The 113362-nt window shown below is 57.4% G+C and overlaps 3 protein-coding genes across 5 annotated transcripts; 2 read left to right on the top strand and 1 right to left on the bottom strand.

The window, feature by feature from the left end:
* The first annotated feature begins 25925 nt into the window (after window positions 1–25925).
* Window positions 25926–49626, top strand: GRAP (GRB2 related adaptor protein). The gene is made up of 5 exons (XM_069483237.1): window positions 25926–26055; window positions 31392–31489; window positions 37090–37212; window positions 46263–46431; window positions 48374–49626. The coding sequence occupies exons 1-5, from the start codon at window positions 25978–25980 to the stop codon at window positions 48557–48559; spliced, it is 654 nt and encodes a 217-aa protein (XP_069339338.1). The 5' UTR covers window positions 25926–25977; the 3' UTR covers window positions 48560–49626.
* A 272-nt stretch (window positions 49627–49898) lies between these two features.
* SLC5A10 (solute carrier family 5 member 10) lies at window positions 49899–106894 on the bottom strand. 3 transcript variants are annotated; one of them, XM_069483233.1, is made up of 15 exons: window positions 106784–106894; window positions 102124–102195; window positions 101648–101752; window positions 101235–101294; window positions 100324–100428; window positions 97733–97838; window positions 97384–97464; window positions 95837–96042; window positions 91759–91894; window positions 57780–57887; window positions 55029–55179; window positions 50777–50945; window positions 50409–50624; window positions 50122–50179; window positions 49899–50005 (listed from the first exon to the last, which is right to left on the bottom strand). In XM_069483233.1, exons 1-15 carry the CDS (start codon window positions 106892–106894, stop codon window positions 49899–49901), a joined length of 1791 nt encoding a protein of 596 aa, XP_069339334.1. The 3 variants fall into 3 exon arrangements, with proteins under 3 accessions (XP_069339334.1, XP_069339337.1, XP_069339336.1); XM_069483236.1 differs by lacking the exon at window positions 57780–57887; XM_069483235.1 differs by lacking the exon at window positions 97384–97464.
* On the top strand, window positions 66628–95901 carry FAM83G (family with sequence similarity 83 member G). Its single transcript, XM_069483232.1, has 5 exons — window positions 66628–67258; window positions 81337–81504; window positions 89153–89277; window positions 89988–91209; window positions 95301–95901. The coding sequence occupies exons 1-5, from the start codon at window positions 66737–66739 to the stop codon at window positions 95688–95690; spliced, it is 2427 nt and encodes an 808-aa protein (XP_069339333.1). The 5' UTR covers window positions 66628–66736; the 3' UTR covers window positions 95691–95901.
* Window positions 106895–113362: the final 6468 nt, after the last annotated feature.

The following is a 113362-nucleotide window of genomic DNA, read 5'->3' as shown; positions in this document are numbered from 1 at the left end:
TGGTTCAGGAATGGGCACATGACGCAAGCCAAGCCGATGAGACTCTAGCCCAGAACTTCTACAGAAACCATTGAGAAAAAGAACCTCTCTTCCCATGATGCTGCTGAGCTAGCAGGATGTAAGGCTGAAGCAGCTCCACTCTGGAGAGCCGGCCTAAGAATGAAGCCAACACAGACGGACGGTGCAGAGATGAGAGAAAAGGTAGGTTCCTGCTGACACTGACACCTCCAACCAGCCATGCCTGAAGCTTTCACCGTGTACTTTTCAGCACAAAAGCCAGTACGTCAGTTGGAACTATTTCAATAGAAAACAAACTCAAACTGGTTTAAATGATAATTGGAATCAATCAGTTAATTTAACTCAAATCTCCAGAGCTAGAGCTAGGGCTTTAGGAGCAGTAGGATGAAGGTTCTGGCTCCATTTCTTTGACATATGCCTCCCAGGGCTGGAGTGCAGTGGCATCATCATAGCTCACTGCAGCCTCAAATTCCTGGGCTCACGTGACTCAAATAGTGAGGACTTACAGGCACACACCACCATGCCGGGCTAATTTTTCTATTTTTTGTATAGATAGGGTCTCACTCTTGCTCAGGCTGGTCTCGCGTTCAGCCTCAATGTCTTGATTGGCTGTAAACTGGCTATGGCAGATCCATGCCTCACATCTGTAGCCCCATCACCCACAAACAGACCATTGTCTCTTTCTTTTAACTCAGCAAACTAATACCCTAGGCTTGCTCTGATTGGAAGAATTTGGATTGTGGGAGGGTGATGTGGAGAATTATGGTAATTGGCTTAGTCAAATCAGGGCTCACTCCTGGAGTTGAGAGAAGAGTTATGGGACGGGAACAAATGCTGGCAGGTGACCAGCAGTGCCCACCACACTAATGAATTCCCTTTTTTCCTTCAGCCAGTTGACTTGCATTTTCATTAGTTAGTATGCAGATTCCTTACAATAACCCCATTTTCAAATAGTTACCGTTTAATTTCTTGACAGTTCCAGGATTTCACACTTTCAGTCTTTGTTAAATCAATCAATAAACACAATTCTGCTTGGGATTTCCATAATGCCTTTTCTCCAAAGCTCTTATCACACCTCATAAATAAGGACGGGGCAGTGGACACAGGCAGCTTTGAAGAGCACCTCCTCACTATCATTCCCAGGGTTGGGCATATCCTTGGCTGGCCAATGAGAATGCCGCATCTCCCTGGCCATAGTGATTGGTTCAAGGATGGGCATGTGACTCAAGCCCAGCCAATAAGAGCTTTCTCCAGGATTTTTGCTAAAACCATCAGGAAAGAGGCCCTCTCTGCTTCTGAGATTATGGACACCAAGAGCCATGGAAGCCTGGAGCTGCCAGGAGCCCTCTTTGTCACCCATAAAGACAATTTTAACACCTGCTGTTCAGAGTGGCCCAGGAACTAGGGAACCAGAGCTGGGTGAGTCAGGGTGGTGTTACTGTAGCTTTCTTTCTCTTTTTTTTTTTTTTTTTTTTTGAGACAGAGTCTCACTCTGTTGCCCGGGCTAGAGTGCTGTGGCGTCAGCCTAGCTCACAGCAACCTCAAGCTCCTGGGCTCAAGTGATCCTCCTGCCTCAGCCTCTCAAGTAGCAGGGACTACAGGCATGCGCCACCATGCCCAGCTAATTTTTTCTATATATTTTTAGTTGTCCAGCTAATTGCTTTCTATTTTTTTAGTGGAGACGGGGGTCTCACTCTTGCTCAGGCTGGTCTTGAATTCCTGAGCTCAAACAATCCGCCCGCCTCGGCCTCCCAGAGTGCTAGGATTAACGGGCGTGAGCCACCCCCTACCCACCCCCCTGCCCCAGCCTGGAGAAAGCAGGTTTTCTAAAACCAAATCCTGCCCTTGCCCAAAAACTTTCAGTGGCTGTTCCCCCACAACCATGCGACAGTCTCAGGGTCTCCCCCCTCCCCCGGCATTAAAGGCCAGCGTGGTCTGACTCTGCCAACATCTCTAGTGACGCCATCTGTCAGCCCCTCCTTGCTCCTGTGCCAGGTCTGCACTTTCTGTTTGCCTTCGCCAAGAATGCCCTTTCCCCAACCCCCTTGTTCTGCTGGAGAATGTGTCCTCATCTGTCAGAGCCAGGCTGGAGGGGGACATCCTCTGAGAAGCTGCTTGACCTCCCAGGCAGTGGCCACTCTCCCTGGGGAATCCTTTGGTCATAGCGTTGACCACCCTGGGTTAGAATCATCTGTTGCTGTTCCTGCCTCTCCCGCAAGGCGAGGGGCTCCGCAGGCTGCAGAACGCCTGTGAATCATGCCCACATTCCCAGAGCCCAGCGCAAGGCAGGGCTCAGTCACACTTGAAGACTGACTGAGTGAATGTATGTCTTCGTTTGTCACCCTCGGAAGCGCACTCTGGAACAAAAATCCCAGTGCAAGTTTTTTGTTTGGCTGTGATCCCAAGAATCACACCTTTAGGGGAGCAAGGAAATGAGACAGGAAGGGGAAGGAGCCAATAAAGGGTGTGAATGTGCACATGTCACTATGGGTGACTGGCGCTCAGTGCTGCTGGGGAACCTTGGGCAATGATGCAGAACAGTTCATCACCAACTCCCACCAGGTCAGTCGTTGATCAAGGGCTGCTGGGGGACAGGGTAGCTCTCTAGCACTTTCAGGGGCCAGCAGGCTCCAGCTGCTAGATAAAGCCCCCAGTCAGAGTCCCCAGTGCTTAGATGCTCAACTTAGCTGGAAAGCTTCGGGTGGGCGTGCAAGGGAACGGTGAGTGCCCAGGGGATGTGTGCATCTGTTACAGTGAATGGATGAATGGAGTATCATGGGAAGAGCTGAGCAGACAAGCACTGAGCAGACACAGTCCTGCTGCTGTGTGGCCCTGGACCAGTCACTGCCCCTCTCTGAACCTGGTTTCCTTTTCCATAAAGCAGGAATGCCAGACCCAGCCTCCTAGGAGACAAAGGGTGGGAGGCCTCCAGGGAGTGAGAAGGATTCCACCATGGGCCAGCCCAGCCCAAGTTCCAGGAAGCAGAGCATGTCCCAGTGACGGTGCTCTGTGGGTGAAAAAGCCACAGGAGGCAGGCCTGGTGCCGAGGCTGGAACCACAGGGCCCCTGGAGAAACCACATCACGGCCACCACAGCCTCCACCATCCCAGGGAGATTTCCACTGCTGCCTCTCCCCAGGACAGTATCTCCCACTAACAGCTGACTGTCCCCTCCACCAGCACCTGCCCGGGTGGGCCCTGCAGCTTGCAGGGCAGGCTGGCAGCTGTCCCTGTGTGCAGCACGGGGTCTGCTTTAAAAAACCACAGAAACCCCTGTGGTTAGGAGCTCATGTTCCTGTATCACAAGTTCAAATCCTGGCTGCACCATCTGTGACCAGGGGCACATCACTTCACCCCGACCTCCGTGGCTTCACTGATCAAATGGAGCCAACATTCCCTTGTCCCCTCTGGTGTCCTCGCTCCAGCTGCAGCACCTTCCTGTACCCTCCTGACTTCAGGCCACTGCACTTTCTGTTCCTCCATCTGAAACTCCTGTCGGCCCTTCCCTCTGCTCCAGTAACCCCTCGTGCTTCGGCCCTCTCCTCAGGGAAGGGAAGCCCTTACTGACCACCTCCCCTAGACTGTCATGGGGACACGAAAGGGGTCCTCTTCCCCCGTCGCTCTGAGCCTGGTTTGTGAGATGGTATTTATTCTTTTGCCTCCTCCCCTGTCTCCCCCAATGCAAAAGCCATGAGGACACAAACTTACTTGCCTCCTGCCCAAAACCTCAAGCCTCGCACAGGGTCTGGCACACAGTAAGCACTCAATAAATGCTTGTTGAATAATTGAATTATTGTCTGAAACTCCTTGCTCTCTGGGTCCAGACTTAAATATCACCTCCTCCAGGCAGCCCTCTCTGATTGCTTCCCCGATGATTCTTCTGGGTTCCCAGACTCTCCTCCAACCCTTTCTCTTTTCCCCTTCCCCTTCCCCTTCCCCACAGCTGGCTTGCCTACAGGGTACAACTTCCGGTTACCCGGACCCCTGCCCCTCAATCCACCTTCCCCCAGGCTTGCCGGTCGCCTGCCTGCCTGCCAGCAGCGAAGGAAAAAAGAGCTGGAAGGAAACAAAGGAGGGAAGAGGTGGCACAGAAGCATCTAGAAGGCTGGGGCGGCGGCGGGAGATTCCCAGAGGCCGGAAGGAGGCGGCGGGCCGGGCCTGGTGTCTACGGAGCCCGCGGGAACGCCGCGGCGCTGGGCGCGGGCGGGTGGGATCCGCCCGGGGATGGCACGCGGCGCCCGGTCCGCGCGCCCCTGCACGCGCTGCGTCCCGACCCCGCCAGGGCTCTGCGGTCGCCTCTGTGAACCCTCTTGACCCGTCAAGGAGGTGCCGTTCAGTCCCCACCTTACAGAGGACGGGACCGAGGCTCAGGGAGGGCCACCGCGACACCGGGCTCCCGGCGCCTCCAGCGGGTTCCGGCGGCTCCGGCTCCGGGAAGGCTGCTTCCCCCAGACCCGGCCCACAGAGCTCTCCCGGCCCCGGCTGGGCCCCCGACTGGGTCCCCGACTGGGTCCCCGGGCAGGGCGGGGGCCGTGGGGCTGGCGCGGGAGGGCAGGCGGCGGACTGCGGGAGAGCGCGTCCCCTGCCGCCCTCCCCTGCCGCAGCCCTCTCGGACCGGGACACAGCGAGGGAGGCTCCGCGCGACTTGGCGCGTGGGACACTGAGACCGCAAGAGGGGCGGGGACTTTTATTCACTCGCTCCTCCATTGCCTGGGGAGTCAGTGTCCGGATTCCATCTGCCTGAGTTCGAATCCCGCGCGCGCTACCTGCTGGCCGTCACTTTTCTTCTCTGAGCTGCGGTTCCCTCCGTGTGATGCGGTGAGGCAGAGCTTGCCTGCGAGGCTGCGGTGAGAATGAAGGAGTTGGTCGGTATAAATCACCTGCCTGGCACATTAGTACGCGCTCAATGATCTGGCCACTGTGACAGATACGCGTCAAACGATGAGTCCCCCCCCCTTGACACTGACCCCCCACTGACGCCGGCCCAGCCTCTCCTTTTCTCTCCTCTCCTGAATTTTATCAAATATCCATCTTCTGTAAAGTGACATCTATGTTTGTCTGAAAAAAACAAACAAAAAACCAGATCACAATGGCTTAGACAAGTAGGGGTTTCTACTTCCCCGTCACCCTGAGGCTGGAGATGAGCCAGGGGGGCCATTGTTTCACCAGCCCACTGATGCCAGGCCTGGTGTCTCTGCAATTCTCTTGGCTTTTTCCTCTTTTTGCAATATGGCTGATGCTACTCCTGGCATTGCACCTGCATCCACATTTAAGACAGAAAGGACGAGGAATAGTTAAGCTTAGGGTTCACTGAAAGCATTTGTCCCTGTTATCATGAAGAAAAATAATTTCCCAGAGCCCACCCCAATGAGCTCTGACACATCTTAGATCTCATTGTCCAAAACTGTGTCACGTGGCCACTCCCAGCTGCGCGGCAGGCTGAGAAAGTGAGCGATTTGTCTTTTCCAGCCTCCACAGTGGAAGGCAGCAGGAGAGAGCGGACGTGGAGTAGGTCAGTCAGCCAATAATAGCGTCCGCCACATCTTCCCCTCCACTTCCCTCCGGCCCGCCACTCCCTGGGCCCTGCCCACCATTCACCCCGACCTCCTCCCTCACCCAGTGGCCACCGATTTCCGTTTCTCTTGGGACCCCAGAAGCTGAACACTCCGGGGCTGCACCTGCTGCTGCTGAGTGGGGCCGCCCTGTAGCCGGGACGTGGCTATGTTGGCTTAGTCCTTACTGCTGCCTGCGGTCCCACAGTCAACCGTTGCACTCATTTATTAGTACAGTTGCCACCTCGCTGGTGTTGGAATTTGAACCCCTAGCTTAATGTTATTGTTTCCCCTCCCCCTCTCATTTCAGGGAGTTTTTATATTATTAATTTGGTGTTTTTTTGTTTTTTGAGGCAGAGTCTCACTCTGTTCCCCAGTGCTATGGCATCAGTTTAGCTCACAGCAGCCTCAAACTCCTGGGCTCGAGCGATTCTCTTGCCTCAGCCTCCCGAGTAGCTGGGACTACAGGCGCTCACCACAATGCCCGGGTAATGTTTTCTATTTTTAGTAGAGATGGGGTCTTGCTCTTGTTCAGACTAGTCTTGAACTCCTGAGCTCAAGTGATCCTCCCTCCTTGGCCTCCCAGAGTGCTGGGACTACAGGCGTGAGCCACCGCGCCCAGCCTCATTTCAGGGAGTTAACACACAAAAATATCCCTTTTAGGTATTTCATGCAGCAAAAATTTCCCTTCAACCATTGACCCCAGGTACCCAGTTCCCCTCCCTAGGCATAAATAATATAATGAGATATTTCATGCACATGTAGGCAAATCTACCTATAACATATATTTTTTCTATTTCCCCTCCTTTTTAAATTCAAATGAGAGCATATACTACATATTGTTCTGCACTTGGCTTTTGTTCCTTTCCGTTTACAATATCTAACATTGTATCTTGGAGATCACTTCCTATCCATATATAGAGACCTTCTTCAGTCCTTTTTCTGACTACAGAACACTTTCCTCTATGTGGAGTGTCACTTAACCATTCCCTATTGATGGGCATTCGGGTTGTTGCCAATCTTTTGTCAACACACAAAGGACTCTAATGAATAACCTTGTCCAAATGTGGTTTTGCATATATAAGTCAAGATCAGTGGGATAAATTCAGGATATTATTCCCAACTCCTCCCTCTCCCTCACTCCTCATGGCTAATTTGACACTAAATCAAATTAGACTCCTATCTAGTCTCCATACCCAAATTCTGGGGTTTTTTTTGTGTGTGTGTTTGTTTGTTTTGTAGGGACAACAGGGTCTTACTCTGTTGCCCAGTCTGGAGTGCAGTGGCACGATCATAGCTCACTGCAGCCTGAAACTCCTGGGCTCAAGTGATCCTCCTGCTTCAGCCTCCCAAGTAGCTAGGATTAAAGGCTTGAGCTACCGTGACCAGCCATACCCAGATTCTAAAACACAAATCTGATCGTGTCTCTCCCCTGGCTCAAAATCACCCTTAATAACTGGCTCATTTCCCTGCATGCTCTGCCTTTTAACATCTCACTTCTGCAACACTGAAACATTTGCAGACTCTCCTCTCTCTTCTCCCTGGCTGCTTTTAGGATCTCCTCTTTGACTTTGGTGTTCTATAGTTTCACAAAAATATGTGTCGGTGTGAATTTCTTCCTCCTTACTTTGCTTAGGATTCACTGGATCTCTATAATCTATGGATTTGGTAGTTCTTATCAGTTCTGGGGGAAAAAAGTCAGATTTTATTTCTTCAAACATTACCTTTGCCTCGTTCTCTTCTCTGATTGTTACCTGTGTTAGATCTTCCTGCTCTATCCTCCTTGGCTCTTAACCTTTGTTATCCTTTTTTTTCTTTTCAATTAGCTTTGTCACGTTGAATTCCTCTTTTGTTTTCTTTCTATTTTCCATTTATTTGTCTTTCTGGGTTGCATTCTGGATAATTTCTTCAAATCCATCCTCATGATCACTAATTCTCTATTCAGCTTTGTCTAAATTGCCTCCACAACTATCCATTGAGTTTTGAATTTCTAGGAGCCCTATTCGGTTCTCATTCATATTTGCTTAGTTGTTCTCATCCCTCCGCCCACCTGTGCTTCTCACAAACAGGGCCATATCTGTATCCTTTCTCGGGGCCCAGCACATAGTAGGTTTTCAATAGGCTCTTATAAAATAAAAACAATTTCCTTCACTCTCTCCGTGTTTTACACACTTAGCTGATTCATCAATCCTTTGTCTCACTTGTTTCATTTACTTGCCTTTAAATTCATTAATTTACTTTTTCATCTGTTAATGTGTTTCCTCATCCATTCACTCATTCACTCAATAAGCCTTTTCTGAGCACAGCACAGTTGATCCCAGTAGGTGTGGAATGAATTAATGAGTGACTAAGGCAAGATGCTGTGTGAAAGGCTCAAAGCCAGGGAGGCTTCAGGTTGGAGGTGACGTTGGGGCAGGACCTGGAAGGAGGAAAGATGGGGAGAGAATTGTACCAGGAACACACAGCACTGGGAAGAGAGCCCCAGGGGCAGTTCAACAGCCTATAGGCCTGAGCCCGTGGGATCTGGCCACTCCCAGCATGTGTGTAGCTTATCTTCTTTCTCTGATTGCCTTGGCTATCAGGAAACTCAAGCTCAGCTTGGTGCACAACAGTAGCAACTGCTATTTGCCTGGGATTTTGTAGTTATCTCTGTTTTGTGACTCAAAATCTTTGACCCTTACACTACCTATGTCTCCTATAGAAAACCTGAAACAGATGGAATAAAATTAATAATAATTGTAATTATAAAGATCTGACTCACAGTAAGTGATGGATTCAGGACACAAATTCAGGTCTCAGAGTCGTTGTAGAGTGATGTAAGGCTTCTATCAACCAGCTATCACGGCAGTAACGCCATGGAACTAACAAACCATCCCAAAACTGACCAGCTTAAAACAACAATCATTTACTTCTCACCGAGGCATCTGCAGCTGGCCAAGGGTCAGCTGGTCTTGGCTGGGCAGCTCTGCCTTGGGCCAGGTCTCTGGCTCGGGCTCTGGCTGCTCCATGCATCTCATATAGGGCTAGGCTGAAGGGCCGGGGTGATCTTCTCACAGCAGAAGCACAAGAAGGCAGCCCCGCCCTGTAGGCACATCACAAGGCTTTGGTCTTATCATATCTGCTGCCACTCACTTGACCAAAGCAAGTCACATAGCTGAGTCCAGAGTCAAGAGGCCAGGCGTGTGCTGTGCCCACCTGAGACTGCGGCCAAGGTGAGGGACCAGTATCCAACGCTAGTGCCATTTGCGTCATCCAGCCTGATCCCCCACCCCCATTTCTTAGATGGCTACACTGGGCCAAGGGAGAAGTGGCCCGGGGTGGGTCAGAGCTGGGACCAGGCAGGGAACCCTGATGTCCCACCCCCTTTGCCACAGCCCCGGCCATCTCTCCCAAGCCTGGCTGGTTGCTGTGGGTGGAACCAGTTCTGAAGCCTGGACTTTGGAATCACAAAGACCTGTGTTCTCTCCAGGGTCCCCCCTGGCCAGCAGTGGGTCCTCGAGCAGCCCCCTCCCCTTCTCTAAGCCTCAGTTTCCTCCTTCATAGAGTGGGACTAATAGTAATACCAAGCCCATAAGACCAACACGAGGGTTCGATAGCATTGGTTTATGGTGTCACCCAGTCTTGGAAACCAGCTCTACTGGCACATAGTAAGTGCTCAATCAGAAGTGGCACTGATATTCTTATTATTGCTGTATCATCTCATTTGAGCCTCACACTGCGAAGGAAGCAGGGGAGGGGATTATCACCTTCGTTTGACAGATGAGGAGACAGAGGTTCAGAGAGGGAACACAGGTGCCTTCATGGCCTCAGACTGTGAAACCAAACCCTGCAGAGGCGGTGGGCTCACTGCCCCTGCCCCTGAAAGGGAGGCGATGGTATCCTGGGAACTCATCCCGGCCAGATAGGCTGAATGGAGGACAAACCCCTACAGGGACTTGCAGCCTTGCAGGTGCCAAAGAAGGACTTGCCAATGGTGGGCTTCCAGGTGCTGTGACACGATGACAAGAGGACTTACGCTGAGGCAGAGAGATGCCCCAAATTCCTTGGCCTCCAAGTGGATGCTAGGCTGACCTCACCCTAGCCGGTGGCATCACTGGAAGTGGATGACCCCATCTGAGCCTTGGAGATGTGTGACCACGGGGGGCAGCACGGGGGGTGGGGAGGGCTCAGTTGCTACCACATGATGCCCCTTCTGGGAGGGGAGTTTCCAGGCCTGGGAGAGACGGGGTTACCCAAGCAGAGCCCCCGGAACCACGGCAGTCAAGCGCTTTACCTGTATCATCTTATCTAATCCTCACAACAGTCTGCTAAAGGACTGCTGTTCTTATCCCCAGTCCACAGAAGGGGAAACTGAGGCACAGAGCAGCTAGGTCACCTGCCTCAAACCACACAGCACAGAGTGGTACAGCTGGCATTTTAACGCACGCCCGCCACTCCAGTGCTGGCACCCAGGCAGCTGGCACCATCCCCAAACCCAGGCTGAGCCCATACCCAGCTGAGCTCCCAGGATTGGCAGTCCCCAGGCTGAAGGGAGCCCCCTCACTGGGTGCTCCAGGTCATTCTATCTGGGGTTGACATCTGGAGCCACACAGGTCTCTGTGCTCAGAGCAGGCCCAAGGTCTTGGGTCTCTTTACCCCTGGTGTGGGACTGGGTTACTAAGGTAACCTCAGGAACCCAGAGGCTCAGGAGCCAGGCGGCTCTTTCCCAGCTGCGTGGCTCTGGGCAAGTCACCTCCCCTCCCTGAGTCTCGGTTTCCCCATCTGTGAAAGGGGATCAGCAAATGCTCTCACTCATGGGGTTGTGGGGGAGTGAATAGTTTAATAAATATACGAATCATTTGGGAAAGTTCCCACAATATAGAAACACAAGAAGAGGAAGAGGAGAAGGAAGAGAGGGGGGAGGGGATGAAGCCCCCATTACCATTATTGAAAATATTGTCCTTGGAAGCTCTTGCAGCAGGAAGCAGGAGGGACAATTTGCTGGGAAGGGAGACCCAGAATCTAGTGCTTCCCACTGACCTGGGACCCAGCACGTTGCAGCGCAAGGGGCCTAAGAGCAGCCCCTGAAACCCTGCTCTGCAGGCAATAACACTGAGGTCCGCAAGAGGCCATCCCCAGGCCCAGGTCACTGAGGGGAGCAGTCCAGCCTGCCTGGCCCCCCCGGCCCCCTGCCCATTTCCCCTTCACTCCAGTCCCCACCCACCTCCACCTGGCCCGGTCTCCTTCTCTCGGATTGAGGTCACCTCATCTCTCTGGCACTGCAGTGACCAGAGGCCTCTCGGAAGTGCAGGCAGCCTCCCACTGGCTGACCTCTGACCTTCAGGGACTCCAGGTTCAGACTCCAGTCAATAACAGTGCCAGTGATCCTGCCACCATTGCCCCGCCGTGGGGTGTGGGGAGAGGGCTCTGCGTGGGCCCCAGGGAAGCTCCCCGGGAGTGAGCAAACCCACGGTTCAGGGCCCTCTGCTCGGATGGGCTCAGAGCAGGGTGGAGGCACACGGAGGGGGTGAGCGCGGGCAGGCTCCCCTGTGGGAGGCACCAACATCCCACACAGTGTCCCTGTGTGAGGTGGGAAGTGTCTTGACCTACCTCTGCTTCTCCAGGGAGCCTTTCCAGCTCTGTGCAAGGACTGAAGCCCTGGGCCACAAGCGAGGAGACTCTGGCCGGCCTCCACCCCTTCTGGGCCTCGTGTGCCCCTCCACAAAGCAGGACAGGCAGCAGCAGCGCTGGGGAGAGGCTGAATGCTGATGCACCCGGGGTGCGCTGTGCTGCACAGGCCCAGTGGCTGGACAGGGCTGTGGGAGCCCACACCGCCCCTCACGCTCTGTCTTAGTCTGTCTGTGCTGCTGTAACAGGATACAAAGAAAAGAGGTCTATTTAGCTCACAGTTCTGCAGGCTGGGGAGTTCAAGAGCATGGCTGGGGCAACTGCTGGGCCCCTCGTGTGGGCTTTCGCTCTACTGAGCTGGACACTGGGGACATTGCAGGACAAGGACGAGCAAAGTCACTGCCTCAGGAAACTGGCATAGACGGCCAGGAAATAAACAATGAGAGACTATAATGTCAGTTGTGTGGCACGGGGAAGTGCTACAAAGAAATGAACCAGGGAGGGGACAGAGTATGCTGGAGGATGCTAGAAGAGGCCTCACGGGGAAGTGAGGACATTGGTGGGGATGACAATGACATGAATGTACAACACCCTTCCTCACAAGGGTGTCTCCCCTGGGCCACTTTCTCCCGGCCCTCAGGCAGCTCCTGCCCCTTCCTGCTGGTTCCTCTTCCTCCTCCTCCTCTTCCTCCTCCTCTCTGACCTATTAATGTCAGGGTGTCCCCAAGTGCATCCCGGGGGCTCTTTTCTATCTGCACCACCCCTGGGGGTGGCTTCAGCCAATCATTAAGCTCTAAACACCTTGACAACTCCTAAAATATCATCCTCAGACTTGCCCTCACCCCTCAACTCCAGGCTTATGCATCCATCTTCCCCACATCTAAAAACAAGGTCCTTGTCTTCCCCCCAAACCCATTTCCACCGTATTTATCTCTGTAAAATCCCATCCCGCCAATTGCTCAGGGCAAGAAATCTCCCTTTCTCTCCTGCCCTGTACCGGGGCCGCTAGCAAGTCCTGTTGGCTACCTCTGGAAGGTTACCGGACTCGGACCCCATTGCCCCAACTCCTCTGGGCCCCTATCCCATTCACCTGGACCGGTGCAGCTGCCTCCTCACCAGGCCCCTTCCCCCGCGCTGGTCCCCAACTCCGTTCCCCACACGACACAGAAGGTGGGGGATCCTTTGCAACACTGACCCAGGTCTGCCCCGCCTGTGCTCAGAATCAGAGTCAGAGTCAAGGCCTCACCATGGTCTACAAGGCCGTGCCTTCAGAGGTAAATCTAGCTTTTGTGGGGCCTGAAGCTTCTCTGCTGTAAGAGGGCCTTTTTAGGAAAAAGAATACAGCCTTACAGAAACCAAACGAGGGGGTCTGGGATGAGGGTGAAGTCCGAATGGAAGATGGAGTGGAAGACAGAGGTCTTCGCCAATTGCCACTAAAATAGCTTGCTCATCCTGTACATCACTTTGGAAAATGACTTGGCAGTGTCTATAAAGTAGAGCACGTGACAACCCTCAGAGCCAGCAGTTCCACTCGCCAAGCCCCAACAGAAAAGTGTAGGTTTGTGCACCAAGAGACACACACTGGAAGGTTCACGGCACTGTTCATAACAGCCCCGTGCTAGGGACAGCCTGGACATAGGAGAATGGAGAATGAGGAGTCTCTACATAGCAGACTGCTCTACAGCAACAAGGACACAAGCACACTCTAGTTCCACTCACATGAAGTCTAGAACCAGTCTCAATGAGTGTGTGTTGTGCAAAGTGAAGCCAAGTGGTCCCCCCCGGGGGGTACTGATGAGGAGGAAGGATGAGGGCCATCTGGGAGATGGTCCTTTTGTTACTTGCTCTGGTGCTGGTCCCCTGGGCCTGTTTGCTGCGGGGACATTCTCTGAGCCATGAGCCGATGATGTGTGCCCTCTTCTGCAGGCACATTGTGCTTCAGAAGAGACATGCCTCAGCAATCCTGAGCTGGGTGCAGGGGGGCTTCCTGGAGTAGGCAGAGCAGACTGACCTGAGACTTGGAAAGCAGAAATGATGGCTGGGCCTGGTGGCTCATGCCTGTAACTCCAGCACTTTGGGAGGCTGGGGCGGGAGGATCACTTGAGGCTAGGCTTTTGAGGCTGCAGTGAACTATGAGGACCCCACTGCACTCTAGCCTGGCAATTTCTCCAAAAAAGAAAAAAAAAAAAAAAAAAGCAGGAAGGATGAAGAGGGAGGGTGTTCCAGGCAGAAGGAACAGTGATGGAGAAGAGAGTGCAAGCAGCAAGGATGACCTGGCCAGGGGCCAGGTCAGGGAAGGCCTGGAGGACCAGGCTAACGGCTTGGAATTCATTCTGGGGCTTAGAGAGTCATTTCAGCCCAGTGTGAATATGTGGTCCCTGAGCCCACTTCCTGGGTGTGAATCCTACTTCTGTTGCTTGACAGTTGAGATGTTGAGTAAGTCGCTTGACCTCTCCGTGCCTCAGCTTCCCCATGTGTCAAAGGGACTTAATGATACTTCAGAGGGTTGTTGGTGAGAACTGAATTAATACATCTGGAGCATGTATCCAGCAAGTGCTCCATAAATGTTAGCTGTGGGTTATTCCATTCAGGTTCACTATGTGAGTGAATAATTAGAGTGATTATTATCGTTATAGTTAACCTTTTTTTTTTTTTTTTTTAAACAAGAGTCTCACTCTGTTGCCCAGGCTACAGTGCCGTGGGGTCAGCCTAGCTCACAGCAACCTCAGACTCCTGGGCTCAAACAATCCTCCTGCCTCAGCCTCCTGAGTAGCTGGGACTACAGGCATGTGCTTGCCATGCCCGGCTAATTTTATATATATATAGTTTTAGTTGTCCATATAATTTCTTTCTATTTTTAGTAGAGACAGGGATCTCACTCTTGCTCAGCTGAGCTGGTCTCGAACTCCTGACCTCGAGCGATCCTCCCGCCTAGGCCTCCCAGAGTGCTAGGATTACAGGCATGAGCCACCGCCCCAGCCTCTTTGACTTGTAATTGGTTAAAGACATAAAGCTTTGTCTAAAGGCTTGGAATGTTTCAATATAGGAGCTGTTTATCAGAGATAAGCCACCAGACGTATATTTGTTGTGTAAATTGAGGACCCGTGGGTTTGTCTTGCATACCCTTAGGCCTGTTAATGGGTTATAAAAGGATGTCCCCCAGAAGGGCGGGAGGGCATTATGAGGCTTGTCTGACTTCCCTCCTCGTGGTGGGCCCTTTAGTTTTAGGATGTTCCCTTGGCCACGAGGGGGCACTTTAGTCAGCCGGTGGGGGGAGAGCCTTAAGGTTTTAGTTCACAGAAGCGCGCTCGCGAAACCGTCCTGATCCTTCGCTGCTCTCCCTTTTGGACAGAGAACCGGTCCCGCCGCCTTTGTGGAACATGCCCAACAGCATTGAATAACATTGTTTTGTTTTTGTCGTGTTTATTTTCACTGTTACTGTCTATGAAAGCGACACGGATTTTCTACTGAAATGTAGCGATAGAAAAGATCCCCCTTTACGTTTACTGACATTTTAGAAGTCGTTTTTTTTTTCTTTTTCAGAAAAGTCACCTGTAAGTTTTATTAAGTAGTTATCGGCCAGGGAGGGTGTGCTGAGCATCCGACAGCGCACACATCGAGAAGGGAGCGCCATGTACCCCGACCTCGGAGCCGCCGTCGTCCAGGGTCCGCGGCGGACCCCTAGCCCTGCCTCGGCCCGGCGCGCGCGGGAACGCGCAGTGGGCGGGCTCAGGCGCGCTCGCGTTCTGCGCCTGCGCGGCCGGCCGCCGCCCAGGGCAGAACCTCCGGCCGCCGCCCCTCGGCGGAGCCGCGCCGCGCCTCCCTTCCGCGGCAGGAAGGAGACCTGTAGTTCCGGCAGGTGCCGCGAGAGGGCAGAGGCGGCCGGACTAGGGGCTGCCGGCTGGGGCTGCCCGGGGTCGCCGACAACGACGCCGCGCAGCCCGGGAAGAGCCGCACGTCCCGGCGCCGCGTCTGCAGGTTTGAACCCTGCTCCTCCATTTCCTCGGCCGAGACTCTTAATCCCGCCCCCAGTGAAGTGGGTTACTGTGAGGATTAAACAATGGGAATATAAGGGACCTGGTTTAAGTTATTTTTCCCAAATTTAGGCTGGACAATTGTAGACCTCCCACAAGAGCTGAGGCCATTTAATGAGCTAGAGAATTTAAGGAATATTTTTTATTTACTTAGTGCCTGGTACGGAAAGGGATAGCAGTGAGCAAGGGCATAATGTGACTAGGAAATGCAAAAAAAAAAAAAACAAAAAAAGAATAAAATGCACGTTAAAAACCCAGAGTAGGTTTACTTGCCCATAAACTCAGAAATGAAGGAAATGAGAAATATCACATTACTTCTTTAAATTTTTTAAATTTTAAAGGACTTGTTTTTATAAAAATAATATATGTTCAACAGAAAAAAAATCCAAGCAACTTAGAAAGTACATGGGAAAAAAACAATAAATCACCCACTGTATGTTATGTGTGGGCTTTTATATTTCATGAATATCATTAAAGAGTGCCCTCCACACAGCCTCAATCTTTCTCTACTGGATGAACAGATGCATGGACAGATTTTTAAGACTGGGATCATAATCCATGCTATTTTTTTTCTGTGTACAGCCAATGACTGTGTGTGTATGTGTGTGTTTTAAAAAATAATTAATAGACTTCTGGGGGAGCAGTTTTAGGTTTACAGAAAAATTGAGCAGAAAGTATAGAAGATTCCCATATATCCTTTCTCTCTGTCACACCTACACCCACACCTGTTTCCCTATTATGAACATTTTGCATTATAGTGTGATACATTTGTTACAACTAATGAACCAATATTCATATGTAAGTATTAAATAAAGTCCATAGTTTACATTAGGGTTCACTTTTGGTATTGTACATTGGACAAATCATCATGACATGTATCCACAATTGTAGTGTTGTACAGAGTATTTCTGCTGCCCTAACCACCCACCCCCCGCCCCCCTCCCCTCCCCTGCCCCCACCCTGTGCTCTGCCTATTCATCCCTCCCTCCTCCTAATCCCTGGCAACCACGGATCTTTTTAATGTCTTAGTAAAGGCATAATATAGTTATGCCTTTCCCAGAATGTCTCATAATTAGAATCATATAGTATGTAACCTTTTCAGATTCGCTTCTTATACTTAACAGTATGTATTTAAAGTTCCTCCAGGTCCTTTCATGGCTTGATAGCTCATTTCTTTTTAGCACTGAATAATATTCCATTGTCAGGATGGACCTCAGTTTATCCATTCAGCTACTGAAGAACATCTTGATTGTTTCCAAGTTTGGCAACTATGGATAAAGCTGCTATAAACATCCATGTGCAGATTTTTGTGTGGACGTACATTTTTAACTCATTTGGGTAGATACCAAGAGGGACGATTGCTGGATCATATGGTAAGAGTATGTTTAGTTGTGTAAGAAATTTCCTGTCTTTGCTTGAGCTTCCATAACAAAATACCTCAGACTGGTTGGCTTAAACAACAGAAACTTATTTCTCACGGCTCTGGAGGCTGGAATTCTGAGTCCAAGTCAAGGTACTGGAAAGGCAGGTTTCATTCTGAGGCTCTACTCTTGCTGTCTCTTCTTATAAAGATTCTATTGGATCAGGAGCCCAGTCTTATGACCTCATTTAACCTTAATTACCTCCATAAGGGCCATTTCTCCAAATATAGTCATATCAGGGGTTAGGGCGTCAACATATGAATTATGAGGGGACACAAATATTCAGTCCTTAACAGTGTCAAACTGTCTTCCAAAGTGGCTGTACCGTTTTGCATTTCCATTAGCAATGAATGAGAGTGCCTGTTGTTTTTCATCCTTCTCAGGGGTTGATGTTGTGTTTTGGATTTTAGCCATTCTGATGGGTGTGTCGTGGTATCTCATTGTTGTTTAATTCCCTGTTGATACACAATGTTGAGCATCTTTTCATATGCTTATTTGCCATCTTGTATCTTCTTTGGTGAGAGGACCAGATCTTTTGTTCATTTTTAAATCAGACTGTTTTCTTATTGTTTGTTTGAAAATGTGTTTGTATATATTAGATAACAGTTTCTTTTCTAATTTTTAAAAATTTTTAAATTTTATTTTTTATTCTACAGACACATAATATTTGTATATATTTATGTGGTGCATGTGATATTTTGTTACACGCATAGAATGTGTAATGATCAAGTCAGGGTATTTAGGATGTCCATCAACATGAGCATTTATCATTTCTCTGTGTTGAGAATATTTTGAGTCCTTACTTCTAGCTATTTTTTTTTTCTTTTTTCTTTTTATATATTTTTTTGAGACAAGGGTCTCACTATGTTGCCCAGGCTGGACTTGGACTCCTGGGCTCAAGTGATCCTCCCATCTCAGCCTCCTGAATAGCTGGGACTACAGGCACCCGCCACCAAGCCTGGCTAGAGAACAGTTCTTTATCAGATGTGTCTTTTACAAATATTTTTTCCCAGCTTGTGGTTTGTCTTCTCATTCTCTTGCTATTGTCTTTCATAAAGCAGAAATTTTTAATGAAGTCCAGCTTATCAATTATTTCTTGCATGGATCATGCATATGGTCTAGAGAATGTTCCGTGTGCACTTGAGAAGAATGTATAATCTGCTGTTGTTGGGTGGAGTGTTCCATAAATAACTGCTAGATCTAGTTGGTTTATGGTGTTGCTCAAGTCTGTTTCCTAGCTGGTCTTTGGTCTAAATATTTGATCCATTCTGAAAGTGGGTTATTGAAGTCTCCAGCTATCTTTGTTGAATGGTCTATTTCTCCCTTTATTTCAGTCAATTTTGCTTCATGTATTTTGGTGCTCTGCTATCAGGCGCATATTTATTTATAATTGTTACATACTCGTGGTGTATTGACCCTTTTATAAAGTGTCCCTCTTTATCTCTAGTAGCTTTTTTTGTTTTAAAGTCTATTTTGTCTGATATCACTAAGGCCACTTCAGCTTTCTTGTGGTTGCTGTTTGCACGATATATATATATATATTATTTTTAAACTTTCAACCTATTTGTAGCTTTGAATCTAAAATGTGTCCCATGGGCAGGGTATAGTTTCATTATGTTTTTAAATCCAGTCAATCTCTCCCTATTGAATGTCTTACTTAATCCATTCACATTTAATGTTATTATTGATATAATTGGATTTATGTCTACCATTTTACTTATTGTTTATATATATCTTATGTGTTTTTCTGTTCCTCTATTCTTCCTTTATGACTTTCTTTTGCATTAAGTGAATGTTTTCTAATGTAGCATTTTAATTCCTTTAAGGATTTTTTCAGTACTTTTGTTTTATTTTGTTTTTAGTTTTTTAGTAGTTGCTCTAGTTGCTTTTACATTTGAGCTTATCTGAGTCAGCTTCTGATTTATATTAGCTTAATTCTAGTGATATATATTAATAGAAATAACACTCCTATATAGCTCTGTTCCTTCCCCCCCTTTTTGTGGTATTATTGTGTACATTGTTATATGGCATCTACTAATGTTATAAACCCAACAATGCATTGTTATAGTTATTACTTTACCATCTGTAGTTTTTTCCTTACTCCTATACAGATTTGCTCCTATCTAACTCCTTTGTCCTGTTATTGGCAAATATATTATACATATATTACATGTTTATGTGTTAAAGGCCCAACAATACATTATATACATATTCCTTTATACAATTGTTGTATCAATCAATTAAGAGAAAAAAAGAGAAATATATACTTCTGTATTTTATAATTACATAATTATCTTTATCAGTGCTCTTTGTTTTTTCATGTAAATTCAATGTGTCATCTGAGGTCATTTGCTCTTAGCCTGAAGAACTTCCTTTAATATTTTTTTTTTTTTTGTAGAATAGATCTGCAAGATTTTCTCATTTTTTTGTTTATCTGGGAAAGTCTTTATTTCACCTTTATTTCTGAGGGATAGCTTTGCTAGATATAGGGTTCTTGGTTAACAGGTTTCTTTTTCTTTGAGCACTTAGAATATGTCATCCCATTGACTTCTGTCCTCCATGGTTTCTGCGGAGAGGTCAGATGTTGGTCTTATTCAGGTTCCCTTTGAAGTAAGGAGTCATTTTTCTCTTGCTACCTTCACGGTTTTCCTCTTGTCTTTGCCTTTCAGCATTTTTGCTATAATGTGTCTGTTTGTGTCTCACTGTGTTTATCTTACTTGAAGTTTGTTGAGCTTCCTGGATGTATAAGTTATTGTTCTACAATAAATTTGGGAAGTTCTCTGCCATTATTTCTTTGAGTACTTTTTCTGCTCCTTTCCTCGCTCCTCTCTGTCTGGTAATCCTATTAAGTGTGTGGTGATATGCTTCGTGGTGTCCCACGTTTCGCTGAGGCTCTCTTCATTTTTGTTCATTTTTTCCTCTCTATTCTTCAACTTGCCTAATTCCTATCGATCTATCTTCAAGTTTGCTATTCTTTCTTCTACCTGTTCAAATCTGCTTTCAAGCCCTTCTAGTGAATTTTTTATCTCAGTTGTTGTACTTTTCAACTCCAGAATTTCCATTTGGTCTTTTTCATAATTTTTATCTTTTTAGAAAAAATTTTAGAGATATTCTCTATTTGATGCAACATTATCATCATACATTCCTTGCCTATTTAATCATGGTTTCCTTTAGTTCTGTGAACATGTGTGTAATGGCTACTTTAAAATCTTTTTCTGATACATCTGACATGTGCTCTCTCTCCCAGGCAGTTTCCGTTGCCTGCTCCCCCCACCCCCCCCCCCCGCCCCCCGTGTATACGTCATGTTTTCCTGTTTTTTTGTAAATCTCATAATTTTTTTTTTTTTGGAAACTGGACATTTTAAAAAATATATTATACCAATTCTGGCTATGAGTCCCCCCCATTCCGGGGCTTGTTATTGTTATTTTCTTGTTTGTTTGTTTATTTGGTGACAGGCTGGATTGTTTTAGTGAAGTCTATTTCCTCCCCACAGTGTTCAGCCTATGATGTTGCTCCGTAAGGAGGTGCTGCTTGGGGTCTGACCACCGTCACCCTGCAATGACGTGGTTTTGCTAGGGCTCTCTTCTTCTCTTTCCCTGACCACATCCAGCTGTTAAGCTGCATTGATTGCCAACTCATTGCTCTATCATTTTCAATATTGCCCTGTTCTGTAAACTAATCCAATAAATTCTGGCTCCTTGGAAGGAATAGTGTGTGAGATCCATATTTGGTAATCATTTTGACCTCAGGAAGGCCACTTCTACCTGTATTATTCCACATTCTTTCTTGGCCTACAGCTTAGCCTGTGTCTTGAACCTCCTCCCAATTGCCTCTTTCCATACCTGCTCCTCCTCTCAAGAGCACCTTTGGCTTGAATTTCTTCGCTTTCCATTGCAAATGAGGTCGGTTCCTTTTTTTTTTTTTTTTTTTTTTTTTTTGGAGACGGGATCTCACTCTATCACCCAGGCTAGAGTATAGTGGCATCATCACAGCTTACTGCAACCTCAAACTCCTGGGCTCAAATGATCCTCCTGCCTCAGCTTCCCAAATAGCTAGGACTATAGGTGTGCACTACCAAGTCCAGCTAAGTTTAAAAAATTCTTTTTGTAGAGACAGAGTCTCGCTATGTTTCCCAGGCTGTTCTCAAGCTGCTGACCTCAATCCATCTTCCTGCCTCGGCCTCCCAGAGTGCTAGGATTATAGACGTAAGCCACCGCACCCAGCCAGGTCAGTTCCTTTGGGAAGAGATCAGATCTGTTTTATGGCCTGTATCTTCCTTAGGCAAAATCTCTCTCTGAGCGGGGGCTCTGGAGCTGGGAGTGGAGACAATATCAAGCTTCTCTCTGATGGTACCCTGCTGTAGCAGCTGAGCACTTGGGAGTGGGGACAGTGGCCTGAGGTCATCCTAGCTTGCCTCTCCTGGTGTGGAAGCAGAGATGATCAGGGCCCCAGTATTTGCAGCACTCTGCTCCCAAGGCAGAGCCTCTGTTCCATGAGCGGAGCTGGGTGGAAGAAGAGAGGCCCCAACTCTTGGCTACACTCACCCAGGACTTAGCCTCAGCAAAAAGTACCTGGGGGTAGGACAGGAAAATGGACATCCTGCTCCTCCTGGAAGGAAAGTCTGCTCGTGGGAGCTGGGGGGAGAGGAGGCCTGTTTCCTTGGTCTGGGGAGAGAGCTGGGGCCCATGTGCTTGGCTACAGAGTCCAGAGTGGAATCTTGGCCTCTCTGAGCTGGGAGGAGGGGAAGGGAAGGAATGGTCTTGGTTCAAACGACACAGACTTGCCTTTCTTACCAAACTTTCATAGATGTTCTGGAATTGCTGTGTGCTCATTTTCTCTCATCCTTAGAGCCATTTCCAAAGGCTTTAATACTGGCTTGCATGTTCACTAGTTCCCGCCAGTTCATGGGGGAGCAGGTCCGCAGAGTCCCTGGCATGCGGAAGTCAGGCTCTGAAGGCAGAGGTTTGAGTTTGTTTTTTATTTTTTTATTTTTTCGCTGTTACATGCACAAACTCTCACATAGAGCCTGGCACGAAATTTAGGCTCAAGAAATATTTCTTGAATGAATGAGTAGCAGAAAACAACTTGATTCTTTCTCTCCACCCTCCTTTAAAATTTCCCTGACAAATGTTTTCTTCCCTGCCCCTGGATAGAAACTCAGGGAGGTCGCTCAGATGTTTCAGCCAATCTCTGCAGATAAAAAGTCCCCATCTGGCCTCTTCAGAGTGTTCAAGGGTCTAGTCCAGTCTAATACTTACAGAACTCCAAATGTCATTGACATTGCAGCCCCCGCTCTGGGCTAGAGTGGAAGGTCATGGTCAATTTCTTCTCTCTTCCTCGTCTTCCTTGTTCCCTAGCCTCAAGCTGCTACTTCTGACTTGGAGCCCTGGGCCCAACCCTGAGGGGGAGGCATGTGCTTGTTTCCTGTGGCTGCTGCAACAGATGACCACAAACTCTGTGGCTTAGACATGCGGGTTATTCTTTCTGTCCTGGAGGCCTGAGCCAAGGCTGGCTCCTTCTGGAGCCTCCGGGGAAGAACCTGTTCCTTCTCCTCTTCCCCTCCGGACCCGCATTCCTCCAGCTTTGAAGCTGGCGGTGGAGCCTGTGGCTTTTGTCATTACAGCTTCTCCTCTTTGTCCAATCCCCCTCTGCGTTTCTCTTATGAGGACCTGAGAGTCCAGGATAATCTCCCATCTTCAGATCCTTAACTTACTCGCACCTGCAGAGTAAGTTTGCCAACCGGGAATGAGGACAGGTCCCGGGGGTCAGGACCTGGGTCCTTTGGGCCCGTTATTCAGCCGACCACAAGGGCTTGGGTTTTAAGCACCGAAGCAGTGGCTGGGTCTGGCATGGCCAGTGGCCAGCACTGAGTTTCCCTCCTGTGGGCAGCTTTCGAGGGGCCTCCTGCAGGAACCCCGGCTGCAGCTCCCAGTGCTTTCCCAGCCACTGGCTCCTGACATCCCCTCGTTCTAAGCCCCAGCACCTACCTCAGTTGGGGTGCTGCACCCCTCAAGGGTCCTCTTGAGACTGCCCTTTATAAAATTAATAAAGGGCCGCAAGGTGGAAACTGTGGCAGGGGAAATATATATACACCCAGCCATCGTTCCCTGGCTTGCTGTCCTATCATCGCTCACGACTCAGGGGTCACATAGCTGATGGCCATAAAAATTCTCAGCTTTCTTGGTTGCTCCCACAGATAACATCACGCTTGTGAAACCTAAGGCTAGTTTCTGAGAAATCTTCCAGCCCTGAATTCCGGTGGAACGGCTGACCCACCTAGACCAGCGGCCCATACCAAGGAACTGACTCAGCTGATCTTGAGACCCCACCCAAGAATGGACTCAACAAAGACAGTTTCTACACCCCTGCGGTTCCATCCCAAACCCAGCCAATCAGCAGACCCAGCCGCCTAGCCCTTTGCCTGCCAAACTATCTTTAAGAGCCTTAAAAATTCTTGGGGGGATGGATTTGAGAACTTCCTCTCATCTCCTTGCATGGCGCCTGTGATGTCAAACTCTTTCTCTGCTGTCAGCCCTGCTGTCTCAGTGTATTGGCTTCCTCTTGCAGCGGACGATGAACCTAGGACGGCTGTAACTCTCTCTCTAGTCCTGTTTGTGGGGTCCTATTTGGCCTCTGGAAATTGGGACATATCTACCCTCCAACGGGGATTTGCTGCCCACTCCTCACTCTCTGGGCTAAGTGTGCAGTGGGCAGCCCGGGCTTCCGCTCCAGCCGGTGCCGTCTGGTACAGCAACCTCAGGCCCGAGGCCACGCGGCACAGGAGTTACGGGCACAGATCTGGCCTCAGGCCTGCCTGGGTTTGAACCCCAGCGCTGCCTCTTACCAGCTGTCGGCCTTTGGGAGGGTTCCCTACCTCTCTGTACAGGACGTGGCCCAGAATAAACACCTCTAAAGAACACAAACCAGCCGTCTGGCCCACAAGCCCCAGGGGACACATGCTCAGCTTCACAAGGGGAAGCCTCCCCACCTTTGGTTTCGAGGCACCTCAGATATGGGGTGGGGGTGGATCTCAACCCCCTGTTGCATCATTCTGAGGCCCTGAAACCTCAGCTGAAACTGAGCCGGAAAGAGGCGTCTTATAACATCCTGTCCCCCTTGGCGTCTGGGGAGGCGGAAAGTGGGGGCGCTCTGAGCACAGCGGGCGCGTGGGAAGGGGCCTCCAGAGTGGGTGGGGACACCTGTTGTCTTCTTTCCTCTCAACTTTCTAAAAAAGTAAACCTCTTATTTTGAGATAACTGTGGATTCTCGTACATCTGCTCAACTTTCTATGTAGAAAAAAATTCAAACCTTCCGAAAAGCCGTAAGAACAGTACAGTGCCACCCGCTGACCCTTCACCTGTGTTCAACAGTTCACATTCAATTGAGTCCATGGTTTTTAATCTATTTTCCGTATCTCCATAGACATGGAAATAAATAGAGATGAGGAGATGCTCTGTCTACTAGAAAATATATTTCTAAAAATTCACTTACACACACACAGAGACACACACACAGACATGACATTTTCCCCGCTAACCCTGGCTGCCGAGAGGGCCTGGGAGCAGTGGTACCGCAGCAGTAAAAGCTCCCCTAACACCTGAGCACTCTTCGTTGCCAAATCCCTCCCTTCACTAAAATCCCTTCGTCCATCTCCTTGCAGAGAGGGTAGTTTCCGGGTGTGAAAAGTGATCATCTGAACTGGGTCATTCTCGTCATATGCAACTACAACGGAGCTGAGAAGCCAGGGGGAAGAAAGGCATTGCTCCAAGAACGTAATTCCCTCCCTAGCCTGGCTGCTGAAAGTCCCGTTGTAACCCAAGACCAGTTTGACTGATGGCTTGTGAGACAGCTTGCTGCAATTCTAGGACTAGTTTTGCCCCCCACCATCACTCGCCAGCCAGAGCGCCCCGGCTCCCCACACCTCCCTAGTGCCCATGAACTTCCTCAAAGAGCAGTGTGTACGTTTCTCCTTTTTAATAAAATTTCTAACCTTCTGTTCGTTCTTCCTCCAGGCATACCAAAGACCACCCGGTCTGCACAGATGGCCCGAATTGCAATTCTTTCTTCCCAAAGGAAACATTACATGTAGAGATTCATCTCTACAGTTTTATTCTGACTTTGACTCAGGGCTGGGGCAGAGATGTTCAGGATGAGCCTTGAGCCTATTGTTACTCAGACAGTCGGGACGTGTTCAGGGAATGATGGGGGCCGGTCAAAAGGACAAGGAGCCAGCTTGAAGGAGGTCCCAGTGGCCAAATCAGGGACAATTTGAGCATCAAAATAAGTAACGATAGTAATGTATTATAATCCATTGACTAAAACATGAAATCATGAGTCCATATTGATTTAAATGAAGGAAAAGAAACTTCTTTGCCGAAAAAAAAATCAGACTTCATACCGATCCGTCCAGTTCTCCTCCAACACCATAGGGCTCTTCCTCCCTTTCCTTTCATGTTTGTGTCTCCTTTTTTTCCTGGAAGAAACCTGGTTCCAAACAACTTGGCTATTTTTATCCATTTATGCTTTATCCTACAATACTCATCAAATAGTTCCAGAATTGCTACACTGATACCACTGCCCATAACAAACCCACTACAGAAAGGTCGAGATTTATTTGCAATGCTTTTTGACCTTAGGATACACATCCCACCAAAGGTACCCAGTGTTGAAACCAGAAGTACATTTTGATCTGGGCTTTGATGGATGACTAGGAATATTCAGGAGCAGAAGGAGGAAAGAGCAGGGGGCAGGGGGACAGCGTGTGCCAAGGGGTGGGGGTGAAACCCTGCTGTGGCTGCAGTGCAGGGGAATGACAAAGGTGAGTGTGGGAACAGCATGTGGGGCTGGGTGGGGGAGTATCTTGGAAGGGCCCTGAATGCCAGGCAAGGAGCTTGGGATTGCTGTAGCAGGCTCTGGGGACTCACAAGAGGCACTGGGGTTTGGGAAATGTGGAGGACGGGCTGGCAGATTGCTGAGGGTGGCCACCACCTCGGGTGACGAGACACAGAGCCAGCAGGATGGCTTTCAGGCACTTCTCCAGACACCTCAGTTTTATCATCTGTAACGTGGGCAGAGGAAGTCCCACTCCCAGGGCTGCAGGGAGGCTCCCCAAGGGCTGTACCTGGCCTCTGGGGTCTGAGGTAGGGACGGAGCTGGCGCGCACGCCCTCCCTGCTCTGTGACATGTCTCTGCTTCCTGTTTCTCCCCCACTGGGGCAGTCTCAGTCTCAGCTTCAAAAGAACAAACACGCACTCAAAGCAAAGGAAGACGGGTCCTCGACTGCAGAGGAAGCAGGAAGCTGCCGGCCTGCTCGGAGCCCGGCTGCGGGAGCCTGGGGTCAGCAGGATGGAGTCGGTGGCCCTGTACAGCTTCCAGGCCACAGAGAGCGATGAGCTAGCCTTCAACAAGGGGGACACACTCAAGGTAAGGGAGCCGGAGCCGGGCTGAGCTGGCCCTGCATGGGGTGGGGGTGGATTTAAGAACTGGGCCCAGGACAGCCCCAAATAGCTTCTGGTCCCTGGAGGACAGGCCCGGCGCCTCCAGTTAGTGGTGGCGCGTGACTCTGGACAAGCCACCGCCTCCCTCTGAGCCTTAGTTTCCCCATCTAGGAAATAGGGAGGTAATTAATGCTCCCTCCTTAGGGACTGTTGTGAGGATTCAAGGAGACATTACCACAGCATCAACACCCAGTTTTCCAGGAGAAAATGTGAAAAGACAATTGTTGAGACAGTGAGAGAATGCAAGTGATGGAGAGAGAACGATAGACAGTGTGGGGCGGGGAAGGGGGGAGGAGAGAGAGAGGAGGTCTTAGGAAAGAAAGAAGTATGCACGATAACCTGGTGGGGCTAAAGTAGCTATGATGTAAGCGTCAAGGATGAGCTTCCCAGTATTGTGGAGAAAAGGGAAAATAGAATCATACCAGAATTCATTTCTCCTTGTCTGGGCCACTTTTGATGGACATTGCAGTCTTCCAAGATGGTCCAGGAAGGTAGGCTGTGGAATCTCTCTCTGGAGACATCCTTGCTTTAAAATTTGCATGTGACCAGGCACAGTGGCTCATGCCTGTAATCCTAGCACTCTGGGAGACCGAGGCAGGAGGACTGTTTGAGGCCAGGAGTTCAAGATCAGCCTGATCAAAACTGAAACCTCGTCTCTACAAAAAATAGAAAAATTAGCCAGGTGTGGTGACCCGTGCCTGTAGTCCCAGCTACTCAGGAGGCTGAGGCAGAAGGATTGCTTCAACCCAGGAGTCTGAGGTTGTGATGAGCTATTATGATGGCTTTGCACTCTAGCCTGGATCACACACACACACACACACACACACACACAAAGTTTGCATGTGAAAGCAGAGCCCAGGGGCCAGGTTCAGGATTCAGGGGGTGGCGATGCCATGACTTGGGCACTGGAGCAGCCGCTTACTTACCTAAGGAAGTCACTGCCCCTCCCTGGGCCTCAGTTTCCCCGCTGGAGCCATGAGTATTAGACTGGGTATTCCTCCACTCTAAGCCCCAGGCCCTGCTCTTGCCCCAAGCTTCAAGCACAAGAAGGGACAGGACTTCCTTCTGCCACCACCCTCCTGTGGCCTGGTCCCAAACTCAGCAGTGCATACCAATGTCCCATTTGAGCTGCTGAGGGGGGAGATTAGCACCCCTGTTTCACAGGTGACTAAACTGAGGCACAGGCAGGTGATATGACCTGGTTGGTATGAGGTCAGTTTTGAACCTACACCCCTTTGACTGCGGAGCCTGTGTTTGGTCCCTCCAGGGACTGGACAGGCTGGGCTGGGGCCAGGCGGGGGCTGGAGAGTGCGGCGAGAGTTTGTTTGAGCCACACAGACAAAGGGGTGGTGGTACAAAGGATTAGTTAGCCCCTGAAAATGCTACTTTTGTAGGGCTTTTAGTGACATAAAAACATGTATGACGCAACATTAAGTGGCAAAAGCGGAGTGCAAATGTCTGCACTAACTTTGCCGCAAAACTGACCTCCACAGCCCGATTTGTGCACAGAACACAGATTAGAAAGAAAAGTCTTGCTAAGCCTGCAGCTGTTGCTCCCGGGAGGTGGCTCTGAGCGATTTGCATTTTCTTTACTCTTTCCGTCCTGGGTGCTCTGCTAATAATAGGCAGGGGTCCTTGCAGTGCCAGGTGTGACACCTTCCCTCTCAGGGATGTGCAAGTACAAGCTCACATCCGCTTATATTTAAGATTTTGATGGATATTGTTTACATTAGCTTTTTAGATAGACTTTATTTCTCAGAACAGTTTGAGGTTTCCAGACACTGGAAGATAACACGGGGGATTCCCACGTCTGGGCACCCAGCTTCCCCTGCGGTTACCGTCTACGGGACGGGCACATTTGTTAGTTAGTGAGAGATACCGATACGTTATTAGTAACTAACGCCCATACTCGGATTTTTGCATTCATTTTGATTTTAATCTGTTGCATTAAAATATTATTTAATCTTGGTACCTTTTTTTGGCGTCTCCTTCAGTGTTACGCCAAGGTGCCTCTCCCGCCTCACTGTAGTCCAGACGGCTTTCTGTAACTGGCAAAAATGTCATGTGACGTGGAGCTGCCGTCCCCTGTCCTCTCCCTGCAGGGCGGCCCCTCCCAGCAGGGCGCGGGGCTGAGCTCGGGGGCTCCCGTCTCAGTGCAGTGCCCCCCGTGGGCCAGGCCCGCTGCAGAGGAGCCGCAGCGAAGCACGTTTTTCAAATCTGAATTTTGGTCTTGGATGAAAGCTCAGAGGCTCGTGGTCTCACTCGGGACACATGGCTCCAAACGTCCCTTCCCTGGGACAAAGCTTCCCTCCCTGACAGCCAAGCATTTCTGGGTGTGTGGAACCCCACTGCTGCCAGCTGCAGAGGAGATGGAGGTGGCAGCTTCACCCTTGTTTTCCGCGGACGGCCTGGACCCCACTCCCAGACTCAGGATGCCCACGGCCTCCTGGATGTGTCCACGAGGAAGGCCGACGGGGCAGACCCCACACAGCCAGCCCTGGGCTCCCTGGCCTGGCCCCTGCAGCCTGTCACTGCATCCCATCCATAACTCTGGCAAAAGCTACCCGGACTTTGACCCGTCTCCGCACCTCCCGGGACCCCCTCCTCCAGTCTGGGTGTCCGTGTCTCTCCCGGGCTGGTGCCTCCTGCTGCCCACTGCCCCCCAGCCTGGTCCCCACACAGTGGCCCTGACTCAGAGCCTGGCCACGTGAAGATGGTACTAGTTTGTGTGATTTAACCTTCAGTAGTAAGTAGGCAAAACTATGCCCTCCACCTCCTTTTTATTCTTTCTTTTCTTTTTTTTTTTTTTGGAGACAGGACCTGCTCTGGTGCCCAGGCGCAGTCAAGCGATCCTCCCACCTCAGCCTCCCGAGTAGCTGGGACTGCAGGTGTGCGCTACCATGCCTGGCTAACTTTTTCATTTTTTTGTAGAGATGAGGTCTCACTATATTGCCCAGGCTGGTCTTGAACTCCTGGCCTCGGCCTCCCACAGTACTAGGATTACAGGCATGAGCCACTGTACCCGCCTGGCTCTTTCTGTTTCAGGGACAGAGCTTGTTTCCATCTTGTGCTGGCTGTGCCCTCTGCCTTGGACGCTGTTCCCCACATCGTCTCACCATAGGTTCCTTCTTGTAATTCGGGTCTCAGCCCTCATGCCACCTCCTCAGACAGGCCTTTCTTGACCACTCCATCTGCCCCCTGTTGACAGTCTCTGTGCCCCAGCCAGGCCGTCGGCATCTGTGTCATCCTGACGCATGTTGTCAGAGCACTCGCCACTGCATTAAGCTGTCTTGTTGACCTGTTTCTTTCCTCGTTTATGGTCTGTCTCTGCCCACTGGAATGCCAGCTCCTTGTTCCACGCTGTATCGCCAGGCCTAGCTCGGTGCCCGCACACAGCAGGTGCTTAGTAAGCAGCTGCCAAGTGATGCATCGGACAGGGGACAGTGAGGGGCGGCAGCCTGGCTGGAAGGCGCTGCAGGGGCACAGGCTCGCCGGGGCAGGCCAGGTGTGTCTCACCTCAAGCGGTGGTATTTCCCCAGAGAGGAGCTGGTCTCTCCCCTCCGTGGGCATTGCTGTGTCTCAGAGGGACTGGGGCTTTTGAACAAGGTTAACAGTAAGAATGGAGCCATGTGACCAGTGAGCGCGTTCCTGGGTCCTCTGAGTGGAGATGGAAAGGAAACAAGACAAAACAGGGACCAGATACGATTGATGTTCCCGCGTCCACACGGGACCTCGTAGCCCACAAGGCACTGCCGCATTCTGTGTAGGCCACAAGTGCGCCCATCTAACAGATGAGGACACTGGTGCCAAGGCCACAGAGAGCGTCAGAGCAGAGTGGCCGAGAACCCCAGGCCCCAAGGCATCTTCCTTGAAGCCCGGCCATGGCACGCAGCCTACGGGCCTGAATCTTCTCATTAGGTTGGGGGAGTTGTTTTGTTTTGTTCTGTGTTGAGTGAAAGTTTTCCTGAGTCGGCCACCTGCTTCCGTCTGTCCCTGGGACTGCTGACCTTGCCCGGGCTGCGGGGGCAGGAAGGAAGGGCTCAGCCTGGCCTGGTGGACAGACAGGGGCTGGCCCGAGGAAGCAAACCCCAGCTGCTCTTGGCCAAATCCCACAGCCCTTGTGTTGGCCTGCCCCAAGCCCCTGGTCTTCTCTACCCAACTCTTTCTCTCAGCAAACATCCCCACGGGGATTGAGCTGACATTAGAGTCTGTTCCAGGACTGACAGGAGAGATATCCCTTAGGCTTGAGTCCAGAGACAAAGTAGGAGGTGGATTGGGGGTGAACACTGGTGGGCTGGGGCCCCCCCTAGACCAGCTGAGCCAAAGACACCAGGCTCAGAGTCCTGGCTGAGCATATGGGCTCTGCCTCTGCCCTGCTGTGTGGCCTTGGCTGAGTCACTTCCCCTCTCTGGGCCTCAGTTTCGTCATCTGTAAAATAACGTTTGGTGATGTCCACTGTGGAGGGTTGCATGAGAATCGAGTTGACGCCGGGCAAGTGTGCCCGGGGAATGGAGGACAGAGCCTCGTGCGTGCCAGCCCCAGGCCCGGCCCACTCCCCGCCTTGGTCGCTTCACTGACCACCCACAGCCTCTCCCCACCTGCTCTGGCTATTTCAGTTCCTCTTGGCCCACCTGGGGGGTGACGGGGGCCTTAGGGGTGTGGAAGAGGAGCCCAGGGGACCACAGAGCAGGCAGGGCCTGAGAGCCAGCCTGTCCCAGCCCAAAGGGCTCCCTGTCTTACCTGTTCCCCAGTGCCTGAGATCCCCCCACTGAATCGTCACCCCTGAGCTTGGACTGCAGGGTTGTTTAAATGCAAGAGACCACAGTCACCGGGCTCAGGCTGGGCTCCCTCACCTTCCTGGGGACGTCCAACCTTCACCCCAAGGCTCAGCACGTGGCGTGCTCAGAGGGCACAGAACTGAGGTCCCCAGCTCCTCGAGGCCCCCTAGTCTGCTGGGGGTCTGAGTGGCAGAGCCTGAGGGTCCAGCTCCAGCCACCCCAAACCCTCCATTTAGGATGGGCTGTCCTGGGGCCAGAGAACAGGCAGGACTGTGGGCTCAGGCAGCTGGTTCTAACTCAGCCCCTGTGCCCGTGGCAGGACCCTGTCCCAGGGCCCCGTCCCAGGGCCCCCAGCCCTCCTCTGCGAATGGGTGCAGGGGCTGGTGTGGGTGAAGTCCACCTGGGGCCTGGCTGTAGCGGGATCTCAGCAGGTGACAGCTGTCCCTTCTCAATGACTGAGTGGCTTTGTGTCCCCTGCCCACAGATCCTGAACATGGAAGATGACCAGAACTGGTACAAGGCCGAGCTCCGGGGTGCCGAGGGGTTTATCCCCAAGAACTACATCCGTGTCAAGCCCCACCCGTGAGTGGCTGCCATCCCCCTCCCAGGCCCCGTGGCTGTATGTCCCCACCCGGCCTGGCCCAGGCTGAGCTGAACTGCCCTGCCCGTGGAGGCCTGGGGCACAGCATCGCTCCTGCGCCTGGGGCTCCCTCACTGCTGGGCCCGTCCATCTGTCTGGGGCCTCCGTCTACACGGAAGCCACCACCCTGAGCAGAGACGGGGGACTGAGACATGAGGACTTGCCCAAAGTGATGGCAGAGTCAGGGCAAGCCCAGGCCTTAACACTGAGAACCTGGCTGCCAGAGGATGTCCGGCAGGGCCCTAGGAGAGGACAGAGCCTGCGCTCTCAGCTGGCTGGGCCACGGGTTGCTCTGTGGCCGCAGGCAAGTCCCTGCTCTGTCTGCGCCTCAGTTTCCCAAGGAAACTGTAACCTAGTGAGGGCCGAGCGCTAATCTGTCCAGACTGTCCAATCTGGGTAGGGTTCTAAAGCTCGCTCTGAGAGGCTGCCTCCGCCCTGAGTCGGGGCTGGGGAGTGGGGGTGGCGACAGAGGGCTGGAGGGCCCTGCATTTGGGGTGTGGGAGCAAACTGGGTGTTGGCAGAGCGGAGTCTGGGACCAGGGTGGAGTGAGAGTTCTGTCTGGGTCCGGGTATCCTGGGGACCTGCTGGCCCCGGAAGTCCCCGGTTGGGCTCTCAGCAGTTGGCATCCAACAGTGCTGCCCGGAGAATGGCTGGGGCGGAGTCCAGCCCCAGACAGGAATAGGTCACCAAGAAATCCACAGGAAACCAACTGGGATGCTTCCAATGACAGCTGAGGCAGTCCCAAGATACAGCCACTTAGTCACCAAACACAGCTCCAGGGGTCCTAGCCCGGGGGATGCTGGACACACAGAGGGGTCAGAGCAGCGTGTTCTGTCGGGGAGAGAGGAGATAAAGAAAATACTACACGGGGAAACAGTAGGCATTCAGGTGATTAACCAGGGAAAGCTTCTCAGAAGAAGTGGCAGTGAGTGAGGTTTTGAAGGATGTATAAGAGTTGGCTAAGCAGAAAAGAGAAAGGCATTCCTGGGAAAGAGTCAGGATGAGCAAAGAGAAAGCAATGAGAGAGAACCAGTGGCATGTGGGACTGGAAGGATGGCCTCAAATGCCAGGGCCAGGGTAGTGGGGAGCCATGGGGGTGTTAGGGTAGGGGAAGGACTCAGATATGGAGACTGGTGGCAGGCTGGCGGGGCAGACTGGGACTGTGATGTGTGTGGCTGTGGGGTGGAAGGGAAAGCAGGTACAGGGCTAGGGGGGCCTTTATCTGTCTTTGAGTTATTTCCAAAGCTGCCACCACCTCTGGCTTCCCGTGCTGGCCATGGCCCGCCCCACTCAGGTCCCCAGCCTCTCTGCCTGGGCTCAGCCCGCTGTGCCCTCCTGTGTGCCTCCAGGCAGGTTTCCGCCCCTCTGACCTTCAGGGAGAGGAAGGGGTGCGGGAGAAGGGAGGGAGATGGAGGGTCCAGCCCAGGGCCACAAGCCTGGCCCGGCCCCCAGGCATCTGTAAGCCGGCAGGACGGGGTGGACGCAGTCCCCGAGGGCTGGCCAGTCAGGGCAGGGCCCTCAGGTGGAGGAAGTGGTGTGGTGACTGCCGGAAGGCTGGAAGGCCCAGAGCTGCCAGCAGCCCTGAGCAGGGGCTTCCATTCACTCCAGTGGGGAGCAAAGAGGCAGCGCTGGGCCAGGCCTACGGGGCAACCCCAGTGGCTGGGACGAGACTCTAGCAGCCAGCTGGGAGCCATGGAGTGTTTCAGCCTCCGATGCCCCTGGGGTCAGCTCCGGCCACTCGTACCTGGGACAGAGCAGGGACGGGGTCAGACGCCTGACCAGCCTGCCCGAGGCAGGGTCCCGGTGTGTTCCTGGTTAACCTCAGCACCTGCGCTGGTCCCAAAATAGCTGCGGGGAAACTCCAGCTCCACACCTGACTCAGCGCACAAAGCCCCGGGGTGCGTGGGTGGGGAGGGGCCGGGGCTCCAGAAGACCTCGTGCCTACGCCAGCCCACTCCTTTCCTGAGCACCCGCTCTCACCCCGCCTGCCCAGGAGCCCCAGGGCAGGGGCGCGACACAGCCCCAGTACTTCCAGAGTCATCCTCATCAGGCAGTGGCCACAGAGGACCAGACTTTGATGTATGGCCTGGGAGGGACAGGGAGGGCTTCCTAGAGGAAGGGCACAGTCCACTGGGCCTGCAAGTTAGAGTAGGAGTCTGCCAGGGAGGGCAGAGGACAAGCCGAGCAGAGGGACGTGTGGGAGGAGCAGCAAACACCTGCACGCAGCCGCTCGTGCATCCTGCCAAGGGCCCTGTGAGGTGAGGGTTCACGTCACCATCTTTCAGATAAGGCAACAGAGGCACAGAGAAGTTGAGTGACTCGTTCAGGTCACACAGCTGGCAAGCGGTGGAGCGAGACTGCAGCTGAGTGATGCAAGCCCTGGGCTGGCCTGGAGGGGGCAGGAAAGCCCGTAAGGACAGGGATGGGGCCGGGGGAGAGTCCAGGCCTTGGACTTGCTCTGCAATTTCGGGGACGTCGGGGTGGCAAGGGGAGGGGCTTCTCTGCCCCTTTCTGGGCCTCAGTTTCCACATCAGTAAAATGGGGACGATGTAATGTGAGGTGGCCACAAATGGAGTGACGCTGGTGCTGGGGCAAGAGCTGGCCCTGGGGGCATTAGGAAGTGCTTTCTTCTCACCCCCAGGCTTTAGGCCACCCTCGGTGGGGACAGGGCTGGCGGGGGATGCTCGGGCCTCCTTGGAGTGTGCAGTTGTGACACCCTGTGAGGGCAACAGCCACCCACACACGGATGCCTCTGTGGGGTTTCTGTGGCTTTTTTGGAGATACCTGGCCCTTTGGGAAACTCCCACCCAGGGCCCCACTGGGCGTTTCTCCGGCAGGAGCAAGCTGGGGGCTTCCTGGTGGAAGAGCTCACAGCAGCTCCCCTCCCCGGCACCCCCAACCCCAGGCCCCACGCTCCCATCCCGCCCCGGCCTGCAGCGTCAGCCTCTGGCCTCGAGACTGCCCAGGCAGGCTGGGCCGCAGTCCCCAGGTCTCCAAACTCCGTGAGACCCAGGCTGAGCTCCCCAGATGGTCGCCAGAGTCCCCACACTCAGCAGCCACCGTCCCTGCCTCCCCTCACCATGGTGTGGGCTGAGGGTTCCCCACCAGCCCGGGTGGCAGCAGTCTAGAATCTCGTGTGCGGCGCGTGGGCTTGCCCAGAGCAGTCCATGAGACACGGATGTGAGGACGAGGAATTTACCTAGGAGTAAGCCGTAGACAGGGAAGGGAAGGAGCCAGTGGGGTGTGTCGACGACGTCCTTGCTGCTGGGGGCAACTGCAGCTCAAGCTGGCTGGGGAACAGGGGAGACAGCGCAGAACACGCACCTAGGAGTCATGCCCCCTGCGGGCGGGGCGCTGGCTGTCTGCCCGCCTGCTCCCGTCAGTCATCACTTGAGAATGTCCCAGGGGCCTCGCCCGCCCTGCGCACAGGCCAGGGAAGTCAGGCGCCAGACAGAAGCCCGGGGGCCGAATCCCTGAGTTTGTGCTGAGCCGTGGAGGTGAGAGCAAGGGTACAGGCAGGACAGCAGCGTCTGCTCTCGGGTCCAAAGTGGGCCAATGTCCTGGGACAACAGGAAAAGTCCCGCCTGACATCCGCCACCTGTGCCAGCTCAGTCTGACTCAGGAAGCATTTGCTGAAGGAGGGAAAGGAAACATTTCAGGGAAACCGAGGCTCTGTGCCCTGCCCTTGGCCTATCATGGTCCCACCACGAGACCTCTGGCGGCTCTTGGCCTCAGTTTCCCCATCTGAACAGTAAAGGGGTCAGAGCCCAAGCTGGGCTAACACACTAGGGCTGGGGAGCCAGTCAGAGACCACGTAGCCCCCCCGATGGTGGGTGTCTTGTCTGTTCGTGTTCGGGCAGCTCTAACAGAACACCCTAGGCTGGGGGGGGTGTGAGCTCACAGCTTTGAAGCTGGGACGTCCAAGATCGAGGCACTGGAAGATTCTGCACCTGGTGAGAGCCCCTTTCCTGGTTCACAGCTGTGAGCCTCTCAGCTGTGTCCTCACGGGGCCTCTTTTATAAGGGCACTAATCCCATCATGGGGGCTCCTCGTCCTCCCAAAGGCCTCGCCTCTGAACACTATCACATCGGGGATTAGGTTTCAAATTATGAATTTTGTCGGGGACACAGTCAGTCTATGGTGGTGGCTAAGGCCCACAGAGGCCAGGGGCTGCCTGGAGCCACACAGCAAGAGCAGGACTGGAGGGAAGTTGGATCCACCTTTCACCCCCGGACCCTGGGGGTCTTGCAAAAGTCGAAGCATTTATCAGGAACCTTCTGTATACCCAGTTCTGCTTGGTCAGAGGGAAAAGTAACTTGTAGCTGTGAAAAAGTCCAGGTGGCCTGAGTCTGTGCATCTGGGGAAAGAGTACAAGGAGAAATGTTTTCTCACTAGAATGAAGCCGTTAGTATTTTTGTCATCTGTTTGTATCAATATATTATTTTTTTACTTTTTTTTTTTTTAAGTGACGGAATCTTGATATGTTGCCCAGGCTGGTCTTGAACTCCTGGGCTCAAGTGATCCTCCCGCCACAGTGCTGGGATTGCAGGTGTGAGCCACCATATACAGCTATGTATTTCTTTTTTTTTTTTTTTTTTTTTGAGACAAAGTCTCACTCTGTTGCCCGGGCTAGAGTGCCGTGGCATCAGCCTAGCTCACAGCAACCTCAAACTCCTGGGCTCAAGCAATCCTCCTGCCTCAGCCTCCCGAGTAGCTGGGACTACAGGCCTGTGCCACCATGCCTGGCTAATTTTATATATATATAGTTTTAGTTGTCCATATAATTTTTTCTATTTTGCTCAGGCTGGTCTCAAACTCCTGAGCTCAAACAATCCACCCGCCTCGGCCTCCCAGCGTGCTAGGATTACAGCGCTGAGCCACTGCCCCCGGCCCAGCTATGTATTTCTTTTACTTTTAAAAACCTACCATCCCCAGTGCTTTGGGATGCCAAGGCAGGAGGATCACTTGAGGTCAGGAGTTCAAAACTGTGCAACATAGAAAGACCCTGTCTTTACAAAAAATTTAAAAAAACTAGCCAGGCATGGTGGTATGAACCTGTAGTCCCAGCTGCTCGGGAGGCTGAGGCAGGAGGATCGCTTGAGCCCAGGAGTTGGAGGATGCAGTGAGCTATGATCATGTCACTACTCCCTAGCCTGGGCAACAGAGTGAAACCTTGTCTCAAAAAAAAAAAAAAAAAAAAAAATCTACCATCTACAACAGAAAAGCTAGACTGAGCTTGGCTGGGTTTCTACTCACTGGAGTGTGACTTGGGTGCTTGCTGGCGTGGTGGGACAGGCTGGGCTCTGGTGCCCAAACGCTGGGATTATGTTCCAGCTCCTGCCTGCCTCAGCTGTGTGACCTTGGGCACATCACTTTGCCTCTCCGTGCCTCGGTTTCCCCATCTGTAAAATGGGTGCAATCATGTCTCCCATGTCTCAGGACTGCTGTGAGGATCAGCCGTGCGAGCACCTCTCCCCCGGCTGAGGGCTTGGTGACTGAGAGCCCAGCTCCCCCAGCTCTCACCCGCCCCCTCTCTCCACAGGTGGTACTCGGGCAGGATTTCCCGGCAGCTGGCGGAAGAGATTCTGATGAAGCGGAACCATCTGGGAGCCTTCCTGATCCGGGAGAGCGAGAGCTCCCCGGGGGAGTTCTCCATCTCCGTGAAGTGAGCCTGGCCACTGGGGCTGTGCAGAGGAGGGCGGTGGGTTGGCGGCATCTGCGCTGAGCCTGGGGGCCGGCTGGCTCACAGAGCGGGGGCGGGGCAGCCGAGCAGAGGCCTGGAGGCAGGCAGTGGTCTGGGCTCCCCAGGGTGCGGCCCAGAGCAGTGGGGGTGTGGGGGGGGGAGCAGGCCCAGGCTGGCTGTGAAAGGCCGCGAGTGCCAGGCTCAAGGGTCCAGACTTTATTCTATGAGCAGTATGGAGCCATCACAGGCTCATCTGGGAGGACGATGTCATCGCTTGATGTGGTGAGAGACTGGGGGGCAGAGAGTGCCGAGGTGCCCAGGGCAGGTGTCTGGGAGGTGCCTCAGACGGGCTCCCATACTATGGTGATGAGGTTGAGAGGGCAGACCCTGAAGCCAGGCTGCCTGGGTTCGAACTCTGCTTTTACCACTTCCTGGCTGTGTGAGCTTGGGCAAGTCACTTAACCTCTCTGTGCCTGTTTCCTCACCTGTAGAATAAGTTATTGCAAGGAACAAGTGAGTTGATACATTTAAAGCAATTAGAACAGCACCTGGCATTGAGGCAGAGTGGCTGTGTTGGGGACACCTGGCTTTGGGGTAGGGTGGCTCCTCAGCCATGGTACCGCAGCCTCTGGCCAGCACAGACCCCAACCCCAAAGGCCATAACTGGGGGGACTGAGGAGTGGGGGTGGGGGCCAGGGTCAGCCCCTGGCGGGTCTCTGTCCTTCCTGCTCCCAGTGCCCAGAAGATCAGGATCGAGATGCATGAATTCAAGGACTGTTCCCCGAGTAGCCGGGCTACTTTAGGGCTGGGAAGCAACGTTGAAAAAAAACAGAGTTGCTGCCCTAAGGATTGAAGTCTCAGAGAAGGAGACAGTGAACAAGAAAACATAAATATAGAATGAACCAAGGTGGTCAGGGAAGGCCTCTCTGAGGAGGTGGCACCTGAGCAAAGATCTGAACTAGGATGTGGAGGCTGCCCAGGTCCTGGGAACAAAGACCTGGGAGGAGAGGCTCAAAGGCCCTGAAGTAGGAATGTGGTTGGGGCACGTAGGAACCCAGAGGCGGCGGCGTGGCTGGAGCAGAGTGGGCAAGGGGCGGGGGTGGGGGTGGGGGTGGGTCACGTGCAGTGACCACACAAGGCCTGAAAAGGAGGTTGGGCTTTTTCTCGCAGAGCAATAGGGAGCCATGGAGGGTCTTGAGCAGGGGAGAGGAATGATCGGATTCCATTTTTTAGCAAATCCCTCTGGCTGCTGTGAGGAGGGAGGATCATTGGGGTGAGAGTGGCAGCAGGGAGGAGCCAGGCAGCAGGGGGAGGATGAAGGAAGGGGTGGCCCCCAGAGAAGGGCAGCGTGGCCTCTGGGAGGCGGTGGCCATGGCTGTTTCATGGCTTGTGTGGGGTCCATTTCCTAGAACTGGGCTGGTTCCGAGCTGATGGCTCCATGACTTTGTAAAGGATGAGCGAAGACAGGACCACTTGGACGGTTAACGCCGGACTGGGTGGGGAGACTCAGTGTGACGCTGGGTCCTGGCGCTGGGGGGTCCCAAGACGCAGAGGATGAAAGACTTGGAGAGGGACTGTCCACATCATCCTTGTGCAGCTCCAGACAGGCGGGGCCGTGGTGGCCCACGTGCAGGCTCCTACTGCTGAGAAACGTCCCAACTTGATGCCTTGCAGGCTCTGCCAGGGCCCTGTCCCTTTTGTGTTGTCAGCCGGTCCGTCTCTGAAATGAGCTCATCCCGCCTGGGATCAGCACCTCCCCTGCCGGCCCTGCCAGGTGGCATCTCGCCCTCTGGGCCTGGAGCTACCACCAGGGGCAGGACCACTATGGATAGAAAGGCTGCTCTGGGGGTCAGATCTAACAACCCAGCACTCACCCTGAGCCCCCCAAGCTGTGTCACCCGTCAGCTTTGTTCGCTTCCCTTTCCCCTGGGAGCAGGCTGGTTGTTCCGAGGGGCAGGAAGGGTTCTTGCCCTCTCTGAGCCTCTACTGCCCCATCTTAAAAACGGGGGCACCTCGGCATTTGTGGGGGGGAGAGGAGGGATGCTGTGAGTCCCTGAGCCTGACCGCCCACCTCCCCACCCCCCATGATGGGCACCTAGAGCCCCACTGGGTCACCCCTACCCCCAGCCCGGCGCCCTTCCCAGCAGGCTCCCGCAGCCCCTGGGAGCTGCTGCCTCCACAGAGGCAGGAAGCGAGGTTTTCCGAGTGCAGCGGGGTCGTCCGGGGGCCTGGTCGTCTCTTGGGAGCGGCGCCCGCCAGGCGGGCTGGTCTGGCCCAAGGTCACCCAGCAAAGCAGGGTCACAGGGGACTCAAGCCACTTTTGGAGCCAGAGTGGCGGGGGAGGTGTTGGACCCAAATATGTCAGCCCCGCAATTTTGTCAACACAGGGCGGGACAGGGACAGCAGTGAAACCCGAGGAGTGTGGTGGGGAAACAGACAGCCTGGCCCGGGGGTCTGTCTCTAGGATGAGCAAATGAATACGTGAAATTCTGTGGCGGTAGGCTCCTTCCACGTGATGAAGGCCCCCGGCAGGCGGTGTCTGAGCCGGGCCCTGGAGCACGCGCAGGTGTTTGGTGCCCAAGGGGAGGAGGGGCCGGGACAGGCACAGGGAACAGCACGTGCAAAGACCCAGAGGTGGGGCAGTGAGGATCACGTTTGGATAGCAGCAAGTTGTCTGACCAAGAGAGAAGACGGGCAGTACTAAGGAACAAGTTTTGTCTTTTTCTTTCTTTCTTTCCTTCTTTCTTTTTTTTTTTTTCTTTTTCTTTTTTTTTTTTTTTTGAGACAGGGTCTCTCTCTGTGATCCAGACCCGAGGTCAGTGGGTCTGGGTAACGTAGCTCACTGTAGCTTGGAACTCCTGGGCTCAAGTGATCCTCTGGCCTCAGCCTCCCGAGTAGCTCGGACTACAAGTGTCGCCACCACGCCCGGCTAATGTTATTTTTTGTACAGATGAGGTCTCGCTATGTTGCCCAGGCTGGTCTGAAACTCCTTGCCCCAAGCAACCGATCCTCCCACCTTGGCCTCCCAAAGTGCTGAGATTACAGATGTGAGCCACTGTGACTGGCCTCGGGAGTTCTCTAGCAGGCAAGCCACCAACATTTCTTGGGAAAGGGTCTGAGAGCATCTCTCAGAGAAATCCTGGCACATCCCCTACGGCATCCTGGCCGAAGGGCCCAAGGTTGGAACCGGCCAGAGCTTCCTGGGCTCCGCCAGCTGTGTTTCGCATGTACCACCAGGTGGCGCCCTTGACCCTTGGTTCTGCCACGCTGGGCCAGAATTCCTGGTCCTGCTCCCTCTTGGTCTTGCATCTTTCATGGGGCCTCGCAGTGGTCCTTGGATGACCTCTGAGCAGGGGTCCGAGCCGGGCACTGGGACTCAGATGGGGCATGTGGCTAAGAATATGGGATTTTGAGCAACAGTCTCAGCTCTGACACCTACTAGCTGTATAATCCTGGGCAAATTACCCTCTGAGCCTCAGTTTCCTCATCTATAAAATGGACATGGACGTGAAGTGCTCAGTGTGATGACTAGCACATAGTGAGTGCCAGTGGTAGTAATTACCATTATATGAACCCCCCAAGGACCACACAGCGTGCTGGGGAGGGTTTAGGGAGCCCTCTGTCCTGGAAGGTGGCTCCCTGTCTCCTGCCCGTGAATGCAGGGCTCTCAGAGCAGAGGCAGCCGCACAGGGAGGCAGGGGCCAGTTCTCACCCTGGCTTTCCCTGGGCCTGCTGTGTAACCCCGGGCAGGTGCTGGCCCTCTCTGGACTGTCTGGTCCTCATCTACGACGTGGAGGCAACGACCCCAGATGCTGTGAAGCTTTGTGACCCAATGGCCATCTAAGAAAGTGACAGCCTGGCAGATTCATGTGTAAGAGCTCTTCTGGGCCTGGCGTGGTGGCTCACGCCTGTGATCCTAGCACTCTGGGAGGCCGAGGCGGGAGGATCGCTTGAGGTCAGGGGTTCAAGACCAGCCTGAGCAACAGTGAAACCCCGTCTCTACTAAAAATAGAAAAATTAGCTGGGCATGGTGGCACATGCCTGTAATCCCAGCTACTTGGGAGGCTGAGGCAGGAGGATTGCGTGAGCTCAGGAGTCTGAGGTTGCTGTGAGTTAGGCTGACGCCATGGCACTCTAGCCCAGGCAAGAGTGAGACTGCTTAAAAAAAAAAAGCTCTCCTGCCCTTGGTGACGTGGCACGTGAGCACTCTGACCCCACTGCGCGTGGCATCTCCTGCACACTCATGCCAAGCCCCATAAAGCTGTCAGAGGTGGAGTTTATGGGCCTCCTGCTGCCTCACAGAGCGACAGTGGCCAGAGCAAGCTGCCCTTTACGAGTTTACAAAGGTCTGTCCCCTCCACCTCCAGGGAGCCTGTCTGAGCTGCTGGCTGGTGGGCCAGGGGCCAAGGCTGGTGTGCAATGCCTGGGCACCTAACTTGGCCCCCCTCCTGTCCAGAGTATGTGGACTCTTCTGCTACAAATGAGTTTGTCCCCAAGGGAAGTGTTTTGCTTCCCTTCCAGCCAGAGGCACCCTGGAGTCAATGAACACGTGTTCGTTCTCCCCGTCTGGTCACTGAGCACCTACTGTGTGCCAGGCTCTGTCCCAGGTGCTGGGAATTCAGCCACCAACAATATAGGACAAAACTTCCTGTCCTTTAGGTACTCACATTCCACTGGGTGACAGACAATAAGCAATTAGTAAATTACATAGAATCTTGGGCTATGATCAAGGCTTTGGAGAAAATAAAGCATGGGGGGGTACAGCAAAGACGGGGGAAAGTGCAGAAACTTGCATGATCCCCAGAAACCCGTTTGCAGATAAGGAAACTGAAGCTCAGAGAGGTGCAGTAACTTGCCCAAGGTCACACAGCAAGGAACAGCAGAGCTGGTGCCTACTGGCCCTCTGTGCCCTGACAGCCCTGGCCTGCCTCCTGCCCACCTCCCCAGACCCACAGGACCCGCAGGACTCTGTCCCCGCCAGCCGGGCCCCGCCCTCTCTGAAGTCAGCTGGATGCTCTTCCCTGGCTACTGCAGCGCCAGCTACTCCACCCTCCCTTTCCCCCGGTGGGCACACGGAGGCCAGAGAGGGGCCGTGTCCAGTGGAGACCACCCAGCGGGCAGTGAGCACCCAGGCCTCTGCCCAGGTGGGTCCCCGGGCCCTGGCTCCCACCCCCCCCCCAGCCTTGTTTTTCATCCCTGGGCTGCCACTGTCTGTCACCTTTGCTGCTGCTGCTGCCACCAGGCCAGAAAAACCCGCTGGGCAGGACTGGCTGCTGCCTGCGTTAGGCCTGACTTGGTCCTTAGGGATTTTCTGACAGCCCAGGGGCCGGCACAGCCCCTGTCCCCTCACACCCCACCCCACCCTCCGTAGGTGGGTCAGCTCTTCCTGCAAGCCCTGAGCCCCCCTAGGGCCTGGGAGTGGGGCTGGGTCGAGGTGTGGGGAGGCCCCAGAAGGCAGCCCCTGCCTGAGAGGTTGGCAGAAGCCTCGAACCTCCACGCAGGCCGTGAAGGCCGGCTGAGGCCAAGGCCAGGCAGAGGAAAGGGAAAAGGTGTCACTCCTACAGACGGGCGGGAGCAGCGGCCGCCAGCAGACAGGCGAGGCCGGGAGGCAGAGCAGCTGCCCCGGGTGCTGGCGTGGTCGGGAGACGGCCCCAGACAGGGCCAGCTCAGCAGGAGGGGCAGTGCCCGCGCCGTGCCCGCAGCAGCCTGGCCGGTGTGGCCCGCATGGCCGCGAGCAGGCCCTTCTCCTCTCTGGCCTCGCTCTCCTCCACTGTGAAACGGGCAGTTGGTACCAGGGGGGAGAAGGGGCAAGACCTGCCGTTACTGAGAGAACCTACCGTGTTCCACACCTGGGCTAGGGGCTGGCATGTGCATGGTTCCCAGATTTGGGAATTCTCCAGTTCCCAGGTTGGAAAGTTCTGGAATTCGTGGGTCCCTTGCCCCCTTTCCTCATCTCATCTCCTGTTCTCCACTCCCTGACCCTCCCACATGATCAGAGAACGCTTTGTTTCAGATAACTTTCCAGGTAACTGAAGATGGCCTTCAAATAGCAAAACGTTCAAAGTTGTGGTCATTTGGGGTTGAAACCTCGTTCAAATCTGTCACGCCCTTTTTACCGCCTCACCCAGGGGAACGTGGCCACCTGTACCCTAGGCTTCTCCGCAGGGCTGGCAGGGAACAGGGCCTTCTGCCCTTGCACCGGGCACCCCAAACACAGAGCTGCTGGGATCCCTTTTTCCCGGCTTCGCGCCTGCCCAGCTGTGGGGCTCCGCACTCCACAGCCCAGAGCGACGTTCCTCCTGTGCACCGTGGCCACATCTAGGAACCCGCGAGCTCATTAGAGTGTGGCACTAAGGAACCATCGGGCTCAGAGGGGCCTCTGGGAGGCTGCCGCAGGCCAGACAGGGCAGAAGACATCCGTCTGCCTGCACGCCCTCCTCTGCGTCACGGGCACATGGACACACCGTCCCACAGCTGACAGCACAAGTGGCTTAGTCACGGGGAACAAGGCCTGCCGAGGGCATGTCAATGGCTTTGTCTCAGGTTTGGGGATCATTGCTCCATCAGGTCGACAGCCTCTGTCCTTGAGAGGCTCCCTTTGTGGCTGAGCTGCCCTGAGAGCCAGACACATCTCAGAGCGCTGGGCCTGCCACCAGAGCCCCGGTTTCAGGGTCAGGACACCCGGAGGGTGGGAATCTGAGCTCAGAGCCAGCAGGAGAGGGTTTCGAGAAGAAAGCATCTCAAGGAGGACTTAAGGCTTGGGCAGGGACACTCTAGTCCCTGAGTCCCAAGTAGACCCTCTGGGCCTCCTCCTGCCTGCCTCCCTGTCTAGGCTGCAAGTCATTCCGAGCAGCAGGTTACAAAAAGGCTGAACAAGGCGCTGAGGGACCCAAGAAGGCTCCTGACTCTGACCGAGGGGGTCTGATACTCTTAGAGGATGGGCTATTTTACCTAGGCCTTGAGGCACGAATAGGAGTTTGAGAAGAATTCCTTTCAACTAGAGGAAATAGTGCGTGCAGAGGTACAGAGACCCGGAGTTGTGTTTAGAGTGGAGAGAGAGGTCCTATGTGGTTTGGACCCCTTGACTCGGGCAGGGCAGGGGAAGCCCACTCTGCCCTATCCTTCATGCAGACGGGAGGGTGGTTACCTTGAACACACCTCTGTCTTCAGTATTTAATTGTAAACCTTCAGTGAAGCTGCGGGCCAGCCCCCACGGCTGACGGGAAGGAAAGCTGAAGCGCAGGCAGGCTGGGACAGAGACAGCAGCGGGTCTGGGCCGCTGGGGGTGACGGACACCACCCTCCTGTTCGGGAGGACTGTGGGCCTGCAGGGACTAGAGGCTGGCACGTGCCAACCACAGCTGGCAAGAGCGTTGCGTTCAAATTGCTTACCCAGATTCTAATTTAAAAGCCAGGAGGGGCGTGTGTGTGTGTGTGTGTGTGTGTGTATACCATCAAGTGAACACGGGACTGGATCTCATTTCGCCTGAAATGTGAACAAAATGAGCCATAGCCTGTGGCTCAGGAGGCTGAGGGGCCGTGCTGGGCGCCCCCATGCCTCGCCCCCACCACGGGTCCCCAGGCTGTCCCAGCTCTCACCTGCACCAGCCGCCTGAACAGGGGCCTTCCCCGGGGCTCCGAAACTGGCTCCTTCCTGGCCGGGAGCTGGAGCCGTTCAGTGTTCTCCCCGCAGCGCCCCAGGTCTTCCTCGCCTGGGAGGGCTGCACCGGTGCTCCCCGCTTTGGCAGGCGAGGACACCGAGGCCCCTAAGCCGGGCACTGTCAGGCTGGGAAGGGCGGCTAAGCTTTGGCCAGGCAGCGAGGACGAGGGAGGGGGCTTCCTGGGGGGCACAGCCCGGGTGACAACAGGACAGAGTAGAACTGGACTTGGAATGAGAAGATCTGGGACATTATTAATATCATAATTGGAATAATTATTATTGCTATTGTTATATGATAATCGATTGAGGAGCACGTTAGGCAACACTCTACCTGTGTGAACTCAGATGTGACCCCGGCTCTGACCTTTCTTGCTGTGTGGCTCTGGGCAGGTCTCAGCTGCACTCAGTGCCTCAGTTTCCCCACTGTACAAGGGCCCCGATTTGCTCCTCCTGGCCGTGAGGAGGCCCGGCCATCCCTGCAGCAAGGGAGGGAGTCACAGTAGCCGCGTCTGCACACCGTCCGGACCCGAATCAGCACCACCCGGTCCCAGCCCTGCGTGGCCTGTCCTGGGAGGGACATGCCGAGTGCTACAGGCACCAGACAGGTCCCTCTGCCCAGTCCCAGCCAGGACAGGCTCTGCCCGCTGGCCGTCTGGGAGAGCTGGCTGTCTGGCGGGCGATCTGGTGGCAGTGGGCGGGAAGGCTGGGCGAAGGCGGGAGGTGAGGAAGAAAGTGGCCGCTGACCACGTCGGAGAGGATATAAAGGAAACCAGGCTGGACGTGTAGTCAGAGGCAGAGCTAGGACTTTACCCTGAGGGCAGTGGGGAGCCATAGAAGGTTCTTATGGGGGAACATGAAGCATCCAACACACCTGAGCTCATCTCACACCAGCAGGCCTTGGTGATGCTCTTAGGACTCACTCACTCCCCAGGGACTGTGGGGAGGGGTGGGGCGGGCAGAGAATGTCAGAGCTGGGGGATGTTACGGGGATGTGGAGGAGGCGTGTCCAGTCGCCACTCACTCAGAGGAACCATCTGATGTTGCCACAGCCGGCGTTTCTGTGCACTTCTCCACGAGGGAGATGTTATCGGCCTGAGGAAACTGAGGTCCCAAGAAGTTAGGTGACTTGCCTAAGGTCACACAGCAAAAAGTGTCCTGAGCCGGAGCCCACACCCTTGGCCCCCTATTCCGCCACCCGGAGGGGCTCCCGGGCCTTACGTGGGGCTGGGTCAGTGGGGTCTGCACCACCCGCCCCTTCTCCTGACTCGGGGACTCACCGTGAAAGGCCTGGCTCCAGGTGGTGGTGAGCCGGGGCACCCGGGACCACGCCAGGCTGGCCGTGGTCTCAGGTGGCCGTGGGTCCTCTCCCCTAGCTACGGGGACCAGGTGCAGCACTTCAAGGTGCTGCGTGAGGCGTCGGGGAAGTACTTCCTATGGGAGGAGAAGTTCAACTCCCTCAATGAGCTGGTCGACTTCTACCGCACAACCACCATCGCCAAGAAGCGGCAGATCTTCCTGTGTGACGAGGAGCCCGCGCTCAAGGTAGGCGGCGGGAGGCAGGGCGGCCTGCGTGGGCCTCTGCAGTCTCCTGCCCTTCCTTCCCCAGCAGCCGGTGCTGCAGGATAGGGCCCAGCCCACGCTGCAGAGGCCTACGCTGCTGGTGCTGCAGAAAGACAGCAAGGGTAGGAAGGGAGGAGAGGGGAAAACAGGAAGGAACAGAATGGCAACTCCCTGGGGGCAACTGTCTAGCTTGTTCTCAACTCTTGGAATAGTGTGCGGCACACAGTGGGTGCTCCATAAATGTTTGTTGGATGGATGAATGAAGGTACAGACACCCGTGGAGCCTGCTGGCTACCATGCACAGAGCTGGTCCCTGTAGTCTGGAGGTCTTGTTGTGCCCATTGTACAGATGGGGAAACCAAGGCTCAGAGAGTGGTGTGACTCCCCAAGGACACAGACCAGTAGGCTTGGTCCTGGTTTCTGCTCCCACAGGAGCTGGCTCTGGGTGTGGGCAGTGTGAGCGCTCATGGGCGAGGTCCTGGCCAGCCACAGGGTGTGTGGGGTCTGTCCACCCCTTGTCCTCACCATAACAGCAATTTGCCAGCCAGCCCTTTCATCAAGGGGCCCAAGGACTGGCCCTTACTCTCATTAGGATGACGACAGCAGCCAATGGGGTCATTAGCCCCACATGCTGCTTTGCGCCAGAGGAAAGGCCTGGGGCTGGAGGCCAAGACCCTGCACGCTGGCACCCGGGTTCTGCAGAGGGATGGGGAGCGTGGCCAAGGCTTGGGGAGGGGGCTGACAAGCGCGGCAGAGAAGCTCCAGTTCTGCCCTGTTCCCGGCACCCCCCACAGCCTCGCCATGTGACCTGAGGGCCAGTTCATCCCTCAACTGGGCCTCAGTTTCCCCTCTGCCCAGTAGGATGAGCCCTGGGGTCTGCTATGTCAGGACAAACAGTGCCTTGGCAGACCCCACCAGGGCATCCTCTGTTGGCCTCTTCTGCCCAGCCGTGAGCTCCCAGTGTCAGGGACTCTTCTCCCCAGCTGGGACCTGCCTGCCAGACCTCCGTCCTCCTCCTCCTCACTGCCTGGGCCAGCTCTGCCTGGGAGAGCGTGAGGGAGGCAGGATAGAGCTGGGGGTGACTGAGGACTCCCCTACACCCACCACCTCACTCTGGCCTGGGCTCTGGGTGTCCCCCCCGTGCTGCGACTCTGGAGCTGGCTCAGTCCCCTGGGACCCATGACGCCTCCTCCTTCCTGGGCAGATAAGCACTAATTACAGCCTCTGCTGATTCTATCATCCACCCTGGATGGAGTTCCGCAGGCTCAGACTGAGATCCCGGTGGGGCAGGCAGGGCCAGGCCACTGGGTGCGACCGTCGCAGTGCCGGGCAGAGCACCCCTGTCCAGCTATCACGGAGAGGTCGGGAATCTGAGTCCCACAAAGGGCAGGGACATACCCAAGGTCACACATGGGGCATAGATAGGACTGGAACACAGAGCTGAGAGCTGAGAGCAGCTCAAAGTGACAGTCCTCGCCCTCAACATCTGCCCAAGCGCAACAGCAGTAAACTCCACTCTTAGCTGCACGTCACTTTACAGTTTATAAGCCCCTTCCTGTGGCTCCATGGCCTGGAGTCAAAGTAATCATGGCTGCCGCAGAGCCAGGCAAAGGAGACCCAGAGAGAGAGAGGACCAGGACTCAGGTCCCCTGACCCAGCAGCCGTATCATCCCAGCTGGGCCATCGGGAAAGTCATGTTTCATGTAGACGCAGAGTCTGCACAGCAGACATGCAGGCTGTGGGCAGCAGGAGGCCGTGGGGTGGGGTGGCCACTGTCTGGACTTGGAGGCGGAGGCACAGTTCAACTCCAATGCCACCCAAGGCCCCTCCCCACCTGCAGCGAGTCACTTCTCTTGGGACCTCGGCAGGGAGAGCAGGTAGCAGTGCTCCTGACGGCCCCACTGACCTCTCTCTCGCCTCGCAGTCGCCCCGGGCCTGCTTTGCCCAGGCCCAGTTTGACTTCTTGGCCCAGGACCCATCACAGCTCAGCTTCCGTCGCGGGGACATCATCGAGGTCCTGGAACACCGAGACCCCCACTGGTGGCGGGGCCGATCCTGCGGGCGCGTGGGCTTCTTCCCGCGGAGCTACGTACAGACTGTGCACATGTGACCGCGGGCAGGCAGAGCTGACGGCCAGTCCGGCCGACGGGCCATTCCATGGGAACTGCGGTCCGGAGAGAGGACATGGACACCCCACCCTGTGTCACACAGGGCTCAGCAGAAGGCCTTGGAATGAATGTGGACTCCTAACTGCCTCCAGCCACTTTGCACAGACCGGGATGGCCCCCAGCGCCCCAGAGCTACAGCTGTGTTTAGTGATGGCCCTAGTGGGGTGATGTCATGGGGCGGGGTCTGCAAAGGGCCCACCTGCCTCCTCCTGTCAATGGCCCCATCCTCCTCTGGGACGGTTGAGGACTCCCGGGTTGCACCCACTGGCGGCTCAGCCCAAGGAACCCAGGGGCTGTTGGGGGCGGGGCTCTGCCCCTAGGGACGGGCTGCGCACCTGTTGACCTGGACTCCTTGGACAGAGCCCAGGTGGACACCAACTTTTCCACAGCCCCATGACCTTGGGGTCCGCCTGGGGCATCCAGCATCTCCACCCCCACCACAGACACTTTGGAGAGGGGCTAGACAGGGGTCCTGAGACCCTGGGGAAGGGGCGGGCAGTGGGGGCGAAGGGGGCAGCGCTCCTCTCCTACTGGCACTCCAAGAGGCGGGCCGGGCCCAGCCCTGTGGGAGACCGAGGCTGCACTGGCGGCTCAGGCCCAGGTTCTGCCCAAACCAGGGCGCAGGGGAGCTGGGGGAGGCCAAAAAACCTACAGGCAGACGGGAGTTGGAGCCAGAGCTGGGATTTAGGGATCCAGCAGGACCCAGAAGGGGGCGGGCAGCCCAGGTCGGGCCCAGCCCCTACCTGAGAAAAGGGACGACATCCAGGCAGGGGGAGTGACCAGCTGAGCAGTGCCTGCCCAGAGCCTGGGTGCCTGCCCAGAGCAGGACAAACGAGGTGGGGCCTGGAAAGGCTTTGGACGCCAGGCTGATGGTGGAGGAGAGGTGGGCGGGCAGGGAGGGAGAGGAGGCCCCCTCTGGCACTTGGGCGCAGGTGGGACGGAGGGAGGGCCCAAGACCCTCAGAGCCCTGAGCTCTGGCAAATCACGCCGCTCCTGACCTGGGCCCATGTATTCAAAGCAAAAACAATAAAACCAATATAAGAATGTCCGTCAGAAATCTAATTTTCTTTCCAATTATGACGACTTTGGTGCTATTTTTGAAATATCACAATTTCCCCCCTGATTTTTCTGGGCTCCTGCTTTGCTGGCTAGGCCAGTCCCTGGGCACTGACCCATGCGTAGCTGGGAGGAGAGTCCGCCCCTCTCTGGGCCTCGGTGTCCCCACTAGGGAGAAGGGGTAGACCGGAGGACTCAGGCTCCTGCTTCCTGCCCAGGGTGGCATCAGGCGAAGTAGGCGTAGAAGAAGATGTTGACGCACATGAGCAGGATGGCGTTGAAGCCACAGACACGGGCCCAGAAAGCATATTTCTGGGGCATTTGGCCATCTCCTGGAGGGAGTTGGAGAGGGAGAGAGGGACAGATGAGGGACACCGGCCATACCCGGCACCCTTGCCCCAGCCTCAGGGTGGGGATTGAGCGGGAAGGCCCAGGGTAACCCACTTACCTGCTTTGGCTCCCAAGGACAGGTCCTGAGCCAGGGTCCACCAGGTAAGGTTCTCGATCTGCAAGGAAGGAGTAGGGAGGCAGGAGGGGGTGTGGCCTTTGTCCCAGACAGGAGCAGGGGTCAGTGATGGAAAGATGGCAGTGGAGCTCCAAAAGGGATGGAGTCAGGGCCAGCCAGGGTCAGGGGGTCGAGGGCTAGACAATTCTTGAGTCAGAGAGGGTCAGGGATCAGAGTGGGAGACAGTCAGAAATTGCGAGGGGTCAGCGTCAGAGTCAGGGCAGGCTCACCTGAACACCCTGGGGGGGTGGGGTCAGCAGGCTACCGGCCACCACAATCGCACCGCTGAGCACGAAGAGGACGGCGGCGAAGTGCAGGTAGTGGATGCTCTCCAGCACGGCCGGCCGCAGGTCTGGCTCGCCGCAGGGCGGGGCCGGGTGCAGGAATTCCAGGACCAGCCTCGTGGCCCCCACCACCAGCCCGACAATCAGGCCCCAGAAGGCCCCCTGGGAGGAGGGAGGCAGGGCGTGTGGGGCTGTGGGAGGGACACCAAGACCCCCAGACACACGCATGGGCTGCAGGGGAGATGTGGACAAGCTGCGGGGCCAGGCTGGGAGGCTCCCCGCAGCCCGCCCTGCGTCCCTCCCTGCCCACCCACCTGCTCATTGGCACGCGGCCAGAAGATGCCCAGGATGAAGACCGCAGTGATCGGGGGCGCCAGGGAGCTGGTCACCGACTGCATGTAGATGAAGAGCTGTCCACTGTTGGAGCCCTGCAGCACGGGGATCCAGGCCACGCTCACGCCGATGAGCACCACGATGACCAGCCTGCGGCAGGCGGCGGGCAGCTGTCATCCTGCAGACCCCTCCTCAGCCCCCCCCCATTGCCCCGTCACTGGGACTTGCTCTCCAATCTGTCCGCTGCAGCCCCAGCCTCCTCCCTGGCCTCTGGTCCATGCCACCAGTGACCTGGCCAGGCCCGTCCTGCTCCGCACCCTTCCACAGCTCCCCGCCGCCTGCAGGACAGCCCCGACTCTCAGTGCTGTCTGCGATCTGCTCCCTGCCGTCCCAGGGGCCCCACTCAGTCAACCCTTGAAGTCCTCCACGGCCACCCAGGCTTCACTGGTCTCTCCTCAAAGGCACTTGTCCCAGCTGCTGCATGCACATTTGTTTGGGTGTTGACCTGTTTACTACCTGTCCCCGCTCCGGACCGGAAGCACCAGGAGCGCAGGAGCCTCCTCTCTTTAGTTCACTGCTGTGTCTCCCGGCACACTAAACATTCGGTGAGGGCAGAGTGACCCACTGCCCTCGCGTCTGGGCCAACCGACCTCCTGGCAGTTCTTTGAACACTGAGCTTTATTTCCCACTGCCCATCCTCCGCAGTGGCCCCCGCCCCCCTGCCCGCAGCCCTTTGCTGTTGACTCACGCCCGTTACAGGGCAGCCTCCCTCCCAAGGGTGCAAATGTTGGAGCCTGGACTCCTCAGCCATGAAGCCGGAGCCCTTCTGCCCCAGCGGGAGCCCCTCCCCCGCCCTCCCTGCACCCAGTCCTCCTGTCTGCTCCTCCCCACCCTCCCTGCACCCAGTCCTCCTGTCTGCTCCTCCCCACCCTCCCTGCACCCAGTCCTCCTGTCTGCTCCTCCCCACCCTCCCTGCACCCAGTCCTCCTGTCTGCTCCTGTCTACCCCTCCTCCGCCCTCCCTGCACCCAGTCCTCCTGTCTGCTCCCCCCCCACCCTCCCTGCACCCAGTCCTCCTGTCTGCTCCTGTCTACCCCTCCCCCACCCTCCCTGCACCCAGTCCTCCTGTCAGCTCCTCCCCCACCCTCCCTGCACCCAGTCCTCCTGTCTGCTCCTGTCTGCTCCTCCCCCACCCTCCCTGCACCCAGTCCTCCTGTCTGCTCCTGTCTGCTCCTCCCCCACCCTCCCTGCACCCAGTCCTCCTGTCTGCTCCTGTCTGCTCCTCCCCCACCCTCCCTGCACCCAGTCCTCCTGTCTGCTCCTGTCTGCCCTTCCGCTGGGCCAAGAGCCCTTCCACAGCAGGGACATGCTTCATTTGTTCACTCAACAAACCACTCATGAGGTGCCCACCTGGGCTCAGGGCACTGTGCTAGGAGCCCCGATTCAGGGATGGGAAGGCCCTGGTGCTTGCCCAGCACTCAGAGTCCAGCAAAGAAAACAGATGAGCTTGTCACCTGCACTCAGGGCAGGGCTAAGGGAGCCAAGAGAAAACATCAGTCTAGGAGGGCTTCCAGGAGGAGGGGTCCCCAGAGCCTTGAAGGGGCGTGGGACTCAGCTAAGGGGACAGGGCTGCGGTGAGGTATCCATCTGCTAGCCCTGGCTGAGCGTCCCTCACCCCCAAGGTGGGAGATGGGTGAGATGCGCTGGAACCCTGGCCGGGCCAGCATGGGTGACAGAGGCTGTGTGTGCAGCTGGGTGGGTCCTCCCCCTGCCTGCCAGCCTCCTGCCTTTCTTCCCTTCCAGGCCTGAGGGAGAGGGTGGAGGAAGGAGGTGCCACCTTGATTAAGGCTAATTAACCCTCAGCCTGGCGGGCGCTGCCCTCATCAAAGGCACAGGCGGGCTTCCATTAACACCTGCCACCCCGCCCTCTGCACATGGGCTCCCGCCGCCCAACACCAGACTCCACAGCTCTGCGCCAGGGCCACGGCCTCTTAGCCAGGCCTGGACCAGGCCCTCTCTTTACCCTGTTCCGAGGCAGCCGCCTCCAGGCCACCAGAGGCCCCAAACCCAGAGGCTGCATCTCCACCTGAGATACCCCTCTCAACCCCTCCCGGCAAGCCCCCTCATCTTCGAGCTGCATGAGCCCCCCACTTCCACACCACCATCAGGATGGACGGCCCCGCCAGCGTCTCCCCGGGCTGCGGTCACAGGGGAGCCCCTCAAGGCGGGGTCTGTCTGCATCCTGCACACGGCCAGCTCGGCAGGGCACGGGGGCTTGGGCCCCACCCGTGGACTGACCAGCAGAGGAGGCAGACGGGAGGGGACAGCGGGGAGGGGAGGGGAGGGGAGGGGAGGAACTGAGGACCCGGTGTGGGGGCTTGGGGCAAGCAAAGACACAGCCCCAGTCACGGCTGCCCCCGCCTATGACAGCTCCCACAGCCCCCTCAGCCTGACCCCGTCAGGGTCACTGGCCTCCTCCTGTGGCCTCTGAGCTCTGCTCCGTCGCCCCTTCTCCGTGAGTCCCCTGTCTCCATGATCGAGCCTCAGATCCTGCTACCCACCCTACCAGAGGCCCGAGACCCCACGGGGCCGTGGAAGTACGGCTCGAACAATGTGTTTTAGGCAGGAGGAGGCTGAGACGGGTCTGAGTGGCTGGAGGTGTCGCGGGTTTCCCAGCGGTTCACAAGGGAGAGGGGCAGAGCTGACCAGCCTGACACCCGGCATGGGGCCCTTTCTGCTCCTTTGAATTGGCTGCTGAGAGAACTCAGGCCCAGAGAGGGTGAGCTACCTGCCCAGCATCACACAGCCTTATGCCCTGCCCCACGGGGAGGCTGAACACCAGGCTGGCAGAGCAGGTGGGGCCTGGTGGGAGCAGGGAAGAAGCCTGCTTCCGAGGAGTCTGGGAAGTAGCAGGCAGGGGACATGAGGGCCACGAGGCAGGTGCAGAGGTTTCCAGTGTCCCAGGCCAGAGGGCCAAGGCACATGCTGGGTACAGGAGGGGACCCATGTCCCAGTTCCCAGGATGCTGGCACACGGAGGGGCTTCGAGTGGGGTCTGTCCGCAGGGGAGACGCCGTGGTCGGGGCCTCTGCCAGGCCACACAGCCACTCAGGAGAAGCAGGGAAACCAGAGCGAAGAGGTGGCCAAAGGGCCAAGTGCCCAGGACGCACCAGTGTGGAAGCCTCCTGCGTTGTGAGAGGCGAGAGGCTCCTTGTTTTGGCGGAGCCTGCGGGCCTGCCGATGAGCTCACATGCACACGCCATCGGGCACGTCCCAACAGGGCCCTTCCGACTGAAGCCCGGCTGTTTTGCATCGCTGGGGCAACTGCCTGGAGCTCTGGGGGAGACCCCACCCCAGGGACAGGACCCTGGGCAGAGGGTGCTCTGTTGGCCAAGCTATGCACCAGAAGGCTGAGTCCCTCAGCCAGCAGAGTGGGGCCCACGTGGCCCAGAGGGAGACCGGGGGGGGGGGGGACAGGACGGGTGGAACAAGGGGTGGGAGCGGGCCCAAGTAGACAGACGCGGGCACACACTCAGAGACACCAGCCTTCATTATCCATGGAGTTCACCCCTACGAGACTCTGGGGTGCCTGGCTGGGCATGGGATAGAGGGATAGGCCAGACACAGCCCCTGTCCCTCAGGAGCACCCGGGCCCCTGGGCGGGGAGTGATGGCGGGTAGACCAGCTGGATATAATGGCCACATGTGCTGTGGGAAGAATCTGGCAGTAGTCCCCTGGGGGGACAGCGGGGAGGGGGCTCATTCCCTGGTTCAGGGTATCAGGGAGGACTGCATGGAGGCGGGGATGCTGGGTAGAGTCGGGAAAGATCAGAGTGAGTCATTGAGGTAAGGAGGGGACAAGCAGGAGGGCAGGAGCTCAGTGGGGCCAGGGCCCCCCAGACTGGGGGACTGCTGCAGCCCAAGGGGGGCCAGTCCTAAATGCTGGCTCTGAGCCCTCTTTGGGGTGACTGGGAGCCATCAGGAGGGCTGGGGGCTCAGGTCTGGGGGAGACGGAGAGGTCTCTGGGACAGCTGGGGCAGGGAGGGCTGGCTCCGCAGAGGGTTGAGAGACGCGCCCTGGATGGGGCTGTGACCGCGAAGGGCAGACAGGAACTCTGGCCTCTTCTCTCCCCTCCTTGGCATCTGCCATTCTCCCTCAGCCCACCTCTGGTGGGACCTCGTGGGTGGGCATGTGGCTGGGGTGCTCCCCAGTGCCCCGGCACCCGAGCAATCGTACCGTCCCACGAGGAGCAGCTCCCGCTCCCCAGCACGGGGCCGCAGCCGCCTCCAGATGTCCATGGTGAAGAGCGTGCTGCTGCTGTTAAAGATGGAGGTCAGCGACGACATGAGCGCGGCCATCATCACTGCGATCATCAGCCCTCGCAGACCTGGGGTCGGGGAGGGGCTTGCTGTGACCCTGCCTGGCCCTCACCCTGGCCCCAGGGGCCCCTCCTGCCTGGGCCCTGCTGCCTGAGGCCCCACGGCCATTCACGAGTCCCTGGGGGCAGACAGCTGGGAGGGAAAGAGGCTGAGGATGTCTGAGGTGAGCAAGACCCAAAAGTAGGCTGGGGGCCGGGTGTGGGGGCTCAAGCCAGTACTTTGGGAGGTGGAGACAGGAGGATCAACGGAGGCCAGGAGTTCGAGACCAGCCTGGGCATCATAGCAAGATCCCATCTCTACAAAAAATAAAATTAGCTGGGCATGACATCTGTAGGCCCAGTTATTCTGGAGACTGAGGCAGGAGGATCAGGGGTTGAGGCTGCAGCGAGCTGTGATCGCACCACTGCACTGTAGCCTGGGTGACAGAGACCTCATATCTAAAAAATAAAAAATAAAAATAAATAAATAAATAATAGGCTGGGGAGGCCAACGACAATGCATGGGGACTTGTGAACTTGCTGCTTGAGCCTCCAGCTTGCTGGCAATGCTAATCCCGACTGTAATTACTGGTATTGTGGACGCTCTGATCGGCGCGGAGCCTGGCAGTTGACAAGGCACTTTCACACCCATGACTTCATTGGAGGGAAGGATTATTAACCCGTCTGACAGATGAGGAAATGGAAGCTCAGAGAAGGGAAGAGCGTTGCCCAGGGACTCACAGCGGGCCAGAGGCAGAACCTCAGGGTGGGGTGGGGGTGGCGAGGAAGGCTTGGGGCGGGACCCTCTGCTTGGAGGTCACACCCTGGGCAGGGCTCATGTCTCACCCCAGCCTGCAGTGGCCCAGTCTGGAACTTCCCACCATTTCCTGTGCGTGACAGGACCCAGCAGGCACAGTGGATCTTTCTGGTTGGTGCTATGGTTCCCCAGAAGGGGAGAAAAACCGCTCCCTTATTGCCTGAGAGCGAGTGAGGTCTCTGTCCAGGGGGGAGGCATTGCTGTGCAAAGCCTTCTGGGGGTTGTGGGTTGAAGAGGGAGACCCCTAAAGAGGTGGAAGGGTGCTTCACTGCCAACTCCCAGCTGTGTGGCTTCAAGCTGGTCACCTCCACTCTCTGGGCATTGGTCTGAGTCTGTCTCCAAGGACTCCTACAAGTTTTCATCAAGTGTTTAAGCACCTCCTTCACCTCTACAAACTCCCTGCCCGTCTGTCCTCCACCCCTTGTCCTGGGATAAGCCTGACATGGGCCCCCCTCCCTTGAGGGCTCAGGCTCAGAGGTGCCACTTTTGGGGGGGTGGGGGTGGGGTGGTTAGGGCATCCCCTCGCCCAAAGCAAAAGGGGACGGCAAAACCCAGAGTCTGGGTGGGAACCCACAGTGGCCCATCCTTGCCAGGTAGTTTTCCTATGTTCAATCCCAGCAACATGGCTAAGGGTGGGGGAGTAGATGCCATCACCTCCAATTTATAAATGAGGACACCAAGGCTTCAAGGCTTCAAGCAGGGAAGTGACATGCCCCAAATATCTTGGCCAGCAAGTGGCAGAGCCAAGATTTGATCCCAGGTCTGTGCACTCACTTCCCTCGGGCCTGGGCTCTGCAGGAGGGAGGGAGGGAGGGGAGGGAAGGGGAGAGTGAGGCTCACCTGAGGGACCAGGAAGCTTCCAGGGAGGGCGCCAGAGGGAGAGGGAAAACTCAAGCCCCTGAGAATTCTGAGATGAAAGGCTCCTCTGCGAAGGGCTCGGAAAGCTGTTCCGTCTTTTTGCTTAGAGTGGGACCTCCCCAGCCTTTGCTATGTTGTTTTCACTTACACACCTCCTGTGTTGGGGAACTCGCCACCCTCTATCAGACCGCCAGGGCTGCTGCTGCCATGAGACACACGGAAAAAGCCAAAACCTGCCCCATAGTTCTACCTGTGGGCCCGCGGTGTCTCTGGGGGACACAGAGGATGGGGGCTCATGCCTGCAGGTGTGGGGGATGGGGATCCTGAGCTCCTGGTCCTGGCAGAGTAAGCAGCGGACTTGGGTTTGTGTCTCAGTCACTCTCTAACCTCATACAAGTCATGTTCCCCTCCCTGTGCCTCAATTTCCCCATCTGTAAAATGGAGCCAATACCCTACCTCATAGCATTTAAAGAGAAGCTGTTTTGCATGAGGGCTGGGCACCCAGCAGACATGTAAGAAGAGAAAGTAGATGGCCTTTCTGGAGAGATGGCATAGCATGGGGTAAGGGGACAAGGTCTGCAGGCAGATTAATTGGGTTCAAATCCCAGCTTGCAGCTTACTTGCCATATGACCTTGGCCAGGTCACTTAACCTCCCTGGGTCTCAGTTTCCCTCCTTTAAAATGGGGATGATACTAACAGCAGGTAGGGTTCCTGACTAAGAGGAATCCAGTGCATCACGTGGGAAGCCCTTGGGACGGTCCTGACACGTGACAGGTGTACAGCTGTTTTCTACCATGGGTGCTTCTCTCTTCCCCTAGAAGCAGAACATCTCACCCAGGTGTCACGTTGGATCCAGAGTGGCCCCCACTGCCCCCCAGGGCCCTCCACCCTCATTGGGTCCCAGGTTCCACCCCCACCCCATCCCCGCCCAGACCCCCACCCACCCAGCCTCACCCATGGGCATCAGCTCCATGACCAGCTTGGGGTAGGCGATGTTGGAGCAGCCGACCTCCGCCCCGCAGGCCCGCAGGCACTCGGACGGCACCACGCAGCCCACGTCATCTGCGAGAGAGGGATGCTCGGTGCCTCTCCCCACAGACGTGGGCACCCGGGGTGGCCCAGACCCGGCTGCGGCGGAGCCTGTCCCTACGGGACCGCTTGGCCGGCGCCTGCAGTCTGAGCCATGAGGAGGGGTTGGCCTCTGGGAACTCTTCTGGCTCCAACGCCCCCAACTCTTTCCCACCCTGCCCTCCATCATGACCCCTCTTCCCTGTCCCCCCACATCTGCAGGCCAGGGGCTCGACTGCAGTGTGGCCCTGCCCATGTGAGCAGCTGGCCATGGAGACTATCTGGGGTGCCAGTCTCCCCACTCCCCATCCCAGCCATTCTGGCTTCTCGTGGGGCGAGAGCCGCGGTGCCACCAGCAAGGCCTGCCTGCTTGAGCTTGCCCGATGTAGGCGTGGGGTCACTGTCCCCCAACCCCGGGGTCAGAGCTTCAGTCCAGGCCATTTCCTGAGCCAAGGCCCAGAACTCTCCAATGGCTCAGCTTCTCAGTGGTCTGCAAGACCCTCCATGATCCAGACCCCCGCCCCTCCCGGTCATGCCATCTTGCTCCCCTCACCCCACCCCTGCTGCAGCCACACGGGCCTTCCCGCTGCCCCAGGCATTCCCCGGGGCTGCCTCCTCCCCCTCCCCTGCTCTCCATCTGTCCCCTCTCCCCACATCGTTTGCTTCCTCATTCCTTGTCATCCCTGGGGTGTTTGCTGGTTTCTTGCCTCCTCCCCATGGTGGGGAGCCCGTGAGGATGGGGACTTTGTCATGTGCTGTCTCCATGGCTGGGGCACTGCACACCGGTCATCCCTTGAATGAATGAATGAATGAATGAATTTCCTGGGCTCGGGCCAGACTCAGACTGAACCATAACTGCAGGCGTCCTGGCCCCCAGCCCTGCGTGGGGGCAGAACCCCGACCCTGTGCCATGGCCACCCCCCTCTGCAGGACTCTGGCTCCAGGCAGTCACGGTCGGCTCTGCCTTGCTCACCGGCAAAACACAGCTGGCGGAGGGAGTCGGACGGACCCCACGTTCACTTTTCCTCCCATAAAACACTTTCTAAAAACCCTTGGCCCCTGCCCCCAGGGGTGTTCAGCAGGGCCCACACAGCGCAGAGCAAGCCAGGAGCCCGGCGACTGTGGGGGAGCTCAGAGCCAGAAGCCAGGGGACCGTGTGCAGAGGGGGCGGGAAGGGGAGCCTCTCCAGGTGCGGTGGCCTGTGGGAGGCTGGTAACGTCACAACAAGGTGTTTCTGTGACTCGGTGCTCCCTGTGGAGACCACCCCCTCCAAACGCCCCTTCTGAAAGGTCCTGCTGTAGATGCCCAGCCACGGAGGGGGTGGGGCTCAGAGCCCTTCCCCTAGGCCACCCCCCACCACGACCCCCATGCCACATCCCAGTCTCCAGCCCAGCCTCTCTGAGCCCTGGACCCCTGGTCCGGGCCATCCCCAGGCCCACCTCCCCTCAGTGTTTCCTCCCCACCCGCCAGCCCCCAGGCCCACGGCTGCTCCTCCCTCTCCTCTGGGCCTGCCCTGCCCACGCGCTGCAGGCCCCTCACCAGCCCTCCGAAACCACAGCTCTCATCGGACCACGTCCTTCTCAGGATCCTCCTCCCCACCTGCCTCCCCAGGAGCCCGTGGCATCCTGGGAATAAAAGTCCTTTCTATGGCATCCAAGGCCCTAGAACTGGTCCCGGAACCTCCCATCCCAGCGCTGAGTGCCAGCCGCCCTGACCTGCTTGCATTTTCTCACACACACCCAGGCTCTGACGCCTCCTCCATGTCCTCGCAGACGCCACTGTCCACTTAACCCCCACCCCCACCCTGCTCGCCTCCTGCTTCGAAGGGCTTGTCCTCTGAGGCTGCCTGGCTCTCCCCCAACCCCAGGCGGTAGCAGCTTCCTCCCAAGGGCTCCTAAGGCCAAAGATTGAATCACAGTTGTTTGTTTACATAGTCTACCTTCTCCACCAGAACAGGAGCTCCCCAAGGGCAGACACTGGGTTTGAATCATCTCCAAGTCCCAGGTATCGCCCAGCCCAGGGCCGGGCCCAGAGGAGACATTGTGTGAACATTTGCTGAATGAACGAATGAGTAAGTGAATGAATGGTGGGGAGTAGGGAGGAAAGACACCGGGGGAGAGGAGGAGAGGGAAAAAGGATCCTAGAAAGAGCCATGGAGGAGTTCAGGCACCATTTGATCCAGCTGCCCTACCCTACCACCTCCGCCCCCTACGGGTTTTGCGGGACCAGAAAGGACATAACTTGCCTGGAACACACAGCAGACCCAGGACAGAGCCTGGGGCCCCATGGCAAGACCCCGACACCATGAGGGTCCAGGATTCAGAGGGCAGGTGATGGCTCTGAGCTTGCTCTAGCTGACTCCGGCACTTGGAGGGCCCAGCCCTCCTGGGAGGGCCAGGTGAGGTGTCGCAGCCACATAATGGCTCAGAAAGCAGCGCCAGGAGATTCTTCCCAAGTTTGTTCAGCTCACTCCAGGCTGCCGGCATGGGGTACCGCCTCTGGCACCACTGGTTCAACCAAGTGTTTGTGCTGAGCAGCAAGAAAGAACAACCTCTCCTGTATGAGAGCAGCGGTGGCGGTGTCGCCATCGAAACACAGTCCCCCCAGTGTGCCAGCTGCAGGGTGGCAGCCCAGGGGCCAGTGGGAGTGGGGGAACCAGGTGGAGGTTGCAGAGTGCTGGCTTCTGCAGGCCTGGGCGCTCCCGAGCAGCCATGGCCACACCAGAAGCCTGGGAGCTGACCCTCTCCTTGCCCCGTGCCCTCCCTCCCCACAGCCAATGCCGAGTCCTGCTTGGTTACCAGGGGAACTGAACCACCTCCTCACTGCCCCTAACCCACCTTAGCTGCAAGCAAGCAAAGGGAACTTCTGAAACCACCAATCTGCCCACATCCTCCCTGCTCACAGCACTCTGTTGTTCTCCAACCCCTGCAGGGGATCATGGGCTCTAATCAAGGCCCTCCACCCGCTTGGCCACCCTCACCCCCATTAATTTCACCCAGACTTCTGGCACCCCAGGCTCTCTTGGACACCTCTGTGTCTGTGTTTGCGGCTCCCTCTCCTTGAATACCTTTCCCTCCTCATAAACCAAGGGGCCCATCCTCATTCCTCATGTTCATCAAGGATGTTGGGGCCCCCAGCTTTGGGGCAACATCCTCCATGGCACCAATAACTCCATGACCTGTGTCTGTCCTGCCTCCCCACCAGAGTATGACGATGGGACCTTAGGGAGAAGCCTAGGCCCCAACAGTCTCTGCCAGTGTTTGTTGACTGACTGAATGATCCTCTCTGAAACAGGCCACAATGTGTCAAGGGGTAATGAAGGTGTTCCCTACTCCCCAGCCAGGCCTGGCCCACCCCTGGGAGCCAGCCCAGACACTGCCATTGCTATAGAAGCAGGAGAAAGGCTCACAGACCTGGGTTCGAGTCCAGCTCTCCCAATCCTTTGCTGTGTGATCCCGAGTGATTATTTAAAGTCTCTGAGGCTGTTTCCTCCTCTGTAAAAACACTTCTGGGGACATCTGTAGGCCAGAAACTTAACCTCAAGCTAAACCACACACTTATATAAAATTAACGCAACATAGATCACATCGGTGGTCCTAGTGCAGGGGTGTTTACAACTAATTGATCACAACCAGTTACAGATTCCTTTGTTCCTTCTCCACTCCCACTGCTTCACTTGACTAGCCAAAAAAAATAAAAATAAAAATAATTTTTAAAAACCCAACCTAGGGCCGGGCGCGGTGGCTCACGCCTGTAATCCTAGCTCTCTGGGAGGCCGAGGTGGGCGGATCGTTGGAGCTCAGGAGTTCGAGACCAGCCTGAGCAAGAGCGAGACCCCATCTCTACTAAAAATAGAAAGAATTATATGGACAGCTAAAAATATATATAGAAAAAATTAGCCGGGCATGGTGGTGCATGCCTGTAGTCCCAGCTACTCGGGAGGCTGAGACAGGAGGATCGCTTGAGCCCAGGAGTTTGAGGTTGCTGTGAGCTAGGCTGACGCCACGGCACTCACTCTAGCCCGGGCAACAGAGTGAGACTCTGTCTCAAAAAAAAAAAAAAAAAAAAAAAACCCAACCTAGGCCAGCCACGGTGGCTCACGCCTGTAATCCTAGCACTCTGGGAGGCCGAGGCGGGAGGATCGCTCGAGGTCAGGAGTTCGAGACCAGCCTGAGCAAGAGTGAGATCCCGTCTCTACTAAAAATAGAAAGAAATTATCTGGTCAACTAAAAATATATATAGAAAAAATTAGCTGGGCATGGGCACATGCCTGTAGCCGAGGCACTCTAGCCAGGGCAACAGAGCGAGACTCTGTCTCAAAAAATAAATAAATAAATAACCCAGCCTAAAAAAATAAAATAAATTAACAAAAACCAAAATAGATCACAGATTTCAATGTAAAATATAAAAAAAAACATGAAACTTTTGGGAAAAAAATAGGAGAAAATCTTCAGGACCTGGGTCTAGGCTGTGAAAGTTGATCTTACAAATTGGGCCATTTTTGTCACACCCAACTAAAACAGAGTCAAAATTTGGGGGGAGCAGTTCAGGGTACATAGCATTGCTGAAAGAATGTCATTCCCTGTGAGCCTGGCTGCTGAAACTGCCTGTTGTAACCCGAAACCAGTTTTATCTACAGCTGCTGAGATAACTTGCTGCAGCTCTAGGACTGCTCTCGCCCAGCCCACCGCATCACCATCACCGACCAGTCAGAACTTCCCAGCTCCCCACCGCCTACTAGAGCCAATGAACTTTCTCAAAGAGCAGTATGTAACATTTCTGCTTTTTATAAAACCCCTAACCTTCTCTGTGTTCTTGTGACATAGCGAAGACCACGAGGTGTGTGTGTATGCCCTGAAGTGCAATTCTTTCTTTCTTTTGTTCCCATTCCTTCCCCCACCAGTTCCCGAAGTGTAAATTCTTTCTTCCTAAATAATACATTAAATGCAGTGATCTACAGGTTTTTTGCTTTTTTTTTGAGCTAGGGTCTTGCTCTGTTGCCCTGGCTAGAGTGCAGTGGCATCATCACAGCTCACTGCAACCTCAAACTCTTGGGCCCAAGCAATCCTCCTGCCTCAGCCTCCTGAGTAGCTGGGGCCACAGGCACACGCCACGATGCCAGGCTAATTTTTTTTTTTAGAGACAGCATCTCTATATATTGCCCAGGCTGGTCTTGAACACCTGGCCTCAAGCAATCTTCCTCCCTCAGCCTCCCAAAGTGCTAGGATTACAGGCATGAGCCACTGAGCCCAGCCTCATCTCTACATTTTTTTTTTTTTTTTTTTTTTGAGACAGAGTCTTACTCTGTTGTCCGGGCTAGAGTGCCGTGGCATCAGCCTAGCTGACAGCAATCTGAAACTCCTGGGCTCAAGCAATCCTCCTGCCTTAGCCTCCCAAGTAGCTGGGACTACAGGCATGCACCAACAGGCCCAGCTAATTTTTTCTATATATATTTTTAGTTGTCCATATAATTTCTTTCTATTTTTAGTAGAGACAGGGTCTTGCTTTTTGCTCAGGCTGGTCTCGAACTCCTGAGCTCAAACGATCCTCCCGCCTTGGCGTCCCAGAGTGCTAGGATTCCAGGCATGAGTCACCCTGCTCAGCCTCATCTCTACATATTTATTTTGACCTTGGCAAGGCAAGGAGTTCTTAGACTTGACATTAAAAGCATGAAGCATAAAAGAAAAAAGTTGATCAATTGGACCTCATCAAAATTAAATACTTTAGCTCAGTGCAAGACACCTGTATTTGCAGGCCACATACCGGTCAGAAACCCTGCATCTAGAATATATAAACAGCTCTCAGCATTCAATAGTAAAGAATAGAAAATCCGATTAGAAAATGGGCAAAAGACATGAACAGACATTTCACTGAAGAGGGTGTAGAGATGGTAAATTAGCACATGAAAAATGTTCAGTGATATTAGCATCAGGAAAGTGCAAATTTAAATCACAATAAGATATTTCATACCTATGAGAATGGGCAAAATAAAAAACTAGTGATGACAGCACACATGGGCAAGAACGTAGAGAAACTGGGTCACTCGCACATTGTGGAGAGAACGTAAAATGATGCAGACACTCCGGGAAACAGTGTGGCAGTTTGTTATTGAGCAGGCAAGTACCACGGGACCCAGGAACAGCACTCTCAGGCGTGTACGCCAGACAAGCGCAGCCCCCCGTGTATATGTATGCACACAGATGCTCATGGCAGGTTACTGGCAATAATCAAAAAGTGAAGACAAGCCACATGTCCTTCCGCCACTGAGATGGTTAAACTGTGGCACATCAGCACCATGGAATGCCAGTCAGCAATGAAAAGGAACAAATTTCATAGACACAACAACTTGGATGAAACACTGGACAATTATGCTGAGTGGGAAAAAGAAGCCAATACCAAAAGTTTGCATTGGATGTTTCCCATTTATACAGCATCCTTGAAATAACAAAACTGTAGTGTTGTGGAACAGAGTAGTTAGTGGTTGCCAGGGGTTAGAGATGGGGGAGGAGGGGGTGTGTGGGGTGGCTGTGCAGAGGGAGAGCTTTGCAGTGACGGGACAGTTCTGTATCTTGCTGTGATGGTTATGCACATCGACACACGAAATAAGGTTGCATACATTGCTACACACGCACACACAAATGAGTGCACATAAAACTGGTGAAAACTAAACAAGCCTTGTGGATTGCACCAATGTCAATTTTCTGGCTGTGATATCATTGTATTAATACGATAGTTATGCAAGATGTCACCATTGGGGGAAACTGGGTGAAGGATGTAGGTGACCTCCCTCTTCATTTGTTTTTACAACTTCCTGTGAATTGATAATTATGGGCAGGTAACTGCAGAGGTTGGAAGGCCCGAGGTCTTTCAGTCCTGAGCCCCAGGGCCTGTGTGCACTGGTAAGAACAAAAGGAGAAGCTGAGGCCCAGAGAGGGTCTTGGGGGGGGGTTCCACAGTGGCAGAGAGACTATAAATGACACTTCAGGGATCCAGGCAGGGCTCACCCACTGGGACCACGGCCCCTCTCTGGCCCTGGAGGCAGGGGAGGATGCAGGTCTGTGTGCGTGGGAGGGGCCTGACCTCCCGGGGCCGTTGTGTTCAGACTCAGTGTAAAGCCCTCAGGGCCAGGGTGGGGCTGTATGGCAGGGAGTGCAGGACTTGAGGCTTGAGGGGCCAGGGATGGGGACCACAGGGTGCTAGGCCTGAGAGGGCAGTCACTGCTCAGGGCAGTGGATTCAAGGGCAAGGAGGCCTGACAGGTGATGGATGGCAGGGAAGGTCTTGGGGGAGGGGGTTTGAGGGCACAAGGCCTGGAGATGTCACGAGCCAGCCCTCAGCAGCAGAGAGCAGTGTCCTCAGGGCCTCAAACCAGCCCCATCCAGATCCAGAGCAAGGATGGGGGAGGGGAGGGCTGGCCTGGGTGCCCGGCAGACTGGCTGCACCACGCCATGGGGTGGGGGCTGTCTGTTGGGCTAGGTTTAATGGGCTTTGCCGTCCCAGGGCCCTGACAGCTTGCCTTCAGATGTGGTCCCCACACCGCCCCATAACTGGGGTCCCAAGCCCAGGGGAAGCCAAGCAGAGAGCTGGGCCTGACCCCAGCCCACAGCAGCCCTCTGGGCCCCTCCCTGCCCCAGGGTTCAGGTGGGGCCTGCTCATCACGCAGGACCAGCCACGAGCCCCCTCCCAGCAGGGAGCAGGGCTTAGGACTAAGAACTGGGTATCTGCTCGCTCCACACCGGCCCTGTGAAAGCCCCTGAGGTGGGATCAGACAGTGCCCAAACCCTGCCTGGGGGCTTCCAGCCCAGGACCCCATCCATATTTCTAACACTGGACGCCTGGGTATCTATACACCCGCACGGACTTCCCGTCCCACCTGCAAGACTGGGCACAGCTACGGTTGGTCCAGGATGGCCAACAGGCCCTAGGGTCACCGAGGGTGTCAAAGTTGTTGACCCGCTGTGTGACCTCAGCGAGAACACTGTCCCTCTCTGGGCTGCAGTGTTCCAGGAGCTCCGGGGCTTTGGCCTCGGTGAGCTTTCTCAGAATTCAAGCAACAGGGGGATAGAGGCGCCACACCTGCCCCACGTCTGTCGGCGTCTGTCGAGGAGTGAATCAGCTTCCGGCCCCGCCCCGGGGCGGCACGTGACCGCAGGTGGCGGCGGCTGGGTGGGCGGGGCGACACTTAGTCACCGGCCGGCTCCTGCCCGGCCCCGGCCCCCAGCCGCTTGTGCGCCCCCGCTCCGTCCGTGCCCGCCCGGTAAGTGCGTCCCGACGCCCCCCATCCCGGGCCCCGCGGGGCGCTGCCGCCTGCCAGCCGCGCTTCCGGGTCCCCTGGACCCCTCCCCGAGCCCGGGCCTCCTCCCGGCAGGCCTCTCGGGTTGCCGACCCCGGCGCCCGGGGAATTGGAGACCGCTCCCTTCCCGGAAGCCCCGGAGATGCGGGGCGCAGCCTCCCGCCTCCCCTCGCGCACACCTCTGGGGGTTCCCGCAGAAGTTGCCGAAAACTTCGGAAGCCTTCTGGGGTGCGGGTCCCTGTCCCCTCCACACACACGGGTCCTGGGGACGTGGCCCTGTCCCGACACCCACTGCATCCTCCCGCCCCCAGCCCGGCCCTCCCGTCGCACGTCCCCACCCCCGCCTCGCCCCTCCCCGCCCCTCCCCGCCGCCTGTCCTCTGCCCCGCGCGGCTCACCTGGTCTCTCCGCAGGTCGCTCGTGGGCGGAGGAGCGGCGGCGCGGCGGCCCGGAGTGCACTGTGCCCGAGCCGGGCCGGATTAGGACCCAGACCTTGCCGAGCGCTCCCGTCACCCACCCGCCGCCGGCAGCAGGGCCTGGGCAGGTGGCACCATGGCCTTCTCCCAGGTGCAGTGCCTGGACGACAACCATGTGAACTGGCGCTCCAGCGAGTCCAAGCCCGAGTTCTTCTACAGCGAGGAGCAGCGGTTGGCGCTGGAGGCCCTGGTGGCCCGTGGCCGCGACGCCTTCTACGAGGTGCTGAAGCGGGAGAACATCCGCGACTTCCTCTCAGAGCTGGAGCTCAGGCGCATCCTGGAGACCATCGAGGTGTATGACCCGGGCTCCGAGGACCCTCGGGGCGTGGGGCCCTGCCGGGGGCCCGAGGACCTCGGGGCGGGGGACGGTGAGGAAGCCAGCGGGGCAGGAGGGGCCCCCACCGAGGCCAAGCCGCTGCTCTCGCTGGAGTACTGGCCCCAGAAGTCGGACCGCTCCATCCCGCAGCTGGACCTGGGCTGGCCGGACACCATCGCCTACCGCGGAGTGACCCGGGCCAGCGTCTACATGCAGCCCCCTATCGACGGGCAGGCCCACATCAAGGAGGTGGTGCGCAAGATGATCAGCCAGGCCCAGAAGGTGAGGAGCGGAGGCGGCAGTCCCCGAGACAGGGGGCTGGCCCAGTCCTCGGTACGCGGGCGCTCAGCGCCCAACCTGGGGACCTCAACACGGTCCCGAAGGGTCTCTCTGCAGTTTGCCTGGCTGCCTCCTGGGAGGAAGTTTCCTCCCTGGCTTCATGGGGTTCCTCAGTTCCTTTGCAGAGGGATAGGGTGCCTGGGTCCTCTAGCAGGGGACAGTGGGCTGCCCCATCTCAAGAGGCCTTTGTGCATTGCTGGGGGATGTTTCTGGTTTCCCCAGTCCTAGTGAGCAGGTTCCCCAAAAGAAGGTGCTGTGATGGGGTGGGGCGGGGTGGAATCTCTGGGCCATTCCTCACTTACTGTCCCTTAGGGTGGCTCTGATTCACCCTGAGAAGCAGGAGGCGCTCACACACACCTTGAGCTCTCCGGTGGGGAGAGCTTTCGCTGGGGTTGGGGAGATGGGCATGGAGATTGACAATGAGCCTAAGCCCATCTGAGGCTGACCTGGAGGTCTGAGTTCAAATCTGTTTGTTTTCTGGCTGTGCTGAGCAACTGAGAGTGAGTTGCTCACTCTCTCCGAGCCTCAGTGAACTTTGCAATGGCAGAAGCTTTCCAGGCTGGGATGCATGGGCAGGGGTGGTGTGGTCCTCACTGGTGGAAGTGGAGGGAGTCCAGCCAAGGGTTGTCCACCTGGATTGAATTTTGCCACTGGAAGGGACCTCAAACCTTCTCTGGACCTTCCTTCTCTGACTCCTGCCAGGCTGTGCAGAGCTCCAGCTGTGGGTGAGTGGCCATTTCTTGGCTGACACACATTCTGAGAAGGGGTGCTTGCCACTTGCAGAGACAGCCAGGCTACTGCGGGACAGCTGTGACCATGAACAGGTGCTCCTTCCTGCTGAGTGGAAGTACCTTTTCATCGTTTCAAAGCACATCCTGGCGTGACTGATAAAGCCTACCTAGTGAGCTGTGTTGAGATGGATTCTGAAGGCAGGTCTGGCCTCAGGTTGTGGGATAAGGTAGTCCTAGCAGGGTCTCACCTCTTCTCACCTCTTCACTGTTCCGGTCTCAGAGCAGGACAGCTAATTGCACAAGGCTGGAATGCTGGCTTTGGGGACCATCCTGGCTGACAGACAGCCTGGGGGAGCACGTGGGCAGAGAAACCAGAAATGGGTCAGGAGCTGACGAGGTGGCCCGGGCTCAGGTTTCCAGGGAGGTGGAGTCCCTGCCCCACCAGGGGCGGCTGAGTCAGCTAGTCACGTTGGAGCCTGGCTCACAGCCCGCCTGCTCCCACCTCCCTGGCTGACCCTGGCAGCTCTGTGGCTTTGGGTTTCTGGCCTATAAAACTGAGGTGGTGAGGATAAAAGCTGCACCTTTGGCTATGGTGGAGATGGACTATCAGGAGACGGAATGAGGAAGGAGTTGGAGGAAGAGGAGGAGGAGGAGGAGGAAGGGACCTTCCTAGTTTTCAGGCAGAATGACCCGCCCCACAGCTGCCACGGGGTAGGCAGGTGCTGCTGTTGTTGATGGAGGTGACTCTGGCTGGAGGCCGTAGCACCCAGTCCCCTGAGAGGGCCTGCTGGGACCCCCTTACCCAGCCTCCACCCCCATTTTAGAAATGCGGATACCGTGTCCCTGGATTAGGGGGCTCGATTTGCTGTGCCAGGGTCCCCCCCTCCATGCCCTCCTCCCCACCAGCAATAGGAAGGAGGCAGACGGAAGAACCGAAGGGTCTAATCTCCTGCAGACGGGAAGACGGACAGCCCAGCCCAGGGATGGGCACTCGTGGCTCCCCTGCTGGGCCTGACTTCCTCCTCCTGCCCCCCCGCCCTCCCCCATCTCTATGGCCACAGCTGAGACCCAGCCCCTCCAGGCAGTCCCATGGGCCCCAGAGCTTCATTTGCTTCCCACAAAAACCCCGCAAGATTATTAATGTCACCTGTCTAAAGTGACATGGCCAGGAAGAAGTCTCAGGTCTGAGCCCTGGTCTGTCTGTGTGGCACCACCATGGGTGATTTCCTGTAGCCCCCACAGGTGGGCACTGCCCTCTGCTTTTGTACCCCTCAAGACAGGGCACTCGCCCCGAGACTCCCCCGCCCCCCCTCAGACAGCACGCAACAGGAGGGGCCTTAGACTTAAGACTTGATGGAGGCCAAGCCCCTCATCTTACAGACAAGGACACTGAGGCACACAGCACCGTGGGGAGCCAAGCCCCTGCTTTCTGGCCCCAAGTACTTCCCTTCTGTATCCATCCTGGGACCCAAGGCCAATGGCGCCCGTAGGGGCTGTAATAACAACACCACTGTTTCCTGAGTGCAAGGCACTTTATAATCTCCAGTAGTGTTATCTGCCCCGTTTTCCAGATGTAGAAACTAAGGCCTGACTGGTTAGTCCCTGCCCAAGGTCACCTAGCTGGTTCTTGGGTGGAGGGAGGACCAGGCCTGTGCTGCCCTCCAACTCTAGGACCAGTCCCCTACCCTTGTGCCCTGGCCCTAGTAAGACAAAGTGACAATCAGGGACTTGGAGGGACAGCTGATCCAGGCCACCTGCGACCCTCTGTCTCCCCTGCCCCAGCTGCCTTCCAGGCTGGCAGGGGCTGGGCTGGATCACTGACAGATGCTGACGGGGCGCTCTGTCTGCCGCCTGCCCAGAGTTCTCCCGGCCTTCTCTCTCCCTGTGAGTCACCTGTTGTCCCCTTGCTCCCACCTCCTTTTCTCACCTGGCACCAGTGTAGGGAGAACCCGTCCCCCGCCTGTGGCCTGGCACCGGGATGCCACTGTCCAGGCTACCTGGCCGCACACACTGTCCCCTTCCCACCAGGGCCTTCTGGGCGAGGGCTGCTGGCGCTGAGTCAGGAAGGCCCAGCCCACCACCTCCTCACTTACCTGTCCTGTCGTCAGCACAACAGGCAGACCCTGGGGCAGGGAAGTGACACAGCACGCACACGCATGCCGGGGAGCGGCTGTGTTCCTGCCAGGACTACTGCCAGACCCACCCCCTTCCCAAAATGCTGGAATAGAGCTAGTGGGCACAGTACCAGGAGCCAAGGGTACTGGGGTCAGGTCCCTGCTCTGCCTCTGCCTGGCTGTGTGGCCAGGACAAGTGCCAGCTCCTCTCCAAGCCCCGGCCATACCATCTGTAAAATGGGTACAGGCCTTGAAGACTGTTGAGGGTCCCTTCAGCTCTGACCCCCTCCTGCCCTGTGATTCTAGACTCCGGGGACAGGAGGCAGATGGGTCCTGGGTCTCACTCCCCTGGTGCGTGGTCTGGAACCACGGCAGCTTGTGCCCTCTGAGCTTCCCTCCAGCCTCAGTGGGCTCCGATTCCGGTATGGAAGGTCCTCTGCCTGCCCTTCCCCCTGCACCCGGGAGCCAGCAATTTGTCTGGGGAAAACCTGCCGTGGGGTTCCAGCTGCATACCAGAGGCTGGGCCTGTAGGATCACGCCTGGGAGGGCCAAGCCCCGGCCGTGCTCGGCTGCAGCCTCAGAGAGGGGTGAGGCTGGGCCAGGCCGGGGAGAGGGCCAGGGAGGGCCAGCCTCAGCCAGAGACAAGTGGCTCTTCCAGCAGACGCTGAGCGCCCCCAGCATGATGTGGGGGGGGGGGGGCTGTGGGATCCCTTCACCGGCCCCCTGGCAGCCCAGGGTGAGGCCCTGGGGGCAGGGGCGAATCACACCTTCCCCATTTTACAGTTGAGGAGACCGAGGGAGGGCGCGGTGCAGTGGCCAAGGCCAGCCTCGAACCCCAGATCTCTGCCCGCCACGCCAGGGCTTGGGAACAGAGACCCAGAGAAGTTAAGTTGAACCCAGTTTCATGATGCCTGATGAACCCCACATCTTTCCTGCCAAGCCCCCGCCTTCACGCACTGACGTCCTGGCCCGCGGCTCGGCTCCAGGAGAATGAAAGCGGCTTAATGAGGCGTTTACTAAACGCCAGCTCCACGCCAGGTGCTGAGTGGGCACCTCACCTACACCTGTAATCCTCACCGCAGCGCCATAAAGGAGGTGTTGTCGCCATTGTTTGGATGAGGAAGCCGAGGCTCGGTGGGCCGCAGAGAGGGCGAACAACTTGCCCAAGGTCACAGGGCTGATAACTGGCCGAGCTGGGCCCAGACCCCAGGTCTGAGCACCCCGTTCCCTGGAGAAGCAGCGTCGCTGTCCTTCTCAGCCCTGCCCCTCGATGGGCACATCGGAGCCTCACGCCTGTCCCTGGCTTGACTCAGGACAGTAAAAGCATTTTCACGAGGCTCCCTGGCACTCGAACACTGGGCTCCATGTTGAGGGGACGGGCGGGGCAGCAGTCTGAGCACACTGGGACTCCAAGGGACAGGGTGACGGTGAGCACGGCCACTGCCCGTCGCTGTGGCCCGGGAGTTGCCTGGTCCCTTCCTGGGGACCAGGAGGGCGGGCTCTCATCGCATGCCTCAGCTAGGCAGCACCAGGACAGCCCGCAGGGCCATGAGAGGCCCCGGCGTGGCCCAGCTGGAGCCCCGGGAGCGAGCGGCCGGCCCAGGTTCACGCCCAGGCTGCTGCCACGGGTCCGGGCAGTTGCCTGCTGCCTGCTCTGGCAGCTCCCAGCCAGTGCCCAGGGCTCGCCTCTGTCAGGGTGGGGAACCATCTGATAACATAATCCCGGAGTTGGCTCCTGTCTTCTGCAAGGCTCCCTGTCCCACGGTGCCTGCGTCTTAATTAAGCGTTTAGGGGAGAGCCGGGAGCAACCCTTCCAGGAAGGAGCCCTGTGAGGAAGGGACACAGCGCCCCGGACACTCCACTCACAGGCAGCCGCACAGCCCCGGGGCCGCCCTCCCTCCTGTGACCCGAGACGCAGGGACTGCCGCAATGCTCAGAATGCTCAGAGCACAGACGAGAAAGCTGAGGTCTTCGGCGTGGCTGGCCTGGATTGGGTTCCACAAAGTCCCTGGTCTCCCTCGTGCGGGAGACTCGCCCTGAAGCTGAGGGTCCTGGCTCACCTACCCCACTTAGCCACTCCCATGCTGGGTGACCTTGGGCCTCAGTTTCTTCATCTGTAAAATAGGGACCGGGCACTTGTCTTCAAGCAGTAGCAGACATGAGTGCCCAGAAGTGCTGAGCTGCCCTCGCACAGAGAGCAGCCGGGAGCAAGGTGGGGTCTCACCCGCACCCTGGCACACGCTGGCCCTGGACCCGGTCATCTGAATGACCCCTGGGAAGGTCCCTTCCCAGGTTAAATGCCACGCGGGGCGGTGAGAAGACAGGCGTTGGTATCATGTGGACCCAGGCCCGAGCCCCAGCTCTGCTGTTATCTTTCGTGGCCACCCTAAGGTAGTGGCTTTGCCTTTCTGACCTTTCGTTCCTTTCTCCTCGATGCCACAGCGATGCCACCGCTTGCCTCATAAATCCACGGTGAGATGTAAAGGGAAAAACTGGGATGTACAGCACTCACTGTGGAGCCTGGCACAGAACTGGCATTCACCCCTCTGCTCAGAGCCTTTCCCTGGGAGTAGTCTGGGATGAGAAGTGGTGAGCTCCCTGTCCTGGGAGGCATTCAAGCAGAGGCTTGGTAGACTGCAGCAGAGAGGATGTGGACTCCAGGTGGCCCAGGGGCCTCGACCCTCCCCTGGCTCACTGTATGACTTTCGGCAAGTCCTTTCCAGGCCAGGCTTCCCGGGGGATTAGGATGCCCCGTGACATCATTGTCTGTCGATCTTAGACCCTGGAGAAGCTGAGGTTTTAAAGGCTTTCAAATCTATGGTTCTGACACTCTTGGCTGGGGCCATGTGCTGCCATGCTGGGCAGTCCGGCTGGACCCTGCACCTGTGGGTCTGGGTGCCCTGAAGCCCTTGTGGCTGGTGAGAGGAGGGAGGGATTTTGCCTCTTGCCTCATCCAGGGGCCAAGCCCTGGTCACCTGACAGCCTTTGCCCAGGCTCTGCCAGCCCTCGTCTCCACAGCATCCCCAAGCCGTGGTGAGGAGGCCGACGTCCACGCCACCGGCTGGGCTGCCCCTGGGGCTGCCGGGCTGCTGCTCTGGGTGTGACCAGTGTGCGCTTCATGCCCTTGACCCACTACAGCCGCCTGGTGCTCGTGAGGCCTGCGCCTCCTTTAATTGGCTTTAATGAGGCTTCGGTCTTCACAGCCAGAGGGTGGGGAAGGCGTTCAGAGAGCTGATGAATATCGGAGGGAAAAGGAGGGAAAAGGGACCTCACGGTTCATCCAGTTCAACTCCACGTTACCGAGAAGAGAAACTGAGGCTTCGAGCGGGGAACTGACCCCCCGTAGGCCACCCAGGAAGGGCGTGGCAGAGCCAGGGAGGCCCAGGCGCATTGAGCACAGTGCTGAGGGTCCGGTATTTGTTTCGGGAGCCAAGGTGGGCTCTGGGAGGCCATGGGTGGGCTCAGAGCTGGGAGCCACGCAGGCCCCCCCATGGAGAGGAGCGCCTGGGAACAGGAGGCCTCTGCCGCTGGCTGACTGTGTGGCCCTGGGACAGCAACTGTCCCTCTGGAGAATAGGAGTAGGCATCACCGCTCCTCCGTGCTCTCCAGAAAAGGGACACTCATACGGTGTTAACTGGGTGGCCTGGTTATCCTTGCTGGGGCTGGGGTCAGCATGTGTTACTGAGTACACAGACTCCCTCTACCCCGGGCCCTCAGAGCCACAGGATGGGCACGCTGGTTTGGAGAGTGCCAGGAGCCGGCAGGGACCACCGTCCAGGGATCCCGGGAGGCCTCCCTAACACCCAGAGAAACTTCCCAGGCCTCTTCAGATGGCTTCTCATTGATCCAACCAGCCTGAGGGGGGCATGGGGACACTGAGGTGCCGCAGCCAGGTCTGTCCCCAGCCTGCTGCTGGAGGATGGGGGTTGGGGGAGGAGAGTAGCTCTTTCTGTCTCCATTCCACACCCCCAGTAAGGGAGAGGAGGGCCTGAGCCCATGCCATGGAGGCAGCCACAGCACTCCAGAGCCTCAGTTTCTCTACCTCTGCAAGGGGCTGGTAATAACTGGTCAGGACTGCTGGGGGCAAATTCTCTCAGCTTTTATATACCTGAAAAATATATCTGGTTTTGAAAGATGTTTTCTCCAGGTGTAGAATTCTATGTTGATGGTTTTTTCCATTTAGTACTTTAAAGATGTTCATTGTCTGGTGGCTTGCACCGATTCCGAGGAGATGTCTGGTTACTTTGTCCCTCAATATGCAATGGCTGCTTCAGAGAGTCTTTATTTATTACCGATTTTTTAAGTGATTTGATTGTGATGTTCTCTGGCATAGGTTTCATCATGTCTCTTCTGCTTGGAAGTCATTGAACTTCTTGGACCTGTGAATTTAGTTTTTATCAAATGTGGGAGCGTTTTGGTATTTTTTTTTTCAAGTTTTTTTGTCTCTCCCCTACTTCCAACCGCAGCACTTTCTGGGACTCCAATTATACATATATTGAACAGCTTGAAGCTGATCCACAGTTTGCTGATGCTCTGATCATGTTTTTCAGTGTCTTTCTCACTGTATGTCATTTTAGATAATTGTTATTGGTATGTCTTCAAGTTCACTAATCTTTTCTTCTACAGTGTTGAATCTATTCCGCTTCATATACTTTTCATCCTAAATGTTGCATTTTTCATTTTCTAAGGTTCAATTTGTTGGCTTAAAAATATTTCTTCCATGTCTCTCCTTCTTTTGAACACATAGAATACAGTTATAACTGTGTTCATGTCTTTGTCTACCAGTTGTTATATCTGTGTCAGTTTTTGGTCAATTTTGATTGAGTGATTTTTTTCCTGTGGGTCTTATTTTCCTGTTTCTGTGTGTATGTGGTGTATGTGGTAATTTTTAAGTAGATACCAGACATGGTGGTTTTTTTTGTTTGTTTGTTTTATTTTTTCCTTTAAGTATTTTGGAGCTGTGTTTTGGGATGCAGTTAAGTTACTTGGAAACAATCTAATGCTTTTGAGGCTTGCTGTAAAGCTGTGTTAGGCAGAACCAGAGCCAACTTAAGTCTAGGGTAGGAGTTGGCAAACTGTGGACCACAGGCCAAATTAAGCTGACTGCTTGCTTTTAAAAATACTAGAACCCAGACATACATTCATTTATGTACTGTCTGTGGCTGCTTGTGTGCTACAACAGCAGGTGTGAGCAGTAGTGACGGGGAGCATACGGCCTGCAAAGCCCAACATATTTACTTTCTGGCCCTTCATGGGGAAAGCTTGCTTATGCCTGGTCTGGGAACCTGTTTCGCACTCTTTAGGCAATGTCCTTCTGAGGACGGTCCTGCAGGCCTGTGTGTTAGGAGGGGTTTCCACTCTGGTCCTGCGTGAGCACTGGCAATTGTTCCAGCTGCTGCTCCTTTCCGGCGGGTCTGTCCCCAGCCTCAGGAGTATCCCCATGCGTGTGCTGCTCAGCGTCAGCGGAAGACTTGAGGGAGGCGCTCTGCGAGTTTCTGGAGTTCACTCTGTGCAGCTGTCTCCACCCAGGACCCTGTCTCGCACGTCCAGCTGCCACACTCTGAGCGAGTCCACTGGACTCCACCAGGGGTCCCCCACCAGGGGTCCCCTCCCTGTGCTGCGGCTTAGGAGTGGTGGGTTTGTTCCCCTGCTCCCAGGGACCACTGGGCTGTGCCACCTGTTGTCCACGGCTTCATAGATTTTGTGTTGGGTTTTTCATTGCTCAGGCAGGAGGAGAGTAAATTCAGTCTCCGTTAATTCCATCATGGCTGGAAGTGGAGGTTGAATCCAAGGTCTTGGTGGCCATTGCCCCAACCTTTAAGACAGGCTGCAGCATTCCCTGTGTCGTGCCCGTGAGCAGCCCTGACACGTCACTTACTGCTTCCACGGCCTTCTGCATGGCACCTGCCGAGGTCACACAGCTTCCCAGGAGGAGCTGGCATGGGAGCCAGATGGGCCAGAGCCCACACTGATGGTGTCTGCCACCAGGGCCAGAGAATGATGGACCCAGAGGTCCGAGACTCTCCCCTGCCCCCTGCACTTCTCAGGTGGGGAGAGTGAGGCCCTGCAAGTCCTGGGGTGTGCAAGTGTGCACTGTGTCATAGTCCCCCAGGCTCTGGGGCGGGCTGGGGGGCTGTCTGTCCCCCACCCCTCTGGAACACATGAGGAGAGAGACTGTGGCCAGTTCTGTCTGAGCCACCTCCAGGGTTCTCTGAGGCCTGGGAGGGTGCCGCAGGTGGGACCCTCACAGAGGGCTTGTCCTGTGCAGGTCGGAAACTCTCCCCCATTACCCAGGTCTCGAGTCCAGGCCTTGGGGATGCTCTGTTGCCATGGCATCTCCAGAAATGCACAAGTGATACACGCTCAACCCAGACAGGCCAGAGCAGTGACGGAGGAGCCTAGGGCAGCATTTGAGTTGGGATTCGAAGGATGTGTAGGAGTTGACAGGGAAGAGGCAAAATGGGCAGGCAGGCAGGTGGGGGATCAGCGTGTATAAGAGGTGGTGGCTTGAGGCAGGACTTTGGGGGAGAGGGCCCAGGGCCCCCCAAGAGAGATGCTGCTGCAGAGGTGTGGCTCGCACACCAGGGTCAGAACCAGCCGGGCTCGTCGCACCCCGCCCCTCCTCCCCAGGCACCTCCGTGGAGACCTGCCCTACCCACTTGCCCCATGAGGGCGCGCCTGCTGTGGGAGTGGGTTCTGTGGTTGCAGGAAGGCTAGAAACAGCTGTTGTGGGTGTCAGGAGCCACGGGCCGCCAGCACTTCCTCTCCCAGGCCCATGGGTACGGCGAGATGCTCTGGCCGGCCCAGACAGGCCTGCTGGGCACTGGGCAGGGCACAAAAGTTGGGTTCCCTCAGCAGGGATGTCAGGGACAAAGGGCCTTGGACATCTTGTCCACCTTCCTTGTTTTACAGATAAGGAAACAGACCCGGAGGGGGGTTGCAACGCACCTGAAGCCCGGCCTAGAGCCCAGGGCACTGACTCTGGGCCCGCTCTGCCCTTGCTCAGGGGGCCCAGGCTGGGCCGAGGGAGGCTGGAGAGGACACCCTCCCCCCCCCAGGGTTCCCTGCCGGCGTGACCGAACGCCCGTCCCTGGCACCAGCACCGGCGGCCGGTTTTACTGGGCTTCAGGCCATGTCTGCTGGCGGGTGGCGGCTACAGGTGGGGACTGCTCTTTTGCCCCTCAGACACTGTTCCTCCAGCCCCCCCAGTTCAAGCCACTCTGGTCCACCCAAGCGACGGAGGTACTCCTGGCCGGACATTGGGGACCCAAGTGCACCACCCCGCTGGCTCGAGGGGCACCTCCAGGCGGTGTCCTCCCCGCTCTGGGCCGCAGCTTCAGTGTCTCTCACGTGGGGGCAGATATCCACCTGTCCCAAGGATGCTCTGGGGGTTCTGAAACCACCAGAGCGGGGGCAGCAGGGGACGTGAGGAGGCCAGCGAGCGTGGCTGCACGGCGGGTGGCAGAGATTCGAGATACAGGCGGGAGGCAGCGGGGGACGGCCGGGATCCGCTCGCCTGGGAAGGGCGTGGCGAGGGCGAGGAGGTGTGATGGGCCACTCATGAAGCGAGGACACATATCTGGGGGACTTGCACCTACCGTACCCCCCGGGGAGACGTGTGAGAGGCATTTGGGTACAGGAGCGGGCAGAGGCCTGGGCCGGGCTGGGGCTGGGGCCCACTCAAGCCCAGGGCCCACTCCACGTCCTGCCCGTGGCCCCTCCACTGCAGCCCTGCCTGCCTCTGCCCCTCGCCCTCACTGCCCGCCCCAGGCGGGGCCATCTTCCCACAGCCCCACCCTGCCATCTTGGGGGTGGGAGCCAGGTGGTGTCACAGGCCTTCAGCCCTCCTGGGTTCTGTGGCTGTACCCTCGAGGCCCTGGCCGCCCGCTGAGGCCTCTCCCGTCCATAAGATGGGCAGGGACCACCGGGCTCCCTCCTTCCCCCGGGAGCTGAGCTGTGTGGCCTGTGCAGGTTCCAGGCGGGTGAGGCTGGGTGCTGCCCATTGGCCCCTGACTATGGGGCCTGGGGTGTGGGACACACACGTGCCCATCTGCCACACCCGCTCCCTGGGCCTAGCGCTCACACGGACACAGCCAGTTCCTTGCCTCGTAGCACTGGGACTCAGGCCGCCTGCCTCATGCCTGGTGCGGTCCCCTGACACACAGTGGGGCAGAGGTGCTCTTGAGTCCAGCCTCCCCACTCGTCTTCTCCACGGCTTTGGCCCTGCCCAGGACCTCCAAGGGGTGTGTGCGGGCCCAGGGCTGCAGGAGGTGACTGGTGCTTTGCTCTATGGGGCCAGCTCTGCGGTGTTCGAACTGGATAGAACCACAGGGTGAGCCAGGCCCATACCCCCATTTGGCAGATGGGAAAACCGAGGGCCCAGGAGGGGCTGTGGCTTGTCCCAGGTGCCCTGATCCCCGCAGTCTTTCCTGGACCAAGCCATCTAATCTGCTAGTGTTCTTGATTGGTAAGAGCTCCGTGAGACCTGCCTCAGGCCAGGCCCTGTGCTGGGCCCAGGCAGGGGCTCTGCTCTGGATGAGTTCACACAAAATCAGGCATGGTAGTGAATGCCTCTGTGCCTCAGTTTCCTCATCTGTAACATGGGAAAAAGAACCACTTCCTCACGGTGTGTGTGGAGGACCAAACAAGGTAACGGTTGCCAAGGCTTGCTGTAAACCATCAGGCAGCTCGAGGGCCGGGGCCGGCTCCTGTCTCTGGAACAGAAGGTGCTCTGGGTGAGGCGCAGTGCCCTGGGTTCTAGCCTCAGTCACTGGCTCTGGTCCCAGCTCCCCATCCACAAAATGGGGAAGGGCATGACAGAACACAAAGGCCGCCAAGAAGCCTCCGTGGCTCCGTGGACAGGCCAAGCTGTGGGTGTTGCTGGGGAGCGCCCTGCACCCCCCGGTCCCCAGCATCAGCTGGCATCTGTTATGAGCCCTCCTTTGGCCACCGCCAGGCACCGAGCCCAGTGCCTGGGGAGAGCCAGCACTCAGCCACGGGACCCCGCAGGGAGATCCCCCTGGGGGCAGGCCCCAGTGGATACCACCCCACAGTGGACGGTCCCTGGATCAGGTACCCTGCCTGGCCAAGGGCATTGTGGGGAACGGCGTCCTGCTGGGCACGTTCCTGTCTGTCATGGCCTGGAACCCTCCCGGAGGAGTGTGAGGGCTGTACCCTGATTAGGCCCCTGCCCAGGGTGGCACGGGAGGCTGTTTACCTGCCCAGGAGTGGCTCATCTGAAGGGATCCCAGGGCTGGAGTGGCTTTGGGGCTGTAGGATTCCAGGCAAGGAGGTCCCTGCCACCCCCACCCCCACCCCAGGGTCTCATTACCCTTGACTGGTGGTGAAATCCAAGGTCACTGTGAGCTCACCCAGCCCATACTGTGTCTCTGCCCTCTCACCCACACCCTCCCCAAGCAGTCTCTGGCCTTGCTTGAACATCTCCTGGGTCAGGGAGCTCAATCCCTCTTGAGACCTCTCCCTGCCTGACCTTGGGCAGCCCCAGGTGGGCAGAAAGTGCTTCCTCACCTGGTGCAAACACCTGCCTCCCGTTGGCTTACCCTGCAGCGACTGTACCCACTCTGTCTGGCCCAGACAGCCCTTTGGAGACCACACCTCCACTCTGGGGGGACAGCGTCTACCAGCACCTGCAAGGCTAAACGTCCAAGGGAAGGGGCTGGAGACTGACCCTGGCTTGGCCTGGGGATGAGTCCAGGCCCTGCCCGACTTGCTTTGTGGCCTCCAGCCAGCCTTACAACTTCACTGGGCCTCAGTTTACCCAGCTACATGCTGGGCTCTCACCACCATGGTGCTTGCAAGAGGTTGGAGGAGTTGAGCTGAGAAGACCTGTACACTTCAGCGTGAGAGGCTGACGGTGGCAAAAAGCAGCAAATGGGTGTCCCTGAGCCTCTCTCTGGGGTAGAGCCCTTCACAGGCGCTACTGTGTCCGTGCGAGCTCGGTTCTCCCGAGAGGTGGAGCCTGTTGTGCTGGTGAGAAAACTGGGCCCAGAGGAGACAGGTGTTTCACTCAGGGTCACACAGTGGGTCCAGGGAAGGGTAGGCATGGAGCCCTCCCCTGTGCCGGGGTTTGGGCTTTGGTGCCAGACAAGCAGCGGGTGTCAACAGGGGCCTGATGGGCCCGCAGGGGCCAGCCTGGTGAGCTCACTGTGGGGTGTGCAGACACGTCCCCAGCAGGCTCCAGGCTGCCTGCATCACCCTGTGTCTACGGATCCCTCTTGGCAGGGGGCGGGGGCTGAGCTCTGCTCCCTGGCCGGCCTGGGTAGGTTCTGGCCTGACTCTGCCCCCAGCTCACTGTGTGGCTCAGGGCACGTCCCTGGCTTCTCCAGGTACTTCTCAGACCCGGGACGGGGTCGGGGTGGAGGCCAAGAGTGGGGGGCGGGGCAGCCCAGACAGCTGGACTTGTGTCTGCATCAGCAGCGTCGGGCAGCTGTGACCAGGCACGGTGACTCCTCTCCTTTGCTGCCGGTGGACAGGGAGGGGACAGGGTGAAAGAGATCAAGGCACAGGAACAACCACCCATTGCCCTGTCCTGTCCCTGTGCCTGCTCCACCTCGTGCCTTCACTCCCCGGGCCCTGCCCCGACGGCTGTGCTGGGCTGTGCTGGGGCTGGGGCGTTGTACTCTGACCTCTGGCGCACCACCCTGAGCCAGGTCCAGTAGGAGGCCACTTGCTGTAGGGACAGATGTGGTCAGGTGACAGTAAGAACGCACGTGTGGGTTTGTGCTCTGTCCGGACCAAATAGGAGTGGTGGCAGCAAGGAGGCTGGCAAAGGCCACCGCAGCCCAGGGATGCAGGGGAGGCCCCGGTGAGCGGCCACGCTGGCTGCTGCCCTCTGTCCTGGCTGTGGGCACATCTGACTCATCTCAGCATCCCCAGGTGTTGCCAGGAGGGCAGTGTGTAGCTGGCCCCGGCTTGGGAAGGCCCCAGCACAGGACCCCCAGGCTGAGCCTGAGCTGGGGCAGCAGCTGGAACTTCAGGGCCAGAGAGGCCCACAGCTCTCACTTCCAGGTCCCCACCCTGAAGCTGCCAGCAGCGGGGCTAGGGTGGGCATCCCCCAGAGGGTGGCAGCATGGGAGGGCTGTGTGTCCTGTTGGGGCACCCTGTCCCCACAGCTGCACTATCTGATGGGGGTCCCGGTCTCTCTTCCTGCTCCCAGGTGATAGCTGTGGTCATGGACATGTTCACCGATGTGGACATCTTCAAGGACCTGCTTGACGCTGGCTTCAAGAGAAAGGTAGCCGTGTACATCATTGTGGACGAGAGTAATGTCAAGTACTTCCTGCACATGTGTGAGCGGGCCCGCATGCACCTGGGGCACCTCAAGGTGAGTAGGCTTCCTGCTTGTCTGGGTAGCCGGAGGGCAGGGTCATTCAGTCGATCAATAAACACTTTGAGTACCTGCCTACTCTGGCTGGAGCCCTGTGCCAGGCACATAAAGTTCAATAATCCTAGAGCCTCCTGCTTGGATGCCCCGAGGGACGGGATACTCACTGCCTCCAATGGACAGAGATAAGATAAACACTAAGTACCTGCTGACCAGTTGCTGGAGCTCACGGCAGGTGCTGTATCACCTGATATTTCAAAGCAGCCCCTGCCACACTGGTTCCCTGTATGCTTGCACACCTCTGGTGTCAGGGTGCTCCATACCTCTTCAGGGAATGCATGGCCCATCTATCTGGACGGCTCCAACTCCTAGGAATTCCTTTCTTGGGTTAAGCCAAAATCTGTCTCGTTAGAATGTCTACCTGCTGGCTTTAGCCTCTGGCTCGGACAGAGGAAGCCCCCTCAGGCTGAGGTCAGGGAAGGCTTCCTTGATGGCTGCAGAGCTGAAATGCATTTGAGGTGCAAGAGCAGAGTGGACAGGACCTTCGGGGGCGGGGACACCACGGAGCAGAAGTGGAAAGGAGAAGGCTGCCAACGGGGTCAGGGTGGGCTGGGTTTCTCAGCGCTGCTTCGCTGTGTGTCCTTGTGCATGTCACCCCCGCTCTCTGTCCAGGATCTCAGTGGTCCAGTAGAGGGGCAGGTGAGCCGGGGTGGCTGCGCTCTTATACCTAGATGCTGTGGCATTTGGTGCCTTGCTTGGGGGCAAGGGGACCCTCCTTCCAGCCATCACTTGGCACCTGCTGTGTGCAGAGCCTTTCCCTGAGCGTGGCGCAGCGTGGATGATGGCAGCCAGTACTCCTGTGGCATTTGCCACGCGCCTGTCCTCGGCACTTGACCTGGGTTCACTTATTCAAGCCTCGTCACAATCCAGTGAGATAGGGCAGTGGTTCCCATTTTGCAGATGAGGAAATGGAGCCACATAGCCAGGTGCCGCTGCTAGCTGAAGCTAAGAGGGGTGGGGGCCCAGCACCAATGTCTGACAGCTCAGAATTCCTCGGGCTTCGGGCCTGTGATCCCAACAAAGATCGCAGGAGAAGGGGTGACGCCGGGCTGGTTAACAAGGGCTGGGCTCTGTGCCTGTAATTTGTTGGCATTTGTCAACACCCCTTGCCCCCCGGCTGAGTCCTTTCAAGTGGGCTCGAGCACTCCAAGGCGAGTCTCTAGCTCCTGGGACATTTTTATGTGGTCTCCCTGGTAGGTTGACCCCAAGCCCCACACCCGCCCACCTCACCTCCTGACGTGTAATTAGCGCCAGGAATCGACTGTGGTGGCTGACAGCTCATGCCCGAGAGCGGCACAGTGTGGATAAGGCCACTTTTGAAACATGACCACAGAAGCCCTGGCCTGTGGGCAGCAGATCAGAGCACTCAGGGCTGTCTGTCCAGTCCTCGCCCTGCCCGCAAAGAAACCCGGCAGGGGTTCGCGGCCACGGTGCACCTGCCGCACGCCCAGCAGGTGCTTCACGCTCGTCCCCAGCGTGAAGATGCGGAGCGGGGAGTGGGCCTGTTGGTGCGGGGCGGGGCCCTGACTTGGCACTGGCCGCTACAGAGGCCACGTCCTGCCCGGTGCCCCGGCTCCTGGTCAGCAGCGGGCCCTGGCTGTCCTCCACTTGGGGTTTTCTGAGCTCCCAGGAAGGAGGCGGCGGGTTGGGTGGGATGGGGGTGGGCTGCAGGCTCCTTCCCCATGGCTTCATGGGGCCCTGGAGTGCCTGGGCTGGAAAGGGCCTCGATGCCATCCGGATGAGCCTCCCACAGGACAGATGGGGAAACGGAGGTTGGAGGGAGGCCGTGACTTGCCTAAAGCCATTCCCGCCAAGTTAGGGGCTGAACCTAAAAGCCAGTAGTGAGAAACTGTATCTGACGAGGAGGGTACAGACTCCTGGTGTGAGACGTCCCAGGGCTGAGGCCACCCCTGCCGGCGCAGGGTGCCCTGGTGCTGCCCACCGGCTCCCTGGCCACTGACCCACTGCGGGACTTGGGCATGGGGCTCGCCTCTCTCGGGCTGCAGCGCCACATGGCCATAAGGACGCCCCATGGGGTGGTTTGCGGACGGGATTGAAGGGGACGGTGGCTGTGAAACCGCTCTGCACGCGGAGGGTGGTTGTGCGGCTGCCGGCGACAGCAGTGGGTTAGGAACCCCAGACCCCGCGTGGGGCAAGGGTTGGGGGTTGCGTGTGAGGCCTTCCCCGCTCCACCCCAGCCCTTCGGCTGGCCCCTGACCACACGGGGCAGGGGGAGGGCAGCTGTCACTGCGGGTCCCTGGCCCAGCCTGCCTCACCTGGCCACCTCCCTCTCCGGGGAAGGTGGCAGGGTCTGCAGGGTGACGTCCCCAGGAGCCAGACACCTTCATGGGAAAGTGTGACCTGGCTCCCTCATTCTCGGCTCTGAACCTGCCCCCTCTGCAGCCCTGGCAGCCCTGGGCGGGTGGCCAGAGGCTCCTGTGGGCCCAGCCCTGGCCTAGTGTCACCCTGTTGAGGGCCTGCCTGCCTGGCCGACCTCCCTGCCCGTGGGCAGGCTGGGCCCAGACCTGTCTCAGAAGCACTTCCTTCGCCACTGATCCCTGGGCCCGCCCTTGGCCACTTGCCACCCCTCCTCAGCTCTGTGCCGACCTGCCTCGGATCCTTTGGGCCCAGGGTGCAGGCTGTGCCTGGCGGGGTCATCCTTGTGACCACGGAGGTGTTGGGCGCCAGTTCGGGGGCGACACCACGAGCCAAGCCTGTGCCCTAGCTCTGCCACCTGCACGGGGAGCTTGGGCAGAATCACTGAGTCTTTGTGGGCCTCTGTTGTCTTGTATGAAAAATGGGAATATTGTCTTTGATTTGGCAGGGCGGCTGTGACGAGTGAAGACCACGTGTAGGAGGGCTCCCTTCGCGTCCTGACTTTGGTTAGGGATGGGCACGGCCCCTGCTATGAGACCCAGCTCTGCTCCGTGTGCCGAGCGGCTTCCCTTTCCCTCCGCACGGGGGTCTGGCTGGGGTCCACCCTCCCTTGGCTCCTTTCCACTGAGCGCTGAGCCCACACCAACACATTCAGGAGAGCGCAGCATGTTGCCTGGGCCGAGCCCACTCCTGGTCCGCGAGTGAGGGGTGGGGGGCGACATGCACCAGCATCTCCCCCGCTGCGAAGCTCCCAGCCACCCCCGAGCACCTGCTGGCTCAGCCGGCCCAGATGGCCTTTCAGGCAGGAGTATGGGAAACATCACCCCAAGTTACAGATGGGGAGCAGGCCTGGGAAGAGGGCCTAGCCTTCCACCCCCACCCCCAGGGTCACATGCAGGCTGCATGACTTGGCTGCATTTGGGGGTGACACTTGGTGTGGCTGGAGGTGCCCGAGCCAGTGAGAGCCAGGCCGGGCCGCGATGCTCACAGCCTAGGACCAAACAGGAGCTGCGGATGCCTGGCCCATCTGAAAAGCTGGTCGGTTTGTGCAGCCAAACAGGAAAAACCAGCAGCCCCTGGGCGAAGCCGGACCTATTTCTAATGAACGAAGAAACGTCAGCCGGGGTGGCCGTGGGAAGGCAAGGCACATGGCGAAGATGTAAGGACCAGCGGCAGCTCGGTCTCACACTGGACAGGCCTGAGGTACCTTCGGTACCCAGGGCTCCGCCTCCCTGGGCCTGCCTGGGTCCTGCCTTCTCTGGTCCGGGCCTCAGGGTACAGGGAGGGCCTCTCCGAGGGACATTTGGCAATGTCCAGAGACATTTTTAATTGTCACGACTCAGGGGTACTCCTGGCATGTGGGTAGAGGCCAAGGATGATGTTAGGCATTCTACAGTGCGTGGGGCAGGTCCCACAATATGTCATGCCCCGGCTGAGCAGCCCTGTCCCCTCAGACAAGGAAGGGCCCTGGAGCCAGGCTGGCTCAGCCCTGCCACCAGATCCTCCCACCCCCCCGTCACATCCCTTAGGCCAAAGGTCGTTCACAAAGGGCTCCCCATCCCGACTTCACGACAGCCCGAGGAAGCCAGGGAGAGTGCTGACTGCCCTCCCCACCTTCACAGAACGAGACGAGCCCTTTAGGGGAGAGCCGAGGCCCGCTGGGGCTCAGGCTCCTGCCTCCCCGCTCCGCCTCTGTCCCCTGTGTTCCTCACACCTGGCCTGGCCTGACCTCTCTGTTCAGCTCGGGCCTGGTCAGGGTGCGTCTTTGGGGCTCCCTACTGCTCCTCCAGCCCAGGAGATGCCGACAGGCGTCTGCGGAGAGCGGGCAGTGAAGGAGCCCCCGTCGTGCCGCTGGAGCCCTGTCCTTGGGTCTGGGGGAGCATGGGCAAGTGACTTCCCTCCCTGAGTCCGCCTGGCCATCCACTGAGTAGGGCCGACCATCCTGGCCCCCCTGAGGGTCCACACCATCCCCAATGTATTCTGGTCCTCCGCCTTGGTCCTGCATAGCCCGTTGTGCCAGCTCAGGTTTGTGGGGTGCCCACCGAGAGCCAGGCACATACCTGAGTGGCCTCCCCTGCACTGGGGCTTCATCAGTCCTCACAGCAGCCCTGTGGCACAAGGGTGGGCAGGCCCATTTCACAGATGGGAAAACTGAGGCATGGAAAGGCCTAGTTGGCATCCGTTTGGCACCAGAGCTGGAGCCATGTTTGACTGGAGCACAAGAATGCCCGGGTGGCCTCAGTCCCCTCTGCCCCACACTGGCCCAGGCCTCGATGCCAGCGGGCGCGGTACAGGGTCAAGTCACGTGTCCTTGGGCACAGGAGGCCCGGGGTTTCGGGGCAGGGCACAGCAGTTCGCCCTAGCCCTGGTGCCCACCGCCTTGCCCACACACACCGAGAGCAGATGAGGCGCCGCCCAGACACCCTCCCTGCCCTGGCTTGCCCCTGACGTCCTCTCTTACATATGAGGAAACTGGGGCACAGAGGGTCCAAGGACTTGCCCCGAGCACCCCACGTGGGCCAGCCCGGGTGTCCCTCCACCCCATGTGCCCATCCTGTGCTGGGGGTGCCCCAGGAGCTCAGAGACAATGCGGCTTTGTGGGATCCTCCACCTCTACTCACGCGAGCCCCGGCTCCGGAGACGTTACCTCATCCGGGCCAGGCCCCGTGGGGTGGGGCCTGCCCGGGAACATGCTGGGGAGCAGGCCAGGAGGCAGCGGGTGGGCCTGCCACAGACCCCCTCCTGCTGCCGAGCCCCAGGAGGGTGGGCCTAAGGGTTCCCCAGGGTGCAGACAGGGAAACTAAGGCCCAGAAAGGTCCAGAGACTTGCTTAGGATCACACAGCAAGTCAGCAGCACAGAGAGGCCTGTCACTCGCAGGAGGCTGAGTCACCCCGAGGTGGAAGTGGTGACTTTCTAAGCCCTTCATCGGGACAAGGCTTGGAGTGGGTGGGGACAGACACTGGGGAGAGGAGTGTAGAGGCTCTGGCCGGTCTCCCAGGCTGAGGAAGGGCCTGTGGCCAGGCCGGGAGCCCGCAGAGGCCGAGCAGCCTGGCTGTGGTCGGGCTCGGGTGACAGGGAAGGCTCACACCTGCTCCAAGCTCTTTGTCCGACTTCTTGTCCTAAGCGTGCTCTGTGTTGGGTACAAAGTCACGAGCACTAATTGCCCTGGGCCGTGGCCAGCTTCCTGCTGAGCTGGCTGTGGGACAGGCAGCCCGCGCAGAGCGGCCCTGAGAGCAGAGGCCGGCGCCCACGACAAGGCGCTCGTTCACCCCACGGGTGGGCATCACGTGGGGACTCACCCAGGGCCATGCCCACCGGCCTCAGCAGGTGCTGCCCTGGGGGGCCCCAGCCACAAGGTCTGAGACAGACAGGACTGAGGGGCGGGGGCTGGAGGATGGCGGGAGGCCCCCCTCGCCCACAGCAGCCTCCCCCTTCATTTTGCGCGTCCTTCCCGCTCCGTTCCTGAGATGCAGGTCCAGCCCCCGCCCATCACTCTGCTCGGAATCCTCCCAGGGCTCCCCACGCCCCCGGGCCAGGCCCAGGCCATTCAGCAGGTGCAGGTCCTTTCAGCAACAGCCCGCCCAGCCCGCTCTGCCGCTCCGTCGCCTACCCCTCCTCCGGGTGCTCTCCTGTGCCGGCCTGTGCTGTCCCTCGCCCGGAATGCTCACCCTCCTCCCACGCCGACCCACGCCATCCTTTCCCGGGAGCCTCCCCTGCCAGCCCTTGTGCCTGGGGCCGCTCCTCTGTGGTCCAGGGCATTCTCAGTTGTTTCTGTTTACTCTTCTGCCTCCTCGCCACCTCCAAGGTGGGATCCTTGTCACAGTCATCCCTGTGTGACAGCTGGGGGCCTCGCAGGGCTCGATGAATGAGTGGGCAGTTACAAGCTGGGGCCAGTGAGTGGCCGAGGGGACACACAGGTAAGTCACAGCTCAGTCTGACAAAGAACATGTCACTGCTGAGAGCTCAAAGCTGGCACAGAGCCTCTCCAGAGGGAGTGAGACTGCCGTCACAGGAGGCGTGCAAGCAGACCAGTCAGGATGCCACTGAGCGGGTTCCTGCCCTGAGCAGGTGTCAGAATCCCGGGGGCTTATGTCAGTACTGAAGATCCCTGCTGACCACAGGCCTCTTGAGTCAGACTCGGGGGGCGCCCAGGGGCCCGCGTTTCTCACTGTGCTGGTGACAGTTGGACCGGGGGAGCCCCAGGTCTCCTTCCCACCTGAGGTTCTACTTTGAATGCCCTCCACCATCCCTCCGCAGCTGGGTCTCAGCCGGGCTCGCCTTGCCCTTCCTGGGGTCTGCCGTGCCCAGCACTGGCCTCTCCTGCGTGCTCGTCCCCAGAGTGGGGGGGCACACCCCCAGCCCTCAACGCCAGGCCCTCGGCAGTGCCAGAGCCTCCACACGGGGGGAGAGGTCCCTTCCGCAGCAGTGACCTGACCTTGGAGCTGAGGTGCTCGGTGGCCAGCTGTGCTGCTCGCGCCTGGGAGCCCTGTCCTCTCTCTGGTCCTTGGTCCCCGTTGCTGTGGTCTCCGAGAGCCTTCCTGGCCTGCTCCCGGGCCAGACAGTGCAAGCTGGGCGAGGAACCAAACCCGACCATTTACTGAACCTGTCCTGGGTGCCAGGCAGGGTCCTGGCCATGGGGAAGGAGGAGAGTTTGCTGTGAGCCCTGCCGTAGAGAGCAGAGCTCAGCGGGGACAACGAGCTGGGTGTCGAGACGCACGTGGGAGAGGCCAGGCGGCCACTTGTCCTGGAAGGCCACGCACTTGTCAGTGTGAGGCCTGGGTTCCTCAGGGCAGGCACCCTTCCTGCCTCCCTTCCCTACCCTGTTCCCCAGCGGCACAGCCCCCCAGCCATCCATGGGACATTTCTGTTATAAAACGTGTGCACGTCACCCTCCCACTCAGGACCTTGCCACAGCCTCCACCACCCCCAGCCGCATTTCCAGCCTGGCGTGGCCGGGCAAGTCTCGTCCAGCCCAGTGCTGTTGCCCAGACACCTCTGGGGCCACAGCACAGACCATCGTGCCCCATACCCCTTGTCACCAGGCCCTGCTGCTCTCCAGCTCCGGGTCCCTCCTTACCCCAGGCCCACGCCACCCCCTTCCTCCAGGCCTCACAGCCTCTTCCTTCCCACCTGCGCCCCCAGAGCCCCCGAGCCCCGGGCAGTGCAGTCAGTGCCGCGGTCGTGTAATTCTGTCTCCTGCCCCCAACACAGAACCTCAGAGTGCGGAGCAGCGGGGGAACCGAGTTCTTCACGCGGTCGGCGACCAAGTTCAAGGGTGCCCTGGCCCAGAAGTTCATGTTTGTGGATGGAGACCGGGCCGTGTGTGGCTCCTACAGGTGACTCCCTGGCTTTCTGGGGGCTTGGGGCAGAGGCGCCTCTGGTTCCCGGGTGGTTTCTGCCCTTAATCCCGACCATGACACCCTCGTTATTCCGGTTCATTGGGCCCAAAAGTGCTGAGGTGTGCGTGGGGCCGGGGCACACCCGCCCGCCCGTCTGTCTCTGGAGACAGGCAGAGGAGGGCGTTTGTCCGAAGACACTGCTGTTCCATCCTGGAGGTGTCACCAGCCTGGAGGTGGGGTGTGGGCCAGCCAGGCTGTGCCTTCCCGAGGCCACAAGGCGATCACTCTGAGAGCTGTCCTCGGCTGTGGGCACCTCCACACGGGCCAGCGGGGCGAGGGCTGCCCGCAGACACTCGGGGCCAGTAACGGCAGACGCTGACGTGGCACTAGTCACCCTGTGCTAGATGACCTGCGGTGTCCAGGGCTGCACTGGGCCATCTCACGCTGCCCTGGTGACCCCTATCCATAGAGTCTGAGAGGAGCGCAGCACCGAGCCGCCGTGCGAGTGCCTCACCTGAGCTCGCAGACTCGGGTCTGCCCACGGCTGTGCCCTGCCCTCTGCCCTGCTCACTGCTCGGGGCCAGGGCCCTGCAGCCAATGCCTGAGACACGCCGGCCAGGGGGATCGGGGGCCGGGGGCTGGGGGCCGGGCCCGGGGCAGGAGGCAGGTCCCCCGTGCCTGACCAGCACCGCCTCCCTCTGTTGCAGCTTCACGTGGTCGGCCGCGAGGACGGACCGCAACGTGATCTCCGTGCTGTCCGGCCAGGTGGTGGAGATGTTCGACCGGCAGTTCCAGGAGCTGTACCTCATGTCGCACAGCGTCAGCCTCAAGGACATCCCCATGGAGAAGGAGCCCGAGCCGGACCCCATCGTGCTGCCCTCCGTGGTGCCCCTGGTGCCCGCAGGCACCGTGGCCAAGAAGCTCGTCAACCCCAAGTACGCGCTGGTCAAGGCCAAGAGCGCCGATGAGATCGCCAAGACCTCCTCTGACAAGCAGGAGGCCAAGAGGCCCCCGGTGCTGGCCGAGGGGCCGGGAGACCTCCCCGAGCCCCTGCCACCCATCCACCCAGGGCTGCTCCACCTGGAGAGGGCCAACATGTTTGAGTACCTGCCCACGTGGGTGGAGCCTGACCCCGAGCCGGGCAGTGACATCCTGGGCTACATCAACATCATCGACCCCAACATCTGGAACCCCCAGCCCAGTCAGATGAACCGCATCAAGATCCGCGACACGTCCCAGGCCAGCGCCCAGCACCAGCTGTGGAAGCAGAGCCAGGACGGCGGCACCTCCCCAGAGCTCCGCCCTCCCACAGGGCCCAGTGCCCTCCAAGACGGCGCCCCAGCCCAGAACGGCCTCCCCCAGGGGGACCCTGAGCCACTGCCCCCCGTGCCCAAGCCCCGGACGGTCCCTGTGGCAGACCTGCTAGCCCATCATGACGGCAGTGTTGGCTGGGCCCTGGAGACCCCAGAGCCGGAGGCACCCCAGAATGGGACAGGCCACACCCCACTCCAGCGGCAGCTGTCAGTGACCCAGGATGACCCCCACGGCCTGGGGGCAGGGATCCCGAATGGGCTGGACCGGGAGGAGGAGGAAGATGATGATGACTACGTGACCCTCAGTGACCAGGACAGCCTCTCAGGCAGCTCCAGCCGTGGCCCTGGCCCCCGGCGGCCCTCAGCGGCCTCCTCCGTGTCGGACGAGTACTTCGAGGTGAGGGAGCGCTCAGCCCCTCTCCAGAGGCGCCACTCAGAGCAGGTGGCCAACGGCCCGGCCCAGCCGCCCCGCCGACAGCTGAGTGCCCCTCACATCACCCGAGGGACCTTTGGCGGGCCCCTGGGGGGCTCTGCGTGGGCCCAGGGTCGGGGGAGAGAAGAGGTGGATGTGCCAAGGAGGACGCAGGCCCAGCGCCCCTCGGACAAGGAAGCACAGGTGGGTCGGAGCCCCGCACTGGGGCCCTGCGCGTCCCTCCCTACACGCTGCCTGGGAGCTCGGGGCTGCCGTCTGGGCTGCCACATCCCTGGCACCAGTGGCTTTCGTGTTGCAGTTGGGGAAACTGATGAACGGGCAGGGGGGGCCCACCTAGGCCCCTGTGGCAGACCATCGCTGCCTAGGAGACCAGCAGGCAGCCTAAGGAAATACGCATTTCCCCACCCATAGGTCTCAAACACCTGTCACAGGATCTTGATGCCACCTGCCAGGGAGCTGGTACGGTCCCTAGTTTATAGACGACGAAACGACGGGGCACAGAGACGTTCCTTTACAGCCTTGAGGTCACACAGCAGTAAGCGTTACTGGTCCAGACCTTGTGCCAAGCCCTCTCCATGTCGACCCCTTTGATTGTAGCCCTGGGGACCACTCTCCCTCCTGCCCCCACCAGGGTGGGATGCCTTGCCTCTCCTCCTGGCAACCTTTGCAGGACAACTACCCCAGACCCTGGGCGCCCTCTGGCCTGGGCTCAGCACCCAGTGCCCGGCCTACCTGGGAACAGCACCCGGCTGATCATGCCTGGCATGATGATCAGGCCCATGGGGAGCATCTTGAGGTAGCTGGCGAGGATGGAGCCTGCCCTGGCGTGGTTCAGGTCCCGGGCAGACAGCGACCGCTGCACAATGACCTGCGGGCGGGTGAGAGACGAGTGAGTTCCAGCCCTCCGGGTTGCCCGTGTCAGGATTAGTCCCCCGTGGGCCCGAGGGGGTGGTGTGAGACACAACACTGTCCCCCTGGCGCCCGACCTGCCCGAGACAGCCACACTCGGGGCCCCGGACCCGACAGCATCCCTCCAGGGGCGCTGTCCCCGGCGGGCCGAGCAGCGAGGGCAAAGGTAGGCTCCTTCCCAGGGACTCAGTCCCCGCCTGTCTGTGGGGAAGTGTGGATCCCGCCCCGGCAGCCGTCCAGGCTGGAGGAGACCCTGGGTGGGACGGTATCAGGGCCACGGCGCCCCCAGCCTCGTCTCCTGGACCCTCATGAGAGTGGCCGGCACGTTCGTGGTGCCAGGATCGGGCATGGGTGCACTGTGTTTGTGCGGCTGGCAGAGATGGGGGCTTTCAGAGCTGGGATCCGGGGAAGCTGCAGTTGGGCAGTGGAGGGAGGCTGGACGCTGCCCGAGGGCACCAGCTCCTCTGGGACTTAGACAAATCCTAACTGGGCCTCAGTTTCCAGATCTGCAAAATGGGAGGAGGGAGTGGTGATTTGGACTGACGATGTCTGAGATCCGTCCCAGCTCTCATACTGTGATGCTACTTTAAAAAAAAAAAAAGGGTAAACCTATAAACGGCTTTGTCGAGATATAATTCCCAGGCCGTACAGCACCCACTTATAGTATACACTCCTGCGTTCTTTATACATTCACAGAGTTGTATGACCGTAACTCTGAAATATATATAGTGTCTTTCTTTTGCTGTTCCACAGTTTAAATCACCACCTGTGACTCAGAAGTGGGAATTGCCAGTGATTTTAGCTTCTTCTCCAAGCATGCTAGCATAACGGTGGCTCTGAGCACTTACCCCAAGGCGCGGCTGTCACTGAAACTTTAATTACACAGGCAAAGAGTGTCCGTGGGCTGCAGCCTTGGGAGGGTGGGGCAAGCTGATGTCCTTCCTGCTTCTCTGCCAGCTTGCCGTGACTGGGGACAAGTCCCGCCCCAGTTGGGCCTCAGTTTCCCCATCTGGACAATGAGAGGTTCTGTCTAGACCCTTCCTCTCAACTGTCCTGTGATTGCAGGAGCCTGGCCTGGGTTCTCATGGGAGAGAAGCATTTCCCTGCCACCTGCTCATCATGTTCTGCCGCGGACGGGGACGCTGGCATCCGTGCTCCATTCTGTGCTCCCGGCAGGGCAGAGAAGCTGAGGCCCAGTTTCCGTGAACCCTGAGGCCTGCGGCCCCCGACCCAGCAGGGCAGGGCCCCCCACCCCGAGTGTCAGGCAGCAGGCTGGGGCCTCCCCTCCATGTCAGCGGGCCCCCTAGTGCCTCTCAGTCCCAGCCAGGCCCACACCTGCTCCGCGAGCTGGGTCATTTCTCCTCCTCAACTGCTGGCTCCTCCTCTGCAAACGGGTTACACCACCGACCCGCAGGGCTGCTGCAAAGACTAAGTGAGGCCCCCAGTGCAGATGGCCGAGCTTGTGCCCGGCTCGTCAGGGGCCTTCAGCAGATGTGAGTTCCCGTCCTCGGTGAGTTTTAGGGTGTGGCCACCAGACTCAGCCACGGCCGACCACGAAAAGCTGTGGTCGCTGTTACAGCTGAGGCTGCTGCCGTTGCTAACAGGGAGGACGCCCGTCTGGAGCTGCGGCATCAGCAGGTGAAAGGAGCTGGCAGGACCCCAGGTGGCCTTCCATGCAGACGGGGACACTGAGGGAGCGGCAGAGCTCAGACGGGAGCCCAGGCTAGGGCTCCGCGCGGGGGGCCCTCTGCCTCTTTATTTGTTAGTGGCCTTGTTTGTTCCTGATTACAAAAGCGCCACCTGCTCATCATGGATGAGCCGGAAGACAGTGAAAAGTCTAAAACAGAAGAAAACGGAAAGCGCCCATGTCTCAGCAGAGCTGCTGCCGCCCTCTGGCCAGCCCGCGGGCGCCCGAGTGGAGTCAGACCCCAGGCGCCCTGAAAAGCCCCCACTCCCAGTGGGGGCCACACAGACTGCGGAGCCTCGAGCAGGACCAGCGCCAGGGTAGTTGGGGGCTCTGAACCGAGGCCCCGCAGCCTCCAGGCAGACCCGGCTGGAGGGGAGGAGGACAGGGCGGAAAGGCGGTCGCCTGGCCGTGGGCCTGATGCCGGCTGCTGCTCTGGACCACCTGGGGTCAGCAGCGTCCCTCGTCCGCCTCCCTGTGTGACCCTCCCTGGGCCTTGGGCTCCTCATCTGTGCACTGAGGCCCATCCAGCCCTGACCCCAGGCCGGGACATGTGCTGACTCATTTGGCCTTCATGGGAAAATCTCCTGAACGGCGTTCCACCCAGAGCTGCCCGTGCCGGGCCAGGCCCGCACCGTGTGGGGAGGAGACGGGAGGTGGCCAGGGTAGAGGGGCACAGCCGCAGGGGCATCCAGTGCCCGTGTAGCCAGCCCCTCGCCCGCTCAGCCCTCCCATGGGAGCCGGGCAGACTCGTTCCCAGAAAGGGCCCCGCGGGAGGCACGGCCGATGTGGATTCTCCAGAGTAGAAGGTGCCAGAGTGGGAGGGGCTTGTTTGAGGGCCGCATGTTACAGGTGGGGAAACTGAGGCCCAGGCTCCCTAAGCTTCTGACACCTCCCAGCCGGAATCACTTCTCAGTGCTGGAACCCAGGGAGTGTCTTTGGTCCATTGTTGATGGAGGCCCTGCTGCTGGGGAGAGGAAGAGCCGGCCAGAGCCGGGACAAGTCGCTCCACTCTGGGTTTGGATCCGGCTCCGTCTCTGGGCCTCGGTTTCTGGCCTGGCTGGGCCTACTGACAGGCAAGGCCTTGTGTGACAGGCTCGTGTGAGCCCTGTCATCACCCATCCCACAGCGGCAGGCCGTGGCCAGCTGGCCTGGCTGCCTCAGCCCGTGGCTGGGCCCCAGGGTGGGTCCGAGGGGCGGACAGTCGGGCCTGGGCCCGCCGAGGCCCTGCTGCTGCGCGGGCCTTCCCTGCCGCATGCTCCCGGACGGCCTTTGGGGCACTGCTTCTGCCCAGAGAGTGCAAGTGGCTTGTCTGAGGTCACCTGGGAGGGCTCATGATGGGGACAGGACCTGAGTCACCCCCTGCACTCAGCAGAAATCCCGGCACTGCCCCCGACCACCCCAGGCAGGCTTTTCCCACCCATACCCAGCCTGGGTACAGATAGAGGCAGCTGGGGCGCGGGGGTGCGCAAGAGCAGCAGGAACTCGCCTTATGACAGCCACAAAAGGCAGAATTACTCCATGTGACAGACGAGGAAACCAGCTGGTGAATGGCAGAGCCAGGAGGCGAACCCAGGTGTGCCCGGCTCCGGCGTGCCTGGGGACAGTCCTGTGCTAGGGGTGGAGCCGGCCCTCCCTGCCGCCAGCCTCGGGGTCTCACTCTGCTTTCTCTCTCTCCCAGGGCCAGCAGTTCCACCACTGTAGGGTCCCTGCCTCGGGGACCAGGAGTAAAGATGGCTTCCCGGGAGCCCCTCGGTACCGCCCTGCCGCTGACGGCGCCCAGAGCTCTGCCAGGAAAGCAGGCCCAGCTGTGGTGGGCCCTAACCACTGGCAGGCCAAGGCTGGCCCGACACCCCGCGTGCTGCCAGACCCTGCAAGCCCAAGGCTGGCCCGAAACGCCCACCCCCTGCCTGATGGCCGGGCCACTGAGGAGCATCAGCGTCCCTTCGGAATCCCGTACTCCAAACTGTCTCAGTCAAAGCACCTGAAGGCCAAGACGGGCGGCAGCCAGTGGGCCTCATCCGATTCCAAACGGAGGGCTCAGGCCCCCCAGGACCGCAAGGACCCCTAGCAGCCTGTCCCAGCCTGGAGCCACGCCCCGCCAGGCCTCTGCCCCAGCCCAGACTCATGACGCAGGAGAGCAGGTGGCCGCCTGCGCCCCCCAGAGCCCGCCTGGGATGGCGGGAACCGGGGTGGGCAGGTGACGCTGGCACTCACCTGGTCAGTGCACCAGTACCAGGTGGCCATGATGGTCAGGCCGAAGGTCATCCCAGGCCACGGCAGGTCCCCTGTGTGGGGGTCTCGGAACATGTGCATGGCGTCTGCCCTCGGCAGGTGGCAGGTGGTGTTGGCGATGGTCCTGGAGGGCACGGCCTGGGCGTAGGCTGCCTCCAGCTGCCCGTAGCCACCGATCCGGTTGAAAGCTGGAGGGATCGGGGTGGGACAAGGACAGTTCTGTGGTTGAGGGACCTGACTCCCTGGGCTCCCACTGCTCTCATCTCGCACGTAACTTCCCGACACGCCAAACTGGAGTCTTTCCCACCTCGTCTTTCCCAGTGTTCGGAAAGGTGTGGAGGGTAGCGGGTTTTAAAAAAAAAAAAGGTGAATCTCAGTGACTTAATTTTATTTGTATTTAAAGTAGCACTATTAAATGAGCGTTTTGCACGTGGGCACCCCAGAGTCTGGTTAGCCGGGCAGGGGCACTGCTGGCCTCGGGCCAGCACAAGTGTTTTCTCTCGGGTTTAAGTACCTTCCTGAGGTATCTGAAGTGTTAGAGTATCTGACCTGGGGCCCAAAGACAGCTAAGCATGGCTGCAACCCCCCCTCCCCTGGAGCCACAGGTCCAGCGAGGGGCAGGGGCTTCGCCACGATTACAGCCCATCGGGAGGGGTCAGGCCAGGGCTCTGTCCTCTTAAGTCCAGGCCACATTTGCCCCTCACTGTTCCCGTCTACCTCGGGGTCAGGGCCCCGTGTGGCCGAGCCCTGGCCCGTTCGTGGCTTTTGCCGTGCCTGTGGTCACTCCCCTCCTGTCCAGACTGGGCCTGGTTGCCTGGGTCCCTCTCATGCAGTGGCTCAGGGACACAGGGGCCCCTGTTCTGAGAGGGGGAAGCCTGGAGGTGGGAAAACCCCTGTCTCCACCGCAGGCCCCATCCCCGTCCCCAGCCGTCTTGGAGGACGTGGAAGGGGAAGAAGCCTGCTGCCTGCCTCCCCCACCCTGCCCCAAGGCAGGGGCTGTGTTCATACCTAGGATCCTTGTGGGGCTCAGAGCAAACAAACACCACACAGGTTCCCAGTCTGAGTCTGGAGGAGTATTTGAAGGTCTTTGTTCACTCTCTGTGGGGTTGTCCTGGCTCTGCTTGCATACTTCCAGGGACAGGGAGCTCACTACCTTCCAGGGCAGCCCCACGAGCTTCCTATCTGTTCCAGACTAATATTGCTAATCTGTCTGAGCTCTCTTCTCTCCCCACTGCTGAACACCTTTGTCTAGGAGGAGGTGACATCACCTCTTGGGATTTTGTACATGATGTTAAACAATTGGAGGAGATGGCCAGGCAGTTTTGTGGCCTCCTAATCACGTGTCTACACACCTGCCTGTGGCCCCACCTCACTGGACCAGCCCAGTGTTCCTGAGTCAGCTCCTTGCCAGACCCAGAGCCGGCCTAGAGCTGGTGACAGCTGGGCAGCGGGGGTGGGCAGCACCAGTCCCCAGAGGGCTTGCTGCTGGGACAGCCCCACTGCAGCTGCAGCCCGCAGTCAGCCCTCACCTCTGACCGCCAGGATGACGGCCCCCACCACCATGATGAGCGTCTGCAGGGCGTCCGTGTAGATCACAGTGGCCAGGCCCCCTGCGGGTGGAAACACGCTTGCTGGAGGGGGACCTGGCCCCAGGGAGGACAGACACAGGAAGGAACTTCCAGAGCCCCTCCGAGGTGGCCGTTCCACATGCACGGCCCCTGCCCTCGTAGGCAGGTGAGCTGAGCCTCAGCCGGGCTCCAAATCCCTGCTGGCTCCAGCCAGCCACTTTGCAGGCTGCTCCCCTGGGCCTGTAGGAGGGGGTGGCCCTCTGCCTCCTGCACCCGTCCCTGGCTGCCCCATGGGGCGGAGGCGGCGTACCTGCGATGGTGTACAGGGCCGTGATGACGAGCGTGAGGATGGTGGAGAGGTAGAAGTTCCAGCCCAGGCAGATGTGCACAAAGAGAGCCCCGGCATACAGGTCCAGCTGTGGAGGGAGACAGTCTTGTGGGGACGACCCAGCGGTCCAGCAAGCCACTCACTCGCCGTGTGACCTCGGTCAAGGGCCTCTGGACTGCGGTGCCCTGTGGATGAGGAGGGGAGACCCACACCCCGCCTGCCTGCACCACGGGGGGCTGTTGTGGGGGAGGAGGGACAAGCCGGATGGACAGGGGATGTTACTGTTCTAATAAAGTGCAGACTGGCCATTGCCCACCCGAGAGCAGCGTTGTCACTGGATCTGGCCCTGCCCAGGGGTGTAAAGGCACCTTGACAAGGAGCTGGCAGGGGGCAAGAGCCCAGCACAGGGGAGGGGGCTAGGCTGAGGGGGAGGTGTGGGCCGTGGGGTGCAGCGGGGGCTGGTCTGCTGGGCTCCGCACAGGTTGGAACCCCAGGTTCCCTACGTGCACAAGGCGCCTCACTCCATGTCCCAGTCCGGGGGAACTGTCCACTCTAGGGCATGTCCGCGGCAGAAGGAGGTCGGGGCTGGCCTAGTGCTCCAGCTGCCCCTCACCTGGGCCCCCACCCTCCCCGCCAGGCCACCTTGCTCCATGGAACCCTCCTCTCCCAGCCTCCGTGGGGCAGCAGAGAGGCGGGGGTGGGCCCTGGCCTGACACTGCGAGTTTGCTGTGTGAGCTCCTCTCAGATCGTCCCTTGTGTCCTATGCCCCCAAACCTCGCCGTTTGCATAGAGGCCACCACCCTCAGGAACTCAGACCGAAACTCCTCCCTCCTTTGCCACGTTCCCTGCGTCCCACCCACCCCACCGCTACCCCACCGGGCCCTCCTGTCCCCAGCCTGCTCATAGGAAATTTCTACCACGCCAGGAGCGAGGCCTCCCCGGCCTCCCTGGGAGCCAAGATACGGAAATAACTTGAGACCTGGCCTGACCCGCCAGGGGCTCCCACTGCAGTAGGAGGTGGATGGACAAACAGGACGGACGGGCATGGACCCCAGCAGGGGACGTGACGGGGCTCACCAGGGTGGCATTTGAGTTGGGCCCTAATGGAGACCGGGATACTGATGGGGGACGGGGCAAATGCCAAGGGCAGAGGTGGGGGGTGGGAGGTGTGTCTGGGGGGTCCGGTCAGGAGCCTAGGCTCTAGGGGTCACTGAGTCAGACACTTCTGGGACCAGCTGGGTAGCAGCGTGAGGAGGGGCTGGGGTGAGGTAATAGAGAGCAGTGGGGACTGAGGCATTCTCACCAGCCAGGCCTGGGCACCAGGTTGGCTTTGGGGCCGCCACATTTCAACTCCTGGCCTGCCGTGAGGGATGAGACCAGGGAGTTCTGACTGTGAGAGGTCGAGGTGGCCAAGGGGCGCTGGGGGCTGTGAGCAGGGGTGTGATGTGGTCAGGTTTGCATGTTCGCGCTCTCTGGAACCTCCTGGAGAGTGGACTGGAGGGGACTGAGAGGAGAGGAGGGAGGGCAGTGAGGAGGTCCGGTGGGGCTGGTGAGGGAGGTGAGGCTGAGCCACGGCACAGGGTTCTTTGACCCTCGGTCTCATCCTCTGACATCACTGCGGCAGAGCTGCTCTCTCATACTCGGAGCGTGCTTAAAATGGGACTTCCCGAATGGCTGCGGGCTGGGAGTGGAGCGGTTTGAAGTGCACACACCCAGCGCCCCTGACCTCAACGGGCTGAGCCCCAGGAGCACCTCCTGTGTCTGCACATCTGACCCCTGTCCCCAGAGAGAGACACAGGGCTGCCTGCTGCCACCCCTCAGACGGGGCACTGGCCTGCAGGGAGGACCCACAATGGCAGGGGACGGAGAATCACCACCCTGAACCACGGAGCAGGGACCGGAGGTCCAGCTCTATCGCTTTGGGGCTCTGGGCCAGTCACTTAACCTCTGGAAAATAGGAGAAGCGAAGGTGCCCCGTGGCGTGACCCTGCCACCTCACTGACCTCACTCACCTCTGCCTCTTCTACCCCACATGCCGCCTCTTTGTGCTCCCACGGATGTGCCAGGCACCACGGAGGGAGGCCCAGAGGAGAGTTGGCTGTGTCAGCGACCCCCCCCAACCTTCCCTGCGCAGCAGATAAGGGCCACTGGGGCCACCGAGGCGCAGGTCATTTCACCTGCTCCAGGCCCCCAAGGAAGGCGGAAGATGGAGCTCACCCGCCCTGGGACTGGCAGGGACTGCAGGGCGTTGGCGCCCCCTAGTGGGAAGTCCCGCACACCTCGGTGGCGGCTCCAGCACTGACCCCTCACCCTGAGGACCGCTCTAACTCCCCCACGTCTAGGACCTGGGGCAAAGCACTTGGCCGCCTTCTGCTACTGACGGGGCCAGCTGCCGAGCCTGCACCCCAGGCGCCCTGTGTGACCCTGGGCAAGCCAGTGTCCTTCATTGGACCTCAGTTTCCCCAGCTGTTAAACAGGGCAGGGAAGGATGTGAGGATGTCAGGTCTGTTTGAGGGGCCCCAGATCAGGGGTGTTTCCGGGCTCTGCTGGCTGGGAGCTGTGGGGCAGCTCACCGATATCTTGGTGAAGACAGACATCAGCAGGGACAGGACAGACAGGTACACGCGAATCCGCTGGCCTCCGTAGCGCTTCTGAATGTACTCGGGCAAAGTGACGATCTGGAGAGGCACAGGCCCAACATTCAGGGCAGGGCCCGTCCCAGGCACTCTGCCTCTCCCTGGTGGGTAAAGTAGCCGTGGGCCCCCAGGGACAGGGCCCAGGCCCCTGGTTGCTTCCAGCCCCAGCCCCAGGCCTGGAGCTCCAGGCTGAGCTCCCACTGTGTCCTGAGGGTTTCGGGCAGGGCAGTGGCATGCTGAGATGGTTCCTCAGGGCTGAGATGAGGAAGGGACTGGAGGGGCCGCGGCTGGGCATAGGGTACAAGTTTAGAGACTGTTATGACAAATCCAGATAAGCTATGATGAGGCTGGATGGGGACGTGGTTGTGAGGGGCAGAGCAGGGGACAGGCTGAGGCAGATCGAGGAAGTGGAACCTACTGGACTGAGGAGTGGGCAGAGTCAAGAATGGTGCAGCCAGGTGTGCCACCCTGGTATCCTGGCCAGGTGTGCCGCCCAGGTATGCTGCCCAGGTGTGCCACCCAAGTGTGCCACCCAGGTGTGCCACCCAGGTATGCTGCCCAGGTGTGCCAGCCCAGGTGTGCAGCCAGGTGTGCTTGTGTGCCTGAGTGGCTGAAGCATCGCGCCCAAGATGCAGCATGCAGGACAGTGCAAACCAGCCAACAAGGCACCAGGCTGAAGTCCACAGGGAGCTGCCTTCATGGGTTGATAGGAACGTCTGTCGGACTCACAGCAAACTCAGCCGTGAGTTCACTAACTTGCGACGTGAGGCCAGGGGTTCCTGCCCAACGCCACCACCGAATTGGACCAAGGCCCAGGCCCTGGCTAGAGGTCCCAGGAGCAGACTCACCTCCGAGGAGATGTAGATGGGCACGAAGACCCACGCCAGCGCCAGCAACACGTAGGTGGCCTGCAGGGACAGAGGCAGGGGAAGACCATGGGCACAGCTCGCACAAGCCAGGCAAGGCGAACGTGGCTGGGATGAGCAGGCGGGAGGCCCAGCTCCCCCGCACCTGACTTGCCAGGAGAACCTGGGCGGCCCTGTCCCCTGTCTGGGCCTCTGCAGACTAACGGCCTGGGCCACCAACAGCTCCCTGCCAGCTCTGGTGTCCTGAGGACCCGACTTGCCCAGGAACATCACTGCACAGAGCCCGCCCGGACATCGGCTGACAGCAGTTCCTGGGAGCTGCCCCATCCAGGGCCGGTCAAGGTGGCCGTGCCCTGGCCCCAGCCCTCCCACAGCCTGCCGGTGCCCTGGCTCACATTCCACTCGAAGCCTGCTACAGCCAGGCCTCCAGCCGCGCCCGAGCCCGCCAATCCGATGAAGAGGCCAGAGCCCTCGCTGCTGGCAAAAAGGGATGCTCCGATCTGCAGGACAGAGGGAACCGCATCAGCCCCACCCCGTGCCGGACAAAATCTTCATCCCCAGGAACCTAAGTGGGCCCCGCTCCCCACTTCACAGATGAGAAGCCCGGGGCACGGGCACCCGTGGCCAGCCACACAGCTAAGGAGCAGACGTAGGTTTCAGACCCCAAAGCCCCTGCCTCTTGCAGTTCCTAGCAGCCTGGCCTGCGCCCCGGCTCCCTCCTAGCCCGGGGTCTGCCCCACTGAGCCCGTCTGGGCAGCGACCTTGGAAGAGGAAGACACACAGTGACCCAGGGATGCAGGTGCTGGCTGATCTGAGGTCAGACGTGGCCCTCCAGATAAAAGACTGGTGTGAGAAGTCAGAGTGCACTCACCGGCCACCACGTCATGTCCCGGCCTGCCAGGAAGTAGCCACTCACTGTGTTCCTGCTCGCCCGACAAGAGGACTGCGGAGACAGAAGGAAGAGGCGGGACTTGGAGCCTGTGCGTGGCTGGCGGGGATGCTGAGTGGGCTTTCCATCCCTGGCAACAGCCCGGTGGCTCCCCCAAAAGGTAGGCATAGAATCACCACGTGACCCGGCAGTCCTACTGCAGGTGTATGTCCAAAAGGACTGAACACGCATGTCCACACGAAACCTTGCACGGGAATGCTCGGAACAGCATTATTCATAATGGGCGGAAGTGGAACGACCTAGATTTCCACCAACCGACGAATGAATAAACAAAGTGTGGTCTGTCCATACAAGGGCATATTATCCAGCCATCAAAAGGAACGACGTTCCGACACCGCTGCAAATTGGAGGCAGCTTCAAAACACCGTGCTGAGCGAAGAGGCCAGACACAGAAAGCCACATGCTGTCTGACCCCATGGGTGTGCAGCGTCCACAGCGCGCAAATGCAGAGAGACGGAGGAAGATGAGTGGTGTCCAGGGCCTGGGGAGAGAAGGGGTGGGGGGTGACTGCTAACGGGGACGGGTTTCCTCTTGGCTAGCTAGAGGTAATGGGTGTGCAACATTGTAAATTTACTAAATGCCATGAGTTGTGCATTTTAAAATGGTTAAAATGGTGAACTTTATGTTATGTGAACTTTACCTCAATTAAACAAAATAAAGAACAGGGGCGGTCAGCTCCCCCTCCCTGGCCGGCCACCCTGGCCCGTGGCACCAGCGGTCGCTCCTGCAGCCTTTCCTCTCTTGCCGGTATACTCGGAGCGTTGCCCAAGCCTCGCCTGGCAAGAGCTAAGACAGGGGTGCAGGTGGGGCCTCGGACACCCCTGGGGGAGCCTCTCGGCCTAGGGGAGGAAAGGACACAGACAGACAGGCAGCTGCTCCCTCTCCTGACCCTCCAAACAGCCTCGAGGGAGTTTCCGTGGGCCCTGAAGGCCAAGTCCAGGCTTGGAACTCCAGGAGATCATTCCACAGGGAGCAGCTGAGCCATCATTGCCTTTGTTGTTCTTCATGAGGACTTCGAACCAAGGAATCTGAGACCCCTTTGGCCTTGATTTCTTACTTCTAATATTTCTATTTCTGACACATTTCAGCAAGCGTCACCCGACTGTTCCTGAAGGCCTTTTGTTTGTGGGGAGTAGAGAATTTTGTCCTCCGTGTATATGGAATGAAAAACCGACAATCAGAATGTCTGGAGTAAAACCCTGGTTCCTGTGAGGCCGTGCGACCCCGGACAAGTCACTCAACAATGCCTAAGTCTCCCCACTTGCAGTGTGGGCCCAAGAAGTCCTTCCCTCGTAGGGTTCCTTGAGCTTTAATGAGCTAATCCATGGTGCCTGGGACCTGGTGAGTGCTCAGAGAGGGTGAGGGATTACGGGGATTTTTCAAGCACTGTCTGGATGGGAGAAATGGAAAAGATACGCAATCAAAAACAGGAGAAATTTGAAAAGAGGGGCATGGGAGATGTATTCAGATATATATTTTACATTTCTTTTTCAGAACATGTGCAAGGGCGGATCACAAAATGTCAGTCAATAAGCAGGTCTCATTCTTCCTAACCTCACTTGCTCTGCCTCGTACTCAGGATGGTTAAGCCTTGCGGTACGGACCCACTGCTCAAAGCTTATTTACTTATTTATTTTTATTGTTGGAGACGGGTCTCGCTTTGTTGCCTAGGCTGGTCTCAAACTCCTGGGCTCAAGCAATCCTCCCACCTTGGCTCCAGAGTACCTGTGACTACAGGTGTGCGCCACTGTGCCCAGCTTCAAAGCTTTTGATGTGGCCCCTGTCTGTTTCTCTCCAGCCCCAGCTGCCACCACTTTCTCTTTGTGCACTGTGATCTTGTTGTACTGAATTAAGCATAGTCTGAAGACTCACAGTCTTCACCAGGATGGCCGCATCCAGATGTGTAGGCTGTGCACTGCACAACTCCGGAGCAGCTCCAATCATAGCCCATGATTTTCCCTAACATTTCTCATCTCTCAAGGCTGTAGTGGGCACTGCCATTTGCCTCCTTTCATCGCTTTCCCTTCCTAAGGACCCTCGTATTTCCCAGCAACTGGCTCAGGTGGTCCCAACCCAATCTCCAGTTCAGGGACCCTGAGACACCTAAGCTACAGAGCCCATCACACTCCTTCGCTATTGTGCCTGGTTCAGGGACAGTCACTGACTTAAGTGGGTACAGAGTGCAGCTGGGATCGCTGCATGGTCTCCTGGGAGGTGAACAAGGAAGCTGGGCTCTGGGGGCTGCTGGTGGCCACATGTCCTAGTTAATGTTCACTGAGTGCCTCCTGTGCGGGAGATGGTTCCAACTGCTCCACCTGTATGAGGTTTCTAATCTTCACAAAAGGCCTAGGTAGGTACCATGTTACCAATGGGGAAACCAAGGCTCTCAGAGATGAAAGGGTACCTGGCTAGTAAGTGGCAGAGCCAGGATTTGAACTACTAGCTGGTCACCTTGCCTCAGGACATGAGGGGAACAGGGCTTGGGACAAAGCCAGACATGGGTGGAGGCTGAGAGACCCACGGTGAAGCCTTGTCACTACTATAAACCCCTGGATCATACTGCACCTGAAGCCTTCCCTATTGGTGGATTTTTCATTATGGACTATTACACGTCCTTCACTGTTAGACCTCACTTGGAGGCGGTTTTCTATCACTTGTTAACAGATACCTTAATGAATGCAAACGCTCAGCTCAAAGTTCCCTCCTCCAGGAACATTTGCTCCTTAAAGGCTCTTCCCTGGGCACTCCCAGCCCTCCATCAAGCATCTTTGCAGGGCCGCACCTGCCCAACTCACTCTGTCCACCTCTGGGCCGTGAACGCCTGCTGTGGTCCCTGCTAGATGTGGCTCTGGCGCTGCCCCCAAGTGGCCCTAATCTTTCCTGAATGTGCTGGCTGCTCTCCGCCAGCTGCACACAGCTGGGCCAGCCTGGCCTGCTTGGAGGGACAGAGCAGACTCCTACAGCCCTGCCACCTGGGGCACCAGCCTGCCAACAGGGCCCGGACTGTGAGAGGTGGCTCCCTGTAGCAAGGGCCAATGGCCCGAGGCACTGAGCGGCAAAGAGACTGGCCTCGGGGGCTGAGAACATCTTTCCTAGATGTGCGCTTGCAACTAGCCCCCCGCCCACGCTGCCCGGCAAGCTACACTCCCCGCCTCTTCCCCCTTCAGGTCTTGCCCGGCTCCGCCCTCGCCTGCTCCGCTGTATCTGGGCCCGTCATCTGCGTCCCCAGCCACCGGCTCCCACGGGAGCACTAATGTTACCGTTTGTAACGGATTTTCACATCATTGGCCCCTTGTTCCTTGGAGCAGTCCTGACAGTGGACCGAATGGACGCCCACAGTGTGTGCCTGAGGACACTGATGCCACAAAGGTCAAGTCACTTGCCCTAAGTAGTCAGAGCCAGGACTACGGCATGCCTTTGCCGATGGCCAGCACTAGGCTACTTGTGATTTAATAATTACACAATTTCAATTACTGCTGCTTCTGCCAATGCAACCGCCGCTACTACGATCACCTCAGTACCACGGCCACTGCCATGCCTACCACCACCACCACTGCTACTAACCCCTACTGTAGCAGCGGTGGCAGTGGCAGGGTCCCGTCCCATGCGGGCCCCTGTCATAGCAGAGCTCACCCTGCGGGATCCGTGGTATCTCCGTCTTACACATCACCGAGGCCCAGCATGCTGAGGGGACATGACCGATCTCCAGGCCCTCAGCCTTAGGGCAGGGTCTGCCGAAGGCAGACACGGGTCTTCATTCTCCCCAGGAGAACGTCAGGGCTCAGGGTCACCAGCCGGGCACCCGGGGGCCGAGCAGGCGAAGCCCGAGTTCCCCGAGCCCCGAGCTCGCAGCGGGCGAAGTGGAACGTGTGGCGCTGACCTTCCCATCAGGAAAGCCCCGAGGTCGCGGCCGGGAGAGACTGAAGAGGAGCCGCCCCCTGTGCAGGGCCCGGCCTCGGCGGCTGCTTCTGGCCCGGGCTGGGCTCGCCCCAGGGCGGTGCCCGCATGACGGGGGCCCCACCGCCCCCTGGACTCCTGGGTGGGGTCAAGTCACTTCTCCCTCTTGCCTCGGGGGAGAGAACTGGCTTGGGAACGAGGCTGGGCTGTGGGACAGCCCCTGTCCCCGGGAGCTTGTTGAAAATACAGACCCCCAGGCCCCTCAGGGCCCTTCCTGCCCCCGGACTACGATCCAGGGGCCCTGGGGTGCAGCCCGGGAACCCTGGGATTCTGCTGTTCCGCCCGACCTTCAGCCCGGGACACGCATGACACTGTGTACAATGAGACCGGGAGGGCGACGGCTGCACCCAGGGCCCCGGCTGTTCAGCGGCACAAAAGCCCAGTTGCCGGCCAGAAAGACCTTCCTCCTCCTCACTTTGCCGATGGACAAGCCGCTGCCCAAAGAGAGAAAGGGGCTTGGTCAAGGTCTCCGAGCAAATCCACCCCAGGCTGGGAGGAGGACCAGAGTGGGCAGTGGGCCGCCAGGTGAGACTGATACTGACGCCGCAGGGACGTGCCAGACCCAGTTCCCACCCTAGGCAACCGCCCCAAGAGCCCAGGTGGCCCCTGCCACAGGCCCCCTCACCCATATGCCCACGGCCACGTTCAGGGCAAAATACACGGTGATGACACCGATGTCAGCCACACTCAGCTGCGGCCCGGGAGCGTGGAGGTCGCCGGTGGAGTTGTTGGCCATGGCCGGCCCGCGGCGGTGCCAGCTCTGAGCGGAGGGACTGAGGGGCAAACCAGGTTGGAAAGGGCTTCCCGGCAAGGAATTAATTGATCATTAAACCGAGCGAGCCGGTGGCAGCTCCAGCCGACGGCGTGGCCGTGGGCAGGGTGGCTGCTCTCCTCCCCTGCGGGCTCGCCTCCGCCCCTCAGAGGCACTGAGGAAATAAACGGAGTTTAGGGGATCCAAAGGAGACCCCAACGGACCCGGAAAGAAAGGGCTGAGCTGCCCAGTGGGTGGCTTGACGTCTGTCTAGTTTGTACAGGAAGCACAGTGTGCGGGGTGGCCGCCTCACCTCTGGGGACCCTGCGAGACGGCAGCCTTGCCCGCCAGCCGCTGTCGGGCTGTGAGCAGGCTGGGAGGGACTTGTGATGGGGACTCTGTCATTGTGGTTGGCTTCCAGCCATGACAGCCCTGTCTCAGAAATGTCCCCCCGTCAGACAATAAAGTCCTGTTGCCGACATCGCTGCTCTCTTTTCCTAGACAGTGGAACAGTCCTGAGCCCTCAGCTCAACCACCCATTACCCCGCAGTTCTGCCTGGGACCACGGAGGGACCAGCGTCTGTCAAACACTGAGGACCACGCTTGGTTGTTCTGTGCACGATCCCGTTTCGTGCTCAACACAGCCAAGCCGCACAGCAGGCGATGTCTCGTCCCAGCCAAGGAAACAGGGGGGAAAACGAGGCCCAGAGGCTGAGCCATCTGTCATCACAGTCATGGAAGGGGCAGAGCTGGATTCGGCTGCAGATCGGGCCCCGGTGTCCCCACCGTGGTGACAGTGACGGCTCTGGTTTCATTTGGATTCCATCCTGCCCCGATGCTCACTCACTAATGCAACCAGTGCACGCAGCCGGCTGGCCAGCGGTCTCATGCCTCGCTCGTTGACACGGCTGGTGACTTTGCAAAGCATTTGGAGTTTACCCAGACACGCAGCCCTTCCAGAAGTGTTAATGAGTGTGCAGCTGCCACTGCGAGCCCAGCGGGGCCTGTTACTGGGTAACCCTGGGAGTGAAGATTAACCCCCCACACGCAGGGCCGGGCAGAGGAGGGAAGCGGCGAAGTCGCTGCTGATAGTAAACCCCAGGCAGGCTCAGCCCGCCGCCCGCCCTGCCACCCACCCCTGCCTCCCCCCAACCTCACATGGTGTTCGCTTCCCAAGTGATGGCTCAAAATGTAAATCAAAAGGTCGCTGTGCACCGGCCAGAGGGCCCAGCCGGACACTGCCCGGATTGAGCCCACCTGTCTCATTAGGGTGAAGTAGTTGAGCCAACAGCATTTGGTCCCTTCTCCTTGGCTGGGTCTCAGAAGGAAATAAACCATTTACAGGTAACTGCCCACTTCTGAGCAAAGTCTTAGGGAAAGAAGTAGTGATGCTGGTTCTGCTCGGAAGGATGGGGACAGGGGAGGCCAGCAGCAGAGGACACAGAGGGAGAAATACCTCCCACATGTGCCACGAGCCTGGCCACGGCCACGGGGGAGAAGTGCCCCCCAAAGCCCAATCACACCCTCATTCCCAGCTCGCCCGACCCAGCACGATCACACCGGAGGCCCAACCCTTCCAGGAAGACGGAGACGCGCTTAGCTGAGAAGCCATCTGTCCACACTTCTCTAAGCTGCCACCCTCCCGAGAGGAGGTCCCCACACGCGTGCGCACCACCTCCCGGACAAGGAATGGGTGTGCGGGGGTCGGTGGGGCCCATTTGTATCTTGGGCGGGGAGGGAGCATCTATGAGTTTATTTTCTCTCTTAAATGCCTCAGAATTGTGACCGAGGCTCAACTCAGTAAACCAGGGGAGCTGAGGATTATAGGCGTGAGCCACTGTGCCCAGCCTGTTATTTTTCTTTACTGATATTCTCTATTTGCTGAGACATAATTCTCATGGTTTCCTTTGGCTCTTTGAATGTATTGAATATAGGGGATTTAAAGTCTTTGTCTAGTATATCCAATGTCTGGTCTTCCTCAAGGACCAGTTTCTAGCAATTTCTTTTTTTCCTGTGTATATGTCCTAGCTTCTTGTTTGTTTACACGCTCTTAGTCTGTTTTGTGCTGCTGTAACAGAACGCCACAGACTGGGTAACTTATAATAAACAGAAGTTTATTGGCTCACAGTTCTGGAGGTTGGGAAGTCCAAGGTCAAGGTGCTGGCATCTGGAGAACGTCTTCTTGCTGCATCCTCACATGGCAGAAGGCAAGAAGGTGAGAGGGCAAGAGGGGATCGAACTCACCCTTTTATAATGTCACCAGTCCCACCATGAGGGTGGAGTCCTCATGGCCTAAACACCTCCCAGAAGTCCCACCTGCCAAAATAGTTACAATGGCAATTAAATTTCAACATGAGTTGAAATTTAACCGTAGTATATGCCTCAGACTGTTTTGTTGAGAATTAGATATTTTTAATATTATAATGTGAGAAGTCTGGATATCAGACTCTCCCTGCTCCCTGGGGTTTGTTGCTGCTTGTAGCTGTTTATGTTTGTGTAGTGCCCTTCTGAACTGATTTTGTAAAGTCTTTATTCTTTGTCATGTGTCACAGCTGAATTCTCTGTTCAGTTAGCTGAGTGGTCAGAGACTTTCTTAAGAGCCTGAAACTGAAAAAGGAAGAAAAAAAAAAAAAAATCTCCCAGTCCACAGTTCACAACTCTGCCTTAGCCCTCACTTCTTGCTTGTGTCAGGCCTGACAGCCAGAAATGAGAGCTGAGGGCTTTCTCGGTCTTTTCTGAGCATGCATTCAATGTGCAGTCATGTGGTCTTCTAGATTTCTAGGAATGGGTTGGAGCTTTCCAAAGCCCTTTCTTTCTAAAGCAACTCATTCTCCAGTCTTTCCTCCCAAGTGTTTTGGTTTTATTGTTTGCCCCAAAAGGCAATGGCTAATACTTTTGCCTTTAAACTTTTCCAACAATTGTCCTGCTCTACTCTGGGAAATTCTAAGTTAGACAAAATACAGGCAAGTCCTTTGAGCCAATCCTTCAAGGAGCCACCAAACAGGTCCAAGCAAGCCACCATAATTCTTTGAGAACAAGGCCCATTCTGCTCTGGTTGGTACTAGGAATGCACACCAGGAATGGGGCTGTCGTCTGCAAGGCTGCCATGGAGCCGAGCAGTAGGCAATATGCCAGGGTGAGTTAACATGCCACAAAGCTCTAACTGGGATTCAGCTGTTTTTTTCCTTGAGTAAGCATTTAACTTGGTCGGTGTAAACTTTTTTGAGACAGAGTCTTACTCTGTTGCCCGGGCTAGAGTGCTGTGGCATCAGCCTAGCTCACAGCAACCTCAAACTCCTGGGCTCAAGCGATCCTTCTGCCTCAGCCTCCCGAGTAGCTGGGACTACAGGCATGCCCCACCATGCCTGGATTAATTTTTTCTATATATTTTTAGTTGTCCAGATAATTTCTTTTTATTTTTTTTTAGTAGAGATGGGGTCTCACTCTTGCTCAGGCTGGTCTTGAACTCCTGAGCTCAAACAATCCACCCGCCTCAGCCTCCCAGAGTGCCAGGATTACAGGCATGAGCCACTGCGCCCAGCCTGGTGTAAACTTTTAATTAATTCCCAGAGTGCCACCCCAACAGTCGATTCTGACAGTTTTTGCCAGTTTATTCTCTGCTTTTGTGGGGGCGACAGACTTTTGGAATCCCTGACTCAACCATTTTTGCTGGTATCTGCCAGCTTATTATTTTTTGAAGTAAAAAGAAAACTTGGGCTATCCTAAAGAGTTCCCTAAAATAAAGAAAACCACGCTCACAGGGCACCAAGGGAGAGCTTATTTTAAGCCTGCACGGTCCTAAGTTAGCAGCAGTTAATGTGCCATGTGAATGCAGATTTCAACTCTGATCAGGCCCTCACATCAATGTGCATTATTAATGTTTCACATAATACTGTGTCTCACTTTCATGCACACGCAGGAGCACCACCACCTGGCATGTGCAGTTGAGGTGTGGTGTCAAAGGAGGGGATCAGCTCTGGGACCACAGACCTGTGTCCAAATCTTGACACTGACCAGCGGGAAGAGCATTTCACCTCTCTGGTGTTTCTTTGCACATCAAATAGAGAAGCTGTGACAATGTGGGACAGTGAGGTAAAGGGCCAGGACAATGCCTGGCATGCAGTGGTGCTTAACACATACATGCAGCTTCCATTATTAGTGATCACAGACAACCTGAAACTTGTAGGCACAGATATCACCACCCAAAGGCTGTGCAGGCAGGTCAGCCCCTCAAAGCTCAGGTGTGAGTCAGGCTGACGCGAGCCAAGTCAGGCCGCGCGGACAGCCCAGCACTCCCCGGCCTGCCGTCCACCCACGCCCAGGGGCTGGCGGGCCTTCAGGCGGGAGATGCTTGAGACGATGGCAAAGCGCGCTGCCTGGGAGGCGGAAGCTGCATTCTGACTCGGGCTTGTTGGTCACAGCGGGGCCCTTGGAGGTAGTAAGCTACGAGCCAAAGGACTAACGCTCTGGCACTCAGTGGCTGAACTGGTGGGTATCCATCCACTCGTGCCCCCCAGCGACATCCGGGGTCCTTGACACCCCGAGAGCATTGCTCTAACCCAAGTATGTCAGGTAAAGACATCACAATCAGCATAGGAAATTATTAGCCTTTTTCCTGTTTAGAACTTTTGGGTTCACCTCCCCCATTATCTATGGTCACTAAGCAGAGACAGCAGTCTGGGCTTCTCGGACGGAAGCAAATCCCACAGCACCTGGGAAAGTTGGTCTCCATGGCTGCCTCCGGGAGGGGAAGTAGGCGTCCTCTGCGCTGGACGCTCCCAGCACACCGGAGCCCGGATGGTCCCCGCGGCCGCCCCAGGGACTCCATCCTCCCGGCCCAGGGCCTTCTCCCCACTCTCTGGACTCTTCCCGGGGCCCCACACAGAAGAGCAGCTCCGCCTCCCGCAGTGCCTGGGGCTCCCGCCAGGTGTCCTCCCGTGCTCCGTCACCTCCCTCCAGCACTAACACAGAGCAGACCTGACTCTGTGTGGGTGCGAAGGGTCCTAGCTTCACCCAAGCTCATCACTCAGAGGAAAACACCCCTGCTACACGTTTGCATTCATTTCTGTAAATGTGACTTTTCTTCATGAAAGATGACACGCCAAGAAAACCCAGGGAGGTCAAACTTCACTGGACACAGCCAGCAGGAGGACGCTTCCCACTGAAGGAGCTCAAAAGCACATTTTCTCCCAAACAAATTCTAGAGCAGAACCCATCCCCCCTTGCCAGTGCAACACTGCCATTCCTGGAAGGGCCACTGTGCCAATAAAGCCACCTGAAGAAGTGCCCCCAGGCCACTCAGAAAGTGTGTCACTTGCCCTAAAGCAAAACTAGGCTGGGTGTGGTGGTGTGAGCCTGTAGTCCCAGCTGCTGGGGAGGCTGAGGCAGGAGGTTCACTTGAGCCCCAGGAGGTTGAGGTTACAGTGAGTTACGATGGCGCCGCTGCATTCCAGCCTGGGGGACAAAGTGAGATCCTGTCTCAAAAATAAATTAAAAAATAAAAAATCTTAAACATTAAAAAAATAAAGTCAAACTACATGGTGACTATAGTCATCTGTAACCTGGTGTCATCCATCTGTAACAGAAAATGGCAGACAGCATCCACAGGGGCAGGAGGTGGGATAAAAGCCAAATACAGCAAGTCGAGATGGGAGATTTACTGCTGAAGCTTCTTCAGCCCATTTCACAGGACTGTGGGTCCTGATGCCCCAGGCAGGCTCCTCTCCCGGGTAGCCACATCTTGTTCCCAAAGCTCCTCTCCCCAGTGTGGCAACTGGCGAGAGGATGACAACCTGCTACCGGCCAGTGCTGCAGCGGCCAAGGAAGCCACCCGCGCAGGGCTCTGCAAGCTGCTCATGCGTGAGATCGGGAGCTCCCATTTCTAGGAGCAGGTTTGCAAAAGCAAGGACACTTTTTCAAATAAACAGCTCTGTCATTAACTGGATTTGAAAACTTCAGGTGAATTCCTTTCTCCCAAGTGAAATGCCTTTCTTACAAGTGAAATGCCATGGGGGTGGCGCTGCTGGGTGTGCTGAGGGTGGACGGGTGTGCGGGAGCCCACACACACTCAGGCAGCTTCCAGAAGCGGAGCTCTCGGAGCTTCTGCACACACAGGGCCCTGGCTGCTCTGCGCAAGCCCCGAGGGCCACACTGCTCTCTGCGCAGCACCAAGAAACTCCGACATAGCAAACTACAGCGATCTTAATACTATAAATACTATACACTAAATCAACTGCTATTTCATTCCAGATTCTACCACAGGCAGAAAGCAAAGGTTTAAGGTGCTTTGGGGGAAAGAAAAATTAATCTTTATGAGAAAGTCTACATTTTTTCCTCCAGGAGCTCAGTGGCAGGACACCCGGGCCTGACTCCCGGGGCGCCAGTCCAGGGGAGCCAAGTCCGATAAACTCCGAAGTGGAAGCTCAGAGTTCCAAACTCTAACCTCCAAGACAG

Source organism: Eulemur rufifrons, chromosome 9 (assembly GCF_041146395.1).
Source record: "Eulemur rufifrons isolate Redbay chromosome 9, OSU_ERuf_1, whole genome shotgun sequence".
Classification (NCBI taxonomy): domain Eukaryota; kingdom Metazoa; phylum Chordata; class Mammalia; order Primates; family Lemuridae; genus Eulemur; species Eulemur rufifrons.
Note: the sequence above shows the minus strand (reverse complement) of the source record. Positions and strands in the feature narration are given on the sequence as shown.

Bases quoted from the DNA above. Each gene is read 5' to 3' on its own strand.
- GRAP (XM_069483237.1), top strand. From the start codon at position 25,978: ATGGAGTCGGTGGCCCTGTACAGCTTCCAGGCCACAGAGAGCGATGAG. The intron at 31,490-37,089 runs GTGAGTGGCTGC...CTCTCTCCACAG, and splicing joins ATCCGTGTCAAGCCCCACCC to GTGGTACTCGGGCAGGATTT. The intron at 37,213-46,262 runs GTGAGCCTGGCC...CCTCTCCCCTAG, and splicing joins GAGTTCTCCATCTCCGTGAA to CTACGGGGACCAGGTGCAGC.
- SLC5A10 (XM_069483233.1), bottom strand. From the start codon at position 106,894: ATGGCCAACAACTCCACCGGCGACCTCCACGCTCCCGGGCCGCAGCTG. The intron at 50,946-55,028 runs GTACGATTGCTC...CGCCTGCCGCAG, and splicing joins GAGCTGCTCCTCGTGGGACG to GCTGGTCATCGTGGTGCTCA. The intron at 50,006-50,121 runs GTAAGTGGGTTA...AACTCCCTCCAG, and splicing joins GTCCTTGGGAGCCAAAGCAG to GAGATGGCCAAATGCCCCAG.
- FAM83G (XM_069483232.1), top strand. From the start codon at position 66,737: ATGGCCTTCTCCCAGGTGCAGTGCCTGGACGACAACCATGTGAACTGG. The intron at 67,259-81,336 runs GTGAGGAGCGGA...TCCTGCTCCCAG, and splicing joins TGATCAGCCAGGCCCAGAAG to GTGATAGCTGTGGTCATGGA. The intron at 89,278-89,987 runs GTGACTCCCTGG...CCTCTGTTGCAG, and splicing joins GCCGTGTGTGGCTCCTACAG to CTTCACGTGGTCGGCCGCGA.